General features: G+C 38.6%; 2 protein-coding genes across 2 annotated transcripts; both read right to left on the bottom strand.

Moving 5' to 3' along the window:
* Positions 1–14,065: 14,065 nt before the first annotated feature.
* Positions 14,066–28,136, bottom strand: ADAMDEC1 (ADAM like decysin 1). The gene is made up of 14 exons (XM_010995798.3): positions 28,022–28,136; positions 27,685–27,800; positions 26,704–26,780; positions 25,859–25,937; positions 24,280–24,356; positions 22,824–23,010; positions 22,546–22,608; positions 21,769–21,840; positions 21,314–21,483; positions 20,898–20,979; positions 20,047–20,177; positions 19,056–19,233; positions 15,994–16,077; positions 14,066–14,426 (listed from the first exon to the last, which is right to left on the bottom strand). Exons 1-13 carry the CDS (start codon positions 28,068–28,070, stop codon positions 15,997–15,999), a joined length of 1,362 nt encoding a protein of 453 aa, XP_010994100.3. The 5' UTR covers positions 28,071–28,136; the 3' UTR covers positions 14,066–14,426; positions 15,994–15,996.
* An 11,857-nt stretch (positions 28,137–39,993) lies between these two features.
* ADAM28 (ADAM metallopeptidase domain 28) lies at positions 39,994–75,635 on the bottom strand. Its single transcript, XM_064482544.1, has 22 exons — positions 75,617–75,635; positions 74,524–74,627; positions 70,702–70,778; positions 68,768–68,846; positions 67,589–67,665; positions 65,760–65,955; positions 63,802–63,873; positions 62,830–62,901; positions 58,015–58,184; positions 55,412–55,496; positions 53,883–54,013; positions 52,410–52,587; positions 50,872–50,961; positions 47,484–47,679; positions 45,472–45,574; positions 43,826–43,985; positions 43,054–43,134; positions 42,634–42,718; positions 42,154–42,262; positions 41,170–41,248; positions 40,334–40,403; positions 39,994–40,061 (listed from the first exon to the last, which is right to left on the bottom strand). The coding sequence occupies exons 1-22, from the start codon at positions 75,633–75,635 to the stop codon at positions 39,994–39,996; spliced, it is 2,301 nt and encodes a 766-aa protein (XP_064338614.1).
* Between the last annotated feature and the right edge of the window lie 45,069 nt (positions 75,636–120,704).

The following is a 120,704-nucleotide window of genomic DNA, read 5'->3' as shown; positions in this document are numbered from 1 at the left end:
AGAACAAATATGCCGGACCATCGCCACTTCGGGGCCACATCCCAAAAGCTCCCTCCCTCACCTCTTCTTGTTCTTTCCTCAGACAGCATCTTGTCACCGAGACCTTCTCTGCCCGCTCTATTTTAATTGCATCTCTCTTCCTACGAACATCCAGGCGCTCCGTATGCCCCTTCCCCACCTGGTCCATGAAGGCATCTTAGCACCTGGTCAATGAAGACTTTCATTTATGGACTGGTTTCTCATCCTCTGCCCGTACCAGTATGTAATGTACAGATCTTGTCTGTTGTTCGGTGCTGTGCCCCCAACGCCTAGAAGTGTGCCTGGCATGTCAGAGACTCAATAATTTTTTGTGTGTAAATTAGCCGTTTATTTCAGGATATTGTCCTCATAAGTATCATACCCAACCACTGTTTGCATCATATTTTAAGACCATCACCTAAAAAAGTGTAGGGACCTTTCTGCTAACCAACTGGCCATTCGGCTGGATGGCCTGTCCGGGCCATAGCGCCCCTGCCCCTTTTACTGGCACGCCTGGCTGAGTTCTCCCACGCGCTGACCCTCCTTTCATCTTCCTACAGTTTCAGCTGAGCCATCTTTTTCAAGGTTAATTAAACAGAACTCAGAGCACACTTGTCAGTCCTTTGTGGCTTAATCAAATTCGTCACTCCCTACCACCCTTCGCCTCCAACTTGACAAATATAATAAACCCTTCTCGGGGGTGAGGGGCCACTCCCGTCCACCTTTCCTGAACCTAACACACCAAGTACCACATTTTTCGTGACATCCCGGACTCCTAAAACCCCGCCTACCTCTGCTCTCCAGCCTGCATGTTGGTACGTGAGCACCTTCGAGTGAGTCCTTTTTCTCTGCTTGTTACGGTAGACTAGACATAGGGAAATCTCCAGCATTTGAATAAGTTTATTAAAATACTTATTGGTTGGTTTGCATCTTAATAAAGTGATATGTCTGAGCTTACTCTCTGCCTGTCACTGCTCTCAAAGAGTTGCAATGCCGGAAATGATCAGTTTTCACTTAATCTTCTGAAATACGTACAAGTCCTTTGGAGACAGAGACCACGGTGAGCATTTATGTCCCCTGCAGAGTCAAAAGCACCAGACCTTGCACGTTGTTGGCACTCAGTAAATAGTAATTTAAGAAGCTGATTATAATTTTTCATGATGTTATTGTTACGCTCCATTTACCGAATACATGATACATTTTATGGATTTACCGTGACCGAACAAAACCTCCCCAATAATTCTCATTTTCCTGAAAACTTGAGCTACTCTGGGTCTCTGTATAGCTGACCCCGGGCTGTTTAAAAGCCCAGAGTCTCCTGTGACTGACAGCTATTCACGGGCCATCAACGACTAAGAGCTGAGCTCATATGACTATTTCTAATCACTTGGGTATCCATCCTGCCTTCCTTCTGCAAAAGGGAAAGGCTGATACCATCTCTACAGGCTGCCCCTCCAGCTCTGTGGGTGGCTTTCGCCCACGTCGCACCTTCCGGCACCACTTGACCTTGAAGTGCTTGTCCAGAAGCGCTCCATTAATGATGGAGCAGAGGCCGGGAATGGCCCCCAGACCTGTGCCAGAAACTCCCCACGGCCAAGGTCGTCCCCTCACAGAGAGAGAGCGAAGAGACAGAGGGCATGCTGGCACCCAGACCTCCCGTAGCTCAGAATGCCCGGTCCCGATTCAGCCACGAGATTAACCCCACTGCTTGATGCTGAAGAACGGAGTCCTCAAAAGACGCACTTAAAGAAAATGTCCAGGCCCTGAGCTCCCCTCCCGTGAGGCAGACAGAGCTACAGGAAGTCAGCAGCGCTCAGGCGGTACGTCTGAGGTTGCACAAAGACAAAAACCATTTCTGTGGTTGAGACTTGCTACAGTGGACTTCCATGTGCTGAGGTCTCACTGTGTCTCACCCTCCCTGCTAGAACGTCTCCGTCTCTAATAAACCTCCAAGAGACGGCCGCGGGGAAGCGTGCTTCATCCAGTGCCTCTGCGTCCTGGGTCTCAGCCATAAGATGCGGGTAGTTTCACAGATGAGCGAGCCAGTCTCCCTTTCCGATTTCATACAGGCGCTAAGTGGCAGAGTAAGAATGTCAGCCACGTCTATCCCCTGCAAAGCCAGTGCTTTTCAGGATGCCACACTGAACGAACAATCCCAAGCATCTATCTCTTGTCAAGATTTATGATTCAAAGCAGTTAGCAATCCCATGCGGGAGGGAGGGCACAGCTCAAGCTGTAAAGCATGTGACCAGCACACGTGAGGTCCTGGGTTCAATCCCCAGTTCTTCCTCTAAAAATGAATAAGCCTAATTACCTGCAGCCTCCCCAACCCTGGTCAAAATAAAATAATTAAAAAAAAAAAAAAGCAACCCTATTTGGGTGACAGGAACATAGAGAGGTAACTGGAAATAGATAATTCTTAAGAAACAAAAGTTTCATTAGCATTAAAAATCAGTATGTGTCCTAGACATACCTTTTTCCTAAAATTAGCTCTGATTCCATTAGGGTTGTTAAATATTAAAGGTCCCTTCTAGCTCTGAAATGCTCTCTTCCTAATAAAGAAACCTGACTTCAACAATGTACCCCAGGCAAAGAACACTTTATCTGAAAAGAGTAAAATAAAATAAAAAAAACTTTAAGTCAACCTAATGAGTTCTCTCCTATTTTGCAACAAAATATGTTGGTTCTTTCATTTCTGTGAAGCTTAGTTTAATTTCCCAAGTGGAAATTTAAAAAAAAAAAAAAAACGAAGTCACTTTTTTTTGGAGTAAAAATAATGGCTTTATTCAGCTAATTTGTCTTCTGGGTGTGTACACGGACAGGACAGTATGAGTAGGTATTTTATTCGAAAGAGAGAGTCAGTTAACTAGGAGATTAGATGATCTCTGGGGTTTACTAAAAAAAAAAAAAAAAGGCAATTTCAAGGACTTTTCCTCGAGCTGTTTTCTCCTACTTTTGCAATTCATATAAGTTTATGATCTAGCCATTCCGTATCTGAAGAATGCAGAGAAAATTGTTTTATGCTTCTGCACAAGGGTTTTCCGAATAAATTCTGCAGAAATTTCATACTCTGGCCTAAAAGCAAGCCTTGAGAATTTAATCTACACCAGTTAATCTACACTCCAGAGACATGTACCTAATTCCATGGGTATCATCTACTTTTCGAAGGAAAATGAGACCTGGGACTTGGAGACGCAGCTGTAGGTCATCAGAGCCTGACAGCCTGTGGCACATCTGCCTTTGGCGTGATGTTTATACTCCGAAAGACTGGAGTGAGAACTCGGAATCTTTTCCATCCTGTCTTTAAGGAAGAGAGAGAAAGCCAATGGTGAGACAGCTGAGAACACCCATTTCCCCCCCATCCCTTGCTTAGTAAGTATCTGGCCACTCAATTAACTTTCCCACCTCCCTTTCATTGTGTTGTCTCAGGGTAAGACGGGAACAAAGGAGACAATACAGCTGCTATTAACAATACTAGGAACACATCTCTCTCTGATCCAGAATAGCTGTTATTCACATGGAGGTTAAAATTCATCAGGATGAATATTTAAAAACCCAAAGGTCTACTTTTTGTTCTCTATCTACTTCAAACTGACGTTTTCATCTTTGAATATTATGTATGATTATGCGTTCCCTTAACATTGTTTTTGTAACTCTGCAGTGTAGAAGTAAGTAGGCTGACACAGGAGGATCCAGGCAATACGCTTTGATATTCATATTTACTAGCTTATGAGTGAGAAGTATCAATTAAGGGAGATATATGATTTTAAAAAGCTAATTTAAATCTGAGGGTAACGGATAAATATTTGACTGTACTAATTGGAGACCTCATTACTTTTCTTAAGGCAATGCATGCAAATGTGCCAATTCTCCATAGAGTTAAAAGCAAATGCTTTTCAGGAAGAGAGACTCCAGGCATACATTATCAAAGTAATTTAGTAAAACAAAACATTCTCACATACATTACAATGGCTTATGTCAAAGACATTAGAAAGTCACAGAATACGGCTGACATGTATGTAGCTCTATACTTCTAAAAATATGCACCTCGTAGATTATCTCTTGTGATCCTGGTGACACTGATGCAGGAAAACGGATGTGGGGCGTGAGGAGGGCCGAGTCCCAGGTCTCGGCTGAGCCCCTGGGACGTGCCCTGCCAGGTGTGGGTCCTTGGCTTCGCGCAGGGAAGAATTCAAGTGCGAGCCACCGTTGAGTAAAGGTAGATTTATTTAGAGAGATACACACTGCATAGAGTGTAAGGCAAGAGAAAGGCCAGGAGAGAGGTGTGGGAACTGGGTGTCAGGTTAATACAAAAGTAGGTGCGCACTCCATACACGGAGTGCGGGCCCATCTCCAAGGGGACAGAGCGCAAAGGGCCACTAGGCGTGGTGTTGTCACTTTTTATGGTCTCAATAGCTTCACATGCCTCCAGGTGGGATCGATACAACTGCCCTGGAGAAGGGGCTGGGATTCCCAGGAGCTGGGCCACCGCCCATTCTTCGGGGCTGTCACGGCGCCTGCGGGCATGTTACTTGATCACCTGTTACAATGAGCATATAATGGAGCTCAGGGTCTACTGGAAGTTAACCCTCTTAATCCTCAAGGCCCACTAGGAGGCGAATCTTCCACCATTTTGGTGTTAAATTGCTGTCACGCCTTGAGTGGCTGTGCCCTGCCCCCTTCCATCCTGTCTCAACGCTTTGTGCATTAGTAAGATAAAAATTATCCTTACGACGTAAGCTATGAATAAGGAAGTTTAGAAAAAGTGACCAAGCCAAGGCATGCAAACCAAAGCATCTAGAATTCCCATAAAACAAACAGAACATGTTTACAGGCATTGCTTCTTTACAGGCACATCATTTTACTGTGTTTCCTTTTATTGTGCGTCACAGATACTGTACTTTTTACAAATTGAAGGTTAGTCTGCCAGTGACATTTTTTTCAACAGCATTTGCTCACTTCTTGTCTCTGTGTCACATTTTGGTAATTCTTGCAATATTTCAGACCTTTTCCAGCATCATTCTGTTTGTTACCGTGATCTGTAATCAGCGATCTTTGATATTACTGCCACGAGAAGTCTCAGATGATGGTTAGCGTTTTTCAGCAATAAAATATTTTTTCATTAAGATATATATGTTTTTTTAGATTTAATGCTATTGCACATTTAATAGACCACATTATAGTATAAATGTAACTTTTATATGCACTGGGAAATCAAAAAATTCAGATTCAGCAGGCAGAACACCAACCAAGACATAGTTGAACTCAACAATCAACAGAATAGAGTTGACACATGTAGAATCCTTCAACCAACAACAGCAGAACACACATTTTCCTCAAGCTCACGCCTGACATTCACCGAGAGAGACCATGTTCTAGGCCGTAAAACACACCTTAACAAAGTCAACAGAACAGAAATCATACAATGTCTGCTCACAGGACACGGACTAGAAATCACTAGCAGCAGTAAGAGAGGGCAGCTCAGTGATTGTTTAGGACCTGGGTGGGCTTGGAGATGGATCGAGAGGAACGGGTAATGGAAATGTTCTGTATCTTGATTGTGGTTGTGCTGACATTTGTCAAAATTCGTTGAAATATATCCTTAAGTAAGTACGTTTTATTGTATGTAAATTACACCTCTGTAAACTTGTATTTAAGACATAAGGACAAACGTAGAAAGGGAACTAGAAACTGGAGAAGGATGCCTTCTATATGCTCAAAGGATGGGTGGATGTCTGCAAACATCTGTCCATCTAGTGGTCACTGTCCCTCATCACCAAATCCTCAGGGGAAAAAAAAATTCGAGAGACACAGAGACAGACCTTGGGCTGCTTACAATGTTTCAACACAAAATGCCACCTGCTTAATACTGGGATTTCAGTGGTCAGGATAAATGAGCCATTATTTGCTCACTGTCTCCTAGAGGGTTTCATATTCTAGCTACAGTCATTTCCCTTCTACAGGAAAGGCCAGCTAGGGACGGAAGATTAAGTTATTTGTTTCCAACAGCAGGTGTCACAATTGCCTAACAAAAGGGAAGCAAACTGGAAGGTTTCTTACTGCCGAGGAGAAAGGCACTCATCACCTTGACTTGTGGCTTTAAAGTACACGCAGCCAATGTCATTAACACGCTGTGACAATTGACATGGTCATGATAAATGACATGGTCCATTCTCGCCATTGACAAGCAATGTACAAACTACAGCACTGACTTAGTAATAGTCATTGAGGGGGAAAAGGAACACTGCCTCATCAAATGTGTGTGTGTGTGGAGGGGTAAGATATATACAATATAAATACATATATATATATAAATATCCATCTATCTAGACTACAGTATCCCAACTTCACAAGTGTTAGAATGTGAAAGAATGTTACCCTTAGCACCAAGGAAATGCGGTAACTAACCACTATTTGCAAGTGGCTGGTGAGTCCCATCCCCACCACCGCTTCCCAGTTTTTCTCTCAGACATCTGCCCGGTTCAGTTTCCCTCGCAGAGTCTACTACTGGAGGGTGCCTACCAAGTCCCAGCACACCTGCTGGCTGATGCTTTAAGAAAACAACAGAGAATTTTGAGGCCACGGGGCTTGGGGATGGTGAAGGATGGTCGTGCGCACGGGTATTTGCTGATGGACACAGGAGGCAGTGCCCTCCTTTCCGTTTGCATTTTTGGGGTGGTTAAGAGGGAAATATAGAATTCTCTCTGCTTCTGTTCTGTAAATAAGTTCTCAATAGCTCATAATAACCTATATAAAAAAAATATATATGTATAACTGAAACACTATGCTGTACACCAGAAACTAACACAACATTGCAAATCAACTATACTTCAGTAAAAAAAAAATTCTCTCTGCTGTCTGTAATAGGACCCCGCAGCAAGTGCCTGCTGTTTTTGGTTGTTTGTTTGTTTGTGTGTTTACTTGGCCCACAGTAGGAGCTTGAAAAATACGGGAAAATAAGCCAGCTAACAGTCTCTGCCCAGTGACCACATGACCATCTCCACCCTGACGACAGACCGCGAGACACTCTATCTCCCAGCGCCCAGTGGAAGCGTTTCTCTTTCTTTGCCCACATTCTTAGGGAAGCCTTTGCTGGGCCCACTGACATCCTTCAAAGTCCAGGACCCCCATTTCTGGGCTCTTCGTCTGCCTGTGATCCCTCAACAGATAAAGCACATTCTTTACTGGGCGTGTTTCCCCTAACAGACGAATAGCCCCAGGCAGTGCTATTATCAGAGCCATAAACCCCACCGCCCTTCACGGACCCCAAACCTCCCACCTCACCTGCCACCAATCAGAGCCTTGTGCACCAGCCGATCAGACACCTTGCCACCAGACCTTATAAAACACCCCAACAGCCGGCCCTCGGCGCTCACGCAGGCACCACTCGTCTCTGGCCCACTGTTGTCCATGACAGTGTGCCCCTAACAAACTCCTTTCTATCCCCATACTTTATCTCGTAAATTCTTTTACCAACCCCGCGAGTCACCATGTCACCAACCAGCCCCCACGGCGTTGTGTCCACAGCAGCCTTTATCTCTGAATATTGTGCGTTTGTATTTCTCTGTTTTGTTTTTTTTTTTAAGTAAATTAGCCCCTAGTTTTTCGTATAATACTTCTCTGTGGAACTGGGTTTCTTCTCTCTGCCACAGTCACACGTTCACATATGCTTGACCAGCACATCCCGAGACTGCAGCAAAGGCCTTCTCTGAGGGTCCTAAGGATTTACTAGGTCAACGGAGGATTTTGACAAGGGCTCCGCTGCTGTTCACATTGTGGCCACACGAGGGCGCACAAAGCCCTAGCTATGGTCCACGGCAGGGAAGGTCGGCTCTGAGCCCACAAAAAGTGGCCCTGGCTGAGCCTCTCTCTGAGCTTCCAGACTGCAGACTAAAGCCTCCTCGCCAGATCCTGGGGCCCTCTGCTCTGTTCAGCAACGCTCACTGGTCCCAGACCTTCTGATGCAGGAGAAAAGTAGAAGAGACCGAGGTTCAAAGATGGGGGAAGGCAAGAATCCTTGCTCCAGGAGGCCCCGCAGACCGCCTCCTTGGAGAGCCCCCCCTCCCTGGCCGTGTCACCAGGGCCTCGGGGCTGAGCAAATCCGCTGTGTGGTCCCTGTCACCCGGAGGAACTCGGCTCCTAGTCAGAGCGTTCCTGGAAAAGCGTCTCCTGCGGGGACTTAAGTGGCTTTCCTGGAAACTTACAAGGAGGGGCCTTGCAGATGGTTCTTAAATGGGAGTTTTAGGGAAGAACAAGGACCCGAAATTGAGGAAGAATATTTAATAGGTGATACAATGGCATCCTCCGCGTGGAAATAAAGCGGAGGGCAAGGGAACTGGGCTGGGTACGGGAAGATGTATCTAGTCCTCTGGGCGGGCATTTGCCCGAAGAGCGGAGCGCCACACTGTGGCAAGACGGCGGTACTGACGTTTGCTTTTTATACCGCTGTTCACTTCTTCCCAGTATTAAGTCCACAGTCAAGTTAGCTTTTTCAAAAAGCACTGTGGTTAGCTCAGCTAAGGGAAATTCAAGAAAGAAGCTATTATTTTTCATGACGGAAGATTTGTGTGTAACAGGGAAGGAGTACCTCTATCAGGAATGGTCGTGGGGGCTCACCAGACGGAAGTTGAGCCCAGCCCGGGGGCACAGCTAGGGGCTGTGTGCAGAATATTTGGAGAGTCATGCCTGTTTCCTGGAGGGCGGATGCAGTTCCTTATACGCGTCCCCTCTAAAGCTGACCTAACTGCGTGGTTCTAATTTGACGAACAGCACTGACCTTTCCAACTTGATTCTCCCTCTCAGTTTCTTCCTGTCTGTCCACAGAGATATTATCACCTACCCTCCACCCTAATTCTCGCTGCCTTCTCATGGCCCGTGGACTTTGCCAAACCTGAGAAGACGGCACCATTTTTACCCCCAAGATGGGTGGGTGGGGGGGGACTCTCTTCCTCTTACAGGCTATCTTTTCTTGATGATTGTCGTTTGTCAACGAAGATGCCAAAATCCTGATTAATTTGACTTCAGAAATTGAAAGTTCTGTCAATTTGAGGCTGTCACCAGGTGGCAGTAGACTTGGAGAAAGCGGAATAACGGTAGCTGTAGCTCTAATATTGTGATATTTTGGTATTTGATGGTCAAAATGAAGCATGATTTTATAGTGACCTGGAGCGGACTGGTAGCCACCTAGAAAGGGTGTTTTTGGATCCATCCATTGAAAAGTAGATTTCTTCTCATTCTCCACCCTCACTCCCGTCTCTTGCCTTTTCTCTTCTGGTGAGCTTTTTCTGACCGTCTGTTTTTAAGCCTCCATTTCTCTCTTAGAATTTGTTGACTAAGTGTGCGATCACAAGGAAGACAGAGAAAGGCGATGTAAAAACTGATTCCAACATTTCAAGACTTTCTGAAACATGTGTTTGAAAAAGAGGCTTTTTGGAAGAAATAGTGGCACATCCAGTCTCCAGTGTTGCATTTGCGATGCAAGCTGGGCTGCCGGCTCTGAGTCCCGGTGGCCTGTGGCTCAGAAGGCGAGTCCACGCACACTTGTGCCAAGGGTTCAGCAGAGTCGAGCTGAGAGTTGACACCTTCTAACTTAACAGAAAGGGAAAAAAAAAAAAAGGCTGACAGTGTACTTTTCGGAGTAGAAGTAGGTAAGGGAGAAGGGATGTGATTATAGCATCATGGGTTATAAGCGAGAAGGGTTTCAAAGAGAGGAGATTTGTAGTGTCCTCAGGTGCAAACAGTAAGACACAGATCAGAGAAAGCGGGTGTCATCTGGCAGTGATGAGGCTGTCGGTGGCTTTGGGAAGAGGAGACTTAGTTGTGCACTAGGGTCAGAAACATGATATCCAGGAGCTGCGGAAGGACAAGGTGGTGGGGAAATGAGGCAGTGATTTAGACTCCTCTTTCTAGGTGTTACCTGAAATGGAGAAAATGTTCAGGGGACGTTCAGGATGGAGAGCAATTTCTTTCAGATCAAGGAAACCACGACGCGCTACAAGTCAATGGTCATTGCAAGAGGGGAGCAAAAACACAATACTACTGATTTGTATTGTTTATACAATGTGTCAATGTTAACATTAGTATCTTATTTTTAAATGATTAAGAATTCATAAAAATAGAGCAGTGAAACTAAATATTTAATGTATGTCAAATGCACCCACAAATGTTGCAAAATGTTCTTTGGCCACTGCTGGTTCCCTGCTTCCTTCAAATTCAGGGAACCCTCCGAGCGGCCACCTCTGATGTAGCTGCTCAGGGAAGGTGTCATGCCCTTCAGGCCACGTTTAGCAGCTCTGGATGTCATACCCAGGGCCACCATCTCGGGCCGCTCCTTCTCTCTGGGCAGGGGCTCAGAGTTACCCGCAGTTTAATTTCTTTCCTTACTCTCGGTCAGACCTGGAAGAAAGACTCTTCTCTCTGCCTTCACCATGAAAAGTAGTTGCTTGCTAAGGGTGTTCCTCCCCTTGGATCTCTGTTAAGCACCCCCGTTTTTAGAGGAGGGGAGAGTGGAGGAAAAGGTAAGAGGCAACTGGAAACAAAAGAGCAGCTTGGAGAGCTTGGGATGAGGTGTTAGAAATGGGGGAAGGTGCAGGAATGGGGCAGGGATGGAGCAGTGACTGAAGAGAAGGCCAAGAATGATGAAGGGAGATGCTGTTTGCTAAAGCCACTTAAGGAGAAGGGGTAAATGAGGAGGGGGGTTCTCTGATGAAGCCAACTTGTGAGCAGTCCAGAAGGGGGTGCACAGAAGAACAGAACTCAGGTGGAAGAGTTTACATCAGAAACAAGGAAAAGTCATCCTCCGAGGGCAACATTGGAGAAGGAGCAGATGGCCCAGGTGCCAGGGAGACCTGTCCTGGGAGACAGTGAAGCCAAGTTCCCCAAAACTGAGTTCCCCTGCTGAGTTTGTCATTAACTTCTCTGTCCAGAACTTGATCCCCACCCCCCCATTTTTATTTTTTGCCCCAGGATTTCCCTCAGGATTGAGGAGTATCAAAGAAAAGGTGAGGGGTGGAGAACTGAAACCAAGCAGGACCCTCTGGGGACGAAAGCCCCTCCGTGTCCACCGTTCCTTGTTTGTAGAGAAAGGCTTTAGTCTCCAAGGCCTGTCCCAGATTCCAAAGAGCAGACTCAAGTCATTGCTAATCAGGGAAGGGAAGGAATGCAGAAACAAAGGAAAAGTGGTCAGGCAAGAAAAGCGCTGATAACTCCACCACAGTTCAGTGATGTGACCCAGTCCTAGCTCCTTCTCAGGGGAGCACATAATAATCGGATGCAATCTTTGAGTTGTCCTGCAGAAAATAAGACCCCTGCCCAGGGAGACGATGGTGACCCCAAGCTGACCACAAGCACGTAGACCTCAGACTGGTTAGAACCAACAGTCTAATGATGATTTCTGAAACATCACCCTATTGCCTTCCCACCAACCAATCAGAAGAAAGTCCACAAGTTGCAACCCTCACCCTAAAAGCTGCCTTCCTAAAATCTCACCCCTGAAAGCCATGAAATGGTGACTGATGGAACTCCTGCGGGGTAATAACATCAAGAAAGGGAGGAAAAGGTATAAAAAGTTAGAAGAAGGTGCTGGCAGGGGAGCCAGTCACATCACAGGAATGGGCAAAAAAGGGGGTGTGTGAGAAAAGAAGGCAGAGACACTCATAGCAGGCAAGTGCCAGTTTCAGAATCTTAGCGGGAAGTCACTTCTAATAGATGGCATCCAAAGCATTTGAGACGCACCGAAGGATTGCTCAAAGAGGTGGGATGAAGATGGACTTCAGTGGCCCTTAAAGAAGTCTGAAATGCACAAAGTTAAAGATGTCTGAGCGATTGTTTCTGTTGCTTTTAAGAAGCAGAATGTAACACATTAAGGAAGTGGACACGGGGGACAGTTTAATTCTCTGACATAGATGGAAGGGTGTTGGGAATGTCTAGAGCCCTGAGAGGTATATTGAGTGATGCTGTGAACATCATAAAAAAGGAAGTGGATTGAGATGGGACAGATGTAGAAATGGAACAGGGAAGAACAAATCTGAGTCCACGTTAGGTCTCTTCCAGGTCTAACCCTGTGCCCCATTTCCTGGGCTTGGTCACGCTGGTTCTGCACCTTTTGTAAAAGAATGCTGCCTGTAGCCTGATGTATACAGGGCAGCCCATTCTCAAGGCTCTGACCTTGAAGGGTAGGACACTTCCATTCACATAGAGATAAAAAGTCGCGGAACACGGAAGTGGCTGTGGCCGGTTGCTGCAGACTTCTTCTTCTTCTTCTTCTTTTTTTTTTTTTTTTAACATTTTTTATTGATTTATAATCATTTTACAATGTTGTGTCAAATTCCAGTGTAGAGCACAATATTTCAGTTATACATGAACATATATATAATTCATTGTCACATGCAGACTTCTTGATATTGGAATTCTTTGTTCTTGCAACATTCCCCTTTCTAGTATAAAAGGGGCCTGAATTCTGACTTGAGGAAGGTGCTTCTCCAGGACATTAGTCTGCCATTTCCTCGGTCTGCTGGCTTTCCAAATACAGTCGTTATTCCTTGCCCCCAGCTCCTCGTGTCCTGATTTACTGGCCTGTCATGCAGTGAGCAGAACTGAGACAGGAGGGCAGGGGGCAGGGCACAGCCATTAAAAGAATGGCACAACAACTAGCACCAAGGTGGTGGAAGATTCAACTCCCAGTAGACCTTGAACTTCAGTACACACTCACTGAAATACAGCAGCATGCAGGTGCCAGGGCGGTTTCAAGGCTGACCATAAGAGGTCAAAGGGTGTGTGATGGCCCAATTCCTGGGAATCCCAGCCCCTTCCCCACAGTAGTTGGAATATTCCCCCCACTTGTTAGCATCTGAAGTTACTGAGCCCACAAAAACTAACAGCGACGTGCCTTGTGGCCTCCTGCTCCCTCGCCTTCCAAGATGCCCTGTCTGTGGAGTGTGTGTCGACTTCTGCTTTACACTGAGCACCCAATTCCCACACCTCGTGGCCTTTCCCTCGCCTGCTAAAACAGCCGGCCCTCTGTCTATGGAGTATGTATCTCTCTAAATAAATCTACCTTCACTCAGCTGTGGCTCACTCTTGAATTCTTTCCTGTGTGAAGTCAAGAGCCCACACTGGGCGGGGCGCATCTCAGGGACTCGACCAAGACCTGGGACACGGCCATCTGTGTATATTCACGTTAGGGAATAAATGTAAATTATATTATGTATGTTCTGTTTCTCTGGAGAGCTCTGATATAAGTTTTAATGTCATTTATTTAATTGTAAATGTATACAGGTCAGCTTTTAGTAATGGCTGCTCGTACTATTCCGGACAATTCAACAAGCGATACTCACGAACCGGCGCTGGCCACTGGCTATAATCCTTGCAGCAGCAAGCAGTTTTACTACAAGAACCTTCTATCTGAGCATAAAGTAGGGAGAAATGTGCCTAAAGAAACCTTTCTTCCTTGGACAATGTGCGTGGAAGTTTGTATCACACCAGTGGACAGTGGGGATGCTGACAGGTCAGGCCATGGCTATCGGAGATACCAGCCATTTAGCTTCATGGTAACACTGGTAATGCCAAACCCACTGTCAGTATGAGGGCAGTGCAGGGGGAGACAGCCAGCACCGGCAAGCAGGGCGTTCTGGAAGGCTCTTTGTGTCAAAGCCCCATCTTTAGAAGAATGTCTCCCGGCATAAGGATTCAATGGAAATGTGAGCAACTGCTTTGAGTTATTGTTTAAAAGCATTTAGAGAAACTTGAAAAAAAACGCCTGGTCTCGTGAGACAGGCTTCAGGTCACTTCATTTTCGGCATTCAAAGATGACACGAGTTTTCTCATCTCCATCGCCAGGCCTGGCTCTCTGTGGCAATACTGTTCGTGACCAGAGGGAAAATTGCCTAATTATGTGAGACTGTAACACCTAACACAGACCTACAACCAGGCTCAAAAATAGTCATTTTTTGAAAATGACCACACAGAAAATCTTCAAAAAGTTGTGTTATTATTCATTCACATTGTGGTTCATTAAATCAATAGATGAATAAAGCATTTCTTGGTGCTAAAATGTACACAGTACAGACTTCTCAAAATTGACATTAAACGGGATGGTGAAAGGATTATACATGATAAAATAAAAAGCATTTAATTGATCCTGAAGTGATAAAGAACAACACTACATGTCTGAGAGTCAGGTGTGCGGAACACTGAGGAGCCATAAATGACACACGAACTCGGATCTCCTTTCTTCCACCGAAGACTTTGCTCATCCAAGGGTCTTATTTTGAACTGTTTCGGTCAAAGTCTAATTTCTTTTGTTCTCCAAGGAGCAGAGCTGAACACCAGCTTTATGATCCTTAAAGATACACGAACGATCAGGCTTAGAAGACAGGCAGCTTCTCCAAGCACACCTATTTACCTATTGGCTGGAGTGGTAAAAAAACATAGGATAAGAAATGACAAGTAAAAAGTAAAATGTATGTAAGCACAAAGGTGAGCATTTGCAAGATTCCTGGTGTGTTTAGATTTCTTGAATCTTGTCCTGGCAAGTAGCATCTCAATGATGTAGATGTTTTTGGTTGACCCGCTGTCTGATCAAAATTTTAAAAAAAGGTTTGGAAGCCACGGTTATTATAAAAGTATAAAATACTATGTAATAGTAACGAATATTTTATAGGCTTTAAATGATCCTGACAACCCTGCTTAGAGACAACAGCTCCATTTTACAGGTGAGAAAACTAATGAAGTAACTTGGCTTACAGTGCCGCGGCTAGTTTTGAGCAGAACTAAGGAGTTTCCTGAGTCCAAGTCCAAGTTTCTTCCCATGACACTAAACTGCCAATCTTGCCCTGTACTGGGGCACGTCCTTCTTCATTCCAAGACTCTCAAGAGTTGATTTTTGTCTCATGCTGTGCTTCCTGGTCTCTGAGATAATTTAGAAGACGGGCCTAATTGCCAGCATCATCTACAGACTGGACCACAACAGGGCTTCGGCTGCGTGAACCGGTGCCTGGTGGAGAATGAGGATGCTTCTCATCTTATGACCTCACTGGTCCTTTCCTTGACGAAGTGACAGTCTGTGGTCTCGGAGTCCGTTAGGCCCTTTATAACCTCTCTGCAGGTTCCATGCCAGAAAAGATGCAGGAAATTCGGGAAAGGTGAGGGGTGGGGAGAATGGCCCCTTTCATGCAGTTTATCCTGAGCCTTTTCCCTGTTTATAATTTCTTGTTGTTGTTGCTGTTTTTAGATTTGGAAATTATTTTTCCACTGAAAGGAATGTATTTGGAAAAGTTGGGTTTTCTAGCTCAACTCACGTAGGAGTGTGCAAAACACAAACATAATGTGTGGATTATGGCTTACAGAGGCATTTTAAAAAGAATAAAATTGTCAAATCTTGTCATGTGTTCTTTTTTTTTGAATTGAAATATAGCTAGTTACAATGAGCCAGTTTCTGCTGTGTAGCATAATGTCCAATTCATGCACATACATACATATATTTGTTTTTGTATGCTTTTCCATTAAAAGTTACTACAAGATATTGAATATAGTTCCCTGTGTTATACAGAAGAAATTTGTTTTATTTTCTGTTTTTATATATAGTGGTTATCATTTGCAAATCTCAAACTGCCAGATTTTATTTTCTGACTGCGAATTTCAACAATCAGCATTTAAACAAGAATAAAATTTGCTCATCAGTTGAAGCCTTCCTTAATAAACATTTCTGTCTGCCCCCATTACTTTGTGTTAAACTCATCATTGCCTAATCTCAGAGATGACAGAGACGCCACTTTTCTCATTGGGAAATTAATACACACACAACTCCGAGTTATTCACGTTCATAATGGTGGCTTTTTGCATTTCTGAAATTCAGTCACTTACAAAACATAAAATAAATTGTGTTGTAGTGTATTGTAGAACTCAGTGGCACATCTTTCTTAAGTCAAAAGTGAGTAAATAGTTGAGGACAAATAAAGAAAAAAAGGTCTTTCTCACGTGTTATGGTTCGGTGTGATTTCCACAATCGGCTTCAGGTTTTGACATACAGGTTGTGGCCTCACAGCAAGGACTGGTACATTCCTTTAAAGCACACACAATGGAAAAGTGGGTTCAAGTATTTTTTTCCCCTTATAGACTAGGTGCACAGAATTCTGGTACAAGATGGCAACGAAATTTCACTTTTTAAACTAAATTACTCTGCAATACAAATGCCAGTGCAAGTGACCAAGAAGATTTAATAGTAGAAAAAAAATGCTGAGTCACGAAAACTGCCTCTAAAAAGAACACAAATAGAATTACCCCAAACAAATTTGGCCTAGATTTTATTACGTGTAAGTTAATGTAAAAGTTCAAGTGAGAACATTTCTATACTATTCAAACTGCTTGTCGATGGAGGAAAAAAGTTTAAATCCTCAATTCATTTTACCAAGCTGGCATAATTCTCTTGAGAACTGGAAATGACTACATACACACATATACTGTTTTCATTTATGAATATACATGCAAAAATTTGAATAAAATAGTGGTAAAACACTAGCTTATTAATACAAAAACTCTCCATTATAACTAAGCAGGGTTTTTTTTTTTCCCACCAAAAATGCAATGGTGTCTCAATTGTACAGAGTAAAGTATATAATTCATCATATTAAGAAATGGAGAGGAACTGTACTTCAATTAAAAAAAGAGAGAGATGGAGAGGAGAAAGCGACTTATATTACTGTGATAGGTGGCAAAAATTAGTACATATTAGGTAGCCATTATTTAATTATTTAAGCATATATAAGTGAACTATGAACAGAATTATGCATCATCATGATAAAGAAAATCTGATGAATATCAGAAATATACCCAATGAAATAAAATTTAAGACAAGAATTATGTATAGACTATATTTTTATGTAAATTCTGACAAATGTTATGAGACAAAAAATATGTGAAAGTATAATAATAATTGGAAAGTATAATCACATTTTCATTACTTATACGTGATACAATTTTTGACCTGGAAAAAGGAGAGGATTAACTCTAAAACAGTAGAGGGGTCGCTAAGATAGCTGTTTAAGTTAATAATAAAATAACATCAAAAAAAGTGATAAATTAAAAACGAAATAAAAAAGAAAACGCTACACATATTGACAGCAAAAAGAAACACTGAGGATACTTCAAAGTGAACGTTCAAGCTTCACATACAAGAGCTACGTGAAAGATTTTATATATAATAACCTCCCTGGAAAACCTTAACAGCGACTCATCTTTTAAGACAATACTTAATATTGTGAAAATGCCAGTGGTTTTCAGAGTGAAATATGAATGGAATGCATTTCAATCAGAATCTCAATTGTATTTGTGAGCAAATTAATGGGAAAAAAAATACCAAGAGTTGTGTGGAAGAATGAACACTGAAGAACTGCTATACAAACAGTGCAAAAAATAAATAAATAAATAAACAAAAGAGAAACTTTCCCTTAAAGATATTAAAGTGCATTAAATAGTTACAAGCACTGAAATAGCAGGATGGTTATATGATAATATCTAGTCAGAAAGTTATTATTTTTATAATCTAGAAAAAAAACCTAAATATGCACATAAAAATGATAAATAATACATAAGATCATAGAAAACTGGGTTTTTCACTGAAGGATACTATATAAGGTATATATACTAATTTTTGGATAAGAGAGCAGTAAAACTTCAGTTGTTTGTAAACTTGAAGTCTCTAACTCTCTAATTGTACTCAACTACAGAAGAAGAAAATTAACAAGATATGGAAACAATATAGGAGCTTGGTGATACACTTAAAGAATATTAGATATTATACATCATATAGACAGTAGTTTATCACTCTCCTTCCCTTCCTCTTGTGTGTGTGTCAAATATGTACCGAATACATGCCATTTACTGCTGAAATCAGAAGTACACAGGATTGTGAATAGCTTTAATTATCTTCCACCCGAGAAAACATACGGGAATGTAAGGAAGCAAGAACGAGATGAATATAGGTCTAAAGTATCAAATTATTTGTAAAAGTCCATATCTCATTATAATTAATAGAACATTTGCAATATTCTTTGCAAATGATTAAGTTGCATCATATAACCTTCTAATATAATTAGGTAGCTTAAAATTTCTGAATTAATAAACTCAGGCAGAGGGAGATTACACACCTTCCTTATTGTTACAGAGCCTCTTAATGGATAAATCTTGGGTTGCAGCAGGTTTCACCAATTACTAGCTTTGTATCCTTGGATCTAGTTACTTAACTTTCCTGAGTCTCACTTCTTTTCTAAATCGGGAAAATAACAAACCTGTTTTGTAGGTTTGTTGTAATAAAGGAGATTGTGATTATAAATGCATTTTGCAGACTGACATGTAAAAAGTCCCTTCAAATAATAACTCATTTTCTTAGCCTTAAAAGTAAAAGAAGATTGCTAAGAAAATAGAATGCTTGCTTTTAGAAACCTAATATAGGATTGCCAGGAAACATCCTATCAGAGACATTCTTTAGAGTACAATGATGCCTTGAATGGGTCAGATTTGTATAAAGATTTGCAGAAGTCTAGTAATTATCTTAGATGTTCTATGTTAACCCACTTTCTATAGGTTTTTGTAAGTTTTCTTTTTTCTCCTTGTGTTTTATCTACTGCCTCATTTACACACTGACTTGGTAAGAGAGAGCCAGCTCTCTCTCTATGGAGAGAACTTAATTCTAGATCTTTGTTGTTGCTCAATAAGTGATCAACTGTGACTCTGTGACTTAGGAACTTCTAATATATCTCGGACGATCAAGGGTGACATGTTATAGTTAATGATTTAGTTCTTCACATTGAACTTCATACAATCTTGTCATAAGCGTATCCTAGCTTTTAAAATGTCTTTCAAAGGATGACTAAAATCAGTACCAAAAACAAGTGCAAGTCTACTTTTTCTATGATGCTAAGTTTGTCTTTAAAAAGAATTTCCAGAAGAACATTTTAAAAGGTGAAAAAAAAGAAAACAGCATAATTCTCTGCCACAATAACCCTCTAGTGAACTGTTTCAAGCCGTGGATCTTTTCGTACCTTAGGAGAGCCACAGTCACAGCCTTCTCCTGCTTCCAGGACTCGGTTCCCACACTCTGGTTTTATTATCATATTTTTAGGAACCTGTGCTTGCAGCAGGCACCTTGGTTTTTTAGAGAACATGTATTTTTTAAAATGTGAGCGGCTGGTTGTACTGAAATCCTTTGGGAATTTTGAACTGCAACCAGAAGAAAAATCAGAAATAACCATGATACAGAGTGATAAATGAACATGAGACTCTGACTTGTCCAACTATGTTACCTAGTTCAATGAAAATTCCAAATTTAGCATCTCTTTAAATATGGAGAGCGATAGAGAATGCATACTATGCTCTTTGGAAAATTCTTCATCTAGACACCCAGTTGTAGGGCTGGAGGAACTTAAATTCCTGTGTGGATTCAGTGCTGTCTTAAATGGCAGCAGTGATGAGCCTGGTCATTTGCTGTCATTCAGTCATCTTGCCATGGAGGGCTGAGAGGTAAGCGATAATAACAATGAACTAGTGAAAGGAAATAATAGCAGACTTAGAGGTTCTATGGATGTGTTTATCTTCCTGTTCATGAGCACTTCAAACGCAAGGTGCGTTTTATTCGTTTTTTTATCCCAAGTCCTTGCAAAGTGCCTGGAATTAAAAGGCAATTAATAATAACTTAGAAATGAATTGATTGATTGGTGATGGAGATAGATAAGGGTGCTGCCATCACCTTAATTAGATAAACATTTTTAGAAAATATAGTATTTAAAACTAAAATTATTTTAAGTTGCAATAACATGATCACCATACTTATAAACTCTATATTGGCATATTTGGAAATCATAAATAAGGAGATAGCTGGTAAATCCTGTGCATCACGAAGCTGGATGGTGAATTAGTGGGAAACACAGCCCTAGGTAAAAAACAAACAAACAAAAGACATCCAGTGATATAGAGTGCATCTGAATTCTTTAAGATTTAAGAGGTATTTTTTTCTCGAGGGTGACAAGGCCTCACCTCAGATACTGATTCATCACACAACTCCCAGAGGAACACTTGGTGTCATATGGAACATCAGGCATACCAAGGACATGACCCAACTCGTGTGACATCACTGCAACAAGAGCCACATTGTTCTTTCCCTTCGCCTGGAACAAAATGGAAATATCTATTACTTCTTATTTTATTGTTACTTATTAATTATTGCCAATATTCAGAATTACCAAAAAAAAAAAAAAAAAACAACCAGTTTGACAGATGAAAAATAATGAATCATTGAGCTTCTTTCCCTGTCATTGGTTACTGTAAGATGTTGAATAAATATTTGAAATGATTGGCTCCTGGGAATCTCACAAGTGAGCCAGTGCTCAATCATTATTTGCTGAGATAATGATGAATTCTTGCTAACCGTGGTTAAATCAACGTAACTACATTCTTCATAGGAAGTACTGAAAGGCACTATATTATGTAGGCAAAGACCTTCAAAAACTATTGTCATGATGTCTGTGACATTGGCTTGGCTGCACAACGTGCACTTTGTCTGACCTCCTCAGCTATGGATACTAGATATGGTTGATCTGAAGTTGCCTCAGGCCATTGAGGGCACCTGGAGTTTCCTTCTGTTCCAATCTTCCTGTTCTTATTCTCCAACAGGGACTAAAGATTGAAACCTCTGGGAGGGTCAGTGTAAAGAGATATTCTATGGCATAATTCAAGGAATCTTCAACGTAGTGATCTACCAGCAGGTTCACTTCTACTTGTATTGACTGACTTAGCAAATGTACATTTTGCTAACTCTGAATAAGACACTGTACATGCCTTCATCAAAGTTATAGAACTTTGGGGGGCCTTACTATATGTTTACAAACCTCAATAACAGCAACCGATGATGGGGAACACAAGGAGTTCGAGGCTGCCATTCCCGAAATTCGATGGTTGAAGCCAATTCCACTGTGTGAAAGTTACAGGTACATTGTCACAATCTTGAGTTTTTGGAACCATCCACTTTTGCCAACTATGTTTTAGATTTCCCTTGTTCCCCTACCCTTTTTATATTCACTTAGCCCCAGAAAAGCTTCTGCTATTCTATAGCTTTATGATGACCACAGATGGCTGTCTCACATCCAAGAGTCCATTTGAGTGATCTGACACGGGTCTCCAACAATCTGACAGGCTGTTAGTAGAATCAGGGAGAGAGAACTGAACAGAAATCTCTGCCAAGAAACCTTTGGGATCACTATCTCCTCTGCCAAAACAGGCCTGGCCCTGGCCAGCGTGTGCTCACCTGAGTAGCTGAGCATGGTCGTGGGTCTCCATTTTCCCCAGGTTAGAACGATGCCAATTCAGGAAGTTGTTAAAGGTGGTACCCATGACGGGTACCACCTTTATCTTATCACTGTCAGACCAGATCTCCATCCTTACCAGGGTCACTTGAATGTCTATGGTTTTATAAATCTGTGGGAAGAATATTTTTCTTCATGAAAATGTTTGGGATTTCTTTAGTACTTCTATGTATCTTGCTAGTGATGGATAAATGTATCCCACTTTGAAAATGGAATTCCTAGAAGTTGCCTTTGCTGCGGTATGCGTGATTTTTACCTGGACATTGGTCCTTGTCTGCTAAATTTCCCAGACCCACTGACCTTAGCGATTGTGACTCTCCCAACTCCTCACTTGGTAAAAACATAGGGAAGCCCTAGGTTCCTATGTGAAAATATGTTTATAGGACAAATATCTTACCACATTGAGTAGGTTCATCACATCAAACAGAAAGCTTCTTATCAAAGTTATATTCCTATTGTACATGTTATACTGTCAAATACAAAATACAAAGTATAATTAAAATCACAAATTAAAGTGAGAAAGCTGATGGAGCAGGATTTTACATTTTAAGAGAAATTACACATTTCCCTTCATGTGAATAAATGTCTATTCATTCCATGTCTACTTTATATAAGAATTTGCGTTTCAACAAATTCTATTTCAAGAATTTTTCGGTAAGAGAAAAATTAGGCATTCATGTAAAATTCCAATTCAAATTAAGTTGAATACATCAAATTAATAATTTCAATGTTTTTAAACCAAATTAATAGTCTTCAAATTTGACTATAAAGCAGTATTGGTTAGTTAGAAACATAGGTTCTAGTATTTTTATATATAAATGTAATTTGTAAAGTCTATATGTTTCATGTTGACTTTATATTTACATATAATAGTGAGAATTTTTTAAAAAAATGAATAATCCATTCTTTCTTGTTTTTTAGTTATTGTGGTTATTTTACTGTAACTATCTGGCATTCACTTTATTTCCAACACCTGAATATTCTGGCAGCAGACGGATATTAAAGGGGGTGGATGAGTGAAAACTATTGCTGGCAAGGCAGTGACAACGGACAACAGAATCAGGTGGGCAGGCTTTGTATCTTCAGCTAAAATAGTTTACTGCTTGTGTTCTCTTGATCAGGAAACATACAAGTTGACTTAACTGGCCAAGAAGCATGCATATTTCATACTCACAAAGGCATTATCCAACACCAAAAAGAGATCAAGGTATTTCTCAGCCTGCAGAAATTCTTCTTTCTTTAGAAAGAGTGAAAGAACATTGTTAATAATAGCTTCATCCTAAAAAAGTAAAAATCTAACAGAGATTTTTTTTTCTTCAGAGGATAATTAAATTGAGAAGAGGTAAATAAAGGATGGTTTCTACTCATACGAGGCACGGCTGAGCACACGAGTGTGTTACACACCATTGCTGACACAGGTGACCCGAGTGACGTTAGGAAAGCCTTGCTCACCTCCGGACTTCGGGGTGACCTAGAGGTTCGAATCAGGCCCGGTTTCCTGCCAACATTTCTTACACCACAGGTGTGATCAGCTGGGTCTAGCTCCTCCTGCTCATTCACGAGGACGGCATGTTCTGCTTGGTCAGTGCCTTTCAGAGGTTTTATCGTGTATTTTTTATTGTGATGTGTGAAGTATCCCCTGTGAGATACAGAGATTTACATTTCAGGATTCTCTGCCACAAACAGTCACATCTACTGAGCTGAGTGGACAGACACCCCTCCCTCAATCCCACGCTCGCAAAGCCACTGTCCGACACCAAAAAGAGATCTATGTATTTCTCAGCCTGAAGGAAGTTCTCTTTTTCAGAAAGAGTGAAAGAAGGTAGAACGTTCGGCAAAGGTAGACGTTTCCATTCACAGACTTTGCAGCTAATTTTTTCTAATTTAAGTTATAATCAACATTTGTCCATCTTAAAATGGAGGCTCTTTTAATCACCCAGAGAATTCTGAACAAGAAGCTAAAGTAAAGCTACTCCAGAGAAGTTGGAATTTACACCGTGAGCTTATTAGCGAATATTTATCCAGAGTTTATTTATGAATTTAGCAAATATTTCTTGGCAGGTCCCAAGGATCTAATGGAGAACATAGTAAAGGACTGTTTAGATACCAAGAAACTTGGAAGAGAGAAAGAATGTTAAACAGATCAGTCAGAAGAACAGGCCGGAACCAGCAGTAACTTAAAGATTTTCTCTTCTTAGAAGGAAAAGTGGTTCAGAAATATAAACCAAGTCCATATGGTGAAATATTAGGAAGCCAACACAGCTGTTAAAAAATTACGTCTATGAAGATATTTTATGATATGGGAAGAGGCTTATGATGTCATGTGGTAGGAACCATGCTGGGAGAAAAATTATATGTATTTTATTTCATATTTCAATCATGTAAGAGATACATTTGTCTAGATGCATAAAAGGTTACAACCTTGACAAACCATTAATCATAGTGGTACTCAGAGGGATAATTTTGCAGTGGATAATTTCTTATCTGTGCTTTTTCATGCTTTCCAACTTTTCCCTAATTGGCAAGAATCACCTTAGTAAACAGAAATACCACACACACACAAAAACATCTAAAAGTCATGTTCAGGGCAGAATCTTTAAGAAAACAAAACAGAATGGGTTCAGGGGTGGCGGGGGTGGTGGGAAGATAAACACGGAAATGGCTCTAGACAGCAAGCTCCAGGGTGTGGTGCTTGTTTAAAAATCGCTAAGGCTAACTTTTACTAGAACAGCAGATGATGAAATGATTACAAGGATGATACGTTCTTCTTCACTTAACCATATATATTCAGTATTTATCAATGCAGAAAATTTTACCAAGATTGTCAGAAGACATGGTGTCCAGGAAGACTCAATTCTGTGTGACAAAATGGTGCTGGATGTGTACTGTTTTTGCAAGTGGTTCTCACCTCAACCCATCACAAGTATTAATGCTGGCAATGGAGTCCTTTTCATTTAGGATGTGTCCTTTATAGTAGCAGTGTTCCTAAGGTTGGGGGGAAAAAAGGTTTTTTTTTAAACTACAAAAATAAATGTATCACAGTTGTGGTGAAAGCTGTCATCTTGAATATGTAGGAAGGTTCTTTAAGCAGTGGGTGTGGCCAGACCAGCTCCCAGAAACAAAAAACAGTGAGAACGTCAGCGGGTTTATGAACGGATCCACCCCTGACCTTGGCAACTCTCCATATTTGATGGCTGAGCTGTTTTTCTGACACTAATTCACACTAAAGAAAAGTCCAGGGCGTTTGAACCTACGTGGACCATGGCAAAGGTAGACGCTGCGTTTGGGAAGCAGCCAGTTTCCCGTGGGATCTGCAGCATTCCCCAAGAGCTCTCAGGTGTCAGGGCCAACTTTTGAGAAGGTGGCTCCCTTGTGCAAGCTCCACTGTGCATCAAATATCAATAAAATGAAGTATTCCTTTTTCTAGATTCTAGAGTCCCCAAGAGGCCACACTACCACTCCTGAGCCCCTCAGATTAACTGGTCCAAGTCATCATTTTAATTGGTGTATGAGTGGAATCTCTTAATCAGCATCAAAACACAGAGAAATGTCTACAACTAGAGCTTCAGATATGGTTGATGCTCCCATATACACGAAGTAGGGGGTCACTCATGTAGAATGATCCAAGAACGTGAATGGATAAACTCTTGTTCAGAATAAACTGCCTTGTCTCAAGGTCTGAAATCCCATCTGTGTCTTTCTTCCCTTCTCAAGAAACTTTGCCATCATAAGCATTTACTTATAGACAACTTGGAAAAGATACCACATTAAGATATCATTGGCCATTCACACTTAAGTATGAATTAACTTATCAGATACTTTCCCCAGACGTCAATGTTAGCAAAAACCCAGATGCCCATGAAATTTTTGTCATGAGTTTTGATGTCAGAAGGGAACAAAGCCATTCTGTGGCAGAAGTCTTGTCTATTTTTTAGAGACACAGATGTTTGGGGTACCACGGAGGGTGGGTCTGAGAAACTCACTTAGCTTGGTAATCCTCCTTGACTGAACTTTTTATATTTTCTTCTTGTTCTTCCCTTGGCCTTGCTTCTCCTATGTCTGATATCCAGGCCTTGGCATTATATGATTATATGATGATGGTTTAACCAGATTGAAAAACACATGCTAATTAAATAATTGATATTCCATTGCCGATCTCAGGATACATGCATATATCATTGGAAAACAGTAAATAGCAACATGACATTTCAAGTACCAAGGGAAGAACTCTTCTAGCCTATTGACAAGATGGTCTAGGGGAAAGCAGACTTTTGGTTGTTTCTAAAAATGTAACACTTGGAAGCCTCCTATTATTGCTCCTATCTTTTTAAAAAGCTATGATTTTTTTCATCTGTTGTCTCATTGGTCACAGATGAATACCTTGCTCTCAAGTCCTTTGATTTTTTTTTTAAGTTTCCCTTGGACCTATGAACCTCAGAATACAAGCAGTAGATCCCAGGAAGACTCAGATAGCAGTCAGAACCCACCATGTTCTGAGGGCTGGTGGTGATCTCCTCTCCTCCAGGTGAGTAAAATGTTTCAGTGTAGTCTGGCCCCAGGAGATGCCTGGAGGAAGCAGAAAATTGCAGGATACTCTCACGATGGTAATAAAGGTTAACATTTCTGACCTGATCTTTAGCACTAAAGGAGTGATCATGTCTATAGTGAGAATGAGCTGATATTCTGACCCACTGGTCCTTTTCCAACATTGGAAATCTGCTCCTGCAGGAAATCAAAGCCTCAGTTCTACCTGTTGGATCTGAGGAAGGAACTGCCTTCAAATATCATTCTGATACAGGAATCAGACAGGGATTTTTCTAATGTCAGTGGATTCCTTTGGGGTTCTTTGCACCAAGGACACAGCCTCCGTGGGATCTCTGAAGGGTGCTGGGTCACAAATATGCATCAAGGACCAGTGCATTCAGGGAGAAGTTGCTATGAAGCTTGGTGGAGCCCCATCCCCTGGGATCTATCTCAAGGCTGAGTGCACTGAATAAGCCTTAGAAATATATCCCTTATAAAAGTAATGGGAAGTCACATCAAAGGTTTGAGTTTATCAAATTAAATATTAGAAATTATTTTCAGTAAATTCCAAGGAGCAGCAAGGAAGGAAGTCATTTGTGCAGTATTCTTTCGTATACACTTGGCATAAAATTTTCTAGGGATACATTAAGCTTCTTAGATAATATTAGCACAAACTATAAGCATCTAACAATCCCTATGCTTCATGTCTTCTATCTCAATTTACACTATATAAACTCTAAAAAAGATTTCTTTTTCCACATTCTCTTAGTATAATGCAGTGATTAGACTTGCAGGAAATACAACTTACTTGGCTTTTTGTAGGTAAAGAATGACTTCTTCTCCATTTAATGTAATCTGATACCGAAGTTCAGGCTCATATCTTTCCTAAAAATATTTAATATAGTGATGATATATATTTCTGAGTCTATCTACAATAATTATAATACAATGCTACATGCAGTACATATAGAATAATAATTACAAATGCATGTAGGATAAAAGTAGTTCTTTTATGCTTTTAAAATATGAAAAAGAAAACATAAATTGCACATGAAGATGGGTTTCCAAAAAGGGCAATAACATAGTGGTAATACTAACAGATTAAAATTAACTCTAATTTGGGGGATAGAGACATATCGTTTGCTCCAATGTAAGATATTCTGTTCTGTGTATCCTAATGGATTACTGATAAGGTAATAATAAGACATATGTTTTTATTACTTTAAAACCAAACCAAATACACTAAAGAAAAGCAACCAGAAGCCTACTACAAATTAAAATTGAAAATTATAAAATGAGTAAAATTTTTGCAAAAAATGGAAGTATATTAGAAACTATAAAGATAATAAATATATTTAATCCATTGAAATATCTTGTTAATTAATGATAATTTGATTTCTCCATCATAGACAAAATCACAGAGGAAAAGGCAGTTCGGTGGGGGGAAGGGGCAAGGGTAGGGAGAAGACAGGGGTTTGGTGAGCTTGTCAAGGAACTTCTCCTAGAAATGACTGTCCTTCTTGCCCTCCTTTTATTTTTTTATTCTTGGTACAAACTTGGAGAAATGTCCAAGCTGCTTTATCCAAATGAGGCAGTTAACTTCGTTCCTGCTGCTTCATTGTAAAGTCATTTTGAGAAATCCTATGTTCTCTCCTGGGCAAAGGAGAGCTGTTGTATATATGAGCTTCAAGATTATTAGATGTTGACTGTGACATTACTTCTATTAGTAAAAGGGTCCTTCTCTGTCTCTAGATGTTTGTAAAATCTCATGGCCATTCACATTGCTTACCTCTCTGCCATGCTTCTCCGCCTCATTGTTCTGTGTCTCCTTTGTGTGTATATGTAGTTTTGTAGGACGAACTACTTCATAGGGCTCCAATTCAGGTGGTTGTGTTACGGCTATTGCTAGAGAAAGAGAGAGAATATTGATATAAAATATCTAAAGGTTTTGTTGGTTGGTTTGTTGAAATTGCGTAGAAGACTGAATTTCCATTGAGAAGGTAAACTTTGAGAAGAACGAAGTTCCAGTTCTCCACTTCAGCTTTGAAAACAAAGAACTTTTCTTTTGCTTTCTCACCCTATTCTGGAAAGATGTGACCTCGATGAAGTAATTCTTTGGAGCTTACCTTGAGTCTGAATGACGAGCCAGAGGACAGAGAGCAGGACCAAAGACATGCTGGCTACTCCAGGGAGCTGGGAAGTCCCACACAAGGCGAAGATGTGGTCTGTCCAGTTGTCCAGTTTTATCTTCCTCTACTTCTCTTTAGAAATTGAAAAAAAACCAAACAAACCCTCAAACCTTCTTGGTAAGATTAGGGAATGTTTCTTAATGGCGTTGGGAAACCGCCAAGAGATTGCAGTGTCAAGATCATGAGAATGTTCCTCATTTACAAGAGGTGTTTATGCCTGTGGTTACAGCTTGCTAAGGATTCACATCTGGACTGCTGCTTTGCCCTGGTGCTCCTATGGTGCTGGGAAAGTACCCACTGAGACTGGGAAGGCTGTGTGCTATTTGCATAGTCATGAAATTCAGCCACCACTCATGCTGTTCAGGAACCTTATAGACATTGATCCATAAATGTAGAAAACGGATCAGTAGTCTGTACATATTTTGAAAAATTGGCAGAGAACACAATCTATAAAATAAGCCCCAGGAAAAGTCTTGTAACCTCTCTGACCCTCAGTTCCCTTAGCTGTGAAAAGGGGATGTTGATAACAGTACCTTCCCTAAGCGTCTTTCAAAATTCATGTAAGGTAACATACACACATGCACGCACACACGCACACACATAAAACTAAGAAAATGTGCAAATGTAAATTCTCTTAACAGTGTTAGCTTCAACCAAATCATACTACATATAAAGTATTTTTGAAGTGCACTATGAGCTCTCCTTCAGGAGAATAAGAATATTTTTCTGATTATAAAAATAATACATTTTCATAGTCATAAATATCAAACAAGTATATTGAGGAAAAAAATGTTGGTCACCCACCCAGTGGCCCAATATCAAGAAATGACTTCTGTTCACATTTTTGACAATTTTATTTTCATCTCTTTTGGATGCACTAGTAAAAGGAAAGAAAAGAACAAAAACTAAATTTTATAAACATCAGTTCTTACTGTGTAAAAGGTTTTGGGAACCTGTTATTTTTGACCTAGCATTATAGCATAAGCATTTTCATGCTATTAAATTGTAATATTAAATAAAATATTAGATATAATATTCTATATTTAATATATAATTAAAATATTAACAATATTTTAATGACTTTAGAACATTCCCTTGTGTGTATACGTCATGTATATCTCTGTGTGCATTTATTTCTTTGAATTTCTGATTTCTTCTCTTGGGTAATTTACTAGAAATGGTATTGTTTAGTTAAAAAGGTAAATCAATTTGACATTGACCTGGGACTTCTCAGAGAATTAGCTCCAAATTACACGTCCATTTGTAGTTTTCCCAGTCTAAAAACTTAAGCTCTTTAACTGCTGAGTTTACTTTTTACTGATATATTTGGGAGTTTGCTAGCATCAGACTGTCAGTTTTACAGTTACCTCTCTGTATCTATGCTTCTTTTTGTTCTTCTACCTTCTTTTGAGACATTTAAGTTTCCTCTACAATTTTATATTTCTTGTGTTGGTCCAGAAGATCAGCATTCCGTATGCATCCCATAGTAGTTACCAATAAAATATAACAGAATGCAATCTTAATTAACATCTCTGCCATTAAATAATACAAGACCCTGGAATAGTGTAACTCTTGTCATCATCCCCCTCCTTCCCTACATGTTGCTGTCAGGTATTTTAGTTCTACTGTCATGTTCATCCCCACTATAGTCATTGTCATTAGTTTTGTGTTTTATACAGATGATTCTACTTGACATTACTTACATGGATACCACCTTCTTTGCTCACGGGTCCTTTTAGAATGAATCTTTACAAGCATATTTCTTTGTGAAACATATGCTTTGACAAATCCTTTATTAAAGTTTTCTCAGAGTAAACTACTGTGTTTTTAAATTTTTTTTTCTGAGAGCATATTTATTTCACCCTATTATTTCATGGTAGGTTAGTGGGGAACACAGTTTTAGGATGACAATTAATGTCTCAGCATGTGGGAGCTCTTTGACTGTCTTTCTGGCAGTTATTGTTACTGTTGAAAATTCTTTCAGTCCATGAAATGGAAATGAATTTTGTTATTGATACAACTAGCATTGCAAGATAAGTTAAATATTTATTGAGATCATATTACATTTGAGTTTAGACTAAATTAATACTACATTTCTAGGCGTTTCAAGATGACCCTGTTACTATCCTTACTACTGTGATATTCCTGCAATAAAGTCTAATAACAGACATAAATTACAAATAGATACAGCTTATAAATGGTAAACATTATGACTGAGGTTTGTGCGTTATGTTCAGGTAGACTTTAGAACACATCATTTGATGGGTGGAGAGAGTCAGATAATGTTAACTGGAAAAGAAACAGGGGAATGAGTATACTGGTGAGAGAAAATGGTATGAGCAAAGCCATGGGTAGGTAGAAAATTATATGTTTGTAGAACTATAATGTGTTCTCCATGACTTGAATCTAACAGAAAAAGCAACAGGTACAGGACATAAAGCTCTTGACATCGGAGAAATATTTAGCTCATAAAATTGTCACCCTTGCTAAATGATTGGATATACCAACTAAGGAATATAGAAAAATCTGGAATGAGTTCTAAGGTGCAGCTTGAGCAACTGTATGAATCGTAGAGATGCCATCTCCCAACTTGGTCAGTGGACGGGAGTCACACTTATTTGCATCCCTTAAAGGCAGGGTATGTATCTGCTGGTGCACCCTTCAGGGCACAGCACCTTGAAGGTAACAGATGTTCAAAGAATTTCATGTTCACTGAAAGACGCTTGTGAACTGAACCATCTGCCTGAGACACTGATGCTGTTTATTGGATAGCTGAGTATCAGTCTATAAATTAAAACTGTGGCAGTAACAGGGAAGAGGCTGTTTACTTGATGCATCTGGAGGGAATGAAGAATGAAGCAGATATGTATCTGGATGAACACAATATCCGAGGGTTTACTAAACATAGGACTTAACTTATGGTCATAAAACTAAGAAACCATGACCAGCATCCTGACCTTGGAGAATTTTGTTCCCATAAATTTTACAACTTAAGATTCTGGAATGTTTCCTAATCAAGTATATCTGATGTGTGGGGAGGATGTTTAAATAGCGTCTAACCAGAAATGAAAATAGAACAGCAACATGGACAGAAATTACAATAATCTCTTAAAACGTAGATATTTTCCCATACATTCTTTTATCTGGTCATCATAATAGAGCGAAGGAGTCAGTTCAAAGATTATGACCCCCATTTTATAGATGACTCAAAAAGTGGCTAATGATTTAAGTCATCCAGAAGGTCTGTCACTGAGGTAGGAGACGAGGTGCTTGAAAAATATTTCAAATATTGTATTGTGGGAGAGACCCAGGATGGTTTCAGTTGCTTCAGGGAAGAAGCCTATTGTGAAAATATAAGAGGACAGGAATTAGTGGGTTGAGTGAGACTTGAGATGAGAAGAGAGGGTTTTGAATAATTATTGAAAACAATGGAAGGGGAGCTGACTAAGGAAAGGTACAAAGATCGTTTAGTTAGTATTAATGAAATAAGGCTATAAATCATAGAAAGAATTAGATGTGTGAGTTTCACACTGGAGAATGGGTTAAGTACCTAAGTTATCTAAAATCACAGTAAGGCTTCATAACCACTAGAGTTAAAGCTGCCTGGTGGTAAGATCCAAGAACTATAATGCTAGTATACTTTTCAGTCTTTTAATACTGAAAGTTCTAAAATGATGGCAGAATTAATCCATACGGGGAAGTAACACGGTGCATTATCAAAGATAATAACAATCAAGACCAATCAGGATATTGGAATCAAATGACGGCTGAGCTACTCCCATTAAATCTTTGGTTCTTAACCAAGAGTACACATTGGGATCACCTCTAGAATATATTAAAAATCAGTGTCTTGATTTCTTCCTTCTATGTACGGTTTCTGTTGGTATAAAGTGGAGACGTTATGATTTCAAAGTAATACAGATGATTTCAGTGCTCACCTTTGGAGAATCATTATTACAGAGGAGCAAATATTGTAATACTCTCTATATACTTTAGTGACCAAAAAGATCAATCCAACAAGCCTAGGAATTATTTTATAGAAAAAAAATAGATTTTGGTTCTCAAATAATCAATTGAGATAGAAGCATCTATAACTAATAGTTGTATAGTGATACAAAATGCAACCAGTATCACCTAAATGGCGAAAAGCCATTAGTTTTCAGATATTAAATGTCTTCAACTGTAAATTTAAATGCGCTATGAACGTAGTTTGAAAAATGTCTTTAAGTACTCTTAAAACAGGCTAAAAATACCTATTTCATTTGTTCAGTGATGATACAAGATACTAGCATGAAAAGGATCTATTATTTGGTTTCTCAATTCATGGTATATAGCTGAGTTAGAAATAATGACGCCATTCCTGTGACAAGGGATAAAACTCACTGGTGAAAAGGTTGGGCCAATGACCTAAACTCAGCCTACACATTGCTCCCTGTTGGGGTTCCCTTGCTACTGGGGGGGTCACTAGAGCAAGGTTTAGGGCAAGCAACCAAGAGTCTGTATATGTGAAACGCCAGGGGGCTACCAGGCTGAGAGCCCAGAAGAAGGGCAGAGTCAGGTTCTCATGGTCGATCCCATCGCAGATCCCGTCATGACAACTTCCAGGTCTCAGCAGCAGGAAAAGCTGTGCTCCTTCTGAGCCACTGATTTTTATTTATTTGGTTGCTTGGCTTTGCTCTGTTTATGTGGTTTTATTACCTTTGTTGATTGCATGTTTGCTTTTAGTTTATGGTTGCTATAAATCTCCCATTGATTCTGTTTACTTCTCTTGTTCACTTGTTTTATTTTCAGAGAGTTTGGAGTAAGACTTGGAGCTCAGACTCAGCAAACATGTAGGGCTGTATGTTTTATATGTCACTGGTTTCGTTGCACCCATGGCTTCATGATTTCTGGAACTTTCTTGCTTGTTTTCTAATTCCCTTAACTGTTTCTTTTTCTTTTGTTATACTCTTTGAAACCTTCTCAATCTGTGTATGCACAATCGTGTGCATGTTTAACGAAGGGTGGTATACGTAAATATATGAAGGGACTCATTAAAAATAAATAAAATGCTTTGCTTCAGTCTAGCCTTGGTAAGTTTGAGGAATCGTGACTTCACTCGTTTTCTCCCTAGAATGCCCTTCTTCTTGTTTCCTTGTTAGCCTGACAAATCTGCTATAATTCAAGGTTTACATGACGCCTCCCTGAGAAACCTCTCATGCCCGTCCTTTGATAAACATTTCCTCTATGCTCCCTTGTGCAGGCGTTTCGATGATGACTTTATTTCTGTATTTATTTATGTCAGTCTTTAGAACAAGGCTGTGAGGCCAGGGGTAGCAAGGAAAGAGGTTAATCTTTCTATCCTCAGTGTCAACACAGTAAATTGGAATTTGCAAATGTTTGAATAAAAGAACAAAAGAAAACAATCAGGTAAGTGTAAATTGCATAATGCATAAACCCAGAATCTGGATGGAAGACTTTCGTTAAGGACTTTTTGAGTACTTACCATTGTCCAGGCTCTGTGCTAATCACTAGCCACTGGAATGGGAAGAAAAATTAGAAGATACTTTCAAAGGGAGTGGGCAGTCAGGGGCATTTGATTCGACGGCAACATCAAATAAATTTTCACTGGTAACCGTGTAGAGAAGAAATTGTAGCTGGAGATAGTAGAATGTCCATACTTAGTACTATAATATTACATGTGCCTTCTTGTGCAAAACTGTCTTGCTGCAGGCAGTATGGTGGGTTGTGTAGAAGGAACTAAAAACCTGAAGTAAGAATAGTTGGGTTTGAGTCCCTATTTCAACCACTTACTCGCTGTGTAAGCGAGAAAAATAGCCTGTTCTCATTTTTATCTCTGTCTTCTCATCTGTAAAACAAGGACAATGATTCTTTACATAGGATCGTTGTAAGGATTAAGCGGTCATTCATGCACACATACACACAGACTTGTATAAATCTATTTTGCTCTACAATGTAAACTTATGACTTTATCCTATGATATTCTCATTTTTTTTTTAAAAATCACCAAATTTACCATCAGTTGTGATTTCATTTTTTCTAATAGATTTGTGGATTCACTGCTTGTTGATTTCCCCCAAATATCAATTCAAGGTCATTTCACATGGTAACCCCGAATCTAGGACAGAGTTTGAATTTAACCCAGAAGTTCCGGCTGACACTTAGATTTAATATAAGAGAAGGAATCTGACTAGGGATGTGGAGACAGATTCTAAAAGCACTTTCTAGGCAGAAGAAAGCATCAAGAAAAATTTGAAGCTCATCAGTGAAATATCTACAAGTAATAAGTAACTTTGCCCTACTTTCTGCTCGCGGATGTGTGAAACAGTGGCTTGTACAGTGACGGGTCCCACCTCTGACAAATCCGTGGATGGAGGCATCTTGTCAATAGATCCTTGACGGATGGATGTTGTCTGCCCTTCTAGACCACGGACATCTCTCTTCTTTTCTCTTTTTCATTTGATGTCTTCATACTGCCTTTATCCATTTCTTTGAAAACCCTCTTTGAAAATTAGCAATTCATGAATTGTTCATTGCATTTCATAGGTGAGGAAATTTAAAGATGCCCAGAGAGTTCAAATTATTTACTAAGACTATAATGGCAGAGCCTGGGAACTGTCTCTGCTTTCATCCCTGTGAGTGGTTTACCTCCCCTACATAACTTTTTTTTTTCTTTTTCTTTTTCTTTTTCTTATCCTTTTCTGTACATTTCCATTTAATTTTCTCTGGACCTTCCCTGGTTCCCCATCTGACACTTGGTTTTCCACTGGATCTGCCTGGCCCTGCTATTAGTAAGTGGGACTAAAGGAATCTCTGCCTAGAACTGGCTCCTATAGACTTCATTCCAATTACAGTTACAACATGTCCTGAAAGACTCACAAATCTCAGGAAGCTACTTCACAGCAGTTAAAGGGTTTAGAAGGCCAAAGTGGTGACACACATTGACTTTGAAAGGAACTGCTATACACTGAGTCACAACACTTGGCCTGTGAATCTGGGGGTTTCTCTATGAGAAATGCAAAAATTTTTGCAGTTCAGAGGCTGAGATCAACCTGGGGCAACTGGAGGAGACCATTACAGTCATACTGTCATCACCTTGTTTTTCACTTAGGCAAATTTATGGACTTCCTTCAGGGTGGTACACCAAAGATTTTAACACTTAGCTCCTGCAGATGCTTGGTAAGGCTAAGAAAGCAACCTCAGACATGGTTCTTGCTAAGAAGAGGACAGCAAGAACCCTGATTAAAAACCAAGTTCTAAAATACTAAGAATATCTTGAAAAGCATGTTCACCGCCAAAGAAGTACGCATTAAAACAAGGTATAAAAAGGACCATTTGGTTAGAAAATGAGCAGGTATGAAAACAATGAGAATTTGAATGAGGATGTGGAACCCCAGAAATTGTCTCCAGCTGTTTTAAGCAGAAAATAAATATATTAAAATGATATTAGACTATCAGCCTTCAAAAGGAATGAAATTCTGACACATTCGACAACATGGATGAACCTTGAAAACATTGTGCTAAGAAAAAGAAATCAGTTACATAAAAGAAAAAAATACTGCATAATCCCACTTATGTCATGCACCTAGAATAAGCCAATTCATGTAAACAGAAGGTAGAATAGAGTTCATCGGGGGCTAGGAGCGCATAATGGGGAAGGCGTAATGGGAAGTTATTTAACAGGTACAGAATTTCTGTTTGGGATGATGCACAAGTTCTGAAAATGGATAGTGGTGACAGGTCCACACATTATGAATGGACTTGATGTCACTGAATTGTAAACTTGAAATTGGTTAAAATGGTAAATTTTTAATGTATATTTGCAAAAATCAATCAGATTAAAAAATTGGGCAAAGGACCCAAATAGACATTTTTTTCAAAGAAGACATGCAAATGGCTAATAGGTATATTAAAAGGTGCTCAGCTTCATTAATCATCAGGGAAAGGCGAATCAAAACCACAATGAACTATCACTTCATACCTGTTAGGATGGCTATTATCAAAAAGGTCAGAGATAACAAGAGTTGGTGAGGGTGTGGAGAAAACAGCAACCCCGTGCATTGTTAGTGGGAATGGAAATTGGTACAGGCACTACGCAAAACAGTACGGAGATTCCTCAAAAAATTAAAAATGGAACTACCATATGATTCAGTAATTCCATCTCTGGATATTTATCCAAAAGAATTGAAATCAGGATGTTATCTGCACTCCTCCGTTCTTTACAGCACTACTCAAAGTACCCAAAATGTGGAAACAATGTAAATGTCCATCAGTGAATGAGCAGAACTTCTAAATGTGGCATATACATACAATGGAATGCTACTCAGCCTTTAAAAAGGAAGGCGATCCTGTCATATGCAACATGGGTGAACCTGGAGGACATTAGATTAAGGGAACTAAGTGAACTACAGAAGGACAGATACTACATGATTCCATTTATATGAGGTTTTCAAAACAGGCAAACTCATGGAAGCAAAGCACAGAACTGTGGTTGCCTGGGGCTGGGAGGGGAAAACGGGGAGTCAGTCAATGGGTATCAAATTTCAGTTATGCAAAATGAGTAAGATCTAGCGAGCTCCTGTATAACACTGTGCCTACAGATAACAGTATTTTATTGCACACTTAAATATCTGTTAAGAGGGCAAATGTCATGTCAAATTTTCTTAACACAATATATTTTTAAAAATTTATTTAAAAATTAAAAACAAATACATGGCTTTCAAAACTAAGTGTGAGAGAGAAGAAGTTAAATTTTAACAAGGAGATGCTTTCATAATAAATTACACACCATGATTTTCTTCTGCTTAGGGACTGAGTTTCCACAACAGCATTACTTACTTAGCATAATCATAATAGCAACACTGTGTTAGCGTTGAGAAGTGTAGCAGACTGCCCAGCGCTAACTGCTAAGCAACGTCTAAAGCTGGCATTGCCAAGGGAAGGGCTTTCTCTGGAAGCATATGTAGCAGTAATGATGAAGTGAAAAGCACGTGCCCTAATCATGGGAGCTGCTACTTTACTAGTCAGGAAGACTTCTGTTGCAAGTAAGAGCACATCTAACTCAAAATGACTTAAACAACAATGAAATTTTATTGATCAGGCAGTAGAAAGTCCAGCAGTTTATTAATTCACCAGTTCAATGACATCATTAAAAGACCAGGTTTTATTCACCTTTCTGCTCTATCATATTCAGTGTACCAGCCTTGCCCTCATAATCACAATGTGGCTGCAGCAGTACCACATGGGATATCCAAATAGCCAGAAGGGACAAGGATATCTTTCCTAGACAGTCCCCAACACATCCCCTGTCTTGTCCCATTGGCAGAAAAGGGGGGAGGCGATTTATACACTCACCTTCAAATCAACCACTGGTAAGGGAAATGTGATTATTGTGATTGCCTCAGAGTGACAGAGATTTATCCAGGAGATGGAGTTAGGATTGTCTTTTCTAAAATTTGGAAAGCTGAACAAAATTAGGGTTCTGAAAAGGAAGAAGGGGATTATTTGGTAGGCAACCTACAATGTTTGTTCCACCACCAGTCAACTAAGCTGATGGCTGCTGTGGGAGGGGAGATTCCAGTGTTGACAAAGCATTTAGTTACTTTGAAAATGCTGGCGATCTGTATGTTTATGCAAGATCTTCTAATTTTTAAATATTGGCAATAAATTCCAAACATTTAAAAATACTTTGTGACCAAAATCATTCAGGCCAAATAAAATAAATCTGCAGTCCAGACTCTTCCTGCAGGCCACTGGTTTACGTTATTAATTTAACTAAAATTTTTCCTACCTAGAAAGTGATGTTCCCTTTAAGCTCACCAGTAACTGAGTTACACAAATTTTTATGAAAAAGAAATCACAATTTAATACAGTCTTAATCAGTTGTAGTGAACTTCAAATGACAGAGCTAATAAGGACTGCAGAAGATAAGGCAGAAAAAAATTACATAAACCGGAGAATGTTTATATAATTTTCTTGGTAACTGAGTGTTCTGATTTGACAGGTTCATGGTTAAAACAATCAAGATGTTGCTAGTCATCTAATGATGAATACAGTTTCTCTCATCCCTCCCAGTTTCCTGTGATTTCTTGTTTTTTGCTTTCATTAGAAGGTGAATTAATTTCTACTGAATGAGAAAATCAAGGTGCTCAAAATACTTGAAAGAAATTTTAGTCAACATCACAGTAAAAAAGCAAAAAAAAAAAAAAGGAGGTGGGGTGGAAGACTAGGAAACCATCTAATTACAGATTTCAGCTTCAGAGCTGTTTTTTAAAAGCCATCTTCTTTCCCATGAGTATGGAGAATAGAAATTTTTAATTCATACAAAGATTATCAAGAGTATGTCTCTCTTGAAAGTTTGTTTAGCCCCTTCAAAGCATAATCTGAACCAAGAAATATTCATCTCCCTGGGTATCAAAAACAAATAATAGTGAGAAAGTAAGGATACTTCTCTTCCATCCAGATGGTCCAGTCTTCTGAGCTGATCATCCTCCCACCAATCCTTGCTCAGCTGTTACTTCAGGCTTTTGGACTGAAGCCCTAGAAAAGACAAAATTCTTGAATAATGAACTTTCCCCAAAATATAAATATTCTATCACTTTGAACTATTAAGCAATTAAAATAAATTCTCTGTAGTCATACTTTCTATTTTATAGATTAGTTGATACATCCCAGTGAAGGAGTGGAAACATGGGAGGGCAAGGAAGAAGGAGAGAAAAACATCCCACTGGGATCCAAATCTCATCTGGCCACTTATGTAGGGGGGAGGTGAGGAGACTATGCGATGCCTAGCGGTCTTCCTGTGGGACATTTTCTCCGCCTCACTGCCCCCGGGTAATACCGCTGAGAAGATGAAGACTATTGGAGTCATCATCGCTTTCTAGCTAAGACATTCGCAACGCTGTGCGTTTCCCATGTTAGCTATACTGTTTCCTTATTTAATTCCTCCCTGACCTCCTCTTCATTTATTTTAAAATCTACCCAACTTTCAGGGTCCAGGACAAATTCCGACTACTTAGTCAAATGATCTTTCTCCTACTTTCACCACTCCGACCACATTCATTCTCCCCTCACCATATGCTTCTCAGTGGTAACCCCTGTGCTGGCACAAATAATATACGAGTTGAGCACTCCATATATACATGACTTGTTTTCCCACCACCAATGTAAACATTCTTGAAAAAAATGACCGTACGTGTTAGTCCTTTCTCCTTCACTCACAGTAGAGTTACCAGGGATGAGGGAAGATGCTCAGGAAACACCGGAGTGAGTGACACTACCTTTTATTTGACAAGTGCCTGGCTTTTATTCCGGGTTTGCCTTTATGTGGTCTGTTTTTCAGACCCTGCCTCCTACAGAAAACAATGGCTCCTATAGGCCTTGTTCCATCTATAATAAATATAATTTATAATACGATTTTATATCCTCCCAAATAAGCACCTAGAAACTATATTTTGAAGGAGACAGTTTAGCTCCTACAGCAGAAGTGTGTCATTTCTTAACAATAAAACAGTAGAACTATTTTTAACAATAAAAAACTAATACCCATGCTAATTTATAGACAGTTGAGTGGGCCTTTCTCAGATATTCCCGAGGGCTATGACAGCTCAGGTTAGCTTAGCACATCCTGAAAGGGAACCCATGGATTTGAAGACACTATTCACATGGGGCACAAGAGACATTAAAAAAATTGCCAGTGACCATCTGATACTTACAAGGAAAGAGGATGATACAGATGTAGGAATCGGCGGTGGTGGGAAATCTGGCTTTGTATTTAGCTAGTAAGAAGATTAAAAAGTAATTAAGAAGTGAATCCTTGAAAATGGGTGTGCTTAGTGGAAAGGTGTGCTGACATCATTTTCAGAAATGGAGAACTAGGAATCGTCTAAACCTGTTAAATTTAATTGCTTTCATTTAGGGGAGCCCATAAGTTCAGAAACAGGCTCAATGCCTACAGACAGGCGATGAAGGTGGCACTCTACGGAGCAGACCAGCACTCTTCTATAACCAGTTATCAGCTTTCCAGACCCGGTAACTCAGGGTGATAGGTTCAATTTAGGAGTATAACAGACGGGCAGACGCACACTTTGTATTTTCAAAAAACTTCTGCAGAAGAATCTGTATTTTATATGAAATTCACACAGATCTCAACATTCTTCTGAAGAGATAACTGGGCATTGTGGGTTAACGTCTTGCACTAGCATTTCCTTGAGGTTAGCCTGGAAGGGATATTTAAGAGAACTTGCTCACTCACAAAAGAAGCTGGCAGCTCACTGCCCTCTACTGGCAGATCAGGTGCCTGACGCTTCACCGGATTCATCTAAAAAGAAAAAATTATATTTAAAAATGGGATTATATGGAATCGTGCGTGTGGAACATCTGAAAATTGTAAAGCACTGTCGAATTGAGAGATTCTTTCATTCAATAAAAATGAATAAATTTTAAAAAATGAAATGATCAGTTTCCTAATTTTAGCTTCCAAGTAAGAAGCCCCTTCTGATTAATGAGATCAGAAGTAAAATGGCACTAAGAGACTGGAGGGAACATCACAGTGGTCCCGCTGCTGCACTCTGCTGTGTCCAGAGCTATTAGAGGCAGATAAGTTTCCGTCCAAAACATTATTACCAATGTCATTATCATTAAACAACTTCTAACATTTCTAAACTTGCAGGACACAACTAGGGAACTAAGGGTTATACATATTGTGCGTATTGTCATACAAAAATACATATGGTTGTCATTATTGGGACATTTACAGAAGGAACGAGGAATCAAGGTAGAATCAGAGAGCACATGCTCGAGAGAGATCTAGCGTCTGCCTTCCTCCTTCCCTTTATTCTCTTTGCATTTTTGAGACCCCCAGCAAAGTAGCCTCTGTGTTTTAGGGTGATTCTCTTGTATTTAACAAAAGGCAAAGGTGGACTCTCTGCACGTGGAGTTACAGAACCCAGAGTCCTTGCAACACACTAGTCAGGTGGATTTGTAAAACACTGCTGAGTAGAAAAGACAGATGGGCGGTAAGGACGAGAGGGGGAGAAAATCACAAACTGGGGGCCGTTGTGAACACAGTGCCAACAGTGGTTCACCTCTTGTGGCTGACCAGCCTTCACTGCCTGTGGTTTCTTCCTCTGTTTGCGTGGCCCAGTGCCCCCAGCAGACCGTGACCTGCGTGTGAAAGTGCATCATGTAAACTGACTTAGCAGTTCCTTCACTGTGAGGGGGAAATTCAGGAGAGATCTTCTGCCCATTGTGACATCCTTGGTAACTGACCAGACCGTTGTCTGCTAGGACAGTCTTCAGGTTTCCTTGTCCTGTAATTCAGAATCACCACCACTGATTTTCTTTTTGACTCTCTCCAGAGCTCTAATTCCCAGTAACAGTGCTGTTGAATCCAGCTTTTATATAAATTATGCCATTTAATTAAAGATTTACTTTATTTATAAAGTATTTATTAAAAGCCCATTCTGGGTGAATAAGTCAGTCTTTAAAAAAACACTAGAAGGATATCGTAGTGTTAAGATTATGGTTGAAACACTGCCTGATCTAGCTGCAACTCCAGATTTCCATTCTTTACTTTGTAAGACTTTTAACACACTTGTTCACCTCCCTGAGCTTGTTTCCACATCAGTAAAAATGTGAAGTGCCTGACTTTGCGGGATTATAGTAAGGATTAATATTTAACACCTTTTCATCTATAAAATGGAAACAATAGTTACCATCATTTCCTTGTGAAGATTTAGGTAATGCATATAAAAGGACTAAGCATAGAGCTTGTCATAAAGATAGTGATCAACAAATTTTAGATATTGTATTTGTATAATGAGCATAAAAATCTTTAATAATAAATTATTCTTATTAATTATAAACATTGATTAGAGAAGAAAAAAAAACACGTGAAGGATTTCTCAGTAAAAGGAATACCCAGCCTCTGGTCCAAGAAAAATGTATCTGTACTTATTTCAGCGTATTTAAAGTAAATTGCAATTAAATTTGATAATTTGGGTCATATCCTTACATTTAAAATGAATTAGAGGCCAAAGGGGGGTCCCCGAAGCAAGAAAAAAACCTGCCTCTGGACTTTGTTCTGCTTTCCTCTGGTGCTCTGATGCCGCATTACTATGGCAACCACCACAAATATGACAGCCACGGGGAACAGCACCCCAACCACAACAGAGAAGTCTGCAACAAAGAGAACACGGGCCTCGTGAGACTATGAGAAGTTCACAAATACGCATCTCACTGGCCCTTATTTCTTTATTGTCACAAATTCCATCCACTCTTTCCACAGGACATGCATTCCTGGCAAAATCTCTCATAGCCAGTAAAATGAAAACACATTTTTATCATGATTATTGTAATATTTAGATAGAGGAAATCAAGAAGAAATCTGTATAAAACATTTTCCACGAGGCAGGGAAAGCATCATACTACTGAGAGTTCTCAGACGGGATGAGGTTTGTAATAGTTGGAAAATGAAGGACCGGGAGGTTCAGAGAACAGGAAGTAAGGAGGATGGCAGAGGAGGAGGTTAGACATGCAGTGGTACCTACTGAAGACCAGCCTGGCAGAGGAGCCATCGCAGTCTGGTGGCATCCATCCTTCTTGACACTGACACTGGAGCTCGTGGTCACACACCTAGAGGAGCAGTGATTCTGTTAGTTTTCTCATTGGACTGATTATTCACCCAAAGGGCCTATTCATCCATAATTAAGTCCAGTCTGAAAAAAAAAAAAAGAACAACCCCTGCTCTGTAGCCATTCAACCATCTCCCTCACATAAGAATCAGTAATAGGAATTCCAGTACTACATCCTTTGAGGGAGTTTTTTGTTGAACCAAACTGCTGACAGGTTAGATAAACCTAAGAATGGTAACCAGTCAGTGCTGAAACGTTACCTGAACATCGTCAGAACTGCCTGACCTAAAATGACATAAGCTACAGCAAGCCTGGGGACATGTGGTCAAAACTCACAGCGTGTCCTTTGCACTTCCAGGAGCAATTGGCCGATTTGTAAGCTCTTTCCACATCCACACATTCTGCATTAATGCAAACCTGAAGGTGATGTGAAAAACACAAAGTTGACGCTCATGTTCAGTGGTTTCAGCTCTGCATACTGTCAGCTCTTTGGGGTTTAGTCTTGTGTTTTTAGCCACTGTTATTATCAGACTTATCTTTTTGTTGGGAAAATCAGTGTTCTTTCGAAAATAGGAAGATGGAATCTAGATAATTTTTATAATAAAATATTTAGGAAGCCCTCTTTAAAGAAGATTTCCTTACTCCACATCATTCCTCATGGGTCTTCCCTTAAACCACCTCTTTAGTCCAACACTTAAGACTGCAGTTTAGCACTGAGCTAAGCACTGCACATGACATAAGGCACCCATTCCAAACAAAAATATTGTAGGAAATGTGTTAATATCACATCATCTCCAAAATTAAAATAATTACCACTTATGTAAAAATATAGGATTGTTATTATTCTCTTTATTATTATTACTGAGAACCTACCAATTTGGGGGCTATAAAATTTACTCGAGTTTAACAATCTAGTGCTAAACACATAATAGCTACTTATTAAATAATATTGAGGGAAGCATGCAGGCACGAATGCATGAATGGCATAAACATTGCTTTGAAAACTGTGCTCCGGGTAACACAAAGAGGCTTTGAGAAGCAAACAAACAAAACAAACAAACGAAAAACAAAAATAATATTTTGAGTAAAAGCCACAATTTCAACTTACCTTGTTATCCCCACACTTGGTTCCCTTGGCTACCATGCCTAATTCTTGATTGATGTCTTCAGAATCAAATGTTTTACATGTCTTGAAAGTTATTATATCTCCTTTCCAGAACATACTATCTGACCCACCTTGACAGAACAACTTCCCACACATGGCATCCCTGAGGAAAACCCAAAATTTGCTGCAGTTATAATACCAGGATCCAAACTGCAGTTTTGTACAAATGTAAATCAGCTCCCTGACTATCAATATTGAACCAATGATATTTTTCCATAGTGCAGAAACTCCTAGTTCTCCTTTATAACAACATCTCCCTTAGGCTTCAGTAATAGAACCGTTGAAGATTATTAGCAAGGCACACTGTCGCTCAAAAAAATCCTGCATTTCCCAGATTCCCTAATTTTGGCAATTACCTAAATTCTTGCCAATGGGAAAGAAGTAGAAACTTAACTGTAGATTCTTGAAGTTGGTCTTATGTGAGGGTGTATGTCTTCTCCTCAATTTTTTTTCTCCTTTTTGCTTATTGGAATGCAATGATTGGGGCAGGAGAAGCCATCGTGGACCAAGAGAAACATTTGGGAGAGGCGGTCATGTGCATGATGGAGCAAGGAGATACAAGGAGGAAGGATTTCTAACATCATGGAGGGCACCTAGGAAGTCTGTTTCTATCTTGTTTCAGGTAAGGTTGCTTATTTATTGTAATGAATTGTGGGAGAACAATTCTCTCAACTATAGTTGCGTCAGTATAAGGCTGAGCCTTGGCTGACATTCCAAGGTGTCACGTGGGGTTACTGAGAGAACTGTCTCCCTGCAAGTTCAGGTGAAACTGCTCAGCCCTCACTAAAGCCTTATGTCCAAAATATAGGGTTTTTTTTTTTTTTTTGGTAGTATCTATCATCTAGAAAAATTAGTGTTTTTTAATAGAAAAACTGAAAAATCTGATCTTTTTCATTCAACCTCTTATTAGACATTAGTTTGTCTGCATATAATTTGGACCAGGCACAAAGTTTAATCTATTATAATTTGAATGTTAAAAGTCATCTTAAAATTGCAGAATCAAAAAATATAGAAAAACTAGAGTTCATCACTCACGATATTCTAGAATTTTTTCAGGATATCAATACAAAGGGTCAAACCAAATCTTTAGGTGAACTGTCAGTCTTTCCTCTGACTGTATTTCTTCTTTATGTAATGCCATGCAAGTTTAAAAAAAACCTGTACAGTCGCCATATTGCTTATTCCTCTGAGTAGATACATATTTCTATGCTAGAGTCATAATGAAAGACACTAAATGGAAAAGCATCTAAAGTAGACTGGAGAATCCATGAACACATTTCCAACCAGGCCCATTCCACTGTTGCATGGTCCATCGCAAACATTCATTCTTTTAAACAACAGTTGTACTTGGTGTCATCTGAAGCATCCATCATGAGGGCCTGGAAAAAAGGGATCATGTCCTCCCTATCTGTCTTTTTAACTCACTGTCTAGCCAAAATATAGCACATAATAGTCACTCAATGAATGTTTGCCAAATGAATGATGTCCAAATTGACTTTCTCTTTAAATGAGATAAATGAGAATGTGTGGCTGGAAGTGAGAAACTCCCCTGGTCTAAGAGATAGGGAGATTCAAACAAGGCCACTTACTTCGCTTTGCAGGGAAGGTGAGTGTTGTTCACTCTTCGGCAGTACCCGTACTTTGACCCGCCTTCATTCGTTCTGAAACATGACTTATCTGCAACCTGGGTTCCTGGGACAAGGCATGGTCAGTAGGAACATATTGGAAAAGAAAAAAGTAGTTGAATGCTGCCAAGGATTCATGAAATATAAAACTAGAATGAGGAATATGATTTTAGTATAATCCCATTGACCATTCTCAGGAATATAGGCTGCAATAATTTGACATTAAGAGAGATGACTGGAATCAAACTGATCTTTTAAATAGCATATTTTTGAATAATGGCTAGCTAAATATTTGGAAACATCCAGATGGTTTGCTGCAGGTTAAAAATCCATCTAAATATGAAGACTTAGCTGGAAGAGCCACAGTTACTGTGTTAACAACCCACAGGGAGATACTGGAACGCTGTCCTGCTGGAGTGCGCTGCCGTCACACGTACACGCTGTGCTGAGTCAGACTTCTGCTCTGCCAGGCACAGTGGTGAGCACTGCGTGTTTCATTTCTCGTGGAGCCTTCCTCGGATCCATGAGATGAGCAACAGAACACAGTGGTGAAGTGCTCAGGCGTTAAGAGCTCTGTGATCTTGGGCAAGTGCCTTAACCCCTTGATTTGCTCCGTGTAAAATGAGGATTACATAACAGTACCCCCCATGGGGTTGTTACGCGGATTAAATGAGTTAATATGTGTGAGCCACTGAGAACAGTGCTGGGTCAACAGTACATGTAATAACCATTCTTATTAGCATTCCCATTTTATCAATAAAGAAGTGGAGGATGATTTGATTAAAGTTACAGAAAGAGAGATGGAAAAACCAGACTTCACACCCAGCTTGATCCATCTAAGGCCTCTGCTCCTTCTCTGTGCAGGGATGCCTCCCCTTAAAGCTCAATAAGCAAGACCAGGAAAATATGAATCCAGCCTTTGAAACAATAACAGTGAAGTTAAAAGCAATCAAAAACCTATGAAATATTATTTGTATGTGGAATCCAAAAAAAAAGGGGGGGGACACAAATGAACTTGTTTACAAAACAGAAACAGATTCACAGATATAGAAGACAAACTTACTGATTAGCGGGGGCAAAGGGGATAGGAAGAAGGGATACATTGGGAGATTGAGATTTGCAGATAATAATTACTATAAATGGATAAAAAAAGTTTATACTGTATAGCACAGTATCTTGTAGTAACCTATAATGATAAAGAACACGATTATATGCATGAGTGAAACTTCATGCTGTACACCAGAAATTGACACAACATTGTAAACTGAATATACTTCAATGAAAAAATAAAATTAATACTCTTCCCTCCCCCCCAAAAACCTATGAGGATTCTTAAGTTATGCTTTTATTTTTTATTTCTTGTTTTATGGGGTAATCAGAGAATATGACTTCTAAAATTCTGATGTTCTGGAGAAAATGAACATTTAAGAACTTTCACTTTTCCTCACCGCTCCTCTGTATTCCCAGAGTCCTCTTTTTCTTTTCTCTCCTTTTCCTTACTCTCTGCCTACCTCCCAACGTTCTTGCTACCCCTACACACACACACACACACACACAAACATACAAACACACAATTCCAAGGGTTTCATTAACTGAGAAGGATTTTGGTTAGGGTTGCCAGATAAAGTACAGGACACCCAGTTACATTTAAATTTCATATAAACAAAGACTTTTTCTTAGTGTATCTCTAACTCAAATATTTCATGAGATGTACTGATACTAAAAAAAAAAAAATTGTTAATCTGAAATTCAAATTTAACCAGGCCATCTTTAGTTTCATTTGCTAAATCTAGCAACACCAAAGTTGACTACTTATGCAAGATTTTAAGCAGTGGCACAATCTCTAAGTTGAAAGAATGGGCCAGAACGCTACTTTGGCCATGATTAAACTCTGCCACCTGGAAGAATATGATTTTCCTCTGCATGCGCATAGAGAGAGGCAGGAATGCCAGCCACGATGCGGTTTGTCCTCCTACCTGGTCCCCACAGGTCCGTGCACTGCTCTTGCAGAGTGGGGCACATCCCCAACAAGCAGTAGCCCTTCCCATTTTGGCAAGGGAAGCCATTCACTTGGAATCGATCATCAGGGCAAAGACCAGTGTTGCCGACACACATTTCGGGCAGGTCACACTCATCTTTTGCTGGTCTGCAGACCGCACCAGCCTTTTTAAACTGTAGGGAAGTAAAAATGGAGAAAAGGCTTTTTTCCACCTGTCCTACCCTAAAAGCTCAAATTGACACCAATAGCATTTTCCCTATGGCCTTTTTTTTTTTTTTTGGCAAGGTAGTTAGAGGCATCATTCTATTTCCATTTACATTTGCACTGTGTAAGCTAAAACTGTCTCCCATTATATTACTTCCTTTGACTTTGGCCAATGCCCTGAGTCGTGAAGGAATCAATATTTCTGAATATGTAGAGCAAACACTATAGAAATAACAACAAAAAATACAGCAGAAAAACCAAGCAATATCTTAGATGCACAGAAGGAAGTTATTTCTCCCTTTGTTGAATACAGCTTTGTCAAGTTTTTCAAGGAGATTTAAATCTGCAGCTTCAGAGATTTCCTGAAGTGTATCTCCCATAGTAAGGAAGGTAAGTTTGTTTACAAGCCCAGATCAGCATGCTCGGAGGCTTTCCCAGGCATCACGTTTCCTAATCCTTAATTCCTTTTATTGTATATTCAGATATTCCTTTTCAGCTCACTGCTTCCTATGGAATGATTTATCATGAGGGAGAGAGACATAAATATTCATTTGACATGTTAATGCCGTTGCAGCCTGTTACTGCAAATCTTGTTCTTATTTCCTCAGAGAAACCTTCGTAAAACAAAGTCTGCCATTCATGCAAATCTGAAGAGGCCCATGTGGATACCGGAAGCATTCTCTTCCCTAGCTGAAGTGAGCAGGCATGTTCTCATACCATCCAAGGACTTTCAGTATCTTTACACTGGTGTCAGAATAAAACCCAAATTTTCATTGAAGAATATGAAACCATCCAAATTCAGGCCGCCCTGCTCCAGTCAGACTAGCTTTTTTACCAGGTGTCACACAAACCATGCTTATACTTTCTTTTCTTTATCCTTTCTCTCAGCCTCCTCATTTGGAATATTTTTCCCTTTCTATGTAACTAAAATCTACTCATTCCTTTCCAGACTAATTGAAAGCCTCATTTTCCATGAACACTTCTCTGACTTCTTCAATGCCCATCGCTGCTCCTCTTTTCTATGTGTGGTGAGAAAGGGGCCCTGAGCTGGGATCTGAAAGACACAGGTTTGAATCTTGGCTCTGCCAGTAGCTAGACGTGTATCCTTAGCAGATGGCTTCAATCTGCCTGAAAATCCATTCCCAATCTAGTATGAACTTTACAAGGTCCTTTTGAAAGCTATATGAAAAATATATGTAGGAAGTATCACCCAAAGGCCATATGTCATTCTAATATCTACCTGGGCATTTAATCATGCACTATATTTTCATCTGTTTCAGGTATGTATATCACTGGGGTCAAATACTACTTTTTTTAAAAAATCACCTATAATCTCTAACAAATAGGACTTAATAAACACCTGTTGAATACTACTTAAGTTCTCAAATTTTCTTCCTTTTGGCCTCCTTTATTTCTTTCCTCTCCCTCCAACATTAAAAAACAACAACAACAACAAAAAAAGTGCACCTGTCCTAAATCCTACCTATAACTTGGTATGCCATCTACATATTTCTTTTACAAATAATTACTGAGCATTTTAAATGGATGCAATTCTATTAGGCGAGCATGAATCAGACACCAGACTTTAGGAGTCAGTCTAATTAAGAAGACATAAACAAAGAATCGTAATACAGAATTCTCCGTAACACAGAATATAAAATGCTAAACTTGAAGAGAAAGTCAAAAAAGCCCTACAGAGACAATGACATAGCATCCTCACCTTAGGTCTTTTTTTCCTCTGAGATTTTCACTGTGAACTGACTTCAAAGGTTGAAGATAGAGGAGTCCCCCCACATTATTCTAAAAAAGCCTTTTCCACTAAACCATTATTAAATTGTGAAATAAAATCCATATTTTATGGCAAGACAAGAAAATTAAAACATAAAAAGTTATCTCTGCCCTTTGGCCTCCTCTCTCCCCTCTACTGCGCGTTGTGTCCTCGCATCAACTGAACTTCCCCTATCAGCAGAAATACCTGGTGAACCGTGAAGAGCAACCTTTTCCGAGCATCAGTAAGAAACTCCTTAAAGATAACATTCCTGCGTGACCTTGTAAGGGACCACGGTGATGCTTAGATCTGGATTTTCGTAAAGTCATTAATATGCCATTTAATGCAGAGCCCTCTGCCTCCCAAAAGCTTACGTAACTGTGCTTTGATCTCTAATGGACGCAACAGTTCTCAGAGCTTTTGAGATGTTCTTCCTGGGTTATAATCCTCCATTTGGCGCAAATAAAATTTTCCATCTCTTTCTTAGATTGACTGATTAATTTTGTGGACAAAAGGAATATGTAAGCAATTCTCGTATTTGGTCCAAAAAAGCCAGGTAGCATTAGAAGCAGCAGCAGGTAGGAATGTAATCGGGAAGAACAGATGTATCGATCCCTTCCTTTAGCTCTAACCCTGCGCCGCTTCCTGTGCTCAGTCACTTAGTCACTCTGGTTCTGCGTCCTTTGTAAAAGGATGTTGCCTAGAGCCTGAAAGACACGGGACAGCCCGTGCTCAAGACTCTGGCCTTTAAGGGTGTAAGACTTTTCCATTCACATAGAGATAAAAAGTTGCAAAACAGAGAATAACGTTTGTCTTGTTGGAGGTTTACAGGACCTGCAACAGCAAAGGATTCTGACACCCAGAAGTTTGCAACTAACCACCCTTATATCACCCCTCCTTCTAGTATAAAAGGAGCCTGAATTGACTTGGAGAAGATGGTTCTCCAGGACACAGTCTGTCATCTTCTCAGTCCGCTGGCTTTCCGAATAAAGTCGTTTTTCCTTGTCCCCTTAACTCGTCTCCTGATTTATAGGCCTGTCTTGCAGTGAGCAGAACAAGTCTGGACTGCCTAACAGTAGTAACCAGCGCTGGCTTTTGGAACATCGTTTTTGGAGTTTACCATTTAATGGCTCTACTACTTTGCACATTTTCTGTACTGAGACTCTGCTCCCTCAAGAGCAAAATCAAATAATATCAACCTTAAAGGACTGTTGGAGGATTAAATAGCCTTGTTTGCAAAGCACTCAGTGAGGACTTGATAAATGGGAGGTAACATTATCTTATAGACAGAAAAATGTTACTTTGCCTATTTCATTTAACATAATCCCTAAGATTTTAATACAGAACAAAGAGTAAGCATAATTATTAAGATAGAATAAAATAATAATCTTACATGGCATTTTTCACAGCATTCTCCTATTGCACATTCAAAACTTGCTTTGATTTTACATGTTTTAGGGTCACAGCAAATGTTGGTACATTCCTAAGAAAGATCAGAAACAAATGCAACGGCCAGATTACCTTTTGGTCTCATTTCAGTGAAATTCACAATATAATTTACTCATCACAGAGACCTTATTTTGATACAGTCTGAAAATGATTTTCAGGGAAAAAAAAAAACGTAACATTAGCAATGTTGACATTTTGCAGCAACTGGTGGTTTGTTGTTTATCTGAATTCTACTTACATCTTTTTTTAAATTTAAATATGTTTTCCAGTTCCTTTAATATCCCATAATAATACTGAAGATGAAAAGGGAGTTTTTTAAAAAATAAAATTCATCTAAATAGTTAAAGAACATAATTAGCTCAGCTCATCAATTTTGTATTTATCCAGAAGTAAATTTAGTCTTAAGAACATGTAATGAAAATCTAAAAATATAGTTTTTTGTTCAAGTTTGACATTTAATTCAAACTCTCTGTGAATCAGTATACTTCGTCTGGTTCTCCCTGCCTTGTTTCCGAGAAATGGGGTGCCTGCACGAGGCACCAGGGAAATGCCTACTTCAGAAACTTCTCCCTGTAGCTGCGAGATTCCCCAAGAGGAGCGATGTATTTAGAATTACACATACCCAGGGTTAAAACTCTTGCCCTTATTTCAAACAAAGCCATCATCTAGGAAAGACTCCTTTTTCTCATAGAAGGAATAAATGCATAATCCTATTTTGAAGTTACTGAAAAGGCGATCCCCTGAGGGCTTGGTGTGTTATTCACATTAGATGTTAATAACATGGGGGCAAAGGTCCCATGCAGAACCCTGGTTGCCCCGTCAGGAGGGTGAGATCAAGCCAGGCACTTCTAATGGAAACAACTCCTGAGGCCCAAAGCAGTAAGAGAGGACCAATCCCAGGGCGGGGTGGCTCTAGGATTACTGAAACACACACCCTGAACCCAGGTCTTGGCTCCTCCATTTACCAGCTCGGTGACCCTGGGCAAGCCATTTATGCTCTCTAAGCTATCACCGTGCTGGGCCTGACTGCTCTGTGAGTCTTAGGCACGTGAGAAACATGAAGTATTCCTGCTAGAAAAGGAGGGATGAGGACACGAAGCCCAAGCGAATGAGTGGAACTTAAAAAACAGGCGATGGAGAAGGAACCCTGAGACAGAAATCAGGAAGGCCTTAAGCAATGCAGAGGTTTTTGTCAGAAAGGCTGGCTTGACGTGGGTCTACAAACACCTACACAATTTTAAAGAAGCAGGCAGTTTTTTAGTGAATCCCACATCCTTTGATAGTTTATCTCTTAGTAATTGAAAAACAAACTAGATCATTTTTTTAATTTAAAAAATTCGGCAGTGAGGAGGTAATTAGGTTTCTCACCCTCTTTATTTTAATGGAGGTACTGAGGATTGAACCCAGGATCTCATGTATGCTCTTCCATTGACCTTTACCCTCCCCTCAAACTAGATCATTTTAGAAAGAACTCGGTGGTACCTCGGGAGTCCCACAGTCACATTCTTCTCCCGTCTCTAACAGCTGGTTCCCACAAACCGGGAGAGATATGATATTCCTAGGCAACGGAGCATTAAAGAGGCAATTTGATAATTTATCTTCAAAGAACTTTTCATAGCTGGCTCGGCTGCAGGAGCTGAAGTCCGAAGGGATGTAGAAGCTGTGAGGATAAGGAAAGAAAAAACAGACTACCATCATGCTGGGGATGCAGGTAGGGAGAAATACCAGACACTAGGTGTGATACACTCAAAACCTGACCCAAAGGATCCAATTAAATCTACTCATCAACTGCTAAATCATGAGTTCCTTTTTCATGCCTGAATTAGTCCCCCTGGGTGGATATAAACACTTCTGGCTTAATGAGCAAGTATGGTCATATCTCAAAATAGCACATCTAGGTTTAATAAAATAAAAACATAACAATAATAACAAGGACACAAATGAGCTACTTATTATTTATAACTAAGATGACTGATTTCTTGAATGACTGTCCTTTGGATTACCACATTCTGTTGATTATGATTTTGTAGTTGGCTTTCCTTTGATAACTATGTAAGTTTAAAAAGCTAAAGATCTAATCTGTTCTTAGAAACAATAATTAGTACATATATGCAAGCTAAAAGAAGTGCAATATACTGTATATATGTATTTACATGCAATATAATGTGCAAAATAAAATAAAAATCCTTCTAATTTATCTAGGTAATCCTATTCAGCCTAGGTCATTTTGGAGGTGCAGTCCTAAAGGCAGTAAAAATCATATTTATCTACACGTGTAAGAATTCACTTTCCCTCAGAGGGATTTGTATTGACAGACTCTCGGTTCCAAATAAAGATGAGATTTGAAAACACAATGATATCTGGGAGGGATGACAGAAGATGCGTAACTGGCATGCAGCCGTATCCTCCTCTGTGGAAGGGCTTGGGAGACTAACCCGAGCTTGAGTCAGCTGGGAGAGGGAACTACGAAAGAGAAGTGAACATATAAAAGGGATTGTGGGGTTTTTAAATATAAAATTCCAGGGCAATTTCGCCTAAGGCAAGGCAGGAATGTGTAATCCCTTTTCAAAGATTCTTCATCTTCCTGTGAGAACATTCTTCTTTAATCAGATTTTTCTCCTAGAACTTTGCCCCAACCACCACCCAAGCTGAATTCCCTGAAAATTTAATAGATGCTAATGATTTTCTGACACTAGGTCTCGGGGAGACAAGATGAGGATACAATGGCATGTCTCCCCAGTAGCAGAGACAGTATGTTTAAATGAGGTCTCAGTTGATGAAAAACATTACAGAGAGATGAGATACAAGGTAGCTTTGTATAGATACACATCCGTGATGATGTGCTATTGAGTAATTTGAAAGTGTGAACCTGTTGGCTGAAGAAAACATAAAAGAGGAGCATTGCCCTGATGAACCCAGAGTGGGGATAAACAGCATCTTCCCAGAAACGCTCACCTTAGGGCTCTGTCCATCACACAGTTTGTAGACGGGCACTTACACAACTTGGAGTTATGAAACATGCCAAAGTTATGACCCATTTCATGGGCCATGGTCCCTGCCACTCTAAGCACGTTGTCACTATGGTCCTGAGGAAGAGAACAGGGAGACAGAGCCTCTGGTTTGCAAACTGAATTATCACTTGGGCTGTAATCAAGTACTTTTTAAATATATTTTTATTGAAGTACAGTCAGTTTACAATGTTGTGTCAGTTTCCGGCGTACAACACAATGCTTCAGTCATACATGAATATACATATATTCATTTTCATAAATTGAGAGTTCAATTTATCCCTTTCTACCCCCTTTCCCCCTGGTAACCATAAGTTTGTTTTCTATGTCTGTGAGTCTGTTTCTGTTTTGTAAATAAGTTTTTTTTTTTTTTAGATTCCACATATGAGTGATACTCCATTGTGTGTAATGCCTCTTTTGTCAAAGATTAACTGCATAAAGTTTGTGGGTTTATTTCCGGACTCTCTATTCTGTTCCATTGATCCATATGTCTGTTTTTGTATCACTATCATGCTGTTTTGATTACTGTAGCTCTGTAGTATTGTCTGAAGTCAAGGAGGCAAGAACATACAATGGAATAAAGACAGTCTCTTTAGCAAATGGTGTTGGGAAAACTGGACAGCTGCATGTAAATCAATGAAGTTAGAACACTCCCTCAACACATACACAAAAATAAACTCAAAATGGCAAGACTTAAACATAAGACAAGACAGAAATAGTCATCTTCTGATGAAAAATGGAAAGAAGTCACTGACAGTAGACCTGTATTACAAGAAATATTAAACAAAAATTCTTCAGGAAGAAAGAAAAATTATGCCAGATAGAAACTTTTATCTCTGCAAAGAAATGAAGAATGTTAGGAATGCAGACAAAGTAAGCAACAGGAAAGATTAGACAAACGTAAAACTATTTTTTTCTCATCTTAAATTGCATTGAAAGATGACTTCTAAAGAAAAATTAATAACAATGCAGTTTATATTTATAGCGTATATGAAGTTAAACATCTGATAAAAACAGCACAAAGGATGGAAGGGAGTAATGAGAGATATGCCCTTGTAACGTCCTTACACTACACGTGAAGCAGCTTAATACTATTTCAAGGCAAAACAGACAAGCAGAGATGTATAATAAACCCCAGGGCACCATTAAAATTAAACATCAATAAAAAGCAAATAATAGAGATAAATTATTTTTAAAATTACTCAATGCTAATGAAGGCAGAAAAAAATAGAATAAATGGCATAGGACATACCTAGCAAGAGGAAAGATTTTAGTCCAAAAAAACCCAATAATTACATTACATATAAATTATTTAAATATACCAAATAAAAGACAGAAATTGTCGAATTAGATAAAAAGTAAAAGCCAGGTAGACACTGTCTAGCAGGAAGGAGGAAAACTCCATGATCTTCTCAACAGATTCAGCAAAACAGCATTTGACAGACTTGAACTGCAGAACCAACAGTTTAAACAAACCTGAATGATGCCGACAGAATGATAAGGAGAGCACATTGTAGACATGAAAGCAAGGCCCACAGTCGTTCCAGAAAATCCTGTTGCCCTGGAAAAAAAGAAAGAAATGGATACAACATATGATTCTAAGTACACTTTCTGTAGACAATTCCTCCAGAACCCTGATTAGTAGAGAAACTCACTTTGTGAATCATCACTCTTAAGTATTTCCCTCAGTTTTTGAGTTTGCATGAGGCTTTTTTTTTATATGTACGATGGTTGTCATACTACCCAAATCCAAGCCTCTGGATGTAATCACTTTTAATAGTTTATATCTCTCATTCATTATTACTGTATTTTTCATTGTGGAATTCATCCCTTGTTGGGAAATAAAGAGGGATTTTTATTTGTTCTAATAGATGTTTTGCTTTATATATGTATTTTTTTTCTTTTAATATTAGTATTATCATATATTCTTTGGTTTAATTATTTCCCTCACATATTTTTGTATGTTTTCATTTGTTTCCTTTTAGCACTGCTTTAGCTGTAGCTGGATTTGGAGTTTGGAGTTTGGGCGCCTTTGTGTTTGAAGCGTTTACGCAATTGAAATATTCATCCTGTTGAAGAGGGATTTGAGCCACTTGTAATTTATTGACATAGATGGTATGTTTGGCCTTTAGTCATTTTAATCTCTTTTTTTGATTTTGTTTCATTCTGTTTTTCTTTCAACTGGTAATGACTCCACGTGTCTCTTGTTATTATGACTTTGCCATCTGTTCAAGACCCTGGTCCTGGTTTCGCTCTAGAAATTCACAAGGCATACATCATTCAAAAAATTCCCTTAGGAGATGCATTCACATAAAAAGTTGAACCTGTATTTTCCCACTTATCAACATCAAGAATGGAGGGGATTCATTTTTCCATCACACGTGTGGAAGCTAGAGAATCTCCTCTCACTTTCCATTCCCTATGGAGTTTTCAATATCTGTTATTTTGAAATGATACTTTGTATTATACATGGTGCTTTAAAGATCTAAGGCATTTACATTCTCTTTTAAAATTACATTGTAAAACTACTTATATTTAAGTCTGCATTTTTGTGGATTTAATTTACTATCAGCTCTTTTATAAAAAATAAAATCTTCCCCTATTATGGAGTCAACTATATTTGGACTCAAAGGTTCATACCTGGTTATGCCTAGGTATAGGTATATTTTGTTAATTTGTTGGGTAAATAGTAAGGCTTTCAATTTACATGTGAAAGGACAATTATTTCCTCCTATCATATTCTGGTCCATTCAAGAAATCTACTTTTGATGTTGTATGACCATTTTTTATCTATACATCTATCAACTTGGCTATGATTTGTATCTCTCTACCCTATTACTTGACAATATGACATTCTCCTACAATTTGAGCTTGGTCCTGGAACGAGTCTGGTAAGAGTTGAATTCCCTTACTACTTATTATCTGTGAGATCCTGGAAAATCACCAAACCTCTCCAAAAACTGAGCTCTGTCCCATGGTGGGCCCTTGAACCTGTAACTCATCTTTTCACATTAAAGAACTGTGGCACCTGCCCTTCAAGGGAAACCCCATGAGCCAGCCTTGCCGGCTTCCTCGCCTGTGTACTACCTTCCCTAAAACTGGACAGGTCTATCTATGACTTTCTCTTCAACAGAATACGCCAAAAGTGACATGTGTGATTTCTAAGACTGAGTCATAAAAAGACTTGAAGCTTTGTCCTGAGCCTCTTAGAATGCTTCTTTTGGAGAAAGCCAGCTCCTTGCAAGATGTCCAGAAACCTGAGACTTCCATGTTGAAGGAAGTCCAAGTGAGCCACATGAAAAGCTGTATGTACAAAGAGATGACCAGCTAGCACCAGGCAAGGCACTAGACATATAAATGAAGAAGACTTACTTTACGTCAGGAGGTTGTAGGCTGATGTGTTACGCAGTAATAGATAACCAGCACAGAATATTAATTAATTCGGCCAGGACCCAGTCCACTTATTTCCCATGACATCCACTATTTTTTCAGGAAGTGAAACTCAAGTGATTTTAAGTCATTCTTTGCTGCAACGTAAGTCCAGCTGCAAACTATCCAGCAGAATTTTTTCAAGGCCTGTACTCAGCAGTCTTGTGTAATTTATAGCTGTTAAATTGATTTCCTATGGTTTTTTTTTAAAATTAGTCACTAATCAGCCATTTCAGCAGGATGGTAGAAGTATGGGATTAGGATATAATGTTCAATTTTCCTTCTATCCTAGAAATTTGTCCTGACTGGTGGGTAAGGTGAACCAGTTCTCTTAAAACAATGAATCTAAATCTCTTTTGCCATTATGTAAACCTGTCTTTCCTCAGTGTTAGATTCAGTCAAAACAAACAAGCTTCTTATGAATCATTGCTAAATTATTAGCTTCTCCATAAAAGAGAGAGAAAAAAACCCAAATACTGGGAACAGAGTAAGAGTATGGTCAACGCAACATCCAAATGAATACGTTCTAAAATTTTAATGCCGTGTGTGTAAACAACTTCCTCTTACCCTATAGCCTGAGATAGCACTTGCTTTGAAAAATCTCTGTGCTAAATATCATAGAATGTGCAAAGGGGAAAATCGATACATACGTGATTAGCTGAGCAACATCGTGACGCTGCCTTTTTAGGAGGACGGAACCCCTCCAGTTAGAAAAATAGTCCAAGGTCAAGCTTACATTTGGGGTTACCGGTATCTTATCCCCATCATTCCAGATTTCCATCCCAATTAAGGTCACGTGAGTATTGAGCTTTTTATAAAGCTGTTGAAAGAGAATAAATGGCAAAGCAACAACTCATAATGGAGCTATTATTTTTTAATGTTTTCAAGGTACTTTAGATTTTTCAAACTTCTTTACAACGGCACTGTGAAAACCTTTCCAAAAGTACTTGTGGAATGGGAGTTACCATCTTTTCTGGCAGACGTTAGCATCCCCACTTGCAGAGAAGGCAGACATTCTTAGATACTTCAGGCCTATAAACTCCCTTTTTTTTTTTTTTTGAACAAAAGTCCTATTAAAATGAACTTCTGGGGGGAGAGTATAGCTCAAGTGGTGGAGCGCATGCTTAGTATATACAAGGTCCTGGGTTCAATCCCCAGTACCTCCTCCAAAATTAAAATAAACCTAATTACCTCTCCCCACCAAAAAAATAAAAATAAAAATAAAAAAATAAAAAGATAAAAAAACAAACTTCTCCTTCTTGCAACCTCTAGAAATATTGTACGTATGTTTCTTCAAATGCTTGTAACTTTCTCAGAGTCATACTATTTCAGAATTAGCAAGCTTGACTCTGTGCTGGTTTGGGCACTAGAAAAGGAACACGCTTTGTGAAAAAGTCCTGCATATGTGAGTTACAATAAAGGCAGTGGTCCTCTAAGACTGGACTGAACCAAATAATCTACAATGCATATTGAATAGCCTTTAGACACAACGAATTAAGCTTATGAGACAATGCATTTACTCTAAAGATAAAAACTTATAGTTTTACAGTAGTTTATAAAACTGCATGGTGCTGGTCGAAGAGCACAAACTTCCAGTTACAAGATGCTGAAGTTCTGGGTATCTAATGTACAGCATGGTGATTATAGTTAATTACATTGTATTATATGCTTGAAAATTGCTGAGAGAGTAGATCTTTAATGTTTTCACCACAAAAAAGAAATGGTAATCATGTGTCGTGATGGAGGTGCTAGCCAACCCGTTAGGTTAGCTAACGTAATCATTTTGCAATGTATGTGCATCAAATCAACACACTGAACCCTCACATTTATACAGTGTAATAAGCCAATTATATCCCAGTGAAGCTGGGGGGAAAACTGCACAGTTACAGGCTTTCTCATGGGGCAACTCCCTGCTGAGAAACCTGAGGAGAGATTTTTTTCCCCCAGTAGTTTGGGAAACAATAAAAGCATTGAGGAATGCAATTATCACCAAAAGAGAAGTAAAAATCTAACCAGGTTCAAAACCTCTCCTTGTTTTTTTCCTCTCAACTTCCTCACTCCTTTGTTGCTTCATTTTACTCACCTGACAAAACTCCAGTCCTGGTTAAAACCACCTCTGCCTTCTGTCTCTCCTCCCCCAAGCCCCAGACACAGACACGGGAAACACACGATGCTGGCTGCTTTCTCTTAGAAGCCACGACTGCTAACCTCAAGTGGTCCTTACCATCCTCCAGCAAACCCGCCCCATTTCCAAAATCCATTCACTCTCACAGCCTCCTGCACATTTTTTTCATACTTCCTCCTCTTTCTCAAAAATTCTGACACTTTCTTGGAAACCCTCACTTTAAGAAGATGGCCCCTGCTTCCAAGTTCACTGAAGGTTATAGACTCAGCCGGAAGAGAACGTCCACAAGCTCCCACCCCGTCTACCCACCGGCCCAACACCTGTTCAAACAACCTGGGTTCCCCCTTCTTTCCTATATGAATGAACGGTCTGTGAGCCCAGGGCCAACTTCTCCCCTCATGCACGGGACCTGCTATTTCTCCCAGATCAAAGAGATTACTCCAGCAAGGCTTTCTATCTTCCTTGCATCATCAGGTTTAGCCTTCTGTGTGGTTAGCACGAAAAGGTTGACTCATCTTGGCAGGGGTGAATTTCTCTTTATGTCCTTCTTCCTCTGACTTAAGCCCCGTATCTTGGCTCCCATGTATAGCAAAACTTTTGGAGGGAAAAAATTTCTGTGTTTGCTGTCTCCAATTCTACTTCTCTCATTACTGGACTCCCTATTTACTGTTCCATGTCACAGAAACTTGCTTCATTCAGGTGATCAATAACTTCTATTTTAAAAAAAAAATTTGTATTGAAGTATAGTTGATATATACAATATTATATAAGTTGCAGGTGTACAAGTATATATACAATGATTCAGTTTTTAAAGGTTACACTCCATTTATAGTTATTATAGAATATAGGCTATATTCCCTGTGCTGTACAGTATATCCTTGTGGCTTATTTTATACATAATAGTTTGTACCTCTTAATCCCCTGCCCCTATAATAGAACCTCCATATTATTAAATCCAACGGCCAATTCCTGGTCCTCATGAGGTGGGAAGCCCCATAAAAAAAGACCAGCAGGACCTCCAGGCAGGGCCATTACTCTCCTGCTAGCACCATCCGGTTCCCTGGCCCAGGGGCATTATCTCGCTTTTTTCCTCTGAAATGGCTTACTTCTAGGAAAGTGGAACTTACCCCTAAGATTCTGTTGGTTCCCTGAGCTAACTCCTGATTGGCCCATTTCTACCACTCCTGATTGGTCCATTTCTACAAAGCTTGTTCCTAATTAGTCACTTTTGTTATACTTTATTTGCATATGATGTTACAAAATGTTGCAAAGTCTAGACTGGCAGCCTATAAAAGCCTGTGTAAACCAACAGACGGGGTCCAGAGCTTGGAGTGTTAACTCCTCTGGGCCCGCTGGCGTAATAAACCTGAGTTCTCCAACCCTCCAAGTGCTGCTTGGTCTCTCGCCCGGATCCAGGCTGCTGTCACAACTGAGCTGTAACACACTTTGCTGCAAAACTCAGAAGCATCTAGCATCATTGATCATTTCTTCCTTTGATAGATTTTTGTTTCAAGCAGCTTCTGAAACAGCATCTCTCCTAGTTTTCTTTCAACCTCACTGTCTCCTCTTGATCTCGTCTCCACTCTTACCTTTTCTCAAAGAAGTTATTCAAGGGTTTATCTTTGTGTCTTTTTTCAACTTATCTACACCGACTCCCTTGGATGGTCTTACACCAGGGTTGGCAACCTTTTTCTGTAAAGGTGCAGATACAAAATATTCTAGGCTTTGAAGCCATGTGGCCTTGGTTGCAATTACTCACCACCTCTGGCATTGTAGCAGGAAAGCAGCCATAGACAATGTAAACAAATGGGAATGACTGTGTTTAAATAAAGCTTTATTTTATAAAAATGCAACAGGCAAAAGTAGGTTCACAGGTGCCAGTTTGTTGACCGGTATCTTATGCCATCTATATGTACTGAAGATACAGATTTCTATCACCACCCAGACCTTACTCTGAACTCCAATCTTGTATATCCAGCATTTCCACCTAGAAATCTTTATACAGAGAGACAGGTCAAAGTTGATGTGTCCCAAATGGAAATCCTAAGCTTTCCTCTGATAGATTTCCATTATCCCCTACTATTGTTCCCTATTCTTGAAGTTGTCACTTGACTCCTCTCTTTTTCTTACATGTCTTATCTCCCACCCACCTCATAAACCCTGTCGACTCTATCCAGAGTTCAGCTCTTCTCAATAGGTTCCCCAACACTGCTTTATCTCAAGCTGCCATCATCTCCTGCCCTGAATTATGACACAATCTCCCTACTTGGTGTTCCCTATCTAAGCACCCGAAATATCTCAGTCTCTCGTCTCTCTTTTAATCCTGCTTTATTTTTCTTTATAGCACTTATCATCATCTTACATACTCGTTGACCTGTTTGTTTGCCTCCTTGAACAAGAATGTTAACTCCCTCCCAGGAGGAAAGAATAACTCCTTGAAAAATGGGATATTTGTCAGTTTTGTTTTGTTCCCTATTTTAGTTCTGTAATCTAGTACCTGGCACAAAGTAGGTGTTCTTGTGGCTCCTTAAGAGGAAGCAGCATAATTTTTGTGGTGAGATGAGCTATGACCTTGGTCATTAAATCCACCTTCATTTTCTTTCTATCCTTAGATGATTTGCAGGACCACGAGTGACTCAGCTATTTCAACTAAGTAGGCTAACTATACATTCAGCTTTCAGAAACTAAAAAGATTTCAACAGAAGGGATAAAAAAAATCACTTTTTAAAAGTTTTTGGATATTAGATGATAAAATCATGTTTAAAGGACAGAATCAACAATTATACAGTGGAAATGGGCTTTAAAATCTAACCATTCCAAGTTCAAATCTTACTGCTATAATTTCCTAACTTTCTGATTTTAGGGAAGTTACTTTGCTTCTCAGAAGATAATCCTTTAGCTAGAAATTAAGTTTAATAATATGGTAGGGTTGTCCAAGGATTAAATGAGATAATGGGATTGACTGTACCAGAGCTTGGCTTATTTTGTTTGTTGTTTGGTTGTCTTTTCTGTTTTCTTCCTTAGATTGGTTTTCTATGGAGATTTGTTTGTCAGCATTTTCTTACTGGGCTGTAGGAAAACAAAAACCACCGAAACAAAACCCCCTTCTATACCTTCATGGACCTGAGAATAGTATGGCAAGTAGGTAAGAAACATCTTTTTCATGTAATATTAATATTTAATTAAGTCACCAAAGTCGTGGTCACCCTTCAAGAGCCAGTCAGCAGTGTTAGCCTAAGGAGTAAGGGCTTTTCTTCCTGGCTTCATGAGCATCTGCAGAAACACCCAATGACACAGCCTAGAAAACTGTTAAAATTACACTTAATAAAGTATATCATACCATGTTGATGTAATTGACCATTTCAAGCACCCTCTTTCTTATTTTCTCTGGGTCTTCATTGTATCTTTTAAACTAAAAAACAGCCAAGACAAAATACAGACATTGAGAGAAATGAATATAATTGGAAGTTTAAAAAAAAACAGTTTCACTTTATTTTACTTGTTACTATAATTAATGGTCAGTTATAAAAGTTAGCATTTAAGCATTAGAAACAAAGTACTTCCGTGTCTCCCTAGCTAAATTAAAGCACTTTGGGAGAAGAGATGATGTTTCGTCCCCTGAAGGACCAGCCCAATGTAAAGCTCTAAGGAGTTGTTCCGGATGTATTTTCAATACCGTGGTTTCCTAAGCTAGGCAGAATTAGCGTGAGGAAGTTTATTCACGTAAAAAAAGTACAAACAGTAAATGAGTTTAGTATAATAAGAGAGCCAAAGCTTTAGGGTCTGAACTAACTTACTCATAATAACACAAAATTTTTCCTTTTGAGATCACTCGTGTGGATCTCAGGTTCAGAACAATCGATATATAAAAATGCATTCTCATAAAAGAAGATTAACAATGAATTTTACCCCCAAATTGCCTTTTTTGGAAGATTTTATTCATTACTCTTTTTTATTTACTACTCCCTGAGGAGCATAAACTTTAATTTATCAATGATTTAACTACTTAACAGAAGACAAAGTGACAAAGGAATTTAATTGGAAAATAAGCTTGAAGCTCTTAAAACAGTAAGAAAGGAGCATTATAGTGCAAAAAAACCAGTTTATGCATATCACATTACATGTACATTCCTTAAAAGGTGAAACCATGTCATTCTAATTATATGTCAAATTTCCTAGGTTTCAAAATAATTTACAAAAACAAATAGCTCATATTCAGGATTTTTAAAACCTTACCCATATATTTAATATCTCACATAATAAATTTATGTAGAAGAGCATTTTAAAAAACACATTTATTTGATATAATTACCTCACTATTATCCAAGACCAAATAATATTCTACATACTTCTTATGTTCCCGAGACTTCCGGTCTTTGGATTTCTGTAATAAACATAAAAAGGAAAATTACTAAGACAATATCTTTCTCTGCAAGAGTCATTCTTTAATTTGAAACATGTAATCTTGTAAGAGCTGGTTGATACCTGGGAATCATGGAAAACAACCCTACCATTTGACTCTAAATAACCAGCTAGACTCATCTATAGACAAGACTCAGTGATGACAGAGGTAGAAGAGACACTAGTGAGAGTCTAGTCTGGCCCCTTCATTTTACCAAAGAGTTTAAAGGATTACGCAAATAATCAATAAGAGTGCTAAAAATAAAGCCAAAGTCTTCAGATCTTTTGAAGAGTGGACTTTCTCCACTGTTGTGCCATGAAACAGACATGTTAACCTCCTAGGGTTTTGTTTTGTTTTGCTTGCCTTTTACTCCTATCCCAGTGAAGACCCCCTCCTTTAACAATGATGCACAGCCCAGAACCATGACACCTAGTCTGTTTCTTTTCTTCTCAGAGCTGGATCTCTTTCCCACATTCCAAGCTTTCCTATTTTCAGTCTCTTTCTTTCCACAAAATAAAACAAAACCAAAATACATGTTTCATAGTGTATTTGTTACTGACCTGTGGTCTTGGACTCTTTAATTAATAGAAATTGGTAAGAGGCCAGAGGAGAAATTCAGGCAAGACTTTACTGGGACTCATGTTGCAGCAGGAGGGAGTGAAAATGAGCAACAGGTTCCCTTGCTTGCTCCCCAAGAGGGGGAGGGGGCGAGCTGGTCTCTTAAATAGGATAAGGGTAGGGATGGACCCATGGGTCAGGCTAGATGGGTGGCTTAGGTGGTTGGCCCACCCACTTCAAGGTTCCATGTGCAGGGATCATGCCCAGTACTCTGCCTCTGTTCCCAAACACCTCAGAAGTGGCAGTTGAATTTTGGTCTTTTTGTATCTTATTGCTCATAATTTTCCCCAACAGGTATGCACACAGTCATTTTTAGTTCCTTATAGTTTCTTTGTATTCTGTTGCTCAAGGTGTAAGCACTGCAGCAAAGGGTCCCAGGTCCCAGCCTATTTCAGATTATCCCATTAAAAAGTATCAGATACATAATTTGTATCAAATAATAAAGCATCAAAGTTTATTATCTTGCATTTCTGGAAGTGTTTGGCTTTTAATAAGATTCCATTAACAAGAACCAATTACTAAAAGTAGACTTCTGGGTGTTGTCTAAATACACCCACCTTCCATGGGAGCAACATATTTATTAGCACTCACTGTGCACCAACAGTGCTCTGGGCACTAGGGGGATGGGGTGAAACAGACATGGTCCCTGTGCTTCAGATGTTCACAGTAGATAAACAAACATGGGTATATCAGATGATAAGTAGTGCTATTCTAGGGATTAAATGCAGAGGTGTGAAAATGAAGGCAGTGATGACAGAGATTTTTGTATATACTTTACAGTTTCAAACACAAGGTACAGTCAATTTTCTTCTATGACTGGAGGCTGAATTCCAGATATGAAAGAATATTCTATGTTCCTGTGGGCAAATCCTGTATTCACTTTGCTCACTGCAAAGATTAGTTGAATGAATTCATTCATGAAGGAAGCAGAATATTTTATCTCAAAGCAATAATAATGATTTACACCTGGGTGGTGTGTTGTAGCATCATGAAAGTTGTCTGCTTCTAGAGGGCCATGTTATATCTGTGCATCTTTTTAACTCTTGCACACGGTTGTCAATAATAGTTGATCCATACACACTTATTAAATAAATCATCAATGTGCAATAAGGTTTTCATGTCTCTGTAGTCTACTAGCTTGAACAATGACTGCAAAGTTTCAGTCAATTGTAGCTGCCAAGACTGGAACCCAGGGAAGACAGGACAGAATACATCAGAGCATTGCAGTTAAAAAATGCAAGTAGGCATACAACCAGAAAGGTGACAGGTGGGGCCCCATTCCAATCAACTCCATGTGTCCACAGCATGTCATCCATCCCACAGGTGCGGTTGTCAGTGTTCTCTTCATTGGGATCATGCTTGAAGAGTGCGTGTTCCTGTTCGTCGTGATTTGCGGGGCTTAAAGGTTCAATGAAGTACCTTTGATCTCCCTGACTGAAGTAACCCCTGAAAAACACGGGAATCCAAGCTTCCTAAAAATACTCCCATTTTGAGCACTAAAAATTTATCGACTCCAAAAAGTTACCAATACCAAAGCACTCCAAGCTTGCAGGAATAGAATATAGTACAATATTAAAACTGTAGAGAACTTTGGAGATTACTGAAACTTATTTTCTCTATGAGGAAATTGGACCTGTTGAGGAGAAGTGACTACTGCAGTCATTTAGCTAATCTGTCAGAACTGGCACTGGAATGGAAATTTCCTGACTCTCAGTCCAATGTCTTTTCAATTCCCCTGCCTTGTCTGCTCTAAAGGTACACTGACAATAAAAGAGAATTCAGAGACTTATAAATAAGGGTTAAAATTCTGGGTCTATCACTTACTAGATGGGATACTGTGGGAAAATGACTTAAACTCACATAGCTTTAGTTCTCCCATCTATAAAATGGAAATAATAATACCTGTTGTAAAGACTGAAAGAGATAATATGTAAAGCACATGATCAATGAATATTAGCAATTTCTTCTCAACTCTCTCTGCTGAAGTCCTGAGCTAGAGTCATTTAACCATTACTTAGGGAGTACCCATTATTCATTAGTCATTGCAGCAATGGCAGAAGGCAACAGGAAAAGAGTCATGGTCTCTCCTCTCATGGAGCTTATATTCCAATAAGGAAGATAAATAAATATATATTTATATATTTAATATATTTAATAAATTATATATATGACATATATGTAATATCTGTAATTACAGTAGATAATTGCTAGCAAGAAAAAGTACAATACATATAACAGGGAGTCTGGACTAAGTGTACATGGAATTAGAAGACAAGAGTGGATGTAGGGAGATTCGTTAGGTGATTTATTGTAATGGTCTGCATAAACGGTCACGACAGTTTGGACAAGGATGTGGCAGGAGAGAGAGAATGTAGTGAACAATCTCAAGGAATATTTAGAACGCATAATCAATAGGATTTACCAATGGATTGAAAACGGGTATTTGCGAGGCAAGAAGTCATCAAGGAACCTAGGTTTCTAGATGAGGCGAGTGCTTGATTGACTATACCGTTCACTGAGATAGGCAACACTGGAAAAATACAACCTTAGGGAGAATATCATTAGTATGATTTGGAGTATATTAAGATTGAGAATTCCTTAAGATATCCAGATATGAAGAGACATGGAGATACAGAAGAGGAGATGAGATAATCAAGTCTGGGCATCAGAATCGTTATCTTACTGGAGACAGATACATGCGGAGTCATAACACCCAGAAAGAAATGGATGTCATGGGCATGGAAAGGACAAGCTAGAGAGACAGTTTCTAGTGGAGAGAGAAGATAGAGAGGAGATCCCACTCCCTAAAGATTCTGACTGTAAAACTAGAACTCGAAAACCTATATTTTGAAAACAAGCAAACAAAAACAACTCTGCAAGCAATTCTGATGTGTAATTGACAAACTACTAGGAAGAGAAGCTGTGTTAACTTCAAATTTCAAAATTTTTGAGCACTTAGGATTCATACTTAACTTTAATATAATTAATTATACTTGAGAGTCTTCCGGTTATTAAAACACACACCCACACGCGCACACATCATCATCACGGGTATGCACAAACCTTCATGAAGGCTTACCTTAGACCCCTACATGTGCTAATGCTAGCATCAGAGACGTTTTCATTAACGAGGTGTCCTTGGTAGTAACAGTCATCCTAAGGAAAAGGAAAAAGGGTTTTACAAGGGAAAAGTGTGCCTATATTTTAGACTCGCTATTAAATTTGAATTTGAAATTTTAAAACAAGATCTTTAATGTTCTCAAATCATTTTATGCTAAACAGCAGTCAATTTAGAGCTGTAAAAAAATTTTAAGAAGCGTTTTGTGGTTAAAATCTTTAATATTTAGTTAATAACCCCAAATGCTTAGTGGACGTATACTAAACGTTGTCAATTTTGTTGTTGCAGGAAAAGGGTAACGGGGTGAATGCAGTCTGGAAGAAACCAACTCACAAATGTAAGTTTAAAACCTGAGCCCCTGAAACACCAGACAGGCATTCTTTCCCTTGGCTAACTGCTCATTAAATTTTCCTAACGTGTATGAGCTCTTTCCAATGAATGGATCATCCTGATTGTGTTAGTTCTTGATTTATCCGAAGAGTTCCACCAGACTAACTGGATTAGTCTAATACCCCTACCACCACTTGAAGTAAAATGCTCCCTCTTAACATTTTTTCATGTGGATGTACTTCAGTCAAATATGCCTTTCTACCTTGGGACAGATGAGGTATTGGCCCACGTGTCATTGCTATGGAAGAGAATGCTTGAAGGCCTTCCAACAGAAAATGGAGCTCAGAAAAGATGACGCTGATAAAACACCCCTCATACCACTTCATACTGTCTTCTTCTCTGAATAGGAGTCAAGAGTGAAAATGATTTAGGGAAAACATAGATTCTACAGTTCTACCAGTGAGGAAATAGTTCTGAGGTTGAGAGACTACACGATCTAGAATGGTGACTGGCATTGAGTAAGAATAACAGATGACTTTAAGTATTCACTTTTCTAATGAAAATAAGAAGCTCCTTCTGCCCTCTCTCCAAGACGGAGACCTTGAAGGCTGGAAAGGGTCACCATATTGCCAAGGAATGTGTTCTCATCAGACTGTGAAAATGTTGGCAGATCTAGTAAGAAATGACTACTTCTGAAGAACACATCATTGCTCGGCTACTTCACTTTCTCTAATTGTCTGGCAATGACACTGCCTCTGGGTGTGTGGGTCACACCCCAATAAACAATGAGTCTAGGATACTCTGTTTTACCATGATCTGCGGGCTCGTGGTGACCTCCTTTCCAGTGGAGTTATAATATGTTTCCGTGTAGCCTGGTGCAAGGAGATCCCTGAGGGGGAAAGAAGAAAAGTCATGTTTACTTGTGCTAATTTGCAAAGTCCAGTGATCAAAGTGAGGGCTTTCAATGGCTGTGGAGGAAAGTTTTACCTCCTGAGCTCAGTCTCCTAGCCCCTCAAGACAAATCCAAGCGTGAAGGGGATGCTGAAACTGGACAGATGGGGGAGGGCAGGGACAAGCCTGAGTAGTGGAACAATGTCTACTGCCTCATCAAACTTGGCATGCTTGTCTGAGGACAGATTTGGGGAAGAAATGGAACTGAGGGCAAAGTGGATAAAAATGACTGAAAAGAACAGTGCTCCTCACCAGCTTAGGGTAACTACATTTTCACTCAGTCCTTGTCAGTTACCAGCGGCTTGTTGACAACTGCAGCCTGGGAAATGCATTGCAAATTGACTTGCATTTGGTAGTTAGGGCTCTGTCAGCATTTTCACTGTGCTTCTTAAAAGTTTTTCAATTACCCACCAGCAAACAGGAGTCTGAATATTTATTTATTTATTTGGAACTATCAGAAAAATTTTTTAAATTTTTGTTTTTTTTAATTAAAGTATAGTTGATTTCAAATGTTTCAGGGGTACAGCAAAATGATTTAGTTTTATATATATATATATATATATATATATATATATATATATATATATATATGCATGTATATTCTTTTTCAAATTCTTTTCCATTATAGGTTATTACAAGATATTGAATATAGTTCCCTGTGCTATACAGTAGGTCCTTGTTGTTGTTTTTTTATAACAGATTTATTTATTTTTTTTCCCTTTTTCAGTTTTATTATGTAAAATTATTACAGGTTGCACATACACATTATATTCCATGTAAATACATATATACAGTATACTTTTTTAAAAGAAGAAGGGCAAGGAGAAAAGGAAGTAAACTAGTATGATAAAATGTCTTCTCTATACTGGCCACTGTGTTAGACATGTTACGTAAACCATTTAGTCATTTCAACAATCCTACAAGATAAATATTAGTCTCCTTTTTTTTCAGATGAAATTAAACAGTTCCAGTGGCAAAGAATCATATCTAGGCCTGCCTGAATTCCAAGCCTGTATGATTTCACTTCCATTGTACTACACTGCTTCCAAACTCTAGTCAGTTGTGACTTTTTGCAAAAGGTGACAGTCTGCTTGAGGGGAAAAATAATCTTGCTGTCCTTGAACAATTTAGGGATTGAAAAGAAGTTTGAAAGCACAGAATTAGGGAAAACTACTTTTGAAACAGTCTGGATATAGGATGATCAAGATCTGGGTGAGAGCTGAGGCAGCGAAATTTGAAAAGGAATGTTGACTCTCGGTGAACTCAGTGAAGAGAATGACAATGTAATGCATAAGAAACACGGAGGCTTAGCGGATGGGTGGGTAGAAAGAGCACTGGTGCTGGAATCAGGAGCCCCCAGTTCTGGTTTGACCACTGACTTGTTTTTTTGACCCTAGAGTTTATTTAACTTACATATTTTTTTTCTGGTGAAAATAGTTGCAATTTGTTTTAATATCTAATCTTTCAGTGTTAGAATAACAAATATGCAACAATGCATGGGAAGGATTTAAAAATCTATGTGCTATTTCATAAAAATTGATAAAATTTATATGTCTGCTTGCACCTCATGCATTGTGTTTTACAACCAGAACTAACAATACACTGTTCTGTTACTCAGTGTGTCTCTACCACTTCAGTGGGAACACATACTCGCTGAGCCCCTCGGGACAGCCGAGAGTACAAGCGGACTAGCCAAGGTGCGTGAGCCGTAAACAGTAACAGGCTGAATTAGAACACTTTCCACCTGCGCACTTGCTGTTGGGGAGGCTAACACTAGAAGTAAAGATACTTACTTGTTTTTTTTCAAATAAAGCACTGCAATTTTTCCATTAACTGTCATTTCATACTTCAGTTCCGTTTCAAATTTGTCCTGAAAAAAATGCACAAACATTTACTGGTAATTAAAAACACACACACCAATATGCTTGTGGCTGCAACCATCTGTTTAATCATTAGAAAGCAATGCCTGCTTTTCTTTGAACAGTAGTCTCTATAATTCCAAATGTCTGCTTCTGCGTCCTTTAACAAATAAAACACCTGCCAACTGAAGACACAGATTATCTGAGACCTTTATACCAATCCATCTACCCATCCATCCATCTACACATTCTACAAATACTATTTGAATGCTGGGTATACGCTAGACACTGTTTGGTTCTGGAAACAGACTTCAAAGCAGGAAAAATTGGTACCTACTGTCAGAAAGCTTATAATCTTGTGGAAAGGCAGCCAATAAAAGTGAGTTATGTTATAGGGTAAGGGGTGTAAATATGGAAACAGGGTAGGATGTCTGACATCTTAAGGGCAGGAAAGGTTTTCCTGAGGAAGTAACGTGTAAGCTGAGAATTAGCCGGGTGAAGTGGGAGGTGGGGATGCGCGTGGGGGTTAGTTATTTGAGAAGAAGGAATAGTATGCATACAGACCCAAAGACCTGCAAGCCTCTCTCTGATGATCTCTGATCTGGAGATCTCAAGGCTAAGTGGAGGTCAGAATATGGGCAAAATAACAAGAATATGTACCCCAAGGCAGGACGAGATCCTCAGGAAGAAAATATAGTCTCAGGTGTTTAGAAAGAGAAAAATGTCACCTCAAGTAACTCATGTGGAAAAGGAGAACTATTATAAGTTCAGATTTATATGTACAGGAGGAGACAGAGAGGAGGAGACACGAGGATTTCAAAGAAGAGTGGTCAGGTACTGAATTCCGACTTAGTTCTATAAAACAGGGTTCATTAACCATGGTTACAACGGTTAATACATGGCAATATCGACAAATTCACTGGGACATTGTTATTGTTATTAGTAAAGGGATCAACTATAGCGGACCGCATGTGATTGAGCACCACTGACTACGGACCGATTGCTGTTTCCTTGGCCGTATTTCACCTAAGGCCAAGCCTTCCCTGTCTCCTCCCTCTCCTGGCTGGAACAGGACCTGAGCTCATCGAGGGACAACTGAGAGTTAAGAGTCATCAGGTCAGGATATTGTAGAGGGATTTGCCGTCTCCAAGGTCAGTTATTTTAGCCCAGATTTCCTTTAAATTACAAGTTATTAGTCATCTCTGGTGTCAAAAATCCGAAACTATAAACATCCTACACTGTGGGTCGAGCTGAGGGGAGGCTGCTGTAATTCAGTTCATTTTCATGAATAACAGGTCCTGGAAAAAAGCCTGAGGGTTGAAAACAAAAGTCATGGGGAATCAATATAACTACTTATCGTTCAGGTTTAAGAAAGGCCAGAGAGAATGAAAATATTCAGAGGGGACAAGATATGACCTTCTATATAGAAGCACCTTCCAGGTATCTGTTTCCTGTCAGCAATGAATTTTAGTGGATTTTCATACAAAATACTATTTGGAGGTTTTTTCAGAAAAAACATCATTGTTTTGGGAGTGGAAGTTTCAGCTGACACTGGCATAGAGGTTATGAATGAAAGGAAACAGTGAGGAAAGAAACCAGAGTCTCTATGAAAAAGGGCCACCAGGTGACACTGTAACTGTGCTTTTCAAGTAGAAGTTCACGGTGGAGAGCAACGCCTGCTACTACAATGTCTTACCTGTATTCTGTCTAGGGTCTACACAGTGGGTTAAGAAAGAAAATAGGCACCTTGATTCAGAGAGCTTCCACTAGAAGGAAATGATCTGGAGCCCCCTGAGTAAGATTAGCTGGGCACAGGGATGTATAAATTAAAATTTCCTCCAGGAGAAACACCATGTGTGAGGTTTAGTGGGTGGACTGGGAAGGCCACAGCCTGGATGGTTCTGGGATGGAAGCAGATCTGTAAAGTCAAGACGGTGCTGGTGAGCGCACAAAGGACACCCTAGAGAAGCCCAGGGAGTTTCCTGATCGTAACAGCACTGCTGTTGTCCACACAGGAATCCAAGGCCTCAGGGGGCTCTGGTGGATCCAACTAAGGCTTGAAATTGTTCCCAATATAGGGGAGGCGCTGTGCTGCCAAATATTCCATTTTGTGGCACGGGCCAACAGCAAGATGGTTTTGACCTCTAAAGAAGGGTGTGATCTAAAGGCTGAATCCTAGGAAGAATAGTGACCACCTTTAGAATGTACGTTTCAACATCAGGGACCTTGATTAAGTATTTGTTGAATATACATCTTTGCAGGTAGGTAGGGGATGTGTTTTAGTTATGCTCACTCACTCATTTGTCCTTTTGTTCACTTATTCATTTGCTCACTTATCCAACAAATATTTATTCATGTCTCCTTATGCTATGTATATAAAATACAATCAAGAATACAATCATGAATAAAACATTCAAGATTCTGCCTTGGCTTTCAGTGCCCTCCCAGAAAACGGTCCAAAGGATTCCTTCACTCCAGCTCAAATCTTAAGTAATGCAGCCAGGTGTAATGACGTCAGAAAGATGGGGCCATGCTTTTGGGACACCTAACAGGTGATGCTGGTGTCTCAGTTCTCTGGTCCAGCAGAGGGCACAGTTGTATAATAATGACAAGAGTCCTCCTCTTCACTGCCTTGAGAAGTGATTTATCCAGACTGAGATCTGTGTAGATACAGAAACCCTCCTCCGACACATGCTAAATGTTTCAAGCAATTGCTCATCAATTATTCGCCCAAGGAAGACCAACAGTCTCAATGCAGAAACCACAAAGATAGTTTTGAAGAACTTAGCTTCTATCTCAAAATATTCAGTGAAAAAAGGGAGCTGGCAATTTTAGGAGACTGCCAGAAAGCATGTGAAGAAAGCCATATTGATGGGGAATCCAATGCATATGTGTCCTATATAAATTTAGCGGAAACATTTTGTTGAGAGACAGTTATTTTGGGAAACAGGGTTTACTATGGGTTCTGCTGTTACAAATGGGTTTGCTTTAGAAGAAATAATCTGTGAAGAAATTTGTCCATTTGGGGAATATGAGCTTCCAGTGAATTTCATCTTACAAGAGATAGATGAAAAAGTTATCATTTACGTCTCTTTTATTTGTATTTTCCTGGATTGCAGCAGAAGACTTCCAGGTGCAGGTAATTAGAAAATTGCTGTTGAATGAATCACCGTGTTTTACCTTTTCTCTCTTGACTGAGAATGTGTGTTTCATAAAGTGCTAAGAATTCTACAAACTTTAATAGTTGTCTCTTTAGAAAAGAGAGAGGTAAATTTTATGTTAAACTGTAGTAATTAATCCTAATTTAATATGCATATATGCATGTATTCAGCCACAATATTTTATGTTTTACTTCATTTTAGTGTTCACAGTTTTGTTTGTATGTGTGTATGTCTAGATGCTAGGTAGATAAAAGAAGTTGTATCAGATTTCTTTGGAAGTAACAGAATAAATTATAGATTACTATAAAAACACTAAAATTTACTCTCTGTGGGCCTTGGGCAGTTTATTTCAACTATCAGAACCTTAACTCAAAATAAAGCTTATAATAGAATGTTGGGTTATTGTGAAGATTAATAAAGGTAACCAAACACACACAAATGTGAGTGTGTATATATACAAAAATATGTATCTATATCTACATATTAAATACTGTTATATATGCATATCATATACATACATATATGTATATGTGTATATGTGTGTATATATGTATATATTGAAAATTCTTTGTTAAATCAAAAGATTTGACTGTACCTGTTTATCTGGCTCCTTGATCTCTCTTTTATCCAGTGGATGAAGTCTTCTGGGATAAACCACTTCATACTTTTTCACTCCAGGGAGTTCTTTTATAGGATTTACTGAGAAAATTAAAAAAAAAAAAAGAGAGAGAAGATTTGGCTAAGCAGAACTAACATAGGCTATTCAGTAATGGTCATCTTGATCGCACTGCTGATGAATGATGTCACACACAGGGGCTTCAACTGAGTTATTTATTTTTATTGAAGTATAGTCAGTTTACAGTATGTCAATTTCTGGTCATCATTAAAAAGCCCACAAATGATAAATGCTGGAGTGGGTGTGGAGAAAAGGGAACCCTCCTACACTACTGGTAGAAAGATAGTTTGGTGCAGCCATTATGGAAAACAGTACAGATTCCTCAAAAAACTAAAAATGGACTTACCATATGATTCAACCGAGTTATGTTAGAGAGTCACAAATGTGCAGATACCAGAAGAGATCAACAACATCAGAAACCCGCTCTCCTTCTCAAATCTTGGCTTTAACCTTCAGCTATTAGCTTCAGCTAATTTCTTCAGCTATTTCCCTGCTGAAAGTTTACCAGTGTTTCTCGGGTTAGTGAACATACTTCTTTTGAATTTTCCCACTCCTCTTTGCCACCCTGGGTCCCCTGCAGAGAAATGTAGCAAACGGTACAGGCAAAAGCCAGTACAGGAGGGTGGAAGCACGCCAATTCTAAGAAGCTAATCAGTGTCAGAATAGTTGAGTTGAAGCACTCTGAAAACTCTGAAAACTACCCAGCATTATAAAGATGAAATAGCTAGTGGACACCATTTCAGATTCTGATATATTTTTCCTGGGGTTTCCAACAGCAATATTTTACACTAATGAGAGAAACAAAATCGGTAAGAAAAGGCTCTGATGCCAGCCCCACAGAATAGGCTGACTTTTGCAATACAAACAAACCTTCATTTTTTTGCATACAAAACATGAAAAAAAATGAAAATTAGAGAAGAAGACAATTAGAACACCGTTACTGGAAGCAAACTTTTTGAGTCTGCAGTTATATGGGAAGAGAATTGGAAAGTTGTCTCATTCAACCTTCTACCTGCATCTTGAATTCTCATATTGACGTTGTTTCTAGAAGTTATTTTTTTAGAGAAATTCAGTTTTCTCAAAGCTAAGAATGCATTTTTTATTTTCTTTTTTATTTGCCCACCTGGCCCAGTCCCTGCTCTGTGCAAAGAAGTGCCCGAGGAAACGTTAACAGACCAGAGCTTTGGAGCCTGAGGGACCCGCAGGACCATGAAGATTATCGATGCAGAACCAAAGCACAATGTATGGCCCCAACCCAGCAGCTGCCTAATTGGGACTTGAGAGAACTAGAAACCAGTCCTAACTCATTAACGTATGCAAACCTAAATTCCATGACAATGTAAATCTATGTGCCTGTGGTTGGTCTTTTAACAAATAAAGACAGTATTTTTCATTAGTCACCTGGCATAACTGTGCACATACCCAGGCAGAGTATGAATATTTTTTCAAACTTTCTTCAGATACTAAAGCAGAAACTTGCAGAAATTCCTAGTGAGGTCAATTTTCTATCATTTTTCCATGGCTTTCATTCATTTCACCATTCAAGAGCCATTTGCATCTAACTTGGAAGAACTGAAAAAGTGATTAAATGGCTAAAAATTCATTGGGTCAGAAATGTGGGGAAATGGCTTTTATTTCAGTGGCTCAAGATTTACTCTTAAAACACTTACAGTCATGGCAGCAACACTAGAACACCTTGACTTTGTGTTTAGCTTCGGTTTTTTAATTGTTTGAAAATAGGTGGTAGATTAAATGATCCCTAAAGACAGTTCAAGTAGTCTATGATTTTATGCAAATAAATACATAATCTCCTAAAATCTCTTTGAAGAGGTGATGATCATTTGGATAGAGTTTTAATCAGTTGTGATAAAATGTCTCATTACACAGACATACTTCAAGAATTACATCACAAGTTCGCTCAGTAACTTACTTCTTGCTGTTACAGAGATAATCGCTGGGCATCTTTTATTTCTATTTAATTAATTTTGGGGAAATGAAAATCATAACACTAATCTAAAACAGGTTCATAACTGAAGTTCAAAAGCCTAAAGGAACATTAAATCAGTCATTTTCTTTCCATGGAGTTAAAATTTTCATAATTATCATAATTATTTCAAAATAATAAGGTGCCAAGAGGTAAGAAAATTACTCCTGCTAGAAATTAACTGATGGTATTGACAATTCCCTGCAGCCTCCTGCTACTCTGTGTATAAGTACACCATAAGGCACCCGCATGCTGCCTGGTGGATTGTGTTCAATCAATGCAATTAGTCTCATTAGTATGGAGTTCAGGAAGCTACCAATGTGACAACCAGAGTACTCTTCTAAAAACGCTGAATGAAAAATGGTTTTCATCCATTATACACATTATTCTGACAGGAAATATTAGTCCAAGCTGCCCTCAGGTCATAAAATAATAACTACCCAACTAACTCTTTTTTACAAAAGCAGAAGGTGGTAACACTTACACACTCCCCATCCTAAGTGCTGAGAAGGCAACAGGCCAGTCCAACCAACACAAGATTCGTCTCGTTATACACATCAATCTCCAAGCCTTTAGACAGTATCTAAATCCTAACATTTTATGAAATCAGAAATTACCAACTGACTCTTAAATATGGAGTCTAAGCATGTAAATTAGTGGAGAAATTTATTTCTAACTCTTTGTGTGACGGCCAAGCACTTCCAAATGGCAACCAAAACAATCAATCAATACAATGAACCAGAATATTTTTTAAGAAGCCTCCAACAACCTCTGACTTTCTTCAGTTTGAAGGGAACAGATTTCACCTCTTCACATTCTTACAACACAGTGCATTCTCTAAAGAAAACAGACAGCATTTCCCTTAGTGGCCCTTACTTTTCTGAAACCAAGAAGGCTCCTGAAAGAATGAGATTTGAGATAAAGCAAATGACACAGCAGTTAAAGAGATGCAGCAGACCAAAGTATTGTTTGGCTCATTTATTGTTAAGTTTGATGGAGACGGTGCGGTGTCCTCCCAGCTGAATAACATCAGGCTAATTATTCTGAAGCCCGTGGAGCAAACACAACTAACTGCCATCCAGGAGTTATACAAGTCCGAGCTGTAACACAATGTTTTTACTAATTCATTTTAAGACTTACTTTCTCTCTCCCACAGAACTCACATGCTGGATTAGATTTGACAAGCAAAACCTGATCAAGAAAAAGAAACCTGTTATTTTGGTTTGGGTGAGAGAATTATTTTACTGTTTATTAGTTTTTAAAACACTAAAGCGTGTTGACAAGATTAATATAACAGGCATTAGTCTGGATGGCTACTTTATTTTTTAACATGTTTGGAGCCATTTTAGATTTTAGCCCCTTTGTACATAATATTGATATTCTCATTTTTCTTCAAAACTGTTGAAAGCAATGTCTTTCCAAACTAAACACATGACGTTAAGCCCTGAATCAGGGTCTATGCAATGACATTGACTTAAATTCTGGGATTCTCTGTACCCCCTCGAACTATCTAGTGATTTTAAACTTCACGTAGCGTGAGTACAAGCACTAAGGAAAAAAGCATATCCTAATTAAGTCTATCATTCTGGCTAGTAAGATTAAATTATATATACTCTCAAGGGTCTTCTGGTCACCACATGAAGGCAAGGAAGAATTGCTAATTTGAAGTAGAATAATTTTAAAAAGTCGTGCATACCCTGGATATTCCACTGGAATATAATAAAGACTTTTTTCTTTGTCTGTGCACTTATCTCTTCACCCCCAAACACCTGTCACATTCTTTCAATTTTTTCCTTTCAAATGAAATCCCATAAGTTATTTTTCTCAGGGGATTGTGAAGCTCATTACCAACAGTTGGCCTGATTTTACTTCATTCTTTTATTTCACGTATATAAGAACTGGGCACAGGTCATGGTTGGAGGGGCACCTCTTTATCCTCTGGATGATGCAGGCAGAGAAACAAAAAAGGAGGAGACGGGAAAATGGAAATTGCTTTACTGACATTCTGGCTGGGAAATAAATTAACATGGAAATTCTACCAGGGATATTTCACTGACAAAGGAGACACTCTTGAAAATGCCTGATGAAAGGTAAAGAGGGGCAGCTTTCTGTTCCAGATGGAAGATAAGGGGGGCAGCTTTCTGTCTGTCCCCCATTCTCACAAAAGCCACTTCAGAACCTCTGTCTTCTACCACCAAGTACTCAGAGATGTCACACTTTTAGGCATGACTTCTAAAAATGTTGCATCTCTTGGGGCCATGTTGTGAATGCAAAGGCAGGGGAACAGAATCAGTTGGTATGCCCAATGTCACCCAAAAGGCTGTAATGTGGCTAGACCCCAGTGTTAGCTACGTTATTCTGTTAATGGATCCAGCTTGGTCTTTATGCTGTTGGATAAGGCCAGGACACAAACAATTCTTATGTTCCAACCAAGCGAAGGGTCCCAGAGAGTTTTTAGTGATAGTATTTTTGGAGAATGTAGGGAAAGAAGATTCCTATTAAGTTTGACTCCAAAAGTAGGAATTCTTAAGTCAGTAATTTAAATGCCTAGCACAGTTCCTTATTTAAAGATATTAAGTAAAATGTTCCCAATTCTGGAAAAAAATTAGAAACCAGGGTAAAAGGAAAATCACTTTTAGTGACAAAGTACTGAGTGGGAGCAAAGGGTGATAGAATCTTTCCCTCCCTAACTCCACCCTTCTTACTGATAATTTGTTCCCACACCTAGATCCCAGCAAACATTCTAAAACCCAAGAAAAGGTATAGCAGGGCGGGAGTCCCAGGCACAGAAGTTAATGTGCTGACTTAAATAACTCGAGAAGCAGAAATAAACTAAGGAAATGTGTTACCCAATCTACTTTAACCAAAATCTAATGGGAGGCTTTATCAGAACTGGGGAGATACGTCAGACATGATTTATTATTAGGAAGTAGAATTGCTCTACTTTTGAATTCTTAAATGTGCCAACTAGAAGTTGTCACTCGCCATCTGATACTACAAGAATGAAGTCACTGCTTACTGCAGTCGCTGACCTTCGGTGCACATCCTGAAAGGAGTTCAGGGCGATCAGGAATGAGACACTCTGTGCTCTGGGAAAAAACCCACAGAACAGGCCTTCAGAGAGTCAGATATTTTTAAGAGAAGATTTTCGGAGTCTATTCTTGTTGCATGAGTGCTCTAGAAAAGCAGGGAAATGATTAATGGAGACATCCGCTCCTCGTGATCAGCAGCATCCTTCTTGACACTAGCAGTGACCTGCCAAAATGTGTGCTTGATTGGACATTTCCCCTTCAACAAAGTCTCATATATACTGACCTCCTCCACTACCCCCACCTTTTTTTTTTTAAAGATACATACAAGCTTTCTTTTAATATATATACCACACAGATATAATATGTGTAGTATAAGCAGTATCTACTACAACCTTATGAAAATGAAATATCTGCACATCGTACTCCTAACTCACATTAGAATAATTTAAACATGCTTCAAATAAAGCAAAACCTAACAGCTCAAAGAAAATGCCGGAAGGATTGAAAAAAATGACCTTTTGAAAGCTATTAATGACAACTTCCTCACCTTTTCCCACATAAATTAATTAGAATGCAATTTTACTTTAAGGATCCTAAGTCATTCTAAGTCATCTGTTCAAAAGGGATATAAACTAATTTACAAATTCTGACCAGTGTAATCTAGTTTTCTGATCCACAGTAAATTCAAATAACTTAAATCTTTACAACTATTGGTGGGAGCAGTTCCTCAGAGATACCTGAGAGGCTGTCTCCTGGCCCATAGTCCTCATTTTGCCCCAAATAAAATGACTCACAACTGTCACGTTGTGCTTTTTTTTTTCATCAACGAATGTTTGATGTAACCAGTAAGATGGAAGTAAATTATCAACTTAAGCTTAGCAGCAACACTGTTTTGATCTAGTAATATCACAGTGCTTTATAAATATGAAATTGGTCAACTAGTCATATTTGTCATCACCAATAATGAAAGGACTAAATAGAAAAATGTGCTCAAAAGGATCAGACAAGTCAAACTGGTCACAATAGTAGCAACAGATAGTTTCTGAAGGCTTCTGCACAGCGATCACCAGCCAAACCTGTGGCATCTTAACGGCTCTAAAAATGACCAGGTTGGTTTTGATGAATTCCATTCTTTGACTCAAAGATCATAGTCGCTATTTAAATGATGCTAAGTGAATTCTCCCCTTTGATTTCTATATATTCTCAGATCAGACATGGAAATATTGATTCAAGAAGGCTCCTTGCCCCTCCTTTACACTGAGTGTTTACATCAGTCAGAGCCTCTCGCCACACAAAACAAGAAATTAAACCAGCCCAACGGGGTAGTAAAATTTGTTTAAAAAAAAAAACTGGGAGAAGATGAAAAGCAAGTAGTTCCCTGAGGTATTTACAGAATCTGAAAAGGAGTTAAACACCTACCCAAAAGGGGAGAAAGGAGGAAAGTGGCCATCAGAAGAAGCCCCTGGAACATGTTGGGTGATCTCACGAGCGTGGTGTCTGCCCTTCCTGCTCAAACAGACATGCACTGCTCTGTAGTCGGTCACTGCCTCCTCTCAAGTGAGACGATGAAAACCCAGGGTTCATTCTTGTCTCTGCTTCAGGAAGTGTTTAACAGAGGTGTTGCACAATCTCCAAGCTGTGATCCTGCCACAATGGTACAGCAGGTGTAAGTTCTGGCTGCCGCCTGGCTCTAACATTCCTTTACCCTAAGCTGTTGTTTCTCTTTCTTCCTTTCCCATCTTCCCCCTTCAAAGGTAGTACATTTCCTACTGTATAGAACAGGGAACTACATTCAGTGGCTTGTAGCAACCTGTAATGAAAAAGAATATGTATGTGTGTGTATATATATGTGTGTGTGTGTGTGTGTATGTGTATATATATATATATACATATATATATGTGTATATATATATATATATATATGTATATGTATAACTGAATCACTGTGCTATACACCAGAAACTAATACAACATTGTCAATCAAAATAAATTAATAACATGCAAAAAAAATGAAAAAAACAAAATAGTACATTTCCAATAATAAGCCACGATGAGAATGGCTTTGATGTATCTTAGTAAATATGTGTGTATTTATTATGTATAATAAAAATATATGTATTTATATATGTATTTGCTATGTTTGCAAAAAGTTATTGAGAATGTTATTCTTCTCGCACATGTATGTGTGGCTCAATGAAGCCATTTCTGATCTGATCCAATTATTCTGTAAAATTCTCTTTTCCAAGTATCTTGTCTCCTTAGCCTCAATCTTAGAAGATGGTCATCTCAGGGAGCTTGAGCTGTCATGAAATAAGAATGTATGACATACAAACTCTGGGTTTTTCAGATCCCCAAGGGTATTTGTATCATTAACAACCACCAGAAGAAGTTTGGGGGTGGGGGCCGGGTATAATTTCCAGGAAAACTTCAGGAGCTGTCACAGGTGATAATGAGGCTGGGTCGGCACGCCCAGACATCACACTGCGTAACTACTTCAATAGCGAGTATTAACCAAGCTGCTTGCTAAGTTCCTAGTCCTTTATACTTATTATTATATTAATTCTTATGATACTGCAGTGTGGTAAACACCACTTTACCTCTATTTTGTATATGAAAAACACTGGGGTTTAAAAAGATAAAAAATTCAAAAGATTAAAACTCAGTTTTCCTCATTTTATAGACTAAAAAGCTTAAAGAGCTTGCCCAAAGTCATTTATCTAGTGGGAGTGGAATCTGAACCTGGTTTTGTCTGGGCTCTTACACACCCTAATGTTCCCTGCTTACACAGATGATTTATACACCCAGTTACGTTTCCGTTGAGAAATATATATATATACAATTCCTATTAAAAATCCTGATGGATTATTGCAAAACCCATTCCTGGTCCACTAAAATTATGCACCATTTTATGGATTCGGAAAAACATTCATTTAGTAGTGATTTCAGTGGAAAGGGGTATCTCTAAATGACCGTGTAGTCTTGGCTAACAGCCATAAGGGGATTTTTTCACCTAACTACGAAGTATTTCAGCCATCAGGATTAGGAATCTCACCGACTTCTTGTCTCTTCAATCTAATTCCTACTTCTCTGTGTTTTTCAAGGAATAGAAGGAATACATCCTCTTTTAAATTATTGCATGGTTTTTCTCCATTGATTCTATATACATTTATTAATACCTATTATATGTAAGACCCTGAGGTCACAATTTAAAATACAGTCGTTTCCTTTGAGATGATCTCAGTCTGGTGAGGGAAAGAGGCAAGAACAGCTACCACGAGGTTGTGCAAAGTACATACCACCTAGGTGTCATAATGCACTGTGGTTAGTGCTGTGGTAGATCTAGGCACAGAGGTCAGAGGCAACCTCTGTGCCTAAATTGTAGCAGGGCAAGGAAGGCTTCCTGGAGGCAGAAACAATGAGGTCAATGAGGAATCAGCCATGAGACGAAGTGAGGAGGATCTACCACAACACATTAGCTGATGGCTGGCAATATTTTGATATTGTTGGTGCAAAGAGTTTCTGGGGGAATGGAAAGAGAGCCTACAAAATATAAAGTTCATGTTTGGCTTTGTCCCCAGAGGGAATGGGCACCACTGGTAGGTTCTAGTCGGTTCAGCACCTTGTACACTGGCGTGCTGAGGTGGGCAGCACACCGGAAGTGAGGAATGGCTGCAGTTTGCATGGCGATGCATGTGGCATTTTTACACTAGAAATTGTTTTTCAGTTCTCTTCAAATCTCCTGCAGTCTTGATATGCCTTTGACTGCTTTTTCTTCATGCTACCGTTCTCACAAGTTTTGGCAGATCTACAGAGCCTGGGGTTATATTTATAATCCCCTCGAATGTCAAATAATGTATACTGATCTCTAAATAAATTCATTCTCTGCTTCCCTGGTTATCTACTTGAAAATTAACCAAGCAAACATAAAAGTTGAATTTTGACATCCAGCTTAATTTCCCCCTTTGTTTCTTTGTGATAGATGCAGATTTATCATTTTCTTTTTTTAATCATCATTATTTGTCAAATTCTTCGCAGAAACAGAAAATAAATGGAACAAAAAAGAGCTACATGAGCTGTATTTCATAATATAGTAAATTCAAAATACTGCAATAAAATGTGAAAAAACATAAGCTAGCACTTAGAGACAGTGATTAAAGTATATTTATCAATGACGTTTTATACACACACATACATATGTCTGTTACATACATGTGGGTTTATATATACTGTTTACTTATGTTATTTAAGCATAAATATATACGTATACACATAGGTGTGTTTATGTGTATATTATATATGTACACATACATACATATATGTGCTATATGTACTATATTATATATATACACACACATACTTAGGATATTATCTACTATAGGATGTAATAGTATAATAAGGTATCAGAGCTGCAAAGGGAAGTGTGGACTAGTGTAATACTGGATTTGAATTTTAGAACAATTAGTTTGACACCATAATAGAGAATGGCTGAAGCCAGATTAGAGCAGAGCAAAGGAACCAGTTAGAAGAGAATAAAAGATTCAGCAGAAGCAATAGGCATAGAAATAAGGGCACAGATTTGAGAAGGTTTATGAAGCAGAATTGGTAAGATTTAGTTATTAATAAGACTTAGTTACTGAGGGTGCTGAAATTAAAAAGCTTTGTTTATTCATTGTTTTATTGTCTACTATGTGCCAGTTACTGCACAAGGCTTTGGTGATTAAACTTTGAAAACAGACAGTTCACAGATGCATGGAGCTTAGAGTCCAGTTGGAAAGGGCAGGGTGGATAACAAAATGCTATGAAGAAAGGGTGGGATGTCCGGAAGGGAGTCTATTTGTCTTTCCTAAAGTTCCTTCCATGTGGAGGGGACTCGGCTGCATACACCCCGGCCCCTTTCTGCCCCTTCTCTTCGTCTACTAGGGAAGTGGAATGACTTATCTGCCTGGCCCCTTCCCCTTCACCTTCTCTTGGGAGCCAGATGTTGACAGGGAGACAGCACATATCTGTTCTCCATGCCTGTGTCCAGGGGGCTGTGGAGACCAGTCCTCACATGGGACTGAGCACGTTCGCCCTGTGGTATTCCTGGCACAGGTAGGAGAGCCCTCTGAATTCTAAGGATGAGTGTTTGCAAACACGGTTGCCCACAGTTAAGTCACATTTTCCTGTATTCACCTTCATCAATTACAAAGAGGCTACTTATACAGCGTCTGCTTTAACTTTGTCTTGTTTCTCAGACGGCTCAGAAATCTGGTGGGGAATGTTTTTAGTTGATCTATTCTAAAGCCCAGCATAAAGGAACAAAGAGACAGCAGACCTGGGGCTATTTCTGCTTTTCTCAGGAGGTAACACTATGCTAGGCTCTAAATGACGAGAATGCAGGCATGGGAAAATGTGAGGGAAGAGTACTGCGGCAGAGGGAATAGACAATGCGAAAGGATTATGGCTGAAGCACAGCTGACGTATCCAAGAACTAAAAGCAAGCTGGTGTGGCTGGAGGAACTGAAGAAGAAGAGAGGAAACTGGGGATGTGGGCAAAGGATCAAATAACTGGGCTTCGAAGAATCTTATTTGAAGTGCAATGAGAAATTCTTGGTGGAACTTAAGATAAGTTGTGTCACCTTCCTAAAAGATTATTCACACAATAAAGAGAGTAATATAGTCAGAAAGAGATCAGAAAATGGAAAAAGAAATAATTAGGAAGCTACTAAGTCATGTTATCAAAGAAATAATAGGCCATTATGGTGGCAGTAAAGATGAAGGTCAGAACTCAGGTGAAGGACATATTTAGGAAGTAGGGAATGATATTAACTCACCTGATCCTTTCATAGGAAACCAATTTTATTGCTCCCAGAGAGAGTAGATTCACCAGTAGAGCAGCTCAGAAGGAAAGTATTAGCTTGGTTTGGGAAGTGTTACATAGAGGCAGGACATCCGGCCATTATTTAGAAACGTGGATCTGGAACTCAGACTTGAGATCTATTTCAAAAAGTAACAGATTGCCTGCATTGAGCTTTTCCATGTGAATTAGCACCTTTTATCCTCACAACATTCCTATGGACTAGGTAGTAGTTTCATTATCATTTTAAGGAAGAAGGATACACCGAGGTAGAGAGAGGTTAAGTAAAATCCTGCCCTGATTCTGCAAAAGAAGCAAGATTTAGACCCAAGCAGCATGGGGCAAGGGACATGCCTATTAACAGCTACTTTATAGGTTCTCCAGAATTGCCTGGCAGAGCACACCCTTGAATCAGATTCTCTGGATGAATAAGCTTATGTGCTATCTTGTATTATTATTTATTCATAAAAATTTTCCTCAATTAGATTTCAAAATCCCTGGGGCCAACATAGTCATTGCATGATTCCCCCCACAAACCCTTGTATCCCAAAGCTTAAAGGATCTTTATTAATCTATTTTTATGAAAAGTTATGTCATTACAACTATTCCAGGGACCACGGATATCACACAGCATGTGATTTTGCAAAGTGATCACCTGCTCCTACAGAGCCAAGAACATACAGCATTATCCCCACGCCCCGGACAGACAGCGTCTGTTTGCTGTTCTTGCTCAGCTCACGTGAATTTATAACAGTTCTCTGGATTGAGGATGCAGTCATCTGCCAACGGCTCCTCATTGTCAATCCACAGAAATAACGTTTTTCTAATAGCATGATAAGGTAGTATTGTTCAGAAGAACAATTAGGTTTTCCAAATTCACACTGCAAGGTATTATCGGAATATAAATCCAGACTAAGAAGAAACCTCTCCTTTAATAATACTAGTAACAACAACAGTAATAGTGGAGATGGCTAATTCTCTGAACTCTTACTAAGTGCCAGAAACCTGACTTAACACTTTAAATACGTGATCTTCACTCCTCACAGAAAAATCCGACAAGAGCAGTAGCAGATGTTGTGCTATCCTGAGAAGGAGCACAGAAAATACAGGTGCAAGTTCGTGCTCGGCCACCTGCCTACTGCACAGGGAATATAACTTTCTCTTAAACCTTGACAATGGACAAGGTTAAGTTCCAGAGATAGACATATGACCAACAACTCCTGGCCTGCTTCACTGGAGTTTATGAAGATCAGATGATACTGTATATTTTGATAAGCAATTGCAAAATGGTTGTTGTGATCTCTATTCTACACAAACTTCTCTTAGTTAAATGTCACCTAAAAGGATTCAAACAAAATGATCCATTTTTAATCATTTGATTGAATTCATTGAAGTGCAGAGAGTTGGCACTGAGTGAATTAAATAGCTTGCAGAGATGCTATTAAAGCATATGCTGCAGGGAGTAAGGAACTCGGGTTTCAGCGTGGCTGGCCCTTCTCTCTGCTCTATGCGCGTACTGTATACAGGTTGAAAATTTATCTGATCATGTTTCTATACAGAACAAACAAACAAAAAATACTTAGAGTTTAAAGGAAGACAGACTGGTTGTCAAATTTAAGATTTTTACACAATTTTAAAAATTTTGAACAAATAATTCCTCCCCTGAGAATCTAAGAAAATTGAAATATAAAATAGAGTTTATGCATTATTAAATGTTAATTACATTATTTATAAAGGATAAAACTAAAACTAAGTGTCCAAAAATAAAAAGATGGGTATATAATCAACTACATGCCTACTCAATGAAATATTAAACCACTCACAATGAAATTTAATTACAGAAATTCTGACATTATAATAGTGGAACAAAAATGAAGCCATAAATTTATATACAAAATGTTTGCAACTAAACAGAAACTTCAAAAGCCTATTTGGAGTAAAAAAGTAAAAACAAACAAACAAAAATCTCAAATATTTAGAGAGGCTTTTCTGTATGTGCTGGGAAGACAAGTGTTTTTACCTCTTTTCTTTCTGTATTTCTTAATTTTTAAGTAGTGGTTTCTATTATTCTTGTAATTTAAAAATTACATAAAATAAAGACAAAAATCAAAATATTTTCCAAAACTATAGAAAGGCCTGTTCTCCCCTAAACTGAGTTCTCCTTTAGGATATATACTGGTCATTATTGCATCCCCAAGACTCCAAATTAGTGCTTAGGAAATAGTAACAAATGAATATATGTTTGCACACTGAATTAATGATCTGATGGGGGATCATTCAAAAAAAAAAAACAAAACAGCAGAGCCTCTGAACCACAAGCCATAAGCATCTGAGCCTTAGAAAAAAAGAGAAAAAAAATGGCTGTTGGTCTTTTAAAACCAGAACAAATGTAAAGCCTTAGGGCTCCCTATTCTAACTTATCATGTTCCCTCCTGTGGTAAGAAGATACCGTGACACAAAGGAAAGAAAGCTGTTTGCTTTTAAGCTTAGGAATACATTTTTACATAAGAAAGCCCAAGGATTTTGTTATCATCTTTCAGGTCCTATATTTACCTAAGATTCTACTTTCTTCTTTTACTATAAGGTTTTACTACCATAATCAGCCAATAATCCCCCTAGCCCTGAATTACTAGCTGTTGTTTAAGACATGTTACGTTGCATTAAGTGCTTTGTACCAGGAAGTCCTCTTTCCTCTCATCATGCCGTATCTAAATTAAAAAGCTGCAGCTGATCAGCAGAGATTTATTGGATCCAATCAAACTGATGTACATTTGCAGACACGGCCGTCAAAACACTCTGTCTTCCAGGTGGAATAAGAATATATACTGTCCTGCAGGGAGGGTATAGCTCCAGGGCTTAGCATGCACGAGGTCACGGGTTCAACCGCAGAACCTCCTCTAAGAAAACAGATAAACCTAATTACCCTCCCCTCCTCCTCCAAAATAAAATAATTAAATAGTACAATTTTTAAAAAACTACAAAAAAAAAATAGATGTTGTCCATCTTTATAGCTGTGATTCTCCTGTTCCTGCGGTCCACTGCTGACCTCCACTCTCCCCACCCTTCATCTGGTATAAAAACTAAAGTTAAGATCCAATATTACGTGTGCTTTGACTTCTGGCAAAAAACAAGAGGGCCTGGATTGACCTATCTAGGAATTTCCCTCCTTATTCTGTTTTCCTAGATAAGGTCCTCTAGTCAAGCACTCATCCTTACCACAGGGACCAGGCGCAGTTTCTGCTTATCTCTGGGTGGTGGGCTTCAGTTCCCCGCCCACCTGTGGAATTACCCAGACAGGCCAATCACCTACTCCCATGGGACCAGGGGACACCCCATCCACCTGGGACTACTAAGCCCACCTCCCACAGCTCCTGGTTGTTCACGCCACTCCCACGTGCCACCCTTGTGTGTCTTGGCGTGGAATACACGGCACGGGCATCCTCCAACCCCGGGCTGTGAGCGCATGTGGCATAAACTCTTGTCAATCCCATCTGTCCAGTCTAGGGTGTTGGGTGTTCAGCCATACCCATAACACAAGGGGAATAATCTCTGCGTCACCAATGGGGTAAATTGGAAACAAATAAGTCACTTCAGCACACACAGCTCCAGAACCAGATACATGTCCCTGGCCTCGGGAGGCATTTTGTTTATTTCTGCCTTGATTCATTGTGTGTTGATCTCACAGTTCAACTCCCACAGGGAAATCTCATTCTTCTTATTTATAATCAGAGGTAGAGAAAAGTTTGTTATGTTTATTTTCATGGGTCTTTCTACCCATGAAAATCCAGATCTACTGAAAAATCCTCACCATCCTAATTGAACTCAATTCCACCCATTACACTGACTTTTGAGGACATACAGTACCTGCACTCTGACACTCTGTGCTCACCCCTCAGTCCCTTCTGGTCTCTGCGCTAATCCTCTTGCTCAGTCTAATCAAGCCACACCAGATCTCCATATCCCTTGAATATGGCAGGCATATGCTTGCCTCGCCATTTGCTTGGACTCTTCTGCCTGAAATACTCTTTCCTCAGATATGTCCCTGAATGATTAACTAATTCAAGTATTTGGTCAAAGATTGCCTTCCCAACGAGATGTAACACACGCGCAGTTTTACTGGACCATCTTTTGTATTTCAGCCAATTTTTATTGATATTGGCAAATTGGAATGCAGTCTTGGATAGCTGGGCTGTTTATTGGGAGAGTGTATACATACATATAGATGTGTGTGTGTGTGTGTGTACCCTACTTCAGCATAAACTAGTGATTTATAAATTAAATTATACACACACACATCAGACACTAAAGAAACTACTTTAAAGAGGCTCACATAAGCTCCTAATGTGAGTAGTTTTGAAAAAAAAATAGAGCAAGGAGAGAAAGCAATTCATCTACTCCATGATGATACTCTGAGACCACACATGACAAGTACTAGTAACATGAATTTGTGTAGGTCATACAGCAGTCTCTTGCCAAAGACCACACAGCGAATAACAAAATAAGCATGAGAATTTGGTTTTCCCATGCACATTGCTCAAGTAGAGACCATTTTTCCTCCCTGAGAATTTATAATCAAGAACATGAATATCATAAAATAAATGATTAAACAGCACACTACATATGGGAGAAGATGACAGAGGAGAGGCAACATTTTCATATGTTTTATTTATCTTTTCTGTCCAAGCAAGGATAACTTCTGGTAAGAATAAACTCTGCTTAGAGAGGAAGAAGCAGGCTGAAGACATAAAGGGAACAGTTGGAATGATTGCTAATGACTTGGATATGAGATGAAGATGCAGAGAGAGAAGCCAGTGAGGAAATGAGAATAGGACACTTAGAAATTGGAACTAATTAAAGGTAGAAGGGACAGGAACTGGAGATGCTAATGGAGGCAAAGTTAACTGGTTATGTGGGTTGTGAGAAGATCATTTGGAGGAGAAAGAAGACAGAACCAGGGGAAGGAAAGATTGATCTGTGGAAATCAAGCCTGCTTTGCACAATACACCCGTTATTCACGAACCCCAACAGAAACGCTGCTGAACGGATCAGGGATCTGAGCTTCAGAACAACTAGTTAGGTGGACAGAATTTTTAGTGGGCCTTCTACACAAACCTACTTATTTTACTAGTAAGACAGCTGGGGTCAACAAAGCCAAGTTACTTAAAAAAAAAAAGCCAATATCACTTAATGCCAAAGCAGGAAATAAAGTCGGTTCTGTCTCTCAATCGAATGCTTTTTTTTTTCTGTTACAAACCTTTGCTCCAGTTATAGCATTTCTCATGGGTTAATTTAGGCAGAAGTGGACCAGGGCCAGAGATCTGTCAGCGTAGACTGTGAGAAGATGGCATCCCCCCTCCACAGTGTGATAAATAAAAGATTTGAGGGCCTTGTGTCTGGAGGTAAGGCTCATGGAAGGAAGCACACTCGACACTTCAGAAGCTCATCTTACAAAACACATTTTTCCAAAGCCATCTGTTGCCACTATTTCTGGCTGGGAAAGAGGGCTATGTTTGCACACAAGAGGATGTGGTTTGCACCAGATTACCAAGTGAGTCATGATAACTTTATACTTTTCTTTCTCCTGTCTTGTTAATGCTTAATCTCAGTGAACTGTGTTCCACTCACGTCCTCTCTAAAAGCCCTACATGCATATTAATCATGGTCCTCTGCTCCTTACCATTGTTTTAGCTTGGTTTCAGCCTGTTAATGTCTACTTTGGGAAACTTCAGATGGCATTTTAAGCAAACATGGTCTTCAAGATCAGAATGAGATACTCAGGAGATATCAGCTAGGTAATATGAGCTCAGGCTACCCAGAAACCTGAGTTTTATTCTGTTCCAGCCTAATGAACTGTGGTGTCACTCCTGTATACCCAACTCTTGAAATGAAGATCTCTACTGGTTCAGAAAGGACCCTGGGCTTGGAACAAAAGCTGCTATTCAGTTGCCCAGAATTCATCTTGGCAAAATCAGAAAGATAATGCAAATAAAAATATCCATTTAAGACCCTAATGAGATATTTCAGCAACAGCCTAAACCATTGAGTAGAAATAGAGAGCTCTTCTAGGTGTTTTTCAATATTCTCTGAGAAATACGCGATTGTTTTTAGATATTAAGAGTCGTTTCTACCAAAAGAGGTGGGGTGGGGTGGGGTGGTCACTGACTGCACCAGTTAAGCTATGGCAGGCAGGCTTTCTTTACTGAAAGACTTATCAGAAACTTTAATAAGTCACTCTCCTTGGTGACATGCCGAGACGCTGTATAGAACTGCCTGAAGATACTTAATCATTAAAGTATTTTTGGTGGAAGGATAATTACCTTTGTTTCAGTTATCTATCACTGCGTGACATACAATCTGACACGCTTTAACGCTTATAAAACCACCACAGATGAGTACTGTTATCCCTCATATTTCTGGAATTTGCATGGGTTAGCAGTTTCTGCTTGAACCACGTGGCAGTGGCTGGCTCTTGAAACTCCTAAAGGCACATTCTCTCACATGTCTTGAGGTTAGCACTGGCTGTTGCGTGGGACCCAAGTCAGACCTCAGCGGGACCACTCTCTGGACTCTCTCCCTCAGAGCACTGCCTCTCAGTTCCAAGAACAAGCATCCCGAGAGAGGCCCAGGTGGAAGTTCAAAAACCAAGCCTTAAAAACCGTGCGGAATCATTTTCACCACCTTCTATTCATTAGAAGCAAGTCACTAAGGGGAGGAAAATTAGACTTCTTTTCATGGAAGGAAGGTCAAAGAATCTGAGGACACATTTTAAAACCATCCTGTTATTTCAGGTCACGTTTCTCAGAATATGGTTTGGGAAGCCCTCTTTCAGATATTTTGTGAACTAGTTTTAATAAGAGTCCAAAACCTAGAGCATTATAATACTGATACTTCACATATCAGTCTTATTAACTGTTATAACTAAATGGGTCTGAAAAGGGGGGAAATAACACATACTTAGGAGATATATGACACCCTGTAACCTATACAGAGAGAATGAATGTGAAGATCTACTTCCCTGTAGGCTGATTTGAAGTTTCCCATGAGCTGATCAAATCTGAGCATCCACTTGGACTCCTTCTTGTGCTCTAATCCCACATCTAGGGTGACCATACTTGCCTGGGACAGCCCTAGTTTACTCCTGTTGTCCCAGCCTAGCACCACCTTTCACTCTCAGATATGTCCTTGATTTCAATGATAAAGTACATAGTAATTTGCCTATATTCAAACCCTCACTCTGGTACTTGCAAGACTTTCTGTGCACCTGTAGCTTTTATATCATATTCATCCTCCCTTCTCAAATCCATTACCACGCCTGGACTTCTGTAACGTTCCGACTCCCTGAAGTCTAAGTTTTCTCTCCTATGGAACATTTTGTGTTTCTCATTTAGACTGGTATTTCTAAAACATGACTTTCATCTTTTCTGTAGTCTTTACCAACTTCCCCTGCCTCTGGCTACCCCAGCCCTTCACAGTTTTACCAGTGTTCCCACAAATAGGTTCAATCCATCCCAGCACCTGCATCAATGCTAAATAGCACAGGATGTAAGACGTAAACTACACCCAGTAAATCTTATTAGCAGGAATTGTTGCCCTTTATAGACTCAGAAATAAGTGGCCCAGTCATACCGGTTAGATTACTGCTATATTCTCTGAGGCCGGAGATTTGTGTTTCCAGAGAAGAGTTCTGGATGCAAGTTGTACAACTAATACAGCTCCTCCCCAGCCTAACCCAATGGTGGCCTAGACCACTGTCCTGTGTCTCTGATCTGGGTGTGTGTGTGTGTGTGTGTGTGTGTAGAGCGAGACATCCAGATGTCTGCCTATCACAGTTCCACCTTAAGACTTGAGCTCTATTCTAGACCTAAGTCAGTGTGAAGAATCTTGCCATCCATGAAGAATTCTCATAAATAACAACTACCTTACTTTCCCGCTAAAATCTAAAAACTAAACTTTGCTTGAATTCCCTACTATTTTGATCTGAATACCTGATTCACTGACCACCTAAATTGTTCACCAAATCATATAGTGTCTCCTCTACTCATCTGCATCTCTAGAGTCAGGCTTGCAGCCAAGTCACCTTCCTGAGCATCTTTTTTGCCATAAGTCCCCACAAACAGACCATGTTCCATACCTAAATCTGTAGAGACAACACTGTTATCTCATTGCTCAGCCTTTATTTCCTATAATTCCTAAAGAAAATCCCTTCTACCCAAGCTAGTCCAACAGTCCTTTTCTCACGTATAAGTAAAGTCTTAAAAATAAAGGTCCAACTTAGAGTAGCAGAGAGTAGAAATGGTAGTAACCAGAGGATGGGGGAGGTGGCAAGGGAAAAGGAGAGATATTGATCAAAGGGTACAAACTGACTTTGTATTAGGGAATAAAGTAAAAATTTTTAATTTTCAAAAATGAGGTTTTGTACGGATCATATTTTCAGACCACAGCATAATTAATTCAGAAGTTGATAAGGAAATAAAAAATTAAATACCCCTTATGATTGGGAATTTTAGAACACACTTCTACATACCTGAAGTTCAAACAAATTCAAATATAAAGAGAAGTTAGAGAATTCTTAGAACTGAACGATAATAGAACTACCCAGCTCCCACGGACAATGTTCTCTAGAAGACCATGTTCTCTAGAAGACCACGTTCTCTAGAAGACTAAATTCGTAAGCACAGGAAGAGAATTACATCCCACTTGGAATCATTAAAGTTGGCCTAAAAGAGAGGATGGCAAGTAGCCAAGGAACGTTGAGGACATCCTCTCATTACCAAAGCAGGAAGTGGTTGGACGCCCTCAAACCTCCAGCTCAACTAAATGGAAGAGAGCAGATGGATGACAGCCTATGGGTCACGTCCATCGCAGTTGGGAGTAAAGAAGTTTGAATATTTTTTCCTTGAAGATAAGCTTTGAAGAGGGGAGAAACAGACTATGAGGAGAGAGTACTGAAATGCAGGGAGTGACTGGAACGAAATATTGGTAATGAAGGCAAAATATTACAGAAAGGAGATGATGGAAATACTAAAGATAAAAGCATCAACTTTACAGTTTTGTAGTATGATTTACTTCCTTTCAAAGTCTAGATCAGTGATTTTTTTTTTTTAATCTTCTTTGGTTCATAAAACCCTTACAAAATTTAAGGAAATCTTTGGACTTTACCTCAGGTAAATGCAAAAAACAAAAAACAAAAACAAAATTAGGCATAGATTTTCATGAAATTATTAAGAATAAATAAACCAACCAACAAACAAACCCTTTTATAGATTCATCCTCAAAGTCAGTGTTCTAGAACATACACTGATTCCTGATATCAAAGGTAAGCTATAATAATTTTGGCAAGGAGGTTGTTCCAACTCCACTGTAACTGCCCTCATTACCCCCTCAAACTAACCATCCAGGAAAGAGTGAGGTTTTGCCTCTAACAATCCTCCAACACCTATGTTCTTTGTCAGGAAGACCCAGCTAGGGAGCTGGTTCTGGATCATTTCACCCATTTCCTAGAACACTATCTTCCTGAACTGCACTTATTGTTACTTTTCAAAGCCTGAGGAATTCACTAGGGATGGTGAGGAAGCTGAGAAAGTGAAGTAGACTTTGACTTGAAGATCTGGGTTCTGGCCTCAAGTCAACAGACTACGTGACTTTAGGCAACTCACTTACCCTCTCTACACCTCAGTTCTCTCAACTGTAAAATTATACAGTCAGATAAGATGATTTTTAATCTTCCTCTCTTCAGCGTGGATGCCTTCAGGAGAAGGTGAGACCTGGGTTCGGAGGATCTGGTAGGATTAATAAACAGGGGAGAAAGTCAAGGGTTTTTGGTGAACTTTAGTAAACCTCCAAAATGTGTTAAAAACTGGCTTTAAAATTTTCTATAAAGAAACAAGATATATGAAGTTAATTTTATTTAACAAGTTTGGGTGTGTTATTTTGGAGCAGGAATGCTTTCCATTTCTACTACTACACTGGAACATCTACTGAAAATAGATGAGTCAGCAAGAATGTTTTCTTCATCCTATTCTCCTTGTAAGGCCATACCCTTAGATAAGTCACATCAATCCAGAGACATTTCCGTTTTGTAGGGATTATCTCAGTGTGCCCCACTGGAGAATTCTGGGCTCCTTTCTCTCACTTTTCTGAATTTAACTCTTTATGCTTCCATAAAACAACAGAAACATACACTTGTGACTATTAAGGTAATTTAAAAATCGTAATGTTTTACTACTTCTTTGAAAATTTCATATGTGTATAGGATTTATATAATATATGCAACTGTATGTATGTTAATATATTTACATATATTTATATACATAAATGTAAAAATATGTATTAATACATTCACCTCTGTATCTTCACTTAAAATATGCCACTTTCCTGAACAGATACAAAGATGAAGCAAAACTCCTTTCCTGGCATTGAGGAGCTTATAATCCGTTACGGAATTCAAATCTTTCCTAAACTGCCCTATATTGTCTAATATTACTTTAAATCGTATCTCAATATAATAAAACCTTCCATTTATTTAGCTATTTATCATTTTACAAAGTGTTGTTATTACCTTGTCTTCATTTAATTTGACTTAAATTTGGGATTTAAGTCAATTTGAGGTAAGTGTTTGGCAGTGAATTCTGAACTTCGCTTTGTCTCTATAGGCTAAAAGAGAAAACACAAGTCAAAGAAAAGGTTTTCGTGGGTTTTTTTCTTTCTTTTCCTTTTTTTTTTTTCTTATTTCTTCCCTGGCAAATATTCCACACATCACATAAGAGTCTAAGAAATCAAATATCAAACTATCAATTTAAAAACTCTTGAAGATTTAAATCAAGTCTTCATATTCTAAGGTTTCTTAGAATATGTTTCTGATTTTATACATTACTGGTGTAAGCGTTGCCCACACCAGCATATTCATTTACAGCAAATGACTGTATTGGAAAATAATTCTTATTGCCATGAAGAATGGAGACTATTCCATTTACCCACTTAGTGTTCTAGGAGGGCATACACAGAATGCTGGCAATGAAAACAAAAAAACTGGATTTTGTTGACACGCCCACATTTTTAGTCATGGTGCTAGAGCCAGCGCCAGCCAAACTAATGAAAAGGCAGTATGAAACCCACCAAAAGTCAGCAAAGATCAGTGCTTGATTCTGAGACAATCCAGCTCCAAAAAAAAAATGGAAAGTGCTGGAATTTTATAATTTTTTAAAAAAGTGACTTTGAGGCTTAAGGAGGAAATTTATGAAATTGGAAGTTAGTTTCCCTAAAATTTATGTTTCCGTAATTCTTGGCTCAGAGTCCTATAAAATGTCTACATTTTGTTCAGTGGTTCTTTGAGCACCACTACCAATTGGATTTCAAACACCAAATGGTTCCACAAAGCTCTGCTGGTCTTGAATCAATATTTCTCTTTATTAACTGATTATTATTATTACTAGTAATACTCATGTAGTAAAATTGCTCAAATTTTATAAGTGAGCTAATCTCATGATATTTTTGGAAGAACACCCAGAATGAACATTAAGCTAAATATGTACGGCTTGCCAATTGCAAAGAAAAAGATGGGCTATAAGAAACACAAGGTGGTACTATTGGATAGAAATGTGTGCAATTCTTGTATTAATCTTGTAACTTACTGAAGATGCCATAGTAATGTCTAGGCTTAGGAAAAAAATACATAAATAAGCAAAGATTGCTTTTGCAACCTTTCAACTCTGTTGTCAGCAATTGTCCCACCAGCCATTTTATATTTGGGGTGGCGTTTTGCATTATGCCTCAAGAACTTTGTGAATGTCTTTGTAAATTTTAGTGAATATTATTGATCACCTACTATATGTGGGCAAGTTCTAGGGACTATAGATAAAACAGAGATTAATGGGATATAATTTCTGCTATTACTTAACATTACAACCTAAGATATAAAATAAGACAAATTTAAAAATACACTAAAGGTGGAATGCAATTGTTATTGTAAAAGAGATTCATGCCACACTAGATATTTGATTTGGTTAGTTCCTGGGCAATAGTTGCATGTCAGATTACAATAAATCCATTCTTTTTTTCCCAATAAATGCAGTGCCATCAAATCAGATTATTCCTAGTAACTCATTTCATACTTATAATAATTACAAAATATTTATACTATTCACAAAAATAAATGGCAACAAAGAAACATGTATGTCTATTTAGGAGAGGTTTCTTTGCTACATGGGCGAGACTGATTAAATGCTTCTTAAATATGAATCTAATACATTTAGACATTTAGACTAATATGATTAAGTAGGTGGCTGAGTGAGACTGAAGTGCCAATATTACATAGTTGATAATGTCATTAATAAAATAAGAAGGCTGGAGAAAAAGTGCTTGAGAGAAATATAACAAATTCAATGTTAAATATAAGTTTGGTTGGGGTAACCATCAATTGAAAATGCAAAAATAGGACTCAAAAGCCTGGCATTGAACAAATTTGAGAGTTATGGACATGTTAGCATTTGTGAGAATGGCTAATAATCTTAAGGGAGAAATTCCAAAATGAAAAGATGGCTGTGGAATGGATTTAGTGTAAGACTGTACTGGACGACAAGAGAGAAAAGGGAGTCAGTGAAAGAGTGTGAGATGAAAGACACGAGTGAGGACAGTCATTGTCACAGAGGCCAAAGAAGATGCTTGTGACACAAAGAAGAAATGCAACTGAGGGGTCACAGAAAATGGGGTGAAGAGAAGTAATGAGAGGTTAAATATTGAAAGGGGAGTGAGGAAAGACTACTCACTTAAGAGATTTGGGATCCAGGAAAGAGGGAGATATCACGGTGCTATAAGGTAGAACCAGTTAAAGGATGATGAGGTTGATCAGACCTGAACGTGACTAAAGGCAACAAATCAATGAATAGGGAGGAAGAGGCTGGGCAGAAAGGGTATAATGACCTAGTGGGCTTCCTTGGAGCAGGAGAAGATGGGATTCAGTCAAGTTAACCTTGAGGAGAAATTTTAGGAGCAAAGAGAGACAGGGAAGATGAAAGTTCAGGGAAATATCCAGATAAAATGCAAAAACGTTAAAGGGACCTCCCATTGGATGGACCCAATCATTCTTGATAATAGAGAGAAATGAGGGAGAAGCAGAGATTTGAGGCAAGTGGAAAAAGTATGAGGCAGCCATTTAGATAATGCAACAAAGAGACCTCACAGGTTCAGCACAAGAATTATGGGATGTCACTGAGGCACAGACTGACACTGAATATTTCAACACGATCAGCATATTTGCAATACTGCTCACACTGGGGTTTGTCAGGAAAAATAAAGAAAGTACGCAATGTGAACTCTCCTATGTTGAGCTGTGGTAAGGTTAGTAGCAGAAGTTTACAGTATACATTCCCATAAGTTATTCTATTTTTTGCTCTAGTAAAAACCACAGGGCAAGTAATATCATTTCCACTTTACACATTGATGTGTACTAACAATTATTTTTCCTCTTATTAACCTCAACATAAATGTTTAATAAACTTCAACCCTGTACATTTTTGAAGAAAAACATTACTATCAGAATACTGTTTATAAAAAAAATTTTTTAAATACCATTTAATAAAGAGGCTCCATCCTATAGACCGTATCTTCCAGGTACTTCAGAAATCCTAACATTTAGGGTATACCTCTTAAAGTGCTTTTTGTTACACAGAAGTAGCATTGAACTATTTTTCAGACCAGGTCTCATTTTATGGCTTATTACACGGGATAACTGGGTAGAGAAGGCCTAGCTGCACATGAAAAGACTGAGCTATTCAAAGAAACAAGTTGAGCTGAGACATCAACAAAGAGCCCTCAAAGAAACATCTACACTATGATACGGGAAAAAATGTTGGCAAATATTTCATGTTTGTTCATCAAGGTACCTGAGAAAATATTACATCTTGAAACTAGGCCAGGCCTTTATGAGAGAGGAATAAAACTCAAATAGGGAAAATTCTAAGGATGAAAAACATCAGCTTTACTGAAGTACAGCGGGGGCAGAATACATTAAATTGGATACGAAAGGGAATCAGCAAACAAGCTTGAGAAATTGTCCTGAATTCAGAGGAAATGGGCTTACACAGAAAAAATAATAATAAAGAGGAACAAAGAACTCGTTATCTGATGCAAAACGAATATAATAGAAAATTGCAATGAATGTAACAAAAAAAGGGCAGATATTTACCACAGAATTATTTATAAAAGTTATAAATGGAAGCATAAATGCTCCTTATTAAAATATTAATTGAAATGTATAGTAGCAACATAATGGAATACCACAAAAATATTTAAATGACATTACAGAAGACATATAATACACAACATGGTATAAAATGCACATTGTATTGTTAAATTAGAAAGAAAATTATAAAATAGCTTTGTATAAGCAAAATTTTATTAAAAATGTTATCTATTCCAAGAAAAAAAAAATGGAAATACAACAAACTGTTAGTAGTGGGTCATTACAGATGGATGGAACTACGATAAAAGTTTCTTTTCTTTTCTTTTCTATTTTCCTTACTTTTTATTTGCTTCCAAATTGTCTGTACTGTGTTTTTAATTAAAACCATGTGAGCTTTTCTTTTTTTTTTTTAAAGAGTATAATTCTGAGAGTGAAGCAACTGAAATAAAAATCAAATTATTTTCTGAAGACTCTGAATGGGAAAGACAAGTCCTCTTACTTCTGTCTGGTTCTCCCAGGATATTTAGGGCCATAACAGCCAGAAAGTGCCACCTCAGTAATTGTCAGGTATTAAATTAGAGATGTATCCAATGGTCTCACAGTTGGAACTGAAGGCAGAATGTGCGAGGGTGATTGGCTCTAATATAGTTTATTGCTGAACCATCCTGGAAGTATGTAGCTTTTTACTTTCAAATTGAGTAACGGAATATTACAGAACAGATGTCTATTTGCAGTGGGAAAAGAGCACGTGATTATGATAAGTGCATAGAAATAAAAAAATAACCACATTACAGGCTCTGCTCATTCCCTCAGTCCCTTGATCTCAAGCATATTCATCTAAAACGTTCAAATCCTAAAAATCTTAGGAAAAGATTTGTCCTGTGATCTTTGAAATCCATCATCTGATGTCCAACTGACTTGCCAAAAATATGTTCCTTTGAGTTTTCGCCTCCTGGGCAAACAAACTTAACTGTGCTATAACTTCCTCAATTCTGAGAATGTTTAATGTGCTTTTAATAACAACTTCTAAGAAAAATATTGACTTTCTTGCTTTCAAAGTTTAGTCCAAAGACAGAGCCATTCAATGAGAAATATTTTTAGCCAGAATTACCATTTAGCATCTTTTAAAATGGTGGCTGAACATTTAAAATAAGGGATTCTTGAGATCAACTGGAAAAGAAACTCAGATGTTATCCAAAGATATTATGAAAATGAAAAAAAATAATTGACTGGAATGAATACTAACATTTTTTTCATATGTTAAAAAAAAAACCTTTCTGTTAAAAGCAAGCAGTTAGAAATTCAATTGTACTTAAACCATACTACTTCTGTTGGATGTACTAATCAATTAAATACACGTTTGAGGGCTGTGTGTGAGGCACTGTTTGCGTGCTATGAGATAATTCAAAGAAGAAAAGTCCAAATGTCTACCCTTAGGGACTTTCAACATAACTGAGATTTTAAGATGCAAATACAGATCCAAAGTTCGCTGACAATGCAGAGTGTGCATGTATAGTGTAGTGTATGTTAAGGGTCAGAAGAATTAAATAGGCTCTCAATGCTCTAAGAAATCTGGGAAAGAACATTTTGCTCTTGAGGGTCAAGAAAGGCTTTCTGGTTCAAGTCCAAAGTAAACTAGGTGGTAGCTTATAGGTAGGACTCAGATATACGGAAGAGTGTGGTTGCCCTTTCTGAAGAGTGCGAAATCCAGAGCAAAGGTATTTTCCCTCAGGAATGAAGAAATTGTGTAGACTGGGTGAAACAGAGGGTTCACAGGGCAAACTGGATGAAAATGAGCCTTGAAGATTGGTGATCATGAAAGTTACTGAGACTACCCAACTAGATCACTTTAACTTTTGCCCGCAGATGCTGAGTACTGGAGGATGGTGTTGGAGCAAGGACGTGGTATATAATAAAGCAGTGAACACCCTTTCCTGAGTGTCTCACTCCATCCTGGCTGCCGTAACAAAAGAGCAGACTGGGTGGCTTATAAACAACAGAACATTTTTCTCAACGTTCTGGAGGCTGGAAGCCTGAGATCAGGGTGCCAGCGTGGTAGGGGGGAAGCCCTGGTCCAGGTCACAGACTTCTTGTCCCCCAGCATGGCGGAAGGACTGAGCAAGCTCTCTGGGGCCTCCCTCATAAAGGCACGAATTCACCAGATACAGAATACTATTAGAATCCCTGGAGTTGCACGGTTACCTCATGCAATCTTAATTTTTTTACACCAAACCCCAAAGATATGATCCTAAGGTGCTGTGGGCAAGCTAATCTTTTTGCTTATTGACTCACATAATCCGTCATCTCAGAATCCATTGAATGATACACACTCCAAGCCTGCTTTTTAACAGGCCAGCTTTTACTTTTACATTTTCACATTATAAGCCTCTGTGTTTTTGTATTTAAATGTATGTACACATTACACTTAATATATAGCAAGGTCTCAAATTGGTAACATTAAACATATTGAGATCAGAAGGGACTGTGGGACAACTATTTTTAAGTCATATATTACTGTAATAATTGACTTTTTTTTTAATAACAGGAATGTGTTCTTAATAATAGAATAGTTTAAAAAAAAACCCACGGAAGTGTGGTAAACAGAAAAACAAATAAAGATGTTTAAATCTTTAAAAGAAACCACGAATGGACCATTAGGAGACGTAGGACATATGGACTGGGGGCAAGATCTTTTTTAAGTAGGAAGTCCCATTGTGCATAATTACACCAATTCCTGAAAATCACATCCCTAGTATGTTGTAGCTTAAAAATCTCCAGCAGCAAGCAGTGAGAGAGGCCAAACCACTCCGAAGAGGCAGGTCAGTACCAAAATCACACACGCCAACTGTTAAGACGCTCCCCTAGGCTTGGCAATGACTCCTTCCTCGTGACACAGATTTTACGGAGGAAAAAAATACATATACGGGATTGTGGTTGATTTTAAAAATTAATCTCCTCTTTTTGTGCCATGAGTGTACGCCAAGGGAAATACAGTAAGGCCCAGTCCAAATTGATGGGATCAGTGCTCTACTGAAAGCCAGCAACACACGCAGTGAGGACCTGGCCCCAGACTGGAGTACAGGAGGGCAGATAGTACAAATGAGGCTGGGTCCAGGCAGAACTCGGGGGGCCAGCAAGGTGTGTTGCCTCTCACAAACTCTGTAAGCCTGCCCCCAGATGTGGCAGGATTCACGCCTCCAAGTCAGCTCCTTACCTGAAATCCCCAGAGCCCAATTTCTTAAACCTCATTGACCTTCAGGATCACCTGGGATGCTTTCCAAAAGGACAGATGCTTGGATCCCAGTGTGGATGATCATCAATGGGCAGATCTGTGGCGGGGCACGACATCGATGTTTTATACATTCTGCAGGTGATGTGCTGATCAGCCATGCGTGCGAGCAAGCTGCCTTAAGCTCCTCCACCCTAGGTTTGTTCTGTGGACTTTGATATTTTGGGTTTCCTTTCTCTTAATGCCTGGGGGACGTCCATCCTCACGGCCACTTTTCAGACCTTGGACCAATCCAGAAATGTAATTATGAGTTTCTCTCTTATACCAGCCAGATGAGGCCAGACAGGACTCTGCTTTGATTTTTTTCCCCTATGTTTCAAGGAGAAACAAGAGCAGCAACGTGAGGATGTTCAAACACGAGTAGGTAAATAACCTGAAAGTCAGGCCATGGAACAAATTTAAGTTCAAGAACTGTATGAAGAGAGGATGAAAGGCCTGGCAGACAAGCAAGAACAAAGAAGTCAGGGCCACCTGAGGGGAGAGGCTTAGCATCCGATACTCCGGCAGCACACACAGCAGTTCTACAGGAAATGAAGACTACATATTAAGGGAATGAATGAGTGAATGAATGAATAAGTAAACAACAAAGCCAAAGAGTGTACAGAGAACAAGCTGAAGGTACAAAGAAACCTTCCATAACTAAATCGACTTTTCAAGCCCCCAGTCGAAAGAATTTAATTCAAAAGAACTAAATCCTTCTGGTCTGCCCAGGCTGCTTCTCCCCTCTGGCCTGTTTTCCCAGCTCTGCCTCTGACCACCTCTCTGTACTGAACTGAATTCTACACTCAGTAGCTGGTTGCCAAGGAGGGTGATACAGGCAGGCCTGTCTCTTCATTTTCCAGATTCAGATGAATAAATATACCAGATTTTATTAAAGGGTTAGGGAAAATAAAAAAAGAATTACAACATAGGTGAAGGATAAACACTTACTATTGCCCTTTTATCTTAGTCTAATGGCAAAGCACCCAAGAAATAGAACCCTTCTGTGAGTAGGCTTTGCATGCATTCGCCCTGGTACCTAAATTTGCCCTGGGGTTAGAATGAAAGAGGACCCTATTAATAGCTATCTGGAGAACAGGGGTAAATTAGAACTTTACTGAGAACCCGGGATGTATGGCCCCCCCATCCATAGTTCTTCCATTTGCGCTTGTCTGTGAACTTGACTATCTCCTCCTCTAAGTTCTGCTATGTCACTCTCCACCTTCATTTTGGGGAATCACCATGGTACTCACAACACACGTCCCTCTCTCAAGAAGTACACTTTTCCTATCTGAGTTATGTTTGGAAATTCCTGAGTGGCGGAACCCAGGGAAAGTATCGGTCTAGATCTTTAACTTTTTCTCTAAAAGGGCTTAAGGAAGGCAGTGACATTCCAAATCCAAGGCTTTTCAAAGTCTCTCCTCAGCGATTTACAGATACACTTCTTTATTCTCCTGAGTATCCAGTAGGTAGCTGTTTACTCAAACACACACACACACATATACTGAAGGACACACATTAAATCTCACAGATTGTAAAATACAACCCACTAAGAATGGAAAAAATATTTTTTTCTGTCCCATAGTCTACAATGACACTCTTGAGCAGAGACAGGTAATTCTCAGTTGTCAGGGGCTGCCTTGTGCATTGTAGGCTATTGAGCTGCACCTCTGCCCTCTAGCCACTAGATGCCAACGCCACCACCCTTCTCCGTTTGTGACCCCCCCCCCCAAGATGACTTCAAGCGTTGCCAAATGTCTTCTAAGGAGCAAAACTGTCCCCGATTGAGAACTACTGCTCTAGGTTTAGGACTTTACCTTCCTATTGAGAGCAAATTTAGTTCTTTTTCTTCATACCCAAGTTGACAGAATTTCTCTCCTTAGGTTTGAAGACAACAAGCAACAAACCCAATACAAACCAAAAAGCCTCTTAATGGACATTAGTTTAACACATTGAAACTGCGGAAACTGTCACTTGTTAGAACCCAAGTAAATTCTTAGTCAAAGACCCTCCTCCTTCCTGATCTGTCTGGCGGAGAGATGGTTGGTGATGGTCTCATTCTTCCAGTTACGTGGTGTTTCTCTACAGGGGTATACAACCCTAGGTTATGACCAGACCAAGTGGACAAAGTTACTGGGGACATCTGGCTGAAGTGGATGGGGGGCTTTCTGGAAGATTCATTTTTAGTACCAAGCCCTCTTAGAGCTCAGGGAGGTGAGGGGCCAGTGTCTAGTTGAGCCATTCGGGTCATTCATGAGAGAAAAGGTAACTAATTATCCTCTAGGCACTTGAACCTCTGCTGTCTCAGTACTCTTACTGTTGATTCAGAATTTATGATGTGCCTAAGTCAGATGGTTAGTAAATACTGAATCCAAGAGCCTACAGCAGCTAGGACTTCTGGGAAAAGGTCTTAAAACTACAGAAAAATCTCAATTATTATAAATCTCATCCAAAAATACTCCAATTCAAAGAGAAGAGACAATTGTGAGTAAATATGAGGAAGTAATAAGTTGAAGAAACCTAAAAACTGGAGTATAATTTTCTGATTGCCACTCAAAATCCATTTCCTGCTTCTGCCAAAAGACTTTGGTGAATCCACACTGCCAGCATTCTCCACTTGGGACACGGGAAGATCAGCAATTTCCCAGCTGCAGGAATAGCCCCTGGTTATTTAAAGCCAATCAGCGAATCCTATCTTCTGCTCTGTGTGGTTTGTTTGAAGAATAGTCATAATATTCTATTTAGGCCAAAGAGAAAAGAGAAACCCCCAAATTTGCCTGGGACATACTGGGAGAGGATCTCTCTCCAGTTTTGGAAGGTGCGCTGCAAAGTCTGGGGTTTGGAACCACAGCAGTGATTTTGCTAATCAGGCTGTTTTGGGGATGAGGGGATTGGGACAGGAGTAAGGAAACACATTAACTGCTGAGGAGGACGTCAGCGCTGCAGCAGGCAGGGCAAAGAGAGAGAGAAAACAGAACCTTAGAAACACGATTTGAGTGTCCAGGCTAAGTCTCTTCTGAAGTCAGATCCATTTGTACCTTTAGTCAGAAACCAATACTATTCTTTTGTTTTGTAAAAAAGGGTGGGCTGGATTTTCCATCACTTGTGATCAAAGACCCCTGACTTGTTTGTGAATGTCGGATGAAGAGAAATTCTTTACATCTCTAAGCCTCAAAAAGTTATTTATAAGTGATAGTTCCTGCCAGCACAATTAGACCATTTTATCGAAAACTATAAAGTAAGAAAGAGAATGCCTTCGAATTTCTAGCCTTCAGATTAATTGAGGTTCAAAGCCTTAGAATCTTCATTCATTTTTACCTCTTAGTGTAAGTGTATCTGCAGGGGAGCATTCGTTATATTTCTACCGAGGTAAAATCAACAAGGCAGAGCAGAAAGAACAGTGCACTTGGAGTCAATCTCCTTGGTATCAATTCCTGCACTGATTAAGTTCTCATTTAGTTAACCTCCCTCATCACCACTTGAATTATCTGTAAAATCTGTAAAACTGGCAGAGTAATTCCTGTTTCATCTATTCATAAAGATTGCAGTAGAGTAAATATATGAAAATCCTTTGAGAATTGGGAATAAAATGCAAACAGGCAGCTATTAAAGGTGTTTTGAAATGGTAAGAAGAAACAACTTGGTTCAAAACCTTGGGCAAACAAAAGCAACGCTCAAATATTGAATTTCTCTGGACACTGACTAGATACAGAAAGTTTTCCCTGGACGATGGTATATGCTTAAAACCATCCTACACAATCCATTTACAGGTAAGATCATTTCTGGAATAATTATTATTAAATCCTTTACCCTCTCAACTATGTGCCATAGAAGTCAAGGTTACAGACGGGTAAAATATCCCCATCAGGAGGATATCTGCGGATTCTTTGTACTATCTTTATACCTTTTCTGTCAACCTGAAATTATTCCGAAATAAAAAAGTTTACAATTTAGAAACATCACCATTAGTTCTATATTCTGTGTTCTAATTGGTAAAAACAGACACCCCTATAGAAAATTATAACTAAAGGTGAAGAATGATGATAATATATAAATTTTAAAATGCTAAAGGTAAAAAAATATATATATCCTTACCAGGAACTTGTGATGTAGCTACAGGAACAGATAAAGGAAGAACGAGATAATTGAGTTGACGGAGAGGTGGTACCAAGTGCAATGGGAGCACTGCTGATGTATATTGTTCAGTTAGTAATATTTTTCACTAAAAAAAAAGTGAAATTCCCAAATAGCACTCTGAGAATCCTGTTGGGGCGGTCAAGGAGGACCTCGACAAGACAAAGTCAGCTCTTCAGGATCCTTCCCTATACGTTGCTGCCACCTAGTGGTCAAATCTTTCTGTGACTCACCAAGACAAGACAGATCTAATCATAAACATGACAGAAAAACTCAAACAAAACATGCCAGTTATAAAAGTAAAGGGAAATAAGTCAAATTCTCCAATAACATAAAGGAGAAACAAATTTAGAAAGTGAATTCAAAGTTCAATTTACCTTATAAAGTCCAAACTTAAAATCTGAAAATAAAGCACAAAATGATACAGATAACAGTAAGCTGTTAGCCAAATTTGCAAGTGAAAAAGATTTTTAAAATATCAATAATGTTAGCATATAATTTTGATGCAATGATAAAAGAATATACCATAATCAAATGGGCTATCAACCATCTCAGGAATAAACGTATGACTCAATTTTCATTGACATATAAATTTGTTAGATTATCAGATCCAAGGAGAAAACTATTTAACACAACTGGCCATAATCATTTAATTACCTTAAAGTATCACATTCCTGTTATGAAAAAACAGGCAACTAAGTATAGAAAGCTATTTCCTAAGTATATTTGGTGGTAGGGATAAACACTTAAGGTAAAGACATTAATTCAGTAATAAGTTAAAACTGCTACCTAGAACCATAATTATTCACATTTTCCAGAATATCTAGCAATTTTTTAAAAGTAAAATGAATATATAATATAAACCTTTGAAAGAAAATCTACTTAGTGTTATTTGCAAACAATAGGAATAGTGATTTGGAAAAATCCATTAAAGCCTATAAAAAATAAATTGCTGCTTTTAAAAACCCATGCCTGGAACTTCATTACTGAAATGGCAGAAGCCAAACAAGAACACTGGCAAAAATTGCTGAATTCAACTTTTTCAAAACTCTGAAAAGCAGCTAAAAGCTTGTTAACAATCCAAAGAAGATTTTTTCCAAAAATAGTGGCTGAATCTCAGTAAGAACTATGATCCTTATGCCATTTTAATATGCTTAACTTCCATTTCCATTTCATTCCAAAAACTCTTTGGCTTCATGGTAGCCTTGAAAGCCAACAGCCTCACAATTTTATGGCAGTTGTGAAAACCAACAGCCTAGCAGCTGCTGGATGAGGCAAAGTGGACTTGGAGCCCTCCCAACGCCCCATTCCCAGGGAATTGTCACTATTTGATCTGTCTGGATACTCCCTGAGAAAAAATAATAATAAAGAGAAATAAATAGATGCTCAAAGACATTTGGGCACCAGAAAGTATTCCAAAGTTTTACAATGGGATTCCCAGGAGAAAAGGAGAGAGAGAACTGGGCAGACAAAATAGTTGAAGAAAGAATGCCCCAAATTCCCCCAAGCTTAAGGAAAATCATTAATCTGAACATCTAAAAAACGCAACAAACATTAACTGGGATAAACTTACAGAGTTTTACACCTAGAAACATCATGGTCAAACTGTCAAAAGTCAAGAAAAAGAATGGATCTTCAAAGCAGCAAGTCACTGTTGACTCACCATGTACAAGGAGGTCCTAGTAAGATTAACAAGACGTTTCCCATCAGAAACCATTCAGGCCAGAAGACAGTGGAATGATCTATTGAAAGTGCTGAAAGAAACAGACTGTCAACCAAGAATTCTATGTCTAACAAAATTATCCTCCAAAATAAAATGGTGAAATTAAAACACTTGTATATAACAAAAACTGAGAAAATCCTTTGCTAGGAGACCTGTCCTATAAGATACTAAAGAGAGTACTTTGGGCTAAAATGAAAGGATAGTAGGTGATTTGATTGACCCAAGAAATAAAGAACAGAGCAATAAAATGAAATACATCTACTCTTTTGTATGACTGTATTTTTGTTTGTAACACTTTTCTTCTCCTCTCTGTTTTAAAACAAATGTATAGAAAAATTATAAAACTTTGTTGACCAACTTTCATTTATGATAAAACCTCTCAACAAGGTGGGTATGAGAGAATGTATAAAAGCATAATAAAGGCTACATATGACAAGCCCAGAGTTAAATCAGTGCATTGGTTATTTGTGGTCACATGTAGTAAAGGGCCCATGACAGGCAAAGCTTGGGAGTCTTGAGTGGTCAATGCATGGAAGAATAAATGGGGCATGAGAATTTCAAAGGACTGGACGTGAACTGGTGGCTTCTAGTAGAGACTGACAATTTAAAGATAGGGAGTAACAACGTTAAAGTCCAAATTTCTCTGCTCAAAGCATAGATTGAAAAGCATAGAATTTTAATAACAATAACACAATTATAATCTCTTAGCTCTTGCACCCCAAGCCTGGAACAACTAAAGAAATAAACTTTGCAGGTTTCAGTAAGACAATAGACCATACTCCCATTCAATCATTTTCTATTATTATGTCCTTCAAATTTTCTTTGAAAACATGTCTTATGTTTTACTCATGATGTTTTCATTTTTCTTGATATTATAAATGGAATATTTCCCACTCACATTATAACTTGTTATTACTATAAAGAGAACACGTAATAATTTTCATATGTACGTATTATAATCATGCACTTAAATCTCTTGGTTCTAAACAGTTGTCAAATAATTTGCTCATTTTCAGGTTTTATGGCTGAGTAGTATTCCATTGTATAAATATACCACATCTTTATTCAGTCACCTGTTGATGGACATTTAGGCTGTTTCCATGTTTTGGCTATTGTAAATAGTGCTGCTATGAACATTGGGGTGCAGGTGTCATCCTGAAGTAGATTTCCTTCTGGATACAAGCCCTGGTAGGTACATCACCTACATATAATAATAATTCTCTGTCCTCTTTTCCAATATTTATATACTCCTTCCCCCTAGGAAACAGATAATGCCTATTTATTCTAATACGTCTTTTAATTACAAGTGTCCTAAAATCACTTTCATTTATGAATAGATGTTGAGGTTTTATTTTTAAATACCTGTTCAGGATTGTTTGAGATTACCTAAATTTTTGTCATTTGGCCTATTAATGTGATAAAATGTGTTAATTTTCTATCGATGTTTTCCTTAGTCTGGGCCACAATATTTCATTAACAGTAAGTCTCCTTCTCAAGGGATAAACCAGATTGATTTAGGAAGAGTTCAGGAACTGACTTGAGTCCACACCTCCAGGTCCTTAGCACTTCCTAGTGCTGACACGGCAGGAAACAGAGCAGGAGAAATGATGTTTTCCTGTTTTCACTTAAACCTGTTTCAGGGCCAGAAAGCACATGAGCCAGGGTGTGAAATGAAAAAGAAAAATCATAGCCATTTAAGAGGAGAAAAACCACCAGCTTTGTTACGGAGGGCTAGAGTTTTATTGTTCCTTCACCAGATTAAGATCTATGATGATTTTATAAGGATCGACTACCTTCCATGTTACTTCTTCCCTTATCTGTCTGAGCTTTGTTTCTTAAAGATGGCGCCTGACCCTTTGTTTCAGTCATGTTCCACCTCTCATATATGACAAGCTAGACTTCCAATATAACATATCCTATTTCTTGGAACCGCTGACACCGGATGACTTGTGGTGTCTATTCAGGGCAGCACTGACCCAACAGGCAAGTTCCTTGCACGTGCCTACCTGGTGGTAAGAAAATGTTCCCATAACTACACGCACTCATGTTTGAAAATGTTATACCCATTCTTCACATCACCAATCTACATATTAAAAATTAATTATTGGCTCAGAGTAAAGGTTAAAACTTAAATACATTTCAACATGTAAGTTGTGTACTTATACCATATGTTGTAACTCTGTATGGTAAAAATAATGTATCTATGGGAGCAGAATGGATTAATTTTTTTTCTTCATATCCACCTGTAAGACAGAAGAAGAAATGAATGGTTTTTAGTGCCAGGTATTGTTTGTGTCTTCACAAACATTCTTTCATTGACTGAGGAGTAAAGCCAGGGTCTAGCAACAGAGCTGATGATCCCAGCTGCTGGTCCTACTGCACACCACACAGCCTCCCGGAGCTGGGTTCAGGGCATTCAGTCCTGCCACTGAACTGATATAAAGACTTCATCAACCTCTGATTCTTTCTGTCTGTCCAACGTCATGCTTCCTCTGGGCTCAGCTCATCTCACTTTGTTCTTTTTCTGACTCCTGAAAAGGTACTGGCCTTTCTTCCCTCTGAACAGCAGTAAAATTCAGACTAATTTACCATGTGAATTTCAACCCTCAATATGTTTTATTATTATCCAATTAATTATGACACAGGACTTGACGGTTTTCAAAACTTTTGTCAATTAGACTAAACCTCAACCAGCTTCTTTATCCTAACAAAATCCAAACCCAAGCTGAGTATCTGATACTCAATTGTGTGTTTGATTAAACAGAATTAATTGTAGATTCATAAAGTCTCAAAAGCATGAGGACAGAGAGGGACCTTGGAAGTTCATCCCTGCTACTTTCCTGCCTTTGCGCACACGATGATAACCAAAGTGAAAATAAAGTTTTATTACAGAGCAATAGAAAAATTAAAATTGTAGGAATCTGTAAGGAAATTAAATAATATTTTGAAACAATTTTAAAAGTTGGAGCTTAAATAAACAATAAGGTTAACTAGTACAATGATTTTAAGACTGTGTTCCCTGAAGCTCCGGGATTCCCTAAGGTGCATGAAGGACTCTGGGAGGATAGAAAGGAAAGGCAACTAGGTAGTTTTGTAAAAGAATGGTTCCACTCTCGCTTGTTTGACACTTTGGGCTTATACAGTATCCGTCTCTCATAAAAGAGGCTCAGCTGATTAAAACAACAGATAACTTTAAAAACCACTCACTGGGCTGAGTGCTTTTCTTTTAAGAATAAAGAAGTTATAGGTCAACTAGGACAAGTAATTATCTGACCTCACCCAGCCTGACAGAGGCTGACTTGAGACAAGAGAGTCAGGAAACACTTATAAAGAACTGGCTGCCTGCTCAGTACCTCCACATACCCTCCCGCACCCACAGTGCAGCCTTCGTGCAGGGAAAGATTTTTCCCAACAACCCGTGGAGTAATTAGGTTATCAAGGAAAATATTTATTGTACCTATACTTTTCCGTTCAGAAGAGATTTTCAAATCTCTTTTCAAATATAGTAAAGACTGCCTGGCATTTTAATGCACGTAAATGACTTTGTTTAAAACATTAACCTAAAAGGCCCTACGTGCTTTTCTCATAGACCTTTCCCCCTTTCAGCTGGCGTGTTCAAGGGAGTAATTTCTGCCATGAGGCTCCCTGGCTAAGTGACTGCTATTCAGAGAAAACCACTAGAGGGCACCAAAGGCATTGCTCTCAAAGTCTGCATCCGTTTGGAGGAGGCAATGCCTTCCATCTCATTGTAAATGTAGAGGAAGTGGGTGGGGAAGCTCCAGGTCTGGGAAAATGACCATAATAATAGTACCTTGTGTTTATATAGCACCTTTCTTCAATTAGCTCAGCATGTTTGGATGTGATTATTCAGCTGGGAGCTTCCAGTTGTGGGAAATGAGGCACAAGGCAAACACGTGGCCTAGGTGGGACAGAGGGGGAGACGGATTCTGATTCATTTCGAATGCCCATTCATTATTTTTACTCTAAAAAGCTGATATGTGACCTTTCCTAGCCATTTCCTTAGAAACAATAAGCTGAGAAGCCAGGGTCCCAAACTCAAATATATCTCATGGAAAGGCTCATAAGTTCAACTAGGAAAAGAAATCACTCTTCAGAGCCAAGAAGGGAACTAAAACAGAATTATTTTCAATTATTTTAAGTGTAGAGGTGAGAAGTTGAATGTACTGGTTCCAAATAATGTCATGAAAATAACATAGTTTAAATAATCCATTATACCTTTATTCCTCAAACAAATCTACTCAGATTTATATTGTAAATCATTCACCTTCTATCCATTTTGACCCAAAAAAATTACAAAAAAAGGACAAAGAAAAAAAATTGCTCGTATTTAAAAAACTAAACTCTTGTGCTACATAAGACAATAGCCCAGCTATTGTGTTAATTAAATGCTGTAAAGTAACATCATGACAGAGCATTTAATTAACCAACAGTTAGGTCTGGCTTCATCACCTACTGAGAAAATTGCTATAGTGGATGTTTCCATTGAGAGCATTTGCAATGGCTGACGTGTAATACACGATTAAGATCCTTTCTTCCTGTGAGTCATTTAGGGTCTCACCTGCTGATGTAAGGTCTCACATGTTCTCCAAATACTAAACATGTGCCTTTAACCTCTGAGTGAGGATGTGAACATTCACTCACACTCGTTTGAGGCTGACTGTCCCTTTCTTTCTAGGCTTAAACTCAGCAGATTCACCCTCCAGGGTCATCTGTTTTTAGCAAATACCTATTTTTCTCCTTAAACTTCAGATGATGCTTTAATATGGCTTCCTTAATAATTTAAATGCTCTTAAAATGCATCTGTTGTATAAAGTCTTTCTCCAAGGTGTTGGGGGACTAACATAATTGAATATACAGTTCAGACACTCTGCATGTCCTGAAATGGAAAGTAATCAAATCATACTTCTTTCTTCCTTACTTCTTTCCCAGCTCCCCATTAAACTAAATTTGAGAGATGCCAGTGATTTATTGGGTTTTGTGGGAAAATATTTGTTTTTACCTTATTAATTTGGACACTTATCTCAGAGATCTACTTTTCGAGGACTGGTACAGATTGACTTCCACAAACTACCTATAACAATTGTACATCATGTCCATGCTCAGAACAATATAAATCTACAGAATCTGGCATTGAAGGTTAGGGATTTTAAGGGTGTTAGACTGTCTGAACAGCTCAAATACACATAAATCTAAAAAGAAAAGTGGTTACTACCTTACATGTGTCCTTATCACCATCCCACTCCAATTTGAATCACTGATACCTGGAATTTGAAACTTAGAAAACCAAGCCACAGCAAGGTAAGGTAACTTGCTCGTGCACAGTCCGTGGTAGCTCCAAGTCTCCAATCTAGTTTTTCTATAATAGCCCTTATTTTATTGTTTTCATTCATCTTTACATTCCACATGGATTTTTTTACTTCTAGGTAATAAGTAGAATTCTTTTTTTTAAAAAAGCCAAATTTTCTTAAGATAGAGAATACATCAATATCAGTTTATGACATAAATATTTCTGAGGCACTACTCTGTGTAGTGTTCTGCTTGATACAGAGGTCAAGAGGTAGAGTTTGACATCCAAGTACTCGGAGCTAATTCTTACATTTTCTAATCGATTTAGAGAAAGCAAAGAAAAAATAAACCTTGGCACCTGCAGTTTCAAATTTCTTGATTAGCAGTGTTTTCACAATCAGGAAAAATCCACATGCAGTGTTACATTAAAAAATGGCATGCCTCTGAAATTTCCTTTTCATGACAGTTCTCCTCCAGAGCTCTTCCACGTAAATAGTCAAAAAGCAAAGTCCACCTGAAAGTGATTAAGTAAAAGATTTTGTTCAAAATGTGAGAGCTTTAGTCATTATTATTTATAGTTTATATGTAACTTGGTGAGAATAACTTTGAATATTGTCAGATTTCAAGGTACTTAGTTATCCTACTCATCAGAATTAGAATTCCTTATGTTACATAGACCACAAATCTGTTAAAACATGAAGCACATTTTTACTGAAAACTGTTTGACTCTTGCCATTTTAACTAATCTGTGACTTCCCTGAAGGTAGAGATTTTATCTTGATCATCTTATGGCCCATAGCACATATAAGACTGACAATAAATGGCTAGTAAATAAATGATGAAAGACTGGGCTGATATATGTGTGTTTAAATGTTACTATAGGGTCACTCAAGGACAGACAAAGAGATAACATGGGAAATGAACAAGGACAGAAATGTAAGCATCAGCTACACTTAGGTCATTGTGAAAAGAGAAGAAGTTGGAGGAAAATATGATAAATAATCAGAGAGCTAGGGATTTTGTGTCATGGAAAACAAAGAGGAAATTTTAGAAGTTTGGGTTGGCAATAGTGTTAAAGGTTAAAAATGATAGGAAATGTGGTAGTTATTAGAACTGTCCATAAATATTCCAGCCCTCTCTTCTTTGTGGTACATTAAAGATTGTGTTTCCCTGATTTGTTTTGGTTAATGCAATGTGATTGAAAGTGCTGCGTGTTGTTTTCTATTGAAAGTTTTGAGAGTCAATGAGAACTTCCCCATGCTTCCTTTTGTTTCCTTTGCCATGGTGACCAAATGTTTGGATAATGGCTGCTTTATTAGCTTGGGACTAAGCATGAGGACATAATGTGCATCAGAGCCCCTGGCCAACCCACAAAGGGCATGCAGCATGAGTGAGAAATACACTTACTTGTTTAAAGACATAGATGGTATGATTGTTTGTTACTGTTGCAAACAGGTAGCCTATCCTGACTGATAGAAGGAATAAGAAGAAGTAAGAACTTCATCATTAGGTAAGACTGATTAACATAGCCACAAGTTTTAGTTGTATATTTTGAGGCAGGAAGCAGATTTAAAGGCTTAATAATAGGTTATTAATTTAAAAAATTATGAGCAAAGAGTAAAAATTATTCATTTAAAACATTGAGTACAACAAGAAGAGAGTTAGTTCTCTCTCCTCATCCTACCAAGTTTCTTTTTAAAAAATTGTAGGAAATAAAATAGTGAGAGAAAAAATACATTGACACTGAAGACAAAGGATTAGTTCCAGCCACACACCAACACTTCAAATAGTATTAAAGAAAAATATCTGAAATATACCTGTGTGTGAGACAGGACTTACTACTTGGTAGAACTATAATAACATCTTCTAGTGTGAAAAACAAGGCACTAGAAGTGAAGAAGGCCTTAGAGAGAATTGACAAAAGCCTATTTTCTCTCCTACTGACCTTTTGGAGAAGGTAGAGACTCCCTTTTAAATCAAAAATCAAAACCACAATGAGGTTACCTCCTCACACCAGTCAGAATGGCCACCATTAAAAAGTGCACAAATGATAAATGCTGGAGAGGGTGTGGAAAAAAGGGAGCCCTCCTACACTGCTGGTGGGAGTGCAGTTTGGTGCAGCCATTATGGAAAACAGTATGGAGATTCCTCAAAAAACTAAAAATAGACTTACCATATGATCCAGCAATTCCACTCCTGGACATATGTCCAGAGAAAACTCTTTATTTGAAAAGATACATGCACTCTAATGTTCATAGCAGCATTATATATAATAGCCAAAACATGGAAGCAACCTAAATGTCCATCAACAGATGACTGGATAAAGAAGTTGTGGTATATTTATATAATGGAATACTACTCAGCAATAAAAAGAGTAAAATAATGCTATTTGTAGCAACGTGGATGGACCTGGAGATCGTCATTCAAAGTGAAGTAAGCCAGAGAGAGGAAAAAAAATACAATATGATACGACTTATATGTGGAATCAGAAAAAAAGAAAGAAAAAGAAGACACTAATGAACTCATCTACAAAACACAAACAGACATAGAGACATAGTAAACAACCTTATGGTTAACTGGGGGAAAAGGGGGTAGGAAGGGATAAATTTGGGTGTCTGAGGTTTGCAAATGTTAACCATAAAACTATTTATAAAAATAGATAAAAACAAATTTCTTCTGTACAGCACAGGGAACTATATTCAATGTCATGTAACAACCTTTAATGAAAAAGAATATGAAAACAAATATATGTATATATATGCATGACCGGGACATTATGCTATACACCAGAAATTGACTCATGGTAACCGACTGTACTTCAATTAAAAAAAAAAAAGAAGCACTAAAAAAAGTCACACCTTGGAGTTGCTAAGTAAAGAATAAGCTAAATAAAATGTAGCTAATATTCTACTGGCCATTGATGAGGTTAGCTAGAGAAGGGGTTACTGGCTAAGTTGTATTTAGGCTGCCATAACAGCCTTATAAAGGAAACCCTTAGCACAGAAGCAAACCTGCCTCCACGAGATACAGCCCTCTATTTTCACCGAAGGTCTTAAATATATGATCTGGCAAAGTTAAATTCTAATAAATAAAAATCTTTCCACCTCCTGTAAGGTATCAGTGACTTAAATGGGGGCCTGAACAATATCCCAAAGCACCTATTTCAACTTTCTAAAATAGAAAAATGTGATCTATTAGATTAATAAACAGAAACATCACTACAAATAGAGGAGAAATCAGTAAGTAAAGATATCTTATGGAACATAGCTACTGAAAGACACATGAAAAAACTTCAGAATATCTTTGATTAAACTTTCAAAGAAATCTGAGCAGACCACTGCATCTATGAAATTAGAAAAAGAAAGAAAAACTCACTATAGAAAATAAGTTAAAGATGTGATTGCTAAAAAAAAAAAAAAAAAGTACAATGGAAGCAGTGAACTGCTTAAAATAAAACTTAAAAATTAGAGGACATTTTAGTAAGTTACTTAGAAAAATCAGAGTAAGTCAATAAAGACATAAAAGTTAAGAGAGAAATGGTCAGAAACATAGATAACAGAATAGGGAGGTCAAATGTGGTCATAGTAGGAATTTTTTTAAAAAATGAATTAAAGAGAAGAAATGGCAAAGAAAAGGGAAGAAAACTGTCCTAAGGTAAAGGAAACTTTGATATTTAGATGTAAAGGGCTCCTAACTAAAAACCAGATACTTCTAATGAAAAAGTACCCACTCCAACAATATTTTTGTCACTAAACATACAGCAGGGAAATTTTTAAAATTATTTCTAAACTAAAAAATATTCCATAAGTATTCAGTCAGAAAATGATATAAACATGTACATAGGAAAAGCTGAAAATAATATTAATCCTTAGTTTATGAAAGAACTATAAATAGCCAATAAACAAATAGAGAAACAAGAATTTAAACAAGAGCCACAATTTCTTACTTATCACATTGAAGTAAATTAAAGCAGCATAAAGCTTGGTGTTATTAAAAGTACTTGGAATGTGCACTTTAGTACTTTTGAGAGTATAAATTAGGATAAATTTTTTATATTATAATTAACATGTAGCTAATGCTTTTTGTAAACTCTGACAAAATTTCTATTTCCTAGAATTTATTCCAAAAAAAATCATTTATATGTGCAAATATCTAGCCATAAGAATATTCAGCAAAAAATATAACAAGACTATATCATCAGAAGCAAATATCTGAAGTTTGGCCTTTGGGTTAAGATAATTTAATCATGAGTAACACACTATATGCTTAAAAGAATAGAAAAGTATTCGCAAAATTAAGAGAAAACATGTTTTAAAATATATCACTACTATGTTTCAAGTTTATGTTTATGTGCTAAGTTTATTGTTATGTGAACAATATGTTCACATTTGTTTTTTGGATAAGCTCCTTCAGCCAAACAACCCTCCTTATCATGGGGACCAGGCATAGTCCTCCTTATCCCTAAGCAGCAGGCTTCAGTTCCCTGCCAACCCACAGAATTATTCAAACAAGCCAGTCACATCCTCTTATGGGAACTAGGATTCCCTTCACCCTCTTGTTACTACAAAGCCTTCCTCCCACAGCCTCTGGCTGTTCACACTTTTCTAGGTATAACCTCCACGTGGCTGTATGTCACAAGTGGTGTCCTTCTCAGGGCCAGGAGTATATGTGATTAATAAACTGTAAAACAATGAAGCTAGAACACTCCCTTACACCATATACAAAAATCAACTGAAAATGGATCAAAGACTTAAACATAAGACAAGATATGATAAACCTCCTAGAGGAAAACATAGGCAAAACATTATCTGACATACATTTCAAAAATTTTCTCCTAGAAGAAATAAAAGCAAGAATAAACAAATGGGACCTAATGAAACTTACAAGCTTCTGCACAGCAAAGGAAACCAGAAATAAAACAAGAAGAAAACCTACAGAATGGGAGAAAATTTTTGCAAATGAAACCGACAAAGGCTTGATCTCCAGAATATATAAGCAGCTCATACGACTCAGTAAGAAAAAAATAAACAACCCAATCCAAAAATGGGCAGAAGACCTAAACAAGCAATTCTCCAAGGAAGACATACAAATCATCAAAAGGCACATGAAAAAATGCTCAATATCACTAATTATCAGAGAAATGCAAATCAAAACTACAATAAGGTATCACCTCACACCAGTCAGAATGGCCGTCATTCAAAAATCCACAAATGACAAATGCTGGAGAGGCTGTGGAGAAAGGGGAACCCTCCTACACTGTTGGTGGGAATGCAGTTTGGTGCAGCCACTATGGAAAACAGTGTGGAGATTCCTTAAAAAACTAGGAATAGACTTACCATATGACCCAGAAATCCCACTCCTGGGCTTGTATCCGGAAGGAACCCTACTTCAGGATGACACCTGCACTCCAATGTTCATAGCAGCACTATTTACAATAGCCAAAACATGGAAACAGCCTAAATGTCCATCAACAGGTGACTGGATAAAGACGACGTGGTATATTTATACAATGGAATACTACTCAGCCATAAAAACCGAAAACATAATGCCATTTGCAGCAACATGGATGCTCCTGGACAATGTCATTCTAAGTGAAGTAAGCCAGAAAGAGAAAGAAAAATACCATATGAGATCGCTCATATGTGGAATCTAAAAAACAAAAACAAACAAAAACAAAGCGTAAATACAGGACAGAAATAGACTCATAGACAGAGAATACAGACTTGTTGTTGCCAGGGGGGTGGAGGGTGGGAAGGGATAGACTGGGATTTCAAAATTGTAGAATAGATAAACAAGATTACACTGTATAGCACAGGGAAGTATACACAAAATGTTATGATAACTCACAGAGAAAAAAATGTGACAATGAGTGTGTATATGTCCATGAATGACTGAAAAATTGTGCTGAACACTGGAATTTGACACAACGTTGTAAAATGATTATAAATCAATAAAAAATGTTAAAAAAAAAAACTGTTGTCAGACAGATCTGTACGGTGTCGGGTGTTAATGTGTTTGGCCATCCCTGTAACCTTACAGTAGGGATTCCTCCATCACCAATGAGGGGAGGAAGAGCAAGCAAAACAAAAACAACAACAAAAAATAAAGGTATCAATCCTATGTCAGGACTGATGGAGCAATCTCCTAGAGCAGGGACAAGCTGATGGACTCCAGCAGATAAATTAGTTAATTTTGCCAAGAGAGGGCACTTCATTCTATTAAACAGAAGAAAGGGAGAGTAGAATAGGTGGTGATCAAACTGTGCCCTTTCAGGATAACTTGGGTCTTGTAAAGTAAGAGGCAATGACATCTGCTAAGATCAAGACAGTAGTAAGTGTTGGGACTTAAGAAGTGGATCCATTTGGATATTTTGCTCTCTGTAATTGCCAACTAAGAGTAATTTTCTGGCAATTAACTATCTCACATGTAAGAAGCCTGGAAGCAGGAAATTGCAGGATGGGTCAGGAGCTCAACAAATATTAGGATGCAAGTTTGTCATTTTCAAAACTTTCTCCATCTTCTGCTAAAAGTGGTAGGATGGCTGTTGCATCACAATTCACATGACCTCTCCAAAGAAGGGAGAAAGAAGATAGAAAAGAAAAACATTTTCTCCTGAATATAGATACATACATAGACA

The sequence above is a fragment of the Camelus dromedarius genome, chromosome 36, assembly GCF_036321535.1.
Source record: "Camelus dromedarius isolate mCamDro1 chromosome 36, mCamDro1.pat, whole genome shotgun sequence".
NCBI classification, from domain to species: domain Eukaryota; kingdom Metazoa; phylum Chordata; class Mammalia; order Artiodactyla; family Camelidae; genus Camelus; species Camelus dromedarius.
This window is presented reverse-complemented; position numbering and strand designations above follow the sequence as displayed.

What these genes read in the sequence shown, in the direction of transcription:
- ADAM28 (XM_064482544.1), bottom strand. An exon ending in CCACGAGCCCGCAGATCATG is followed by an intron (nt 67,666 to 68,767) that starts GTAAAACAGAGT and finishes CCTTTTCCTTAG; the next exon opens with GATGACTGTTACTACCAAGG. An exon ending in GATGTTGCTCAGCTAATCAC is followed by an intron (nt 55,497 to 58,014) that starts GTATGTATCGAT and finishes CTTTTTTTCCAG; the next exon opens with GGCAACAGGATTTTCTGGAA.
- ADAMDEC1 (XM_010995798.3), bottom strand. Translation starts at nt 28,070, where the DNA reads ATGTCTTTGGTCCTGCTCTCTGTCCTCTGGCTCGTCATTCAGACTCAA. An exon ending in CCACCAGCCCTCAGAACATG is followed by an intron (nt 24,357 to 25,858) that starts GTGGGTTCTGAC and finishes CCCCAACCTTAG; the next exon opens with GAACACTGCTACTATAAAGG. An exon ending in GACCATGCTCAGCTACTCAG is followed by an intron (nt 20,980 to 21,313) that starts GTGAGCACACGC and finishes ACTTTCACACAG; the next exon opens with TGGAATTGGCTTCAACCATC.